Genomic DNA, 119,340 nt, shown 5'->3' with positions numbered 1-119,340 from the left:
CTGTTCATTTGATGGGCCACAACCTAAATAGGCTGTACCACGTAAATCATCTCTATAGGATGATCCTAACCCTCCGATCTACCAAGGTTTCTACAATGTGCAGTCCCTTTTTGGATCGGAGTGGTGGGATCATCCTGTGGAGATGATTTGCAGGGTATGCCTTGCCTATTTACATGATGGCCCATCAAATGAATGGTTTGGATCATCCTAGAAAGTGTGCCCACTGTACTTTATGAAACATACTCGTGCACCACCATGTAAAATCTATGGCTTTATTTCTACTATTTCATTTCTATGTGCCCGATCAGATTGGATTTTTGCATATATATACATGACCATACGATGACTCGCTCCGCTTTACATTTCTCTGATTGGCTGTGAAAGCTTTGGGGGAATTGTAATAGCCTTTAAGACCTGGTTAATAATGTCAAATAAGGAGAGTTTGTCCCATTATCAAAATAGGGTCTTGCGTATGTTAGTCGTCCCATTATCAAAGAAAACGAACAGTTAAAGCCTTGTAGCTTTGTTTTAAATGCTGGATGTCATCTTCAATCTCCCCTAGTTAAGCCCAAATGATCCAGGTGACTAGCAATGTTAAGATTGCTAACAATCCAAATCTGCAATCACATGACACTATCCATGGCAATTTCTTTGAACTAGGCAAGTCTGAAATATCACCATAGTGCTTCTCAGTAAGGATGTCAACAGGGTGGACAAATAGGCTATTCTCAACCCAAATGTGACCCTGTAATCAGGCCCATTGATTTTTGGATAAAAGTACTAATCAGGCCCAATCATTTCTTGAGCCCTGCCCTGCTCCTCATGTCTTCTTACATAGAGCTAGACTGGCAATATACTAGTCAAAAAACAAATTAGTCCCAAAGAGCATAGAGCCTACAGATCAGCTGCTCTATAAGCTCTAGCAGGACAACATAGTCATCAACACTGTCCTTAACCCAAAGAACGTTTAGGATTCAAAGATCCACATACCCAAAACACGATATATTGCTCACTTCGAGTATTGTACCCAGACAAGTAAACCTACTTTACTCAGCCCTGCCTAATTTAGGATTAAACTTCAGTATGTTGTTGTGCTCAAGTATTTTTCAATGCGCCCATTGAAAAACATTAGGTGTAACCATAAAACAAACACAACACCTTGGGAACTCAAAAACTGAGATTGGGTGAATGGAACCGATTCTTTTAAGATGAACAAAGGTCTCAGCTTAGTAACACTTGTTCCATCAGTCTACAAGCACATTATTAGTTCTAGTGTTCTTCCGGTCAAGAACTAGTGCTGAAGGAAGCCAACAGAGACACAAACTCCAGGCAGCTAGCGGGCAGGCTAGAAGTCCATGACACCCTCACAACTTTCTCTGTTACCAAGCATAAGAAGCACCCATTATAGCACATAAGATCAGCTGCTCCTCCAATCACACAACCAGACCCTGCAATTCTAACACTAATACCTTCGTTTAGAGAATCTGAGAAGTCACAAAGTAAGCATTAACTGCCTACTGCTCCTTTACTGTGATAGAATCATAGAACTCTATATATAATATACAACTTATAGATAGATGTGTATAGATTTATACATAGATATACATATATACAAATACATCATCAGCATTTTTATTTTATTTTTATATGAGCAAATACATCATCAGCATTGCACAATATCAACATTCGCCTCCCTCGGACACCAGCTTTTGCATTGGATCTAGTGCAGGGTGGAAGAGCTGTCATAATATGGCTGGTTCACTGACCTCTAGACTCTGTTCACTTGCCTTCTTGAGAAAGGAAAGGAGAAGAAAGTAAGCCAAATTTTCCTGTGATTGGACATGATTTAACATTTTCCGCCGTTCACTTGTTTTCTCGGGAAAGCGGAATTACACAAGTGGAAAATATAAATAATGACGTGGAAAACCAACTTTCTTACACTTTCCCTCTAAATTTTCTCACCAAAAGGATGGGAAAATCACTTTCCTGAGAAAACCACTTTGCCTGCATACTTTCTTTTCCTTTCTCGGCCAAGTGAACAACAGAATTTTCTCACAAAAGGAATTTTCTCACAGTTTCTTTTCCTTTCTTTTCCAGTGTTCCACGTCAGATTCTTTTCCTTTCTTTTCTTTTCCTGCAGCTAGAAAACAAGTGAACAGAGCCCTATTGAATGTGGGTGAGGAGAAATTAATAGAAATTAACCTAGAACCGGTGAAATGATGTACCTGCGTTGGTCAAACCATTGTACACCATCTCTCTAAAGTCTAAACAACTTGGGGTATGATCAAAGTATCAAACTAATGAGAAGTAACAAGTACATCTAGCTGGAGGATCCAAGCTTATGGGTCAAACCATCACATATCCTCTCTTAATACCATTTGATTTAGGATCTCACTGGTGGAAAGTAACAAATACATCCAGCTGGAGGAACCAATATGGCACATGGATACGGGTGATCTAATTACACTGGCTGCATTAGACTACACCAACAGGGTAGAATTGCCACTCATATTGACGGGAGTAAACAAGACTTGGTTCGACTCTGGTAAGAATTCTAACCCATGCTGCAAGTAAAAGATCATTTTGAAGAAGGGAAGCACCTCACAGTATTTAAAATGCCAAATATATAAAGGTATTATTGGGCTTAATCATCTCATAAGAGTCGGGTATATCACCTCCTTCTGTATTTGCTACAAGTTGAACTATTGCGAACAAAAGGTTTAAGAAGCTACTACCTAACACATATCAAAGAAACCAGTCTACATGTTTGAGCTCTTCATTATGGCCCTGTTTGTTTTGGATTTTGAGAACCGATTGTGAGTCCAAAACTGATTATTTGACTCGAATTTACGTTTGATTTTAAGTCCAATAATCAGCTTTAGGCTCACAATTGGTTATCAAAATCTGAAACAAACAGGGCCTAAGCAAATTTATTTGCCTTTTTTCATTATGACAACTATCACAATTTGAAACTTGAGGCATTGCGAAGAGATTATAGATAAAGAAACATCATAAATCACACGGAATGCAAAAATGCATCAGTTACTCCTACTTGGACGGTTTCTTTCACAAGCTCTACCAGTAGTAAGTGAGGGAATAACACTTACCGTAATGAGATAAATAAGAAAATCTATCTAATTTAGCAACTTGTACAATTATGTGATTCTCCTATTGTAATTTATGTGGAGAACCCAACATTTTTAACACAGAAACGTTTTTCTTTAAAATTTAAATACCTGTGCTGTAAAGTTAAGAGTGTGACAGTTCACCAAGGTACAAGTTTCTGAGCACAAACTTCAAGAATAACCAACAATTCACTGCAAGGAGCCTCCAAAGAGCAAGTTTATGAGCATGCTAATTATTTATCACCAACTGCATTCAACTATTAATAAACAATCAAGAACTATGATATGCATATAGAAGGCACCTTGAACAACCAAAAGATTATGCAATTAAATGTTACCTTAAACCGTATAAAAAGGATCCCATGCCCAAAGAACAAATACTTGACCAGCGGCCAAGAAAATCAATGTCAACCAGCATGATTTTACAAGAATCAGTTGGCGTGTGGGTCTAAATCTTGTTCCAGGCATAGAATGCATGAGAATAATAAAGAAAAAAAATGAAGACATCGAACTTTTCAAAGGTTAACCACAAGGACTTGATGCCATTTCCCTGTTCCAACCTTCAACCCATCCACACATATGCAAGCCCAAACATCTCATACATGACAAATGACCGCGCAAACCAGGAAAAAAAGAGATAATAAGAACATGCTATTTCACCACATCAATCATAGATAAACAAAAATGTTTTTTGCAATCCGTGCCATAAAATCTAAGCCCAAGTGAGCTCAAACTACAATAGTACCAGCCCAAGCTCTAAGGGGTTCAAGGCTTGCTTTATCCGATAATTATACAGATAATAATGAAGTTGGCCATCACCAGGGCCAAATTTCAGTTCCCTCAAAAATGACTCATTATGCATGATATCTAAAGCATTGAAGACGTCATAGTCCTTCTGTTTGGCCACAATAAGTGCATCATTCATCAGTTGGAGCAGAGGCGTCCTAGTAGCAACATTATAGTACGAATAAGCAGCCTTCAAACCTGAGTAAGTCTGGTTTCCAAGTATCGATGATGGAAGAGTATAGAAGCTGCAGAAGTCTGTGATCTCATGAGTATCAGGGCTCTCAACCAAGTAACTATCAATGACATTCTCAATTGGAAGAAGCCAATGCTCCACATCATATTCATCAAAATCTGGTGCTACAACAAATTGGCTCAAGTAGTTCCTTAGCAACCGTGTAACTGCTGGAACGTCACGTAATTCCATTTTCCTAAAACCAGGAGTAACCGTAGATACAGGCAACTTATAAAGCTTTATGGTTCTACTCATTGTCATCCTTGCCCCAAGCCTAGAAAACCCAACATCGATCAGCTTCTTAGGATTCAGAGATCGATGCCAATATTGACAAGTTGCAATTGGTGTCGGAAGAACCACTCCAGCCGTATATGCCGCTTGCCACATATTCTCCAAGTGAACCCGCCTGGTTACCTCCTTAATCATGACAGGTGCAAGTCTTTTCGACCTAAGCTTCTTATGAACACACAGGAAATTGATCTCAGCCATCTTAACAACCTCATTACGGACCCGTATCTTCGCTGGGATGCCTGTAATGAAAGCAAGCAGTTTCTTTGACTCTTTGGCACGTACACCAATGTGCCAACTCCTAAAATAACCAGGAGCACGAAGGGCCCAACGTAGAAACTCCTTCGAGTAATTAAACCTGAACATGTTCTCATCATCCTCAACGTAATTATTAGTGAGCAGATTATAGACCTCCATACAAGTCTCCTCAGAATCTATGTCACATGTTGTCCATTCATATTGACTAGGGAGATTGTAGGGTTCCTGTTTGACTTCAGATTTCGGGTTTTCAATTGGGCCTTCAGGGAGGCTCGTGTCCCCGAGATCCTTGAATTGCCCTACGGGTTGGGTCTCCCAGAACATATGCTTCTTTGTAACAGAGAGAGATTCTCGAACCCTTCGGGCAATGTTTTCAACCGACCCATCGCCCTCAGACGGTATAATCGAATCAGCATCAGGGTTAGGCCTTTGGTTTTCTTCCTGAGAACCAGATTTCGAATTGCTACCAACCATCTTTTATGAAATCAAAAAGAGATAGCTTACACCTGATCAGATCCAACAATTACTAGAACTTTACAAAATAACAATAAAATCTCGATGTGGACTAACCACAAAAGTATATATCTGGAAGATTTAAACACAAAAAGTGTTCTCGATGGTAAAAATATTTATGAATTGAAAGTAATTCTAAAAAAACCCTAATTTATGAAACTAAAATCCACCCTAGCTCAATAGATCGAGCTTCATGAACTAAAAACCAGATTACTTCAACAACGAAGGGAAGAATCAAACAATAAACAGAATAATCAAAATAAAAATAGAAACATGACCATAGAGAATCAAGAGATCGAGGCGATTACCTTGATAAATGAGAAGAACCTTAACTTTTCTAGGTTGGATGGAGCCTGTTTAGGCTCCTCTGAATAGAAATTAGGGTTTTCAGAATCTTTCTTGTTCTTCTTCTAGGGTTTCCTCTCAATGTCACTAAAAAAACTACGGTTTGGCGTGAGTTAACTAACGACAAGAGAGAGGAAATGGGCTTCGGAAGCACCGAGAAGGAAAATGCTTTGAAATTTCCGCGAATCGATGCTTTTCTCAAGTGCGCGATGTACTGAGTTTTTATGGCACGATGAGATTCCGAATTGCACTTTGTTTTCATGTAAATTACATAAAATGCCATTTCACTTCTACAAGCACATGTTGTTGCCCTTGGTACAAATTCTAAAATGCACATGTATTGCCGTTTTCAACCATGCCTTGTATGGACTGTTACTGGTTAAGGGTAGGTTTCTTTCTCCTTTTTTTAACATCCCCTAATCAAGTGATAATATCTTTGTATAGGGATTTGCTAGGGAGCATCGCAGAAGACATTTTTCGGAAAGGTTGTTGCATGAGAGTGCAGCAACCTCAAATGAACTGAGGCCACGTTTGGATACCCACAAGATTTAGGTTTGAATTTCTCACATTTGCAGTTGAGATTTGGAAATGGATCGGATCCTTCGATTTCCAAATCAGTTACAATGGTGAAAAGAAATTGATTTTCAAATCTTTTCTGCGAGACATTATTTGAAATCCATATTTGTGGCAATTACCTTACCCTCGTTGCTCCTCAACCTTGCTGCAGCACCAAGAAGATGTCCCTCCCTCCCTTTCTCGTACAACACGAGCATGAGGATGATTGATGTATTTTGTATCCAAAACTCAAATTCAAATCCAAATATAAAAACATGAGGTGTCAAACATGGCCTAAATTAATAAGTTAAAATCTGAGCATATGTAGCTGCACTCTTGCAACCACCATCCCACAAAATGCCTTTGTGATGGTTCCGATCTCATTGCATCGTTTGTTCGGACATTTATAAGAACAGCCACACTTTTAAGTGAACTCTCTTGGGTTTTTTTACATAAAATCAAACCATCATTTCCCTTTTTCCTCTTGAGGATGAAAGCATTTGAAGTTCTTCTTCCAAATCAAGTGTACAAGAGCTCATAAATAATGCTTTAACGGCCGGCGAAGGTTAATCTAAGTGATAAACTTTGGCAGCTGCAACTTCCTTCACAGTTATAGTTATCTATATTATACATCAATTAATATACACAGACTCTCCAAACGGATGTCCACTTATTTTGTAAGAAAATGCCTTTTGTTGCAGCTGAAATGGGGATCGAAGCTCCTAAAGGTGGTCACGCTGAGAGCCCGGCTGCCGGGGGCGACCTGCGACCTGCGACCACATGGACGGTGTTGGAAAGGCCTGGAGTTTGGACTCCGGGAGACCTTCCAATGCTTAAAGGCAGACAAGGCAACACTTACAGACTGAGCAACCAAGGAAATAAGATGAGAGGAACGAAGTGTGAGGACGAAGAATGAATTTTGAAGAGTGCACCTTGGAGTTTGGTCATCTTTCTTTCATAAGCTTAGAGCCCTAGGCAGTTTAGGAAACTTGTCGTTCTTGGAGTCTGTTGTGATTGGCCGATCTTTTGAGAAAGTCGATTTTCAAGTTTATCTTGCTGTCAACATTATTTAGCTTTTGGGGTTTCCGGGAGAGGTGCAGAATGACTCCTCTACCGTTGAGTGTGATTTGTACGTTATGGCACTCTCTAACCACCTAGCGTCACCTGTCAGGCCCCTTTTGCGAGTCGGATTTTGCTGCTTTCACCCTTCTTTGAGAATAAGATCAAGTCTCATAAGATTTGATCATTGAATTGTTAAGGTTGTCAATTAGGCAACCAAATTTAGATATAATAATTATGATATATAAGGATGATAATCCATATTAGGATAATCTTTACTGATCCATTCCTATATTTATCTTGACGTCTTTATATGTTAATCCCTTCAAGTGTTCTATATAAATACTCATTAGGCTCCATTTTAGATCAATCAAGATTAGTGAAAATCCTTAATTTATCATTGTATCAAAACACGTCGATCCAACTACACACTGAGCACGGACGTAAAACTTCGCTCTCCGAAGTGGACAACCGAACTAGACGTCCTTCGGGCCTCTGTTAGCCACTGTAACACTCATTTTCCTCATACCTCCCTTCGCTTGTTCTTCATTGTTTTCATCTCTTCCATGATTTCCCTTGCGCTCAAACAAGCTCTCTTCCTTTCTTTTCCTGTCATCATGAGAATGCTTGAGCTTGATCCCTTGCCATCACAATGGGCATGCCACCATAGCAATCCACCATTTTTCCTTACATTAATTAAAAATAAAAATAAAAATTCACCCTTAGTCCTTCTCTCTGCCCATGGCTCATGGCGATAAAAAACATCTCGACATTGCCTCTCTATCATTGTTGCCTCCTTGAAGCCATGCTGCCTCCGTCCATTGCATATCAGTGGCTCTAGTTTTGCCATAATCATAACAACCATAACCTACGACTGACAGTCCGGTCATTTCTCTCCCATCACCACAACAAATCCATTATCCTCACATGGCTCTCCCACGAGAAGTGCAAGGAGAAGTAATCCTTCAGGTAGAGAAACTCATTGCATAGACATATTTTGCCACTGATAAGGCGGGGAAAGTCGTCACACTGAATAGGAACACACCCAGGACACTGTCAGGCTCACCTTCTTCAACCTCCTCCTCCATCCCACTCTCGAGGTGATGGAAGCTAGCACACATTATTCAAACTAGCATTTCGGTTACCAAAACACACCCTTGTGCATGGCTTCAAGACAGGGAGTGTGGCCTCCAAGCAAAAAAAGATTAAATGAAGAAAAAAGGGGAAAAGGCTTGTTGAGAGTCTCATAATCACTTTCAACTTGTCTAATGGAAATGGGAGAGACTTGGCAAAAAAATTCACACAAGTGGCGTTGATGAGAAAAGGGTATAAAATGTTAAACCACTACTTCCTCCATACACCCTTATTCTTTTGTCTTTAGCCTACCCACACACTCCAAAATGGATAGCACCAGTCACCTTTCTTTCCTATTTCTAAAATTTCCTTATTTTCATCTATAATCTCCCATTCTACTTAGAACATCCCCTTGTGACCGTAGAGAAATTGCACATCCTCCACATTTGATATTTGCATCATCCGTAGTTTTGTATGGTTGCCGATATTTTTTTTATCAAAATCTTCAACCGTCAGCTGTTGCTCTCTTCCCTCCTCAGCTTCCACACTCGTTCTTACATTATTTCCTTGGTCTAATTCGGTTAAGCTGCCTCACTTGATGTGCATGCCTAAAATATCTACATGCTTGAAATATCAGACTTCTTTCAACTTAGGTGTTTCATTTCTTTTGAAGTGTGTGACTGGAGGAATATTTCATTTCTATAAGGATCGATACCTAAAACTGACCTATGTTGATTTGCCCATTGAGGCATTGGTCCACAACAACCTATTTCCATGAGTTTCAGTATCCAAAACTGGCCAATGAAGACTCACCCATCAGGGCTTGGGTCGCATCTAACCAATTGATGCTCTTACAATCCATCAGGATCAATCCTCATCTTTGGCATCATCGGCAACAAGCATCAGGGACTAAACATCGTCAAGCATCAGGGACTAGACATTGTTCGATCACTGAGTAGGGTTGTCATATAGCACTCACTCAAACAAAACTACGTATAAATGCCACCTGTTTAATAATCCATCTATGGATGGGTCATATGCATGACAAATATAAAAACCAGTCTATGTTCATTAAGAAATCCACTGCAATCATGAGATCAAAAAAATAAAAGGATTATGATAGTATAAGGAGAGGGGTTTTGGCCCATTGTACACATAGAAAGGTCCATTTGATAAATGGATTGGATAATTCAACTATTGGCCTGACTTGTACTTTTGTCTATTTCTTGCCTTGTGCACCATAGAACACTGTTAAATGCTAAAACGAAAGGGACGTTGCCACCAAGTCTCTTGCTCCTATTAAGCCCAGCCTCAGTAGAAGTGGGTAGCGGCACTGGGTGGACGGTCTATCCGCCCTTAAGTGGTATTACCAGTCATTCCGGAGGAGCAGTTGATTCAGCAATTTCTAGTCCTCATCTATCAGGTGTTTCATCCATTTTAGGTACTACCAAGATTTTATAACAACTATCTGCTAAAAGACACTTAGTGCGTGTTTGGCGTACCGTTTAAAACATCATTTGGTGTTTGAAACACCGTTTTGGGGCCAAATGGCCGTTTGGGAGTGTTTGGGTGCGCAGCCACCGTTTGAAACACCGTTTGAAACACCGTTTTGAACTCTCAAAAAGGCGTTTTGCAAATGGAGGGGGAGAGGTCCGTTTGCAAAACGCCGTTTTGAACGGAGTTTTTGGGCTATGGGTTTTTACGTGTTTGCCCTCACCAAATCCCATTTTTACGTATATGCTTGCGATTTTATGCGTTACGTCAAATACCAAAAAAGTGGGGGTGTTAATATCATTCTCGAGGACAAAAATTTGTTAAATTGTTAATATTTAATTCAAAACAAGGGGCTGCTGATATCATTATATGATCACTTAATTTTGATTTTTTAAAGACAAAAGAATTAAAAGAAACCCTAGTTTCTTACTTTATTCATCTACTTTGCAAAGTTGCAAACCCTCTCACGCCTCACTGCCTCCACTCGTCTGTCAAATCCAGCAAATCCAGCCGTTAAGAAGAAGAAGGAGAAGAACCCCAAATGTATAGCTATTTTTTTTTTGGCAATGATGTTTAATTTTAGTAGTGTTTGAATGAGATCCTAATGACCTTTTAATATTGGGCCTAATGAGAGAGTAGTTGAGTTACATTGAGGCCAACCAAACAATGCCCTTTTTGGTCATTTTACCACTAAAACTCTGTTTTGGAGCATTTGCAACCAAACACACGATACCTCTGTTTACTGTTTAATATGCCGTTTTAATCTGACAAACCAAACATGAAAACGCCGTTTTGCAAAACGGCGTTTTAAACGCTATTTCAAACGGTACACCAAACACACCCTTATTAGGTACTACTTCTTCCTCATATACAAGATTGAATATGCCGATTAAGACAACAACTTTACATCTCACTAGATTCTGTTGAGATTGCCTTCCTCCGACGATCCTAAGCTGTTTATCTAACAAGCATCATTTAGTCTACAAGATCAATGGTCTTAATTTCACCTGGGGGATCCTCCATGAGGTGTGACAAACACGTGAAATCAAGATGGTTGATCTTCTAGAACAAGAGGCAATCCGCATGGCCTTGGTTCCATTCTGAATGAACAGCCCCGGCGTAAGTAAAATAACTTCAAAAATAACAGTTTATCTTTTCTCGACAGAATCCGTTTAGTCGACAGAATCCGTTTAGTGGGAAAGAAAATGGAAAGAAAATGAACAGAAACTTTACTAGGAAAGAAAATGAACAGAAATCAAGATGGTTGATCTTTTCTCGACAGAGTCCTTGACTAGGAAAGAAAATGGAAACAATGTGGAAATGGAAAGGAAATGAGAAAGAAATAGAAAGGCAAAACATGTGAGATGGATGTTTAGTTGTCAGAAAACCATATAGAAAATAATCAGAACACATAAGATGCGTTTGGTTGCGTAGAAAATGAACAGAAACTTTACTAGCTTCACCCATCTGTACGCATGTAAGTATATTACTGTTTCTTTGTATAATTTCTCTGTGGAAAGAAAGAATTCCAAACGAAACTAGTTTTCTTCCTGACAGAATCCTATGTAACTATGATAATCTATTTATTTATCACCCCCATTTTCTTCCCGGGGCCATCCCATCTAGTGTATTTATGAGTACTCTTTCAACAGTTTTACTCTTCTGTATCCAAACAGTCTACCTCGTCTGTTTCCAGAGGCAAAAATCGGAAAATGGGAGGAGAGGGAAGAAATGCGAGGGAGTGGGACGAAGATGGGTACAGGAACAGCATCTTGAGGGAGAGAGAGATCCAATCTCGAACCGTTTTCAGAACCGCATTCGCTCCCTCTTTAAACCCTAATCCTGACATCCTCGTGGTTGCCTCCAGCGATGGCTCTGTTGCTCCCTACTCCATCACCTCTTGCATCTCCGCATTCGTCAGTTTCATTCTCTCCTTCACATTCTTCTTTTCCTTTCTGCTATTTCTCTTTTACACCATTTTTTTTATCCTTTCCTTTTTGCCATAAAAAATGCCCTAGATACATAACCCTAAAACCCCAAACCTCTAAATCCCAAACCCTAAAACCCTAAGACCCCAAACCTCCAAATCCCAAACCCTAAACCCTAAAACCCTCAAACCATCAACCCCAAGCCTCCAAATCCCAAACCCTAAACCCTAAAACCCTAAAACCATAACCCCAAAACCCAAAACGCCAAACCCCAAACCCCAAACCCTAAAACCCTGAAACCCTAAACACCTAAACTCTAAAACCCAAACCCAAACCCTAAAACCCAAGCCTTAAACCCCAAACCCGAAACCCAAAACTCCAAACCGTAAAACACTAAACCCTAAAACCTAAACCCTGTTACTTATGACGTTGATATTTATTGATTTGTAATAGTCCCAACTATTTACATTTAATCTCATTGATTTTGTTGAAATCTTATTTATTTTGCAGCCAATGCGGTTTAATAAGACCATTCATCAACAGTAAGTGTTTCTGGTCATATTTTGACTTTCTCTTCAACTAGTTTATCTTAAAAACATATAAGTCATTGCCAAGATGCTAAGTTGATTATCATTTGCATAAACTGATTTTGCTTTATTACGTGGAGGCCATTGTTGGATTCGCTGGTGGCTGAACCAATTTGCCGCCTTCAAGGACACAATGGCCCCGCTTATGATGTCAAATTTTATGGTGACGGGGATGATTCCCTGTTATTGAGGTTTGTTTTAAGCTCTGCTATCATATCCTCTCGCTTTATTGATAAGAGTTTGTTTTGAGATTACTTATCATCTCCCTTTGACTTTCAAATAATTAAACTGTAAATCGCATTTCTGTTTCAAATGATAGATCATAGATTGGTGTTTGCTTCTACATGATTCTGTTTTCATTCAAATCAACATCCTGATGCAATTAAGTGCTATAAAATATATTATGGTCACAATCTCTTGGTACAAACCTAGGGTTCGTGGGTTATTTATAGATAACTTTTGGAGCATAGAAGTGTCTAGACTTCAATAAAACATCAACTTTTCACGAACATATTAGAGACCCAAAAACAATCAGCAATAACTAGGGTTTATGCAAATATTGAGGGCCTTTGAATTATTTCATTAACAAGAGAAATTCACTCAAAGAATTTGCAAACAATTAGATCGCATCAAAGAAATCAACTCTAGGAATAAAGAGAAACAATAATATGAGAATCTGCCCACAATCTGTAATGATTTAAAATAGTAAAAACCAGGGCCCAAAAGGTCTGGGATATGGGTTGGGAAAGGGCTGGTCAAAGGAATAGGGATATAAGCATACGGATGAGGCTCAAAGAAGGCAGCAAAAGTGTTTATAAAGCAACCTATAATAAGGAAATAGACTGACCTGATCGTGTAGGCCCTGGCTTGAACCCCATGGAGAAGTAGATCCCAAGAGAGGATGGAGCAATAGCAACAGCCTCAGTGCATCAAAGCACCATACGAGCCACTAGTGATGAGTATAATGACGGAAAAATGGATCGAAATGCAAAGAAGGCAGCAGGGGGCTGCAAGGGCGGCCACAAGGTGATATGGAAGTGGGCACACTGCTCTAATGACAATTCTACTAGCCAGTGCAAGTGTACTAGCAGAGATATAAGGAGGGACAACAAAGGAGTTGAATGGTGGAGGAGAAATAATGGGACTAGATATGCTGTTTGTTGTTATGCAACAAAGGAAAGAGGAGAACAACTACAAAGCTGGACTGCCACAAGAGTAAGGAGGATAGCATATCAGCAATGGTGTTGATCACGGGGTACAAGGACAAAGGATTAGGAGCTGGCGGTTGCATCCTGTGAGAAGTAGTGCTGGCTGAAAGATGTGGGAGTTGAACATGAGAAGGGAAAGGAGGTAAAGAAGGGGGAAGGGAGAGCACCCTGGCCCACTGCCCTCTATTATATCCTATTGGTTAACACCATGGACCATCACTGAAGCCCAACCACTTCAGCCCCTATTATATCCTATTGGGAAGGGAACACGATGACTGATTTTGCTTTTTCATGTGAAGGCCTCGGTTGGATTCATTGGTGGCTGAACCTCTCTGTCTTCCTCAAGGGTACAATGACCCTGCGTATGAGATAGTAGGGCTTAAGAAATTGGATAAGGGAAAAGGAATTGAATGGGGCTTGATTGTGTTAGGTGAGGGTTGTTGGTTTTATCCCCTTCTCCAAATGGTTCTTGATCTTTGTCTCCAAAAAAGCTCCTCCTGAATAACCGATCTATTATACTCCTCCGAGCACTTCCCCCTCTCGATCGCATTTTCCTCCGAAGCATATCCTTCATCCTCCTTCCTGCTAAAATCCTTTATGACATTCAAAAGCTCAGCTTTTTGGTTACTATTCTTGCGGAATTTTTCTTGACCCCACTTTTTTCAACTTTTCTTTGATAAAACAGAGTTTTTTAGGTTTTTACCCAGTCTAGCATCCACCTGGCCAGAAATCCGAACCTCCTTCCACCACTCCTCCAATCGTTCTATCGAATTTGGGTCTTCTATCCAAGCAAGCTCAGAGTGAAAAGGGGGTAAGAGATCGAAATTCCATCCTCGAATCTATAAGAATGGGACAATGGTCCGAAACTAGTTTCGGCAACGACGATTAACTTGAATTGGGATACTTGGAACTCTAAAATGGGAAGAGAAGGAACCGATCAAGTCTACGTTTACACTTGTCTCTTGCTCAATTGAACCGAGCCCCAAACGAACAAAAGATCCAATAGATTGTGGCTGTGCATGAATTTAGAAGAGGCTAGCATACTCGGGTGATCCTTTTGCATCTTGTTAAACAACCAATAACTCCAAAAGCTTAAGCTGTTGGATAAGGCATTTTTTAATCTTTTATACTTTAACACTCCCCCTCATGTGTGGCACCTCTTTTTAGGGTTGGCCTTCTCGTGGCACATGTGGCCCCACTTTTGGGTTGGCCATTAGATGTGGTTTTTTAATATCAAGGAGTTTTGAACTGTAACGACTAGGATTTTGGGCAAATTTTTAGACATGGTTTTTTTTCTTCAAAATCCCAAAATCCGAATCGCTACCCCAAAAAGGGAAACAACAACTAAACAATTCTATTCCATTAACTGAATGCCTATTACATGATTTATCTCAACTGCTAATATCAAACTATGAATTGAAATAAAATAATAACTGAATCCATGACTAAAACTCAATATCTAAAATGAATAAAAACAACTAAACTTCCATCGGGCATGACAACAAGACACCTCAAAAAGTCTGAAAAATAAACTTACTCATCGGTAAATGCTCCTTCACTTTCCTAACCTACAAAGTCTGAAAAATAATCTAAGTCAAACAACAAGCTCATGTGACTGGCTTATGTAATAAAAGTGACAAGAATGAAAATCTGCATTATAAATGTTTTTCTCATGGCATTCACATGCGATAAGGAAAAGCAATAAGAATTATAAGATTTATTGCGAAGGATAAAGAATATCAATAAGCATGTGAGAATGTCAAGGGAATATACTAAAGATGGCAACTCATGAAATCATATAAGAGAGCCTCAATCATACAAAGTATATATTAGGGTTGCAACAAGGTCGGGTTTTTCAACCCATTGCCCGCCCTACAGGGCTCAGCGTGGCCCTGGCCCGCCCTGATTGGGCAGGGCCTGGCCGGGCTGGCCCTGATTGACCCTAGTGAAAATTACCTGTTAAGAGTGCCGAAAATAAAGCAACCACATATCATATATAACAAAATGATCAATAAACAGAGAAGGGGAATAAAATAAGACAATATGAATTCAACAACATGAAGGGCAGCAGAGACAATTAACAATAATAATCTAAAGAAACATCAATCCAAGATAATAGAAAACATTAGCAAAAGAAACATGCATAGATGGTTCAATTCTATAATAGAAAACTTACGGTCGGGCCGGGTCAGGGTGACCCGAGGCATTAACCCAGAACCCGACCCTGAGTTAGGGCCCAAAAAATGAACCCTGACCTGACCTCAGGGTTGGAAAATCCAGCCCAGACCCTGTTCGGGCTTAGGGCGGGTCAGGGCTGACAGGGCCAAACTTGCACCCCTAGTATATATTGTCAGGTAAACATGTCATCTCGACGAGGTATATGGGTCGTATCTATCTCCTCATAAGTATATACACGATGGAAATCCTCACAAACACGTCGGTAAGTGGCCACATGTAGCTCTATGGCATTCCTGTACTATAGTACGAGACGTAAACAAAAACACCGTGTATATAGATTATGGCCTAAAAATAAGAAGTCCTACCACAGGAAATTCTACGGGGATAATCAGTTAATTCAATGACAGGTGCAAAAGGAATGTGAATAATCATAGGAAACAGAAATATAATCACAGAAATCATAATTGTAACTAATATTATAAAAGTCAGTCATCACTTGCCTTGATGTTGAAGCCTAGGTGATCGTCCGAAGACCTGACACTGATCTGAAGATGAGGATCCTGAGATCCAAATTTAATAATTAGCTTAGTGTCAATTTCTTCTTTCAGTCTTATGTTAAAGTTATTTAACCTATGCCTATTATTGTCCTATGATATGCCTTTTTATCTATTTGTTCAACTACTTTCCATGTGTTCCCCAAAAATCATATTTTCCATGCCCTAAAATCTATATACTATATAGCAGAAGAGAAAAGAAGAGAATTTTTTTGAATTTTTTGAAAATTCTATGAGAATTACACATCACTTTTTTTTGACTTTTTTTAACAAATGCACCCATTCAACCCACATATTTTCAATCCTACCCCCTCCTTTATGCTTTTTAACAAAGGCACCCATTAAAGTCACATAATTTCAATCTTACCCCCCTCCTTTATGGTTTTTTAATAAAAAAATCTATAGGGTGATCTTAACCATCCGATTTAAGAGGAATTATGGAAACCTCTATAGATTGGAGAGCTAGGATCAGCCTTTGGAAATGATTTTTGGGGCACAACCTATTTATGTTGTGTTCCATCACATGGACGGTTTGGATCAACCTATGACGTGGTCCGTACAGTTCTTTGTCGGCCCGTGCATATATATATATAGAGTTAAGTGAAGCTACACATACGTGTAGCTAACTTAGCTACACTGACGGCTTAAAATACAGTGGGCCCACATCATTTGGGTGATCCAAACCATTCATTTGATAGGCCCTCACATTGATAGGGTGTGCCCAAAAAATCAGCTCCATAGGTTCATCCCAACCCTTCAAACTGTGAAGGCAAAAATTGATAGATTTGTGAAGGTTTTTACACGTCCAATTTTGCCTCCACAAATCGTAGGGTTGGGATGATTCTATGGAGCTGATTTTTTGGGCACACCCTATCTATGTGAGGGCCCATCAAATGAATGGTTTGCATCACCCAAACAATGTGGGGCCCACTGTATTTTAAGCCGTTGGTGTAGCTAAGTTAGCTACACGTATGTGTAGCTACACTTTTCTCATATATATATATATATATATATTCATCAAAATACATCAAAATACTCTGAAATTATGCAAATAAATCAGCCCTAATAACTATAAAAATCTGCGACTAATCACGTAATAAAACTACGAAAATCAGCACTTAATCATGCGTTAAGAACCATGGAAATCTGCACTTATTATGCCCGCTGTAAAAACTCAGTACCTATTTTTGTGCTTAAATACTCAAAATCAGCACCTATTTAGGGTTATAAAACTATCAAAATCACCAACTAATTAGGGGTATAATACAGTCAGAATCAGCAACTAATTAGGGTTATAAAACAGTAAAAATCAGCAACTAATCAGGGTTATAAAACAGTCAAAATCAGCAACTAATTAGCGTTATAAAACAGTCAAAATCAGCAGTTTTCATAGTACGAAAACTCTGCAAAATCAGCAGTTTTCATGCCCTTAAAATTTCATAGTATGAAAACTCTGCAAAATCGGCAGTTCTCATACCCTTAAAACTGAGAAAATCAATATGTAAAGAGGGGAAAAATCTATAAAAATCAGCGTATAATTTGGGTTTAAAACTGAGAAAATTTGATACATAATTATGGGAAAAACATGCGTATATGGAACCCTAATCGCAAATAACCCTAACATCTTATTTTTACAAGTTTAGGTTAACCTATTTTCGTGTTTTTATCCCTAAGAACCCTAAATTAAAACATGAACATGAAAAGGATGGATCACTTACGCTTTTAGACGTTTAGGGCTGCGAATTGGCCCTAAATCTGCTTCCCTTCCTCTCTCTTTTTCTTTTCTTTCTCTCCTTTTCTTTTCTTCTCTCTTCCTTCTTCTCTTCTCTTTGTGTTTCCTAGTTTATTTCAACTAAAAAGCATGTTTTCTATTCTTATTCTAAAAGAATGGTAAGTGTCCAATTTTATTAGGTCTCTTGAATCTTATCTTATTAAATAAATTAACTACAAAATATATATTAAGTGGTCACACTTACTATTTATAGTAAAATGGACTTACTATTTATAGTAAGGTCGGACTTACTATTTATAGTAGGTTTCAACTTACTATCAAGGTTTTAAATTTTGACCGAAATCCGAAATTTCTGACCGAAATTTCGGGTTTCGGTGGAGAACAAAATAGAAATTGGGTAAAATCGAAACGTTACAAAATTTCGACCGAAATTTCTAATTTTCGAAATTCCGAACGAAATTTCGTTTTCCCCTAAATTTCAGGCCGAAGTTTAAGGGGTATGAAATTCCGATCGAAATTTCGTTTTCGCCGAAATTTCAGGCTGAAGTTTAAGGTAAAAGACAAAAAAATCTGTTTTTATTCATTTTTAATATTATCCCGAGATTTGCGAAATTTCGGTAATTTCGCCGGAAATTTTAGACGGCATAAAATATTATGTTATATATGATTTCGATATATTTCGTCCAAAATTTCGAAATTTCGGTGAGGACCAAAACACATTCCGAAACCGAAATTTAAAACCTTCCTTACTATTTATAGTAAAAACAGACTTACTATTTATAGTAAGTGTGAATCTGACGGTCTGAAAGGCTCCAATCGAAGATCTAAACCGTTGATCTTCAATCAGGGGATCTATGACTAAGATTTAGATAAAATCATTAACTTTCCCGACCCTTGGTTGGGCCGGGTGTTACATGAGCCCAGGACCTTGGCTATGATACAATGTAAAAAACCAATAACTCCAAAAGCTTAAGCTGTTGGATAAGGCGTTATTTAATCGTTTATATGTTAACACATCACAATCTTTCTTCTATGAATCTGGTAACATTAAAATCCTCTCCAATACATCACAGGTGATCGCAGTGGTCCCTTACTCGATTCAGCTCAACCCACGAGTTAGTACGATCCATCAGAGAATTCGACTAGCATACACCTGGGAAAATCCAAAAGGAATCATTGCTAATCTGCTTGAGCAGCACTTAAACTGAATAACACCGAATAATGGCTTCCATCGAATCAAAAATCAAACTGTCCCATGCCACCAAAATCTCTCTTTCTGCTCTAATAACATCCAAAGCAGAGACGTTGAAGCAGCTTTTACTACTGGCCACAAGTTGCTATGATCCAATGCAGAATTTGACCAGTGCACACCTGTGAAAATTCAAAAGGAATTGTCACTAATCTGCTTGAGCAACACTAAAACTGAATAACACCCAATAATGACATCCATCTTGTAAAAAATCGAACTGTACCATGCCACCAAAATTCCTCCAACCGCTCCAACAACATCCAAAGTAGAGATGTCGAAGCAGCTTTTACAACCAAGGCTTCTAAACATTTTTCTATTAATTCTCCTCAGCTTAGTTTTTAAAAGCAAAGAATTTGTGGGTTTTGTTGCTGCTTGATAATTTACTTGATGTGTGCAATCGTTTCAAAGGAGCCCAATCCCCAGACATTCCAGCTATGGGTCTTCATGGAATAACTGAAAGCTGTAACATCCCTCCAGAGTTTTTGTTTCCTCTTGCTACCAGTTTGTCTGCTAGATGATGCTCCATTATAGTTTACTGACGATTGGAGGCAGGTCATCTCCCGCAAAATCCTTTTGGAAGTATCTCTCCTCAACTGATCCAAAATGGTCCTTCATTTGTTTGTCTCAAATTTCTGCTCCAAGGATGTCATTCTCCATTCCTAGAAACGATAGATCGAACGTTTTACTAGCCTCTAAAAATGATTATCTATCACTGCATTAAATCCCTCTTCTATGACCGAGTATGGCAAATCTTGGTTCTTCGGACCTCGCCAATCCAACGGATCTGTGCTCTCCTCTATTACAGGAACGATGACCAACTCAATAGAATTCTGCTCCATATTCTCACATCTCGCTTCCTCCAGGTTAGCCACCCACTGTATTTCCTTGGGCATTAGACGTAGTGCTATTATCTTTAAAAGAATATCTTATGTGAACCCTGGATTAGCGTTACTTTTGATTTCACCAAGGTTTTAAATTTTGGTTTTAATCACCCCGGAAATGGAAATTTTTCGGTTTCAATGGAAAATTTTGGTGAAGACCTTGTAAAATTACAGAAATGTGGAAACATATGCAAATGATAAAAATTTCAAAGGGTTGTCCAACATTTTGACCAAACTGTCTACCTGTGCCTCAGTAGCCTGCAAGAGAACAAAACCAAAAGAATTTTTTTTTGAATGATAACAGAAACCAAAAGAAAATTCTGCAGAGATCCTAGAAATATAACCCGTACCTGGTATGTAGTTGGCCTGATACAATGTTCTTCCGAAGAAGGGGCTCTATTAGAAAAGTTTCCCTCACCGTCATCTCATTCCTCGCTTTGGTCTCAACCTCTAAGGTGGCGACTAACAAAATGGCTCTGTGCTGATTTTCATTCTTGTCGCTAAGCCTTTCCGCCATGGAAGGAACCAAGGTATCTTTGGCAGATGAAGCAAAAGTAGCATTCGAACCCTCGAGGCATAGAATGGGGCCGGGCAAAGGCAAGACACTTGGCGTTCCCAAAAAATGTCTGCAAGATGCATCGGCGCTGCTCCATTGAAGAGGAATAGCCACCACCACGTTTAAGCCAGTGGGAGAAGCTCGACCTAGGCTTGGGCCCTGAGTTGCCTCCTCTCGGAGAAGAGGGCGGAAGAACTCAGGCCTCACAAAACGGTGGCACTCCAGTAGACATACGCCCAGAAAAAGGGTTAGGTCCTTGAAATCATAATCTGACTCAATAATCGTAGGGCTACCCCAGATGACTCCTTCAACAAAAGTAGGCCTTGGACACCTCACACCGTGCGCCCAAGAGGTGTAAAGTCATCAGTTCTTGATACAAAACAGAGCAACTAACCTGAGAGAGGTTGGTGGCACGATGTTCCATAGACGCATCGATTGTCGCGAGTCTTCACAGCACACCAAGCGAGGCACCCCATTCAAATTCAAACCCGATCCTCTCTCTACCGACGAATAATCTTAACCCTCCATTGACACTGAAGACATCGACGGTCTGGATGCTGCATCAACGAAGGATATCAAGGATCCAAGAGAAAAGTTGTCGCAATCATCCCCACTGGATGGATTATTGATTGCAGATCAAGGCCGTGAGCGTCTTCTCAAATCAGATGGTTTGTTGCAGGGATCGAGAAAGGAGCAACCAAAATCAGTTGTCCACACTATAGGGCATCCTGACAGCAACCTCGATCACTGAAAAAATCTCTTCCTGAGTAAAACAGAAATAGTTTTTTTCCCTCTATTTTGAATGGAAAAGATTGATACTTTTGGGCAAAGGTAAGTCGCTCAAGTACATAATCTTCCGACCTCACAACTATACGCCTGATTGCAGGACTTGTCTATAGAAACGACCTGCCTAAGCTGATTGTCGATCATAAGGAAAGTATCAGCCATTTAAGCATGAGGAGGGACTCTCCTAATCTCCCACCACGCCACCATATATCCCGGAAAAGGCATCAACGATCGCTCCAAACTTCCAACTCCTCAAAGGGGTAGCCTGGTTTAGTTCTCCCAAGATTGGAGATTGACCCTCCAAAGGCAGAGAGATCAAAAACCCCCAAGGCACGGGCCTGAACTAGGATCAAGTTTCCTTTAATCCCATTAGTTTTGGTCAACCAAGCTAAAATAGTCCGTGTTCTCTACCATCTCTCTCCTAGTTTACCCCAAATGCCATTGGACATACCATCTGAAAATCCGTTGATATGCTTAAACTTCTGCACCTCGTCTGCTTTGATTAAGGGCCCCCTTTGTGTTGCCGCATGAAGGGGTTGCTGATCACGGCTACCTGTTGCTGGCCTTAACGTAGTCGTAATTGAGCTGAATGGTCTTCACTTATCCTTCGATCTCGCAAATGAAGAATCTCTCGTAGGAAGATTCTGATCTAGACTCGATTAGATCTTCCCGCAGCACCAACAAGCAACGCGGCGTTTGAAGTTAGCGGTTTGCACTTATAACCACTCCAATCTCCTAGCCTACGTCGGCTTCTTTCCTCTGATGCCTTGGCGTACCATTTACCTCCGTGACTACGCACAATATCCCATCCAACATTATCTTTGTTTTCGCCTTCTTGGTTGTTGCTGGTGATCTCCTTTCATCTATCGTTCTTTCCCTTTTCTTCTTCCCCTCGGCTCCTCTTATCCAAACGGCTAGGGATAACAACCTCCCGTCCTCCCTCTCTTTCCTTCTATCCTTCTTCTCTCTCTTAGGAAGATTTTGTTCTACGCTCGACCAGATCTTCCCGCAGCACCAACAAGCAACATGTCGTTTGAAGTTTAGCAATTTGCACTTACAACATCTCCAATCTCCCAACATACCTTGGCTTCTTTCCTTCCCGACTTACACCTTCTCTTCTCTTGTACTCTTCCCCTCCTGTCATCCATCCAAACAACTACGGATGACAAGCTCCTCTATATCCTATAACCTTCGCCTCCCTTTCTCTTCCATATCTTGATCTTGTTTCTCCACTCTTTTCCCTCTCTCTTGTCTTGGCTGTGATCAGCCCTTCATTCCCTCACTCTACGTTATCTCTTTCTTCTCTTAGATATTACCTGCAGCCATGGTTTTAAATTTCGGTTTTGGTACCTATTTTGGCCTTGGCCAAAACCGAAATTTCTTTCCCAAATTTTGGCCGAAATTTCGGAATAATCTCAACTCAACTCAACAAAGCCTTTGTCCCAAACTAGTTGGGGTCGGCTAAATGAATCTTTTGGAAAAATTTCATGAAGAAGGTTAAAGGAATCTACCTGGATTTAATCCAGGCTCTTGTTTGGTTCTTTTACGTGGATCATTTTCTTCCATTCTATCCTATCCGAGGTCCTGTCTTTCCTCACTGTTTCTACCCAAGATGTTTTCGGTCTGACCCTACCTCTTTTTACTCCATCAACTTGGCACGAGTCGCCTCTTCTCACTAGAGTATCCAAAGGCCTACGTTGGATATGTCCAAACCATCTTAAGCGGTGCTCTTTCATCTTCTCCTCAATTGGTGCCACCCCCACCTTTTTACGAACGTCTTCATTTTTTATTCTATCTAACCTTGTGTGGCCGCACATCCATCAAAGCATTCACATCTCTGCTACACTCATCTTATGCACATGCTGCTTCTTGGTGGCCCAACGTTCTGAGCCGTACAACATGGCTGGCCTCACAGCTGTCTTATAAAACTTTACCTTCAACTTGGTAGGGATTTTACGGTCGCACAGAACTCCTGAGGCAAGCTTCAACTTCAACCAACCTGCTCTTTATTCTATGGTTAACATCCTCTTCAAGCTCTCCTTCCTTATGTAGAATTGAACCAAGATAGCGAAAGATATCCCTCTTAGGTACCTCCTGTCCAGTCATATTTAGTAATCTCGGAATTTCGGATTTCATGAAATTTTGGTTTCAGTTTCAACTGAAATCCGAAATTTCGGGTTTCCGCCAAAATTTAAAACCATGCATGCAGCGAATGAACAAGCCACGGAGCCTGGCATGCCATACTAGGTACGGCTTCCATTTCACTTTTACTTTCCTATAACCTACCTCACATTCTTACCCTTTGAAGCTTCCACTTTCTTTCTTTCTACATAGCTACACCTTTCACACCTGTTTTACACCCGTATTGAACCTAATCAGCCCTATTCCTCGTCGCCCATAACATTCTAACCTGATCATATCATCACCCATTATTTTCTTACTGCTATTGGTCATTAGTTGAGCCGTAGTTAGGTTTTTTATTCTATAGAACTGATTTCTATAACAGCATTGACGGAGATCTCAATTTTTTGCTCTTTACTTAACTGATTTCCTTTTGAGATTATTGTATGGAACATTTTTGGATCAATTATTCTTTTAACGGTTGAACTCTAAAGCCTAAAATTTCTTCAAAAGTTTTTATTGAGTTTGATTCTTTATGTTACGTTTATGCTGATTTGGTAATGCATGTTGCTGTTTTTATTGAATTATAACCGTTATTATGGTCCTAAAGTCCCATAAGGTAACCTGCGAACCCTAGGTTTGCACCATAGGTTCCAAGTTAGACATTGAACCTTGATTGCAATCTATTGCCTAGTTCCTCAGTCGAATTTTCTCTTCCAGTTAAATGGAATTGCACTAGATTTCATTCAGTTATCTTCCTATGAAATGCTAGAGAAAGCTAGTAATAATTTGCAGAGTTTTCTTTTCTTTTTGCTTCTCAATATGATTCCCAATCTTCACATGTTTGAATTTGAAAGCATTGTATTATAGCTAGTTGACATTTTGGATTAACTTAACTATATTTTTTGAGGAATTTGTGATAGTTCATGATTCATCTCACCTATGTCGTGTAGTTGTGGAGATGATGGTCGAATTCGAGGATGGAGGTGGAGGGAAATTCTAAACTCAGATATGCCTCTGACCAAGCAAGGTACACTAAGTATTAAATGCTTGGCATTTTCTGGTCAGTAATTCCATGGAAAAGAATCTCTTTTTAAATGAATTTATATCATCGTTCTTTGGCATGCATTTCTAAACTCAGATATGCCTCTGACCAAGCAAGGTACACTAAGTATTAAATACTTGGCATTTGCCAGTCAGCAATTCCATGGAAAAGAATCTCTTTTGAAATGAATTTACATCATCGTTCAATTCATTATGATACATACTTTTGTTGTTGTTTAAGTCAATACTATGTTTGTGGTTGTTATTTCCCTAATATGACTTAAAATTAAAAACCTTTTGTTGGGAAAGTTGCCTTATTTCCAACCCACTGAGTGTTACTTGGGTGGGAAGGCAAAGGCACAGAGATAGAAACTCTTTCTTTGGTTTTTTGGGAACAACCAAAGAGTGTAAATCTCCTTTCTCATGCGTGAAGAGAGGTGTGGCAAGTTCGGGTTTCTCCTTGGTGTGTCGCTTGCCAAGAGGGGGAAAGAGAGAGAGAAGAGAAGACAGAGAAAGATTCAGGCTTTCCATTGCCAAAAAGACACCTACTTCCCTCGTCGATCTAATTGCCAGGGCTGAGAAATATATAATGACCGAGGAGACTCTAGCTGCACTTAACTTCGCCCTAGACTCCAGAAACGACCTTAAGCAAAAGGTTAGGGAGGACGAGAGTGGTGGATTTGGCCAGAAACAGTGCCGTGAAGACAAAGTTCAGAGGCGGAATAGAAGCCCGCGAAGGAGAGAAGAAGATTATACCCCTCTTAATGCTTCCAGGAGCCAGATACTCATGACTATCCGGGACGAACATTACCTCAAATGGCCGCTGAAGTTATTGACAAAAGGGAGCAAAAGAGATAAGTCGAAGTACTGCCGATATCATATAGATCTTGGACATGACACAAACGAGTGCAGACACTTAAAGGAAGAGATAGAAAACTTGATCAGGAGAGGGCATCTTCGGGACTTCGTTGAAAGAGGGAACCCCCTCGCAGGACCCAGGAGTATAAAAGCCCAAACTGATCTCCAAACTCTAGAAGTCCTTGAAGCCAGCAGGGGCAGGACATCCCGAGGAGAGAAGAGCGCCCCCAACAATTGGCGGGGGTCATTAAGACTATAGTCGGGGGCCCAACAGCGGGCGAAACATCTTCCTTGGCAAGAAAAGCCTATGAAAGACGGGTCAGTTTGGTGCACATCCCCGATAAGAGACAAAAAGTAGAGCAAGTTATCTCCTTCTCTGATAAAGACTTGGAAGGAGTGCTTCTTCCCCATGACAATGCCATGGTAATCACCATGCTCATCGCCAACTTCGAGGTACACAAAATATTAGTGGACAACGGTAGTTCTCCTGACATCCTGTGTTATGACGCCTTTAAACAAATGTCCATCCTAGAGGCGGGCCTTCAGTCGATCAACTCGGATTTGTATGGATTCTCTGGGAATGCCGTCAGAGTGGAAGGATCCTTAGAGTTACCCGTTCTTGTGGGATCTGCCTTGTCAAGCATCCATTATGGTAAATTTCCTTGTGGTTAAGGCACCCTCTGCCTACCATGCAATCCTCGACAGGCCCGGGCAATACCTCTTAAAAGCGGTCACTTCAGCTTACCACCAGAAAATGAAGTTCATCACTTCAGACGGCATAGGCGGGGTTCGAGGAGATCAGACCACTCCCGGGATTGTTACGTGTCGCTACTTAAAGGCAAATAAGGAGTAGAAACGCTCCCAATTAAAATGTTTGATTTGAGGGACGAAACCCAAATCACAAGGAACGAGTCTGCCGAAGACCTCATCCACGTTCCGCTCTCAGAAGAAAACTCGGATAAAGTCATTCAAATCGGCTCCCTCCTCCCAGATGACATCCAGGCAGAATTAACTCAAGTTCCTCAGACAAAATTCAGACGTTTTCGCATGGTCCCCAGCAGATATGCCAGGGATTGACCCAGAGTTAAGCGTTCACAGACTCAACGTCGACCCCGCACACAAACCCGTGAAGCAAAAAAGAACAAGTTTTGCACCTAAAAGATAGCGGGCAATAAGGGAGGAGATTGAGAAACTCCTTCAAGCGGGATTCATCAAAGAAATATACTACCCAAAATGGCTCGCTAACGTCGTGATGGTAAAGAAAGCTAACAAGTGGCGGATCTGCATCGACTTTACCGATCTAAACAGAGCTTGTCCCAAAGACAGCTACCCACATCCAAAGATTGACCAGCTCATCGACGTGACGTCAGAACATGAAATGCTAAGCTTCATGGATGCGTTTTCTGGGTACAACCAGATTCGAATGTACAAAGACGATGTGCCCAAAACGACGTTCATAACGGACCAAGGCTTATACTTTTACAGAGTTATGCCTTTTGATTTGAAGAATGCTGGGGCGACTTACCAAAGACTCGTCAACAAGCTCTTCCATAATCAGATCGGGCGCAACATGGAAGTCTATGTAGATAATATGCTAGTAAAAAGTCGGAAGACTAGTAAGCACGTAGACGACCTTAAAGAAACATTCGAAGTCCTGAGGAAAAATAATATGAAGTTGAACCCGACTAAGTGCGCCTTCGGGGTTACAACAGGTAAATTCCTGATGTTCATGGTCAGCCAGAGAGGGATAGAGGCAAACCATGAAAAGATCAAAGCCGTATTGAATATGGCTCCCCCAACTACCATCCCAAAAATTCAACAACTGATAGGGCGGATCGCTTCACTAGGAAGATTTGTTTCCAAATCTGCAGAGAAATGCCTTCCCTTCTTCAGAGCGTTGAAAGGAATTAAGAGTTCTCCATAGACTGATGAGTGTCAAGTCTCATTCGAAAAGTTGAAAGAATACCTCGCTTCGCTTCCTCTTCCCACAAAGCCGGAGCCTGTGGAGGAGCTTATTCTTTATCTGATGGTCAGTCCCATGGCCCTGGCAGCAGGGCTTGTTCGAGAAGAAAGCGGACAACAGAAACCAATTTACTTCGTCAGTCACGTCTTTCACGATGCAGAAACCAGGTACCGGAAGGTTGAGAAGTTGGCTTACGCCCTCTTAATGGCGGGTCGAAAGCTGAGGCCATACTTTTAGGCCCACACTATCAATGTTCTGACAGATCAACCATTGCGGCAGATACTGCACAAGCTAGACTGCTCTGGCAGGCTGGTGAACTAGTCAGTGGAATTGGGTGAATTCGATGTAAGATATAAACCACGACATGCAATCAAAGCTCAAATATTGGCAGATTTCCTAGCAAAATGCATTATTCCCAAAGAATTGATTGGGCAGGTGCCAAACCCCTAATTAGTCACTACCGACAACCAGGATATGGAGACTGACATAACGGAGGGACATCATCACATAGCTGGGGGGCAGAGATCGCCTGACAAGGTGGATAGGCCCAGGTGGGACCTCTTCGTTGATGGCTCGTCCAGCTCACGTGGAAGTGGTGCGGGTCTTATCCTGATTGGCCCGGAAGGGTTCACCCTGAAATAAGCACTACGTTTTTGTTTTAGAGCCTCCAAGAATGAAGCAGAGTACGAAACCCCTTATAGCGGGGATGAGCTTAGGGCTTGAAGTACAGGCAGAAAACCTCCGAGCCCACGGTGACTCCCAATTGATTGTAAGTCGGATCAAAGGCGAGTATGATGCCAAGGAGCCCAGGATGGTGAAATAATTGGCAAAGGCGAAGGCTCTAGCAGAGAAAATCATTAAATTCGAGATCGTAAGGATACTCCGAACCGAGTACATGAAAGCTGATGCTTTATCCCAGCTAGCCGCATCGGGGTTTACAAACCTAGGAACCATTTATACAGAAGTACTCAAGCAAGCAAGCATCGACCCCAAGGGTGCCATAGTCCTAGAGGTGGACCAAGAGCCGAGCTGGATGGATGACATCCTTAAATATCTGAAGTAGGGAACACTCCCCGAGGATAGAAAAGAGGCTTATAAAATCGTTCAACGCTCTGCTCGCTCTACGGTACATGGTGGCGACCTATACAAGAGATCATATACCTGGCCCTATTTGAAATGCCTACGACCCACTGAAGCAGAGCGCTCTTTCAGAGAGGTGCACGAGGGTATCTGCAGGGACCACCTGGGAGGAAAAGCCTTAGCCCGTAACGTGCTCCGCCTCGGATACTATTGGCCAACGCTAAAGAAAGATGCCTTGGAACTTGTGAAAAACTGTGAAAAATGTCAAAGGTTCGCCTCCATAGAGCACACGCCTGCCACCGCACTGGCCCTGATCCTAAGTTCGATTCCTTTCGCAACATGTGGAATGAACATCCTGGGACCTTTCCTCCCCAGCCAGTGGGCAGAAAAGGTTCGTGACTGTGGCAATCGACTACTTCACGAAGTGGGTAGAGGCTGAACCTATCGCTAAGATAGCATAACTTCAGGACCTTTTTTTGGAAGTCAGTAATCTGCCGGTTCGGCATCCCTAGAATCCTCATCACAGATAAAGGAAGACGGTTTGACAAGGGCCGCTTCAAAGATTTTTTGCAAAGATCTGGATATAGACCAACGCTTCTCTCAGTAGCCCATCCCCAGACCAACGGGCAGACCAAAGTGACCAATCGAACATTGCTGCAAGGAATCAGGAAGAGGCTGGACGACCGTGAAGGACGATTGGCCGACGAGCTATACCACGTATTGTGGGCCTACTGCACCACTCCAAGAACCGCAACGGGAGAATCCTCGTTCAACCTAGCCTTCTGCACCGAAGCAGTAATCCCGTTGGAGATCGACACTCCTTCCTTCAGACTTGAGAACTTTGATGAGCAGCGCAACGGTGAAGGATTGAGAACCAATCTCGTTCTCCTTGAAGAGGCCAGAGAAAGGGCCGGGATCAAGATGGCTTCATATCGGCACATGATATACAAATACCACGACACCAAAATGAAAGAGAAGACCTATCAGGTGGGCGAATTGGTCCTGAGACAAGCCTCGATCTCGCAGCCAAGCGAGTTGGAAAGCTCATGCCGAACTGGGAGGGGCCTTACAAAGCCACCCGAATAGTGAGACCCGGAACATACTAGGTAGAGACTATGGAGGGTCACCCACTACCGCACGCATGGAACTCTCAATACATCAGGAGGTTCTACCAGTAAACTAATTGTATCACCCTTCCACATAGAAAGAGAGCATTAGTTAATTGTACTCAGTTTCGCCATTTACTGATGAATTAAATTAAAGATTTACCAACCCTTTACAATATTTCATTTCATTACATGTAACTAGCCTTTGAAATAATTTAAGTCCAAAAACCCAAGTCCTAACTCCGGTTGGACCTGTTCAAAACCTAAGGACAATCTTAGGATGGGCATAAAACCGACATGCTCGATTGAAATAATTTGATTCCAAAAACCTAAGTCCTAACTCGGGTTGGACTTGTTTAAAACCTAAGGACGATCTCGGGATGGGCATAAAACCTACTTGCTCGGTTGAAATAATTCGAATCCAAAAACCCAAGCCCTAACTTGAGTTGGACCTGTTCAAAACCTAAGGACGATCTCGGGATGGGCATAAAACCGACTTGCTCGGTTGAAATAATTTGAGTACAAAAACCCAAGTCCTAATTTTGGTTGGATCTGCCTAAAGCCAGAGGACGACCTCGGGTTGGGCATACAACCGACCTGCTCGGTTGAGATAATTTGAGTCTAAAAACCCAAGTCCCAACTCGGGTTGGACCTACCCAAAACCTGAAGACGACCTTTGGTTGGGCATAAGACCTAAAGCCTAACTCGAGATGCACCTGTATAAAGCCCGAGGATCACCTCGGCGCATAAGAATTAAATAGAGTGAACAATGGCCTGATACTCGCAAAAATTCTAAAAAGTTTTTTCATTCCATTGAACGCCAGCAGGATACATCGGTGGGCTTCACAGCCAAGGTATAAAATGAAACTTAAACAAAAAGACTTATAACCAAAAGACCTAGCAACACGGCTCACGGATCAATATCCACAGGATGAGAGGTGACCACAATAGGATCGTCACCGTCCTCACCATCGTCAGCGCCAGATACATCAATATCCCCGACCTCTAAGTACAGCTCATGGTACTTCTCCCTAACCTTCCTCTTACCGTCAGCAAAGCCCTCCTCATAAGAAGTTGATCCGAACTTGTACATAGCATTTGTGTACGGCTTGGACTTCTTGAATTCCTCCACGGCTAGGACGCCAACTTGAGCTCTATTTTCTTCACGATCCTGGAGTTTTTTCTCAGCGGCCTCGGCACACTTAAGGAGTTCAACTATCCTCTCATCAGCTCCCTGCACTACCACCTTGGCGGCGTCCAAGTCCTCTTTAAGCTTCCCATTCTCCTTGGTAAGCTGCTGGACCTTGTTATCCAAACGGCTTTTGGTGCGCTCTAAGGCCGCTATATTGGAGTTGAGGTCGATAATGGTGTCGCTGACCAAGAAAGATTGATCCATCATTGCACCTGCATATACCATGGCCTACAAAAAGATGATTAAGTAACTCAGCAAGATTCCCGATGTGACAAGATGGCTCAAACGAGCTAAAACCAAACCGACCAACTACTTACGCTGTAGAGGGAAGAAGACTAGCTTCGACGAATGACATCGGCCGGTTGGTGGCTGACCCTGGAAACATCATGAGGCAGCCGAGCCTTACTAACAATCTCATAATGCACGTGCGTATCCCCAAGGCTTGTATCTGAAGTTCGGGCCGTCCAATCCGGGCGGAATATGTCATCGTAGTCTTCCTCGCCAAGACGGGGCTGAGGCGCGCCCGAAGCTGGTTGCACCAAGATTGCAGTGCCTGTCGGAACACCCTCTGAGCGGGCACCAACTCCCGCTTGAGAGTTTTGTATGGCGGTCAAAGCCGTATGAGATTTTCCCCCGTTGTAGGTCGGGAAGGTGCTTGGGGCCCTGAGGTCTGTCCAGCCTTCGGAGTTGGCCACCCGTCGGTTGTGCTGAAGATGAAGGGGCCTTCCTCTTCTTGCTGATGGCCTTCTTCAGTCCAGATCGGTCTGCAGCATCATCCATCTCTGCAGAAAGATACGAGCTCAAGTCAGGAAACAAAAATGTGAAATTTTTCTAAGTCATAGAACGGTCATCCTAGATAACTCATGTGCTTCCGTGGCTGAGCTAACTTCGCACCACTTCAGCATCCTCTCGTTGATACAGTCTTTCCAATGGATATCATCCTGAAGACAAAGGTCCTCAAAGATCTTGGCCTCGTGAGATTAATTTCATCGATAAAACTATTTCTCCATTTTGTACTGAATGCCCAGTTCACATCGACCTAAGAAAAAAATACTTGTCTTTTTCCACCCATGTATCGAGCTCGGCTTCCCATCGACGAGCTTCACACCGAGCCGTTGACTGAAGTAAATCCAACCGTGCTCATTATGGCGCTTTAACGAGATACACCATCGAAAGAGTGTGATGGTGGGCTCCTGACCCCTTTGCTTCATAACAAAAATAAAGCCTATCAAAATCCTCCAGGAGTTCGACACCACCTGAGCCGGAGCCAAACCATAGTAAGTCAAGACCTCCGCTATGAAGGGATGAACGGGGAACCTAAATCCGCCTTTCAACGTCTCCAAATACACGCAGACGTCTGGTAGGAAAGTACAAGTCCGTTCTCCTGATCTCGGGAGTCTTAGCTGGAACTAGGGAGGAATGAAATAATCTTCTGTAAACCTACCAAGATTCCTCGCGAGTACGGTGCCGAGCTCTCCGCTGCTACTACTCGCTCTGATTCCGGGGCATTCATTACAGCCTTAGCTCGGATAAGATTGAGACCTTCGATCTGGGTATTTCGCCTCACAGCCTGAGCAGGTAGATCGGGTCGAACCACCTGAAGAGCCGACCTCATGGAGGTCTCTCTCGGAGTGTCGTCTTGCTCCGGTAGGTCGAATACAGGAGGTCGAAAACGGACCCTCAACCAGGAATTAGAAACCGTGCTACTAGAACCATGGTTTGAAATTTCGACTGAAATTCGAAATTTCGGACCTAAATTTCGGATTTCGGTCAATACCGACGCCGAAACTACCGAAATCCGAAAGGTACAAAATTTTGGTCAAAATTTCAGATAAAATATTAATTTTTTATTCCTTTACAAAATTTCAACCGAAATTTCGGCCCAAGAAACCGACATTTCGAGTGTCTTTACTCTTTACCCAATTTCGATCGAAATTTTGGGATTTCGGCTAGGTCCGAAATATATGCCGAAACCGAAATTTCAAACCATGACTAGAACCACTAGACCTCACATTGTCCCCCTCTCCCGGATGAGCGGACCTCTGAGGTCCTCCTAAAGTTGCCTCTAATTTGTCAGAGGGCGGTGCCTCTCTAGAGTCAGAAGACATTGCTTGAGAAAAGGAAAGAGGAAAGCAAATAAAAAAGAGATACCTACTTAGAGCAAGAAACAGAAGTTTTCAAAGCCTAACTCGGAATGGTGGCCGAACTCCCAACAAGGGCTTTCTCAGTAAGAGTAAAAGTAAAAAGTGAAAACAGAGAAAGGAAAAGGATCCTTTATAATCCTTGGGAATGCAACGAAGGGTCAGGATAACGACCGTTCAGTTCCTGTCCCGTGATCGCACCACGTGTCACACGAGTATTGGGATAGCGAACTGGTAACGATCACGTCGTTTCAACTTCCCCATTAATGCCTTGTAAAGTGCAATGATGACGGTGTTACAGCTCCTGCATTTAAGACCTTCGAAAACACCTCCCCCATAGCTCGGCCAGAAATCCAGGTCGTACATAAATAAGCCGACCTGGATATAACGTAAGGTTTTGAAGCCACCAGAAATCTCTAAGTTGGATATAACACAAGGTTTTGAAGCCTCTAGAAATCTCTAAGTTGTAGCTCGGTGAGAAATCCAGGTCTTCCATAAATAAGCCGACCTGGATATAACGCAAGGTTTTGAAGCCTCTAGAAATATCTAAGTTGTAGCTCGGCGAGAAATCCAGGTCGTCCACAAATAAGCCGATCTGTATATAACGCAAGGTTTTGAAGCTTCAGAAAGCCACGATTGGAAGGTCGGTCATAGACTCCAGGTCGTCCCCTCAGAGCCAACTTGGAGCCCGACATTCGCTTCCCAATGTACACTGGCAGTTCGGTTGAGAAACCCAGTTGTCCATTCATAGCCGACCTGAAACCCAACATACAATTGCCAAAAATTCACGATTGGAAGGTGGGTCATAGACTCCAGGTCGTCCATTCATAGCCGACCTGGAACCTTACATACATATGCCAACAATGCAGAATTGGAAGTTCGGTCATTGATCCCAAGTCATCCCTTCGTAGTTGTCCTGGAACCCGACATTTGCTTGCCCAATGTATAGTGGCAGTTCGGTTGAGAAACCTAGGTCGTCCATTCATAGCCGACCTGGATCCCAACATACACTAACTGAAAACTCACGGTTGGAAGGTCGGCTGAGAAACCTAGGTCATCCCTTCAAAACCGACCTGGAACCAAACATGCACTTGCCTAAATGTACAATCGGCTTTTCGGTTGGGAAACCCTGGTCATCCCTTCGTAGCCGACCCGGGTCAGACACACGAACACCCAAAGAACGCAATTGACGGTTCAATCGAAACCGACCATGTCTAAAGATCGGGTTGACTCGGGCGAAGCAAAACCGAGCACCCAATGATAGATTTGCTCCTCGCACACAACCAAAGGGTACTGCCTTAACTCTATTCATAACAGAGAAGCATTAAATTCTACTTCCTGAACCCTAAAACGGCTAAGGAAGTGGGGGGCAACTGATAAGGGTAAAAATAACAACCCAATAGGAAGCTGCCACATGGCATAAGGGTACCCAGGTAATTTTCTCTAAAAGTAAAATGGAACCTATGGATAACCACATCCAATCAGACGCCTCCACAGATGAAGGGTAAGATGGTAATGTCCCTACATGGGCAATTAATATTAGCCCCCTTCCCAGCCTTCCACTATAAATAGCAGGTAATAACCCCAAGGTAAAGGACACGTTTTCCAAGATTTACTATTCCTGTTGAGATTTCATTATCTGTTGCTGTCACTGACTTAAGTATCGGAGGGCCTTCCTGGAGAACCATCTCCAGGTCGGTCTTCTAACCATCTGTCTGTGTACGCAGGCCAAGAGCAAGTTCGGTAGCCCTCTTTTTGCCTCCAGCTCGGCACCAACCGGATTTCGACCGCAACATAGTCGACTTTGCAAAAGTGGGAACCCCCGCCTATAGGCTACCTAAAGTTGAATTTTGATGGCTCTAGTTTGGGCAACCCGGAGCCGTCTAAAATAGGGGGTGTGCTTAGAAACGACTTTGGGGATATTGTTTGGGCATTTGCGGTGCCTATTGGAGTAGCGGATGCTTCAAAGCCGAGGTCCGCGCTGCTCACCAAGGAACTATTGTCATCGAATGGTCTCGATAACGTGGTGGTTGAAGGGGGGACTCCTCAAATGTCATCGAATGGCTCAAAGGCCCCCAGAGGAATCCTTGGAGATTTGATAGATACTTTGATGAGATATCAGATTGCTCTAGATATTTGACTCTATCCTTCAAGCATGTTCAACGTTCTGCTAATGAGGTGGCAGATAGCTTGGGGAGGTTGGGGGTGTCGAAAGAAGCTTTGCACATTTTCGACTCTCTTCTCCCATGATGTCTTTTTATACCTTTTCTTTTCTTTTTTATTTATCTTTGCTTGTATCTTGACCATCTCGGTCTTCTTTTATTTTAGTTAGTTTCCAGTTCAGTGCAGATGCCTCTAGAATAGCTAGAGGTGAGTCATTTTATTTATTAAGGGAAATTAATATTTGTTTCATTGTTTAGGATTATTGCTAGTAAGTTTGTTTTAATTAGGACTGTTAGTTGATTGTTTTAGAAGTTACTAAATTTGCTTAGGAGGCTACTTACCAAGTTTAGTTAGTACTCTTTTAGCAAGTCGTTGGGGAGAAACTCTATATATAAGGCCTAGCTTCATCTTGACATGATGCGATGAGTAACTGAAAAAACAGTTTTTTGGCAACCTTTCAAAATTTTGGATGTGATGTCTACTCTTCTTGGCGTGATGCCTTGATCTCCTTGTGATGCCTAGGCTTCCATTGGTGTGATGCCGTGGACTTTTTAGTGTGATGCTAACATATCTATCCTTATTCTTTTTTCCATGTTATCTAGTTTCTAGGATTTTTATTTTCCATGTTATTTAGAATTAGGGCATTTATTTATTTTCCATATAATTTTATTTCAATTGTCTGTATATAGGGTGAGCCTTGTGACCTGGTGGTCATGGGTTTGAGTCATGGAAACAACCTCTCTTCAAAGTAGGAAGGGAAAGGCTTCGTACACTTAGCCCTCCCCAATCCCCACAATGGCGGGAGCCTCTTGCACTATGCCGCCCCTTTTTTTTTCTATATATAGGCCATATGTATTAGAGATTTTAGTTTTTGATGAATTAATGAATTGATCATACATATTTCTCCCCTATCTCCCTTCTTCTTCCTCCCTCCCGAATTCTCCTTCATCCCCTCTTTCTCTTCTTCTTCTCCTTCTCCTTCTCCTTCTCCTTCTCCTTCTCTTGTCCTTCTTAACTTCTCCTTCTTCTTCCCTTTTCTCCACCTTCTTCTACTTCTCCTACTAGAGTGGGCCATTTACATATTTGATCCAGGCAGACTAAAACTTGAGGCTAATTCTTTTTAATATGGGGAGAATGATGCAGATTGTAGGTCCCATAAGAGGCATATTAGCCCATTAGGACAATTTAGAAATTTATTTCCATGTTATTTAGTTTCTAGGATTTTTATTTCTATGTTTTAGTTTTTAGGGCTTTTATTTTCCATGTTATTTTATTTTCAGGTTATTTCAATTTCCTATATACGGCCCTCATGTATTAGGGATTTTAGAACTTTTTATGAATTAATGAATTGAGAATGCTTAGATGGATGTGCGGCCACACAGGGTTAGATAGAATTAAAAATGAAGACATTCGTAAAAAGGTGGGGGTGGCACAAATTGAGGAGAAGATGAGAGACCACTGCTTAAGATGGTTTGGACATATCCAACGTAGGCCTTTGGATGCTCCAGTGAGAAGAGGCGACTCGTGCCAAGTTGATGGAGTAAAAAGAGGTAGGGGCAGACCGAAAACAACTTGGGTAGAAACAGTGAGGAAAGACTCGATAGCTAGGAACATAAAAGAGAACATGACCTTGGATATGATAGAATGGAAGAAAATGATCCACGTAGAAGAACCTAACTAGAGCCAGGATTAGAGCCAGGTAGATTCCTTTCACCTTCTTCATGAGATTTTTCTAAAGGATTCATTTAGCCGACACCAACTAGTTTGGGACAAAGGCTTTGTTAAGTTGAGTTGAGTAGAGTAGAATGAATTGAGAATACAGATTTTTCCTCTATATCTCTTCTTCTTCCCTTTCCATTCTTCTTCCTTCCCTCTTTCTCCTTCTTCTCTTCTTTCTTCTCTACTCTTATCCTTCTCTTCTTCTCTTCTTTCTCCTCTACTCTTATCCTTCTCTTCTTCTGTTCTCCCCTCTGTCTTCTATTTCTCTTCTCTCAGTATCACATCACTTTGAATAAAATTCCATGGAAAATAAATAAATGCCCTAACTTTTAAATAACGTGGAAAATAAAAATCCTAGAAACTAAATAACATGGAAATAAATCCCTATAAGTCCTAATGGGCAAATATGGCCACTTATTGGGCCTAAAATCTGCATCAACTTCTCAACTTAGTGCTAACACTGTCAAGACGAGAAATTGCAATTTTGATGCCCCTTTATCCAGCTATTATGGACAAGAAAGTTGTTTGGTGTTAGCCAAGACGAGAAATTGCAATTTTGATGCCCCTTTATCCAGCTCTCATGGATGAGAAATTGTTTGCCTAATAGTTGGGTGTAATTCCCGTTGCCAATATTGGTTGCTCCTGTTCACGAATTATGTTGTATTTCAAATTTGGATTATTTTGTGATTTTAAAAATGTTTTTTTAAGAAATTAAGTTTGCTTTAATGTATTCTTTTGTTTGTTGTGGTTGCAGGAAATTATTTAAATCCGGTACTTGATTTTGTGAACCCTCAGCACAAGTGAGTTTCAAAACTAGAATTTAACTCTTCTATATGTAAGATGTCATGTTGATGTTCTTAAAAATTATTCCACTTCTGTGGGGACTTCTTATATATGTGTTTTTGATCCATGGAAGGAAGTTTGAAGGGACTGCTTGGATCTAGAATCTAGAGTTAACTTAAGTATTCAACTTGTCATCAAAGCGGAGGTTTTACATTTCGGTTTCAGGTTCGGTTGGTACAGAAATGAAATTTTTTTAGTTTCGGTTGGAAATTTTGGTGCAAGTCTTGTAAAATCATGGAAACATATGCATATGATGAAATTTTAGGATGAAACTTTAGGAAATACTAGTACAAATACATATTTAGAAACCATCGTATAAGCAAGAAAGCCATCCATAATGGCTTAATCACATCGAAACCTAGTGACATGTGTTGTCGCACATGTCTGGACCATAGTTACCGGATTCGCCATCCGCCCTCCGACCTGCGATCCGGGGTCGCACGATCCCAAACGTGGTTCGCTAGCGACCTGGATCGCCAAAAATAACGACCCGAAGCGACCCGCGGAAGAGAAAGAGAGAGATGCATATAGACTAAGGGGGAGGTGGAGAGAGAGCTACAACGTTTATATATTTTGGGTTGGATTGGAACTAGAGCTTTCTTTTTGAAAAAAAAATATGTAGGGCATACATGAGGTTTTTTATTTTGTTTATTAAATAGATGTAGTATGGACTATGGAAGGACATTCATATATTCCAATGGGAACTTTCTTTTTGAAAAAATATGTATGACATAAATGAGGTTTTTATATTTCGTGTATTAAATGTATGTAGTTTGTACTATGGAGTGATATTCTTGTAAATATATATGAAATTATATATATATACCATCGTACCGCGTACCAGACTACCATCGTACCCCGTTCCCGTACCACGTACCGGAACGAACTGCGTTCCAGGTAACATTCTGGACAGTAAAGTCAATAACGAAATGCAATGTAATGAAGTATAAGAAAGTACAACGACCAACCATTCAAAAAAAAAAAAGAGTACAACGACCATTCATCCCTCGAAGGGCCCCAACTCTATGTCAATACCACAAAGAGTTTCGAGGTAGTATTGGTCCGGTGCCGATTTGATATCTAGTGCATGAGATACTATTATTGTGCAGTCCAATGACGCTGTCTACCAAATTTCACTCTCTACATTTATGAAATGAAATGCAAACTAAAATGGCTTACAGAAAAACATTTTCCATTTCCTTGCTTAGTCAGACCCAACATTACATGATGCTTAGGTTTTGAGATTTGAAATTCCCGCGACTCTTCTCATTGAAATGAAAAGTGGGCCCCCCTTTGATTCAACTGGGATCGGTCCACAAAACATGTTGACAAAGATAAAAAATCTTAAATGTTTTTCTACCTTTGCATATGGTATTGGCACCACTATTTGCATCCTTTACATCCAAATGAAAATTTATCTATAATTGCAACAAATCAATTGAAAGATGGTAATGATGGTGAGAACTAGTTTCAGCCTGGAATTTCAGTCGTTTCGACAATTTCAGTTGATTTTCTGTGGAATTTCAAAATTTTCACCGAAATATTGGAGTGGAAGGTATCCTTTGAGATTTCGTTTTGGTGGAGATGGAAATGGAAACATTTCGATCGTTTCATGTCGGTTTCGGTGGAAATTTAAAGCCATGATCAAAGCCGCATATCACCCCTTAATGCTGGAGGACCTCTTTGTTCTTGAGTGTTGATTATGGAATTCACTTTCTCTAATCATGTGCTATTAGGCTTGGCCCGCTTGTTAGCATCACCATTCATTTAGCATAACGTGCTTGTATAATAATTTATACTAACTAGTATTTTGTACTGTTTGTGGAAGTGAATAGTCTACACATGAAAGTAAGCTATTGGGCAGTAGAATTTGTGTCAGCATGCACCATCTTAGTTGTTTATCATGGATGTGATGTAAATTGTGCAAATGGCCAAAAGTAATCTTATTTTGCAAGTTCTCTAAGCACATCTCTATAAGCATTTAAATATTTTTCATAGAGGACTCTGAAGATAGATGGTGGGTTGGTAGAGGATCCAGAAGTAATCATAGATCAATGATTGATTACTGCCAGAGCTTGTACGTAGAGAATAATAGAATATCCGTCAATGGAGGAATTACAAGAGTTTGTTTTTATGAGCAGATATAGGGCATTTGGACATGATGGTTTTTTCATGGGTTTATCAGAGGGGACATGGTAAAATTCGATTTTCTGGAGTTTGTTGTCAAATTCCATGGCAGGGAAGGCTGATCTGTGAGGTTAAGAGCTTATTTTATGGTCGCCAAATGTCTAATGGGGCATTATAAATGGTCGCCAAATATTGGATAATCCTCGTGGCATACAGATGCATTGTTTTGAGACGCAAGGAAAATGGAGCTGGAGATTGCGTGCTAGCATGACATGGAAAAGGGTTATGAGTTTATGAATGATTGCTCATTTGTTGAGGGCTACGACGGTGTGTATGCTCTTGGCTTGGTTATCTATTCTCTTTAACACTCCCAACGATTTCTTCGAGAGCTCTAGAAAGGCCCAACAATGGACCGACTAGTTTGTAAAGTTGGGTTCTTTTCGTTTTGAATGCTTAGGAATTACGGTTATTTTTCTATTTATTTTAGAAATTCCCAGACAGGATTATTAATAGGTTCTGATTTAGGAAAGTTAAATTTCTTTGGCCTGTAGTGAGTTCATTATTTTAGTAAGTTTTTAAACTTGGGAAGCTGTTCTAAATTTATTAAAGTAGAGTGGGAATCCATGGGTCTTGTTGCTTATTAATATATGCAAAATTTGTAGTGATACTGGACTTGGTGAACTTTTCAAACTGGAAGTACCATTGTTTGGTGTTGATTGGTAGAGCCCTCACAATAGGCTTCTGGAGTTGCTGGGCCATCCATTGGTTCTAATCCTGCCATCTTTCTTGTTGATCATCCCGTTGTCTAATGCAGCCCCTGAAAGGCTTCATTGGAATAAGCGGATAAGGTTTGCGTCGTTGATTGCGAATTCCCTGCAATAAAAGAAAAACAGAACTAATTCATAGGAGGTCTATAAACATCATCCTTGGATCATAAACAAAATGCAGAAGTGCTTCTAGACCTCATGGAAGAAGGAATAATTTAGAACAACATTCCTCATGGAAGAAGGAATAATTTAGAACAACCCTTGCCGTCTCTTACTTCTATAGAGAAAAAGAATTAGGAGGTGATATCTCGATTATATCATCATCCACTATAATGGTGATTCATATCTTTATAGCAATAAGAAAAAACAATTACACTAAAAACCGGACCTGATTTTGATATGGACCGTAGGAACCACCAATAACTTGATGTAATAAAATAAGGCCTATTTATTTTAGTTACTGTCCAATTTTCTTCCTCTTTCCGTGTTTCACTGAGATTATCATGTTCTTTATGACCTACATCATTCCCTGAGATTATTGTGTTCTAAATTTACTAGTCAAGTAGAGTAGGAGTCCATTAGTCTTGTTGCTTATAGTTATAATTATATGCAAAATTTGTAAGGGGTATTGGACTTGGTTAACTTTCCAGACTTGAAGTCTCATTGGTTGATGTTTGAATTAAGGAGCTTGCACAATAGACTTCTAGATTTGCTAGGTTGGCCATAGGTTCGAACATGGTTTTAAATTTCCCTGAAATTTTCCCGAAATGACAAAATTTTCTGTTTCCATCCCCATTGAAACGAAATCTACATGAATTCCTTCCATGTCATTATTTCCGTCGAAATTCCCAAAATTTTGACCGAAATTTGATCGAAATGGTCGGAGTGACAAAAAATCGGAAAGATATTATGTTTTGCATTTCATTTCATTAATATAGATAATGATATTTGGTAACAAAGTAACTGTATCTAATGCATGGGACCATCGCATGTTACTAGGTATTCGATGTGATTAAGCTATTATGGATGACTTTCTTGCTTATGTGTTGGTTTCTAAGTATGTATTTGTGCTTATTCTAGTATCTCCCAAAGTTTCATCTTAAACTTTCATCATTTGCATATGTTTCCATACGTTTCCGTGATTTTACAAGATTTCTAACTAAACCGAAATGTTTCCATTTCCGTGCCGACTGAAACCAAAAATGAGAACCTTGGGATCGAATGCTGACTCTTTCGTATGGATCATCCTCTGGTTAATGCTTCCCCTGAAAGGCTTCATTAGAACAAGTGGATAAAGCTTGCGTCGTTGCCTGAATTCCGAATTTTGTGCAGTAAGGGAAATATGGAACCAACTCATAGATGGTTCATAAACGCTATCCTTGGATCATAAACAAAACACACAAGTGCTTCTAGATCGCAGCAAAGAGCGCAGAATTTTGAACACCCCTTTTCCTCCCTTATATATATAAAAAAAATTTAGGAGATGAAATCCCTATTACATTACCAGCTCCTATTAGAGTGATTTATAGAACAACACTTGATTTTGATATGGATCCTAGGATTCACTAATAACTCGACATAGTACAATCAGATCAAGTTATTTTACTTACCGTCCAATCTTTTCCCTACTCTTTTGGGATCAACTAAAAAGTTTAGATTAAAGGACGGTTATAGGGACCTAAAATATGGTAACGTGCAGTACACTATCAGGTTGTATGTTAAAGGCAATGGCATAGATAGACTGGTTTGCTAAGCCATTTTTTGTGGAATTGACACCTTGTGAGCATCTAAAACATAGAAAGAGCTCTACTGCTTACCATTCAAAAACAAAAAGTGCTCCGCTGGGTTAAGTTATTCAAGTAGAATCTATTATTCACGATACATGGAAGAACTGTCTCCTTCCTGGCATTTCTCATGCTCAAAGAGTGCATGTGGGTCACTTCTAGACATCTTCATAAATGACTTTATTTCCCCAAGAATTTGTTGCATTGCAGTTCGGTTCCATAGTATGGCCCACATCACATATCACACATCACGTGCAACTTCTGTGTTTGAAAGTTTGAGGGGTTGGCTTTGTATGCTTATGAATTTGATCGTAAAATATACTCCCCATGTTCTTGCTAAATCTTTCTATGCAGCTTGTGAAGTCTGTTATTCCATTGCAACTGTGTTATATAAGTCATGCTCCAGCTATTCAAAAGAAAAAGAAGAAGTCATGCTCCTTAATCCTAACCTTCATCTTTTCGTTCTCATTATTTAGAGGTCCGTGGGATGCTCTTTCTCCAATTCCTGAAAGCAATGCCATTGCCACTGATACGCAGGTTTGTGAGTTTTCTTTTCTTCATTTGTATTGAATAACGTCTTTTCTGGCAAGCCGTTTGTTGCTTATTGTTTGCTTTGATGATATGGGATGGGCATGTATGGACACTAAATGTTCCCTGGGAAAACACAGAAAATCTGATTCTTCCCATGCTTTTGTGATGCTTTTGAGTTGTTGGATGGAGAGAGTAGAGTCAAAGTAAAAGCGACTGACGGCTACATTCATTGTAAAGATTATGGTCTTTTCGTATTGGTGGATGCAGAATGAGGAATACAAGAACAAGCTCAAACAATCGAACGATAGATTGTTAGCTCTGGTAAAAGCATCTATGGATATGGTCCAAGAGAATCCCTTTCTATATTGTAACTACTGAAGTTTTATTCTCTAATTTGAAAAGTGAAAAAGAGAACACTTCCCAAAAGATGCGCATTATGATTTTTCAAAATGACAGAGGAACACAATGAGCAAAGTTAGTTCTAGTCTTTCGGAGGAGAAGGAGGAGTTGCTGGGTTTAAGACCAAGGATTTGCCCAAATATAATCCGCAGGAGGAGAAGAAGGAGTTGCTGGGTTTAAGACCAAGGATTATAATGAGTATCAGAGATTACTACAGTTGCCGTCGGGAGATTCCCCTGGCGGCTCAAGGCCCAAATCCTAATGTGGTGCAGATGTTCTGAAGCTGTTGTTTCAACCTGGGCCGAATGGCAGAGCAATTTCTTGCATTTGTAAACTGTAGATATTCTGCAATGGAGGTGTTCCAATCTATGGGTATCCTCAACATTTGCTGCCGAAGGTCGCTAATTTTATTAAGTCAAGGCAAAGGTCTGCCAAGGTCCTTCTGGCCACCTCGTTCCCATTCAGGATCTTTGGGAAGTATCGAGGAATGGGTTACTAGAACGAGAAGATTGGATTTTATAGCCCATAAGATCCTTGCCAAAGAACTTATGAGTTTCATAGGAAGGGGCCATCAGACTAAAGCTATTGGATGTGCCCGCAAAGCCAGTATAGAAACTTTCGGTTGCGAATCTCCTGAAAGTGCTCTAGGCCAAAGTTGCAGTCAGTCCCGGCCAAAGTTTGGAGACCTAAATCACCCAATCCTCCAGAAATGAATTTTGCTGATGAGCATCCAGTGATAGACGTTCCATCTGGCCTGGTGACTGAAAGGAAGAGAAGGCTTAAAAATTGCCTCATCGGGGCTCTAAAAATAATGCATGGCTTTTGGAAGACATCTGGACTTGGGCCAAACATTGTTGGGGCCTTTCTCGGCTGAAGAAACCGTTTTCCATTAGTTTGTCGGACATCGTGTTCTATTTTGAATCGGAGTCCCAGGCCACTTCCATCCTCAGGCGTGGCGGGGATGCTTTGGGGGATATACTCTCCTCCCTCCAATCTTGGTTCCCTACTTTTAATACTAGTGCTAGAACCATTAGAGTCAGATTTTACGATATCCCTCTCCATGCCTGGTCCTTATCTACTATTGAAGCCCTTGGCCAATCTTTGGGATAGGTTTCTCAGGTCCAATTATTTGGCAACCACGATCACTGTCTGGCCTTTGCATTTGTTTTTTAGTCTCTCGCCTCAGTGGAATTCTCTATCTGCATTTATCAACCTTCGGGTTGACTCGAACATTTATTCTGTAAAAGTTAAGGCGGTGAGTGAGGAGTGCTTTAATTGCGTTAGTGTGTCGGAAATGGGGGATCTAAGTGTTAAGAAGTTTGAGCATTTTGGAGAGCCAAGAAATCAGGCCGCGGGAGAGGGATCGCCGGAGTTGGCGGACCCGAAGGATACTGATGGTATCCCTGGTGTCAATCCCGAGGAGGATAGTGTCAGTAGTAGGGAGCCGTTGGTAGACCCACCTGCTTATTTTGAATTACCATCTGGTGACTTTCCTGCTTCGCCTCCCAAGTCTGAGAGGTATGATAGCAGAAAAGTGACCTTGCGTAGTTCGAGGGATTGGCGTAGTAAAGGAGGTTATCAGAAAACCTTAAATGCTGTATTAGTTGGCGCTTTAGAAAATGCCAATCGGAAAAATCTTTCTGACAATTTTGTTCTGCAGTCGGTGGACGACAAAAGAGTTTTTAAATTAAAAAATAGATTTTCCGATAGGGATAAAAAGAAAAAGAAAAAAAGGCGTGTAATTCAACAAGTATGGAAGATTATGGAAACATGGAGCGTGCTTGTCCATCCCGGTCCCACAAGCATGCTCAGCTGCAGAAAGGGGGGCCTATGCGTTTAAAGTCAAAATCTGAGGCTCGTTTATTGGCAACCAGAGGTGGTCTCTCTTTGTTTAGAAGAGATCTGCTAAGTGGTTTCAGAAAGGAGGAAGTTAGGAAGAGCAATTTTGTAGCGAAAGTCCAAAACGTCCTAAAAGAGGTTGAGAACTCGTCTACTTCGGCTACGTTGGGGGACGAAGGCTCCATGCGTAGGAAGAGGAAGTGTAACCAAGACATTACCTTCGAAGTAAACGATCTAGAATTATTAAAAGTATTGGAATATAATGAGAAACTAGCCAGAAAGGAATCCCCAACTCCAAGAGAAGTCACTTTGAGTAATCTAAGAAAGCGGTGGAAACAATCCAATTCAGTAGTTAATGAGTCTATGGAGTCCCCCAGTAACCCATTGGGAAAGAAATCGCTTCAGGTAGTCTCTGCGCCTCTGTTCAACTCCCCCCAATTCATGGAGGCTTTGGAAGAGGAGAGACGCCTTCGTCGGGCTCGTTGGGAAGAAGGGAAGGTTGCGGAGATTAGGGGGTTAGAAAAGATGAAGGAGGGTTCGCATGAAGATCCTGTTTCTCGTGACTCGCTAAATCAAGAGGTTAGTCAATTAGGCAGAGATCGCTTATGTGTGGAAGAGAATATCAAAGGAAAAGGAATATTGATGGAAAATGATCTACCGTTGCTGGAGGATTGCGAGACTCCATCAGAGGCCTTTGCAGATATTGTATCGATTGGGGATGTATTCGGAATAGGTTATGAGGAAAACTTCGAAGCAACTAAAGCAATGTTTGAATCCATGGCCGAAAGGGACCTGAGAGAGAAAAAGGAAAGAGAGGTTATAAAGAAGAAGAGGGAAGGGGAGACAGATAATTAGTATGTTTTAAAGAAGTTTTAAGAGGTTTTCGGGTATGAGTCCAATTTAGTAGGCGAATTGTTCAATTGCTTTCATAGTGTTCTTTATAAGGTTCATGAGGTTGCTGGTATGGATATTGGTCTTTGGAGAGGGTGGTATCTTTGACGGAAGGATGGCCCTTTTTTGATTGGGCGGGAGGTTGTCCGGATGATAGATAGAATTACAATGGGAGCAAACTAAACGATGAAGATCCTCGCTAAGTTTGAGTGACTTTTGGTGGTTCGCTTTATGAGGCACTTTTCTATGGTTGTCATTTAGATGAATTGACTGTCCGAGATGTTGTATTAAAATATCTTAAGAAGAAGAAAAGGAGTGAATGAAACGAGGTAAATCTTCATCAATCTTCAAATTCTTCGGCCTCTTTGGTGGCCATGGCAGAGGTGGAGTATCAGTAATGGAGTAGAGTAATGGAGTAGAGTCCAGTTGTTTTGGAGGCCTATGGAGTTAAGGAATAACGGATTATTGGCTTGATAGAAAGGTTGTAGCCTTATTCTTAGTTGACTTTTGTAGCGGAATTGGAAGGAGGGCTAAGTAGTGTTTTTACTTTTTGATAAAATGGCATGTAATTTTGAAGTCTACTTTCCTTATGGTTCAGGAGTATTCCATTGAACAGATGCTTTGTAAATGTAAGATGGGACCCCTGGTCCCCATTGTAACTCTTATATATATATATATATATATATATATAAGCAGCTAACTTTCCAAAATGTCACTCTCTTTTTCCAAGGAAAACAATTTTGGAAAAGTTTTTCCACCCCAAAAATCAACTTGGCGCCCCTTTTGACGTGGAGTCTGCCCATAATTCACGCTATAAGTAGTGCGTTTTTGGGGCAGAGTTCAAGTAATTGTCATATTTTGATGCATTTTCTGTGTAGTTTTCTCCGTAGTTGTGATACATAGATATACCTTTTTTTTGGTAGTTTTTCTACTTTGTAGCCCTTTTCCGTAATTTTTCTCAAAACTTAGGACTTACGCCATGATTATTATTGCTAGCCTATATTGATGGGATGGGGCATTATTGTGGCGTCCACCATTTTACACCTCATGTTATTGATGGGATGGGGCTGTCATGTTTAATGGGGTAGGGCCTAGCATTTTACATGGGCTTTTTTATTGGACAGGGCCTACCTTTTGCACATCATTTGTAGGGCCTAGCATTTTACATTTGCTTTTTTATTGGTTAGGGCCCACCTTTTGCACATTTTTTTTTATAGTTTGGGTCTCACCACTTTAAACCCATGCATAGCATGGACCTGTATTCTAGTGTGTGTGTGTGTGTATTTATTGTCACTTTTCAAAAAAAAAAAAAATGTTAAAGCAACTGTCAACATACTTGTTCTGCCTTTTCTGTACTTGTATGTTTTGTGCTCATTCAAACAGAAAATTTTATGAATTTTAATATCTTTAGATTATCATGCTTATTCACATGCACAATGGGCTTAAAATCATGTCACAAGTCAGTTCTGTTAATTGTCTTTATCAGTTACAATATCCACCACCAACTGAACCCAACTGGTCTTGCTGAATGACTAGTGTAGAAAACTGAGAAATACCTTCTCAAATCGGACCTCGCTCAATGGGCAGCAAAATGTCAAGATAAGATGAGAGATACTTAATCGCACAAAAGACAAGAACTCAAGATTTACATGGTTCGGTAATGTGCCTATGTCAACTGGAGAAGAGTTTCACTATTTCGGTTAGTGTTATTCACTTATACTCTCCTTCTGGGCCAAGAAAACACAGAAAACCTCACAATTCGTAACCCTAATTTGTGGCTTATATATCAATGCCACTAGTCCACTACATCAAGAAAATTACCGAAATATCCTTTAGCGCAAAAGCGTAAATTAAATTTTCCTTTACATTTCAGAACTACAGTTTTTTCCTAATTATGCTTGCATCAATCTTTTTCATGACTGAACTGGTTGCTTATAATGTTGTAATAAACGATTTTTCTTATATGCTACTTGAGTGTGACATTATGTTTTTTTTTTCCAATAGGGGGGATCTATTTTTTCAGCTGCTGGTGATGCTTGTGCATATTGTTGGGATGTGGTACGTATATTTTCAAGGTAATGACATTACTTGTATGACCAAATGTAATTAGGAAAATTTAAATGCGTTATTTCCTACTAGACAATATGTTAGTGATAGAAAACTCGTTATTTTGTTATCCAACTGCTCTCTTACCAACACAAAATTCCCATTTCAGGAGACAAGTAAGAACAAGATGGTTTTCAGGGGGCATTCAGATTACTTGCATTGTATTGTTGCCCGCAAAACAAGCAATCAGGTTCGTTTTTTTCTTTTTTCAAGGCATTATTGTTCGAATTCATGCCAATCAAATAAATTAGTGCTTTTAACCTTCAAATCCTTGTCTTATTTTGTTTAGATTTTCTAAACATGGTCTGGTGTGTTTGTTTCAGCTGAAGTTTTTTTCTGAATTGGGTTTGTACGTTGTATTTCTCTTTGCTAAACAAATTGCATGATGCTCGGCATCTAATCTTCAACTTCTGTGCTATCAATTCATGTCTACAACCAAGAGTTATAATATTGAGTTGTTAAATTGATTATGCAGGTGTTCTGTACTTATTGTTAGTGTCATTATACGTGGCTAAGTAGATGATTCGTATGATGCAATCATGGTTTGAAATTTCGGGCCAAAATTTTGAATTTCGCCCAGGACCGACATCAAAATGCCTTAATCCGAAATTGCCAAAAATTTGCTGAAATTTACAAGATTTCCGCTGAAATTTTAAAATTTTCCACCGAAATTTCCAAAATTTCCACCAAAATCTTGTAAAATACCGAAATTTTACATGATTATGGTCAAAACCGACATTTAAAACCTTGGATGCAATCAACAGCCGATTCTTAACCAAAACAGTCAACCCCATGTCTTTTGAAAGGATTACACCTAGGGAGGGGTGCAATTCCGGTTGGGTCGGGTTGAGCTTTTGTTAAAAAAATGAATCGGAATGAACCCAACCCCGGCCCAATTTTAAGGTAAAAGCTGAACCCGAATTCCAAAAGATCGACCCGAGTTGCACCCCTAGGATTTATCCCCAAATGGATACACGTAATACACATGTAGTTACACACATTTAGCATATCAGGATGGCATCTTTGAACAACCTGGACTAAATCATCATTGCTAACATTCGAGATTCTCAATTAGCAACCTTGACATGTCTTGGAGATAATCTGAAATACAAACTTGATTAAACCAGAGTCACTTCCACAAACTACTTGGTTCATAGATTGCCAAGAAAATATCAAATTAGATCTCAAAAATCAAGTCAATATTTGGTCCCACTTTAAAAAAACCATGAAGTGCAGAGTCTCCATGGAAGGCTTGGCACAATTTATGGGTTAATCTTTCAAACATGAGATGATGAAGATTCATTACAAACTGAAACTGATCTCGTAGATGAGAGCTTTGTCTTATTATATGTGGAACAAAAAGACCATTTGGAAGTTTTTCTCACTAAAGGGATTTAATATTTCTTGATCCTTCAAATAGTCATGTTATGAAGTATAATGATGATACAAGGCTATAATATTAGTTTCAAGGTCGCCCAAATTGAGTTACCAAAGAATTAGATGTCTTTGGAGACTCCGAGTTGGTAATTGGGGAATGCAATAAGGTCTTGCAAGCTTAAGCAAGAAATTAGTATCCTACAATACCTTTACTTAAATCCGCTTGGAGTATTTGGTGAGATCAATGGGAGGATGCCTGTAAACCCATAAAATGCAAAAGTTTTGGAATTCATAACCTTAAATTGGTGGATCAAGCTATATTTAAATATTAGTTTTGGATATTTGCGGATGAGTGCTTACCTGCTTGGTCATTGGAAGCACAATATTAAAATTAGATATGGGCCTATTGGTTTTGGGTGTGAAGCTGTTCATTCTTCAAGGTTTGGGTGCTGGTGTGTAGGAAGCTGTTGGTTGTGCGGATAGTGGCGTCTATGAGGCAGTTGGGTTTAGGGCTGGCATGTTCATTAGGAGGGCCTGTTGTGTTGGGAATTACCTTTTCATGTGGACTTCATTTTTCTACATAGGTTAATTAGGGTTTAGGGAGATGTATTGATTAGTGATTGATTGATATAAGGACTGGTGTGATGGAGTGAGTGCTTTGGTTTCGGAGGTGAGTGTTGAAGTTTCAGTATTCTTGTTTGATAGTTTGGATCGGCTGTACTTGCAGTATTGTTGTTTGGACTGCTCCCTTGCTAGCTAGAATCCTCCTAGTGGGTTCTATGTCAGGTCCATCTATAAGCAATGACGGGGATCAGGTGCAAGAGGAGAGGAAAGCTTGGGAGATGGTCATAAAATATGTGCTGAAATGAGGCCCAAAGGGACCACCCATCCCATTTTGAAGCAATACACGGTCAAGCCCAGGTGGGGCATGGGTTTTACGTCTAGATAAGTCAACGGCTTCTTTGACTTAATGGCAAGACTTGCTAGATAATAAGTTGCCATACTATATTTTATCATTAAAAAAGAAGAAGTTGCCATATCAATTAGGTCCACTTGGAGGAGATCTTTTATTTTAGTTAGTTTCCAGTTCAGTGCAGATGCCTCTAGAATAGCTAGAGGTGAGTCATTTTATTTATTAAGGGAAATTAATATTTGTTTCATTGTTTAGGATTATTGCTAGTAAGTTTGTTTTAATTAGGACTGTTAGTTGATTGTTTTAGAAGTTACTAAATTTGCTTAGGAGGCTACTTACCAAGTTTAGTTAGTACTCTTTTAGCAAGTCGTTGGGGAGAAACTCTATATATAAGGCCTAGCTTCATCTTGACATGATGCGATGAGTAACTGAAAAAACAGTTTTTTGGCAACCTTTCAAAATTTTGGATGTGATGTCTACTCTTCTTGGCGTGATGCCTTGATCTCCTTGTGATGCCTAGGCTTCCATTGGTGTGATGCCGTGGACTTTTTAGTGTGATGCTAACATATCTATCCTTATTCATCATTTGATTTCAGGTATTTAAATCCATTCTTTTGCGTAGTTCTTGGTAATGTTTGTTCTAGATAATCTAGCTATTTCTTTTCACCATACTTAGCTTCATTAGAGCTCTAGTTTTCCTTCTTCTTCGACTATCACTGTTAAATCTTCTTTTAAAACCTCACGAATAGTTTTCTCCGCATTTTCTTCTTTGTTAGTAAACCCCCGCGCTTTCCATTAATCTTGTTTTGATTTTTGGATTCTTTATTTTTACATCAGTACTGTTATATTTGTTCCTCATCCATGTAAACCCTTTAGGTGACCTCCTTACTACTAGTCAGTTCAATTTTAACTTATTTACAACTTTTTAATATTGGGTTTAATACCATTCAAAATAAAATAAAATACTGGGTTTGGTATTTGCCTAAACTAGTATACGTGACCAGATATATCCCGAGGTCAAAATCTGAGTATTTTTCTAGAGTTTATTTTCCTTCCCAGATTGGTCCTACATCAATTTTGAATTAGAGCTTTGGTTAGGATGTCGTTGAGAGGCAACATAATTTCTATGGGAGGAACTCTTACTGAAGATGGCAAATCAGTTACCTTGAGAACATCTAGGGTATTTGTGGAGGAAAGACATGGTTCACAATGGTGGACATTCATGAGAAGGTCTTGAACGCTTAAAGATTGGGTTTAATTGGATAACCCAATATGCTCTTGTAAATGCAAAGGAATGACGAAGTCACAAAGTACATAATATCTCTACGTTCAACAACAATCAATCCTATCTGGAAAGTATATTTCAACATTGGTAGAGATGCTTATAGGATGCTCAAAACACATCTATCAAATGGAGCGTGCTCTAAAAGGTTTGTGAAGGTGTGATTGTGTGTGATGGTGCGGGTCAAAACATGGCCAAAGCAAATCTAGTCTACTCGGCACTATGTGGACGAGTACCTGGTTGACGCGGTGATAACTCAAGAGTGTAGATTTTTTATTTACTTGGCAGGACAAAACGTGGACTCAGCAAGAACTTGGCCAATTTAAAAGGGAGTTGACTTGGGCAAGTCAATGATTGTCTTGAAGAGTTTGAAACAATGGATGAGTAATGCGGTAGCATTAGTCTTTTGATACAAGGTATTGTTGTGAAATATTCTGTCATGTTGAAAGTGGATGGTACTGGTGATTTGTATCGGCTGGACTTTGGAGTCCAACTAGCATGTTTTATGTATATTGTGCGTATCCATTTTGGTTTTGTGCATTCTTCAACGGGGACAACTATGCTACACTTTCTTTTCCTTGATTCTATTTTTTTGTTTTCTTAATTGGTGTTTTCCTATTGTTTATTAGTTTATGACATTTTTCAAAGCTTTGTCAAAAGTTACAGTTGAGAACTCTCTGTTTCTCACGTGTACATCATTTAAAGTTTGTTCTCGTTGTAATCACATTGTTTAACTTGTTCATTCTTTCATTTTTGTTTGTCGCTAGATCATAACTGGTTCAGAGGATGGAACAATGCGAATCTGGGGTGAGCTTGTGATCGATCAATTTATAAATGAGGCATCCACTTTTCTTGATTCTGTTGCATGTACTTGGGCTCATTTTAGCTTTATTTAATGTACTTTGCCTACGTAATGTTGTCTTCATAGTTGGTGTTCTTTAGCTATTGGGTACCTGCATCGGCTATTTCTATTTGCTTCTTAATTCTTGGAGGCAAGTTCATTTGCATATTTTCTCAAATAATCTAATCTAGTATACCTTTTACCATAATTATGGCAAGTGTTCTTCAATGTGCTCGTAATATATTTGATGTGCATGTCTGATTTGATATGAGGATGTAAGTGTCTTGTTATTGTTCCACGAGTAGATTAGTTTGGATATTATTTTTTCTTTGTATGTAAGAGTGAGATAGGTATTGGATAATGTCTTGAAGGTTTTTTTTTTTGGTCTTTTGTATTCACCCTAAACCTAGGGAAGTGATTTGTTTCAATAGTTGTACTCTTCCTGGCATTTGCACATTGATGCTTCTGCCAAATTGGAAACAGAACAATCATCTAATATATAATTGAAGGTTCATCAATGTTCGTATAGGAAGAAAGGTGGAGCCTACTCACTCCTTAGCCAATCATCAACAATCTGATTCTTAGTTCTAGGCATAGTTTTAAAACTCCCCGCATCATCGTGGACTCCCTGAGTCGACTCCCTTTTCCCTTTCCACGTTCTACGTTTTGCCGCCGTGTTCCGCGTTTTGCCCCAAGGTTCAATAAAAACTCCTTTGACTCTCCTAAGTTATGACCGCGTTAACTGAGTACTCAACTGCATTCTTGGCCGCGTACGCACTGAGTCAATAACCATTTTTCTTTGGCCGCATTCTGCGCCTCATTCGCGTTTTTAAACACTGGTTCTAGGTATTGTTTCTTCACTTTATTTGAACAAGTATTTCATTGAAGAAAAAACAACTACAACACGATTATGGGCGCCAAACGACCAGAAAACAAGAAAGCAAATGAAACCGAGATGAAACAAATGACAGTAGCTCAGGCATATTGTGCCACAAAAGCAAGGTTGCCAGAACGGGAAGCGAAGGCTCTCAGGAAGGTGGGAAGCGGGAGGCGTGAAGGGTCGGAGAATTTTTTTAATAGTTAAATATTTTAAAATACTTTAAAAAATAAAAAAAAATTACTAAAAAATATAAGAAATAATTGTATGAACCAAATATTAAAAAAAAAATTTTTTTTTATTAAAAGATCCAACATTTACTTTAAGGAAAATCACTCAGCTGAAATGCCTGTGTTGACCAGTCTGTTGACCGGTGCGTTGGCCAGTGCCTGACAAGAAGAAAAAAATTTACAAGCCAAATTATGAGATTTTTTACCCGACTTTTTGAGATTTTTAATGGTTGGACATGATAGAATTTATGAATTTTTAAAATTGGAAAAATACCCCATCGTTTGGAAGTTAAGATTTTGTCCCTTTTTTTCGATTTTTTTACTAGAACTGGAAAGTTGACTTTTCATCCTTTTAGATTTGGGTCTTGGAACTATTTTTAATAGATTCAAATGGTGGTTATTTCCTTATTTACATGTAAATCTTAACTACTTAAATGACTTTACATGTAAATACTAAGAAGAGGACGAGAAGAGGACTAGCAAGAGACAAGGAGGGTAGATAGGAAACGCGCTTCCCATAGAGTGGGATACACATTTCCCATAGAGTGAGAATCGTGTTTCTCACGTTTCCAAAACGGGATTGCCAAAAATTGGGGAATCAAGATTTTCGGGGAATCGAGATTCCCCATTATGAGTAGGGATTCCTGCTTCGTTGCACAAAACAACTTCTCTACACGAGTCACAATAGTTGAAAAGTCTGTCAGCCTTTGAAGTTCCTTATGGATTGGTATGAGACAACTTGAATAAAAAACCCAATGATGATGCCCATTATTTCTCTAAACAAATCAAGAAAGCGCTGTGGGTTTGAAAACTGTCTAAAGCTAGTTGATGGTGATAAAGGGATTGTCTTTTACCCAAACTTTGGAGAAACCATGGTATGTGAAGCCCTTCAAGCCTGACCAGACCACTTTAACTTCGGCCCTTCCCCACCACGGGCCTGCATAAGCCAAAACATCCCATCCATTAGAGTTGGCCATAGTCCCTCATAGCCGACTACCCTGTGAAGGACTTACTTACCATTGTGGATGTTAAGTTCAAACCAGCCAAGATGGGGGAGCCTTCCAAATATCAGGGTTGTGAAGTGATCCATGTGTTCTAAATGCGTGGTTCGGTCTTCCACTTTACAAAAACCTTCACCATAATACTGGCTGTATTGAGGATAGTCTTGGACTTCAAAATGTCTTAAAATCTGGTCCGTGAGCGTCCTTGGGAGATCACCAATAGGAACACGACTCCTTTCACATGATCCACTCATATTATGGCCCGGACAATCATATAGATAAGCAATATTAAATATATGACTGATATAATCTGCTGGCAACTCCAACATGTACGCAAAGAAGCTAGGCCCAATCACATGAGTAGGATTTTTCCATCTGCATTTCAAAAGGAGAATGACTTGTAGAGTGTTGTAACGCTGCTGTTATATGCAAATTCTTCTTGGGCTAAAGATTTTTTCCCCTCTAGAGACCTGCTCACCTGCAATTCCTTAATGAATTCCCCAAAGTCCCGTCAGTCACCTTGATCTGCCCATGTGTATGTGGATGATGAGTAATTGAATAGTTATTGAGCTGCATAACAGATTTCTGCCACAAGGTCCATCAAAAGTGACTGATAAATTTCACGTCCTGGTCTGAAACTATGGTCTTTAGCACCCCAGACAACAATGGACAATATGACGATGAGATCTTCGTGAAATCAACTTTTTCCCACCGATGGTAGTAATGGAGAAGAATATATTGAAGAAAGATATGGAAGATGGAATAGATGCAGAAGAAAGAATGAAGCTAAACTTGATTTCAAGTGCTATTTTTAAAGTTTTTTCTCTTGAAATACAAGTTGTTCTTAAATCAAGTATGAAGAGAATGTATTAGATGAATGAAAATTTATGCCTTTCTTGGATTTTGATTTTTTGAGCGTACAAGAGTTTGATCCAATCATGGAAATTGGTAAATCAGTTTCGCAAAATTTGAGCTTCAACAGAAAAGTAAACAAGAGAATTGGCTTTATATTGTTGGATGACAAAGTAAAGCTTGAAGGAAAATTCAAAATCGATTCACAATATCAATAATTGTACTTTCTCGAAGATGGTTGTTGTGATGAATTGAGGGGTGAAACATGGGTGAACACACCTACTCAAAGGCATGCGGTTTTCAAAAGATGATGTACGCAAGTTAGACTACGCTAAGTTGTTGGCAGTTGAAGATGCAAACTGGAGGACGATTTCTTTTCATCCTAGATGGACTGATGCAGTGGAACTTATTTTTGAACGGTACCGATGCAGTGGCATTAACAATTGATATGTTACAAATAAAAATAAAAATAAAAATAAAACAACTGATATCTTCATGGATCGATGGGAACACCAGAAATCATTTTGCAAATATTTTCACGATGTCCGGGACATGTCCTGAACATTGATGCTAACATCCATTGTGAGGTCTCTAGGCCTCCATACGTTATGAAAATTATCCAATTCAGTTATATTAATTTATGATGATTGATAGTGAGGTCAATTGTTAAGTGAGTTCTCTACTTTTGGTGGATTATTATTAGATTTACTTGCATCATTTAGCCACGAGTGGTGCTTCAAATTTGGTGAACATGTGAAATTGTTTTTTCATATTTACTTCTTGCTTTTGGCTGTTCATTTTTGTCACATTGGTAGATTGCAGAAGTGGAAAATGCATCCAAGTTATAGATCCAGAAAATAGCCATCGGTCAAAAGAATCCATCTCATGGGTCAGTTGCATTGCTGTAGATCCAAGTGAAAGCTGGTTGGTAAGAGATTCTGCCATAGACCCATGGCATTTGTATTTGATTTTCTTGGCTATTATGTTTTTTTTTTTCATTGTTGATAGGAAGTGCTTTTCCTCTTACTATTGACACCTCTGCTGATTTCGGCTCTAATTGACATGAATCTAAGTGCATGCGGTTTGTTCTTTGTTAATTTTCTACAAATTGTTGCTATTCGGTTATGTGTCATGAGATAGACCCAGATGCATCTGAAATTAATTCGGACTGGATATACTCTAAATATAAAATCTCATTTTTTGAAGCCTAATTAATGAAGTTGGGATATTCGTTTGGAATCTCTTGCTATTGAGTTATCGATTAAATTGAACTGTATTTTTTACTTGCTAGACAGCCTTGGTTTTGCCGTTTTGGGTTTTTGAGTCTTGTGCTCCATTATCTAATAAAACTCCCCCAGATGCTTAGTGTTTGTGTCGAGTAAATGTGGCAAATGGAGAAGCATTGTTTTGATTTATGGTGTGGGTGATGGATTGGTAGGCAAAGTGTCTTGTTAGCATGGCACAATTTCTCCCACCTGAGAGCTACCTCTTCTGCTCGAGCTTGGTACCCTTGCTTTCCCCCTACCTCCATGTTCAGCTGTTGCACAACTCATGTGGTTTGGGGACTTTCTCATGTTTCAGTTGAGCCAATCCCCTAGCAGACCTGCCACCACACCACAGAGCGGGAGGTTGGGTGGATCCTTGGGTTTCTGGCACAACCATGCCGCTATTATCTTGGTCACCAGGTGTCCTATGTCCTGCTATTTCATCTGTCTACTTTTGCTACTAAGCAAAATTGTCTGTGCTGGTCTTGCCCATGTTAGTTTGGTTGGCATTTCCCACTTTCTTGTGGGATTTTTATCAGGGGTGCAACTTGGGTCGGGTTGAGCTCTTGCTAAAAATGAATTGGAATCAACCTGAACCGGACCCGATTTATTGGTAAAAGGTCAACCTGAATTCCAAAAAATCGACCTGAGTTGCACCCCTAGTTTTTATGGATTGGGCACACCATACAGATAGGGAAATAAATGGATCTTTGAGCAAGTCTATGTAAATTGGCCTCTCGTGGTTGTTGCATAGTGGGTTGCCAACTATCGAAACAGGGTTGCTGACTCTTGTGGGATCATCCTTGTCATCAATGCAATTGTGATTTTTATTATGAAAGCTATTATGCATATCGCGGTAGCTATGTATGTCAGTTGGGAAGTAGGATTATCTTATGCGTGATTGTGTCATAGCAATGTCAAACATAGTAGAAAGCACTTGTTTCAATAGGATGGCATTGCACATATGTGCGAGGGATCTTATTGTATTTCTCCAGCGGATTTGTTTGGGTATCTATGAGCGTAGTACTTTTGTGCTTAATCACATTGCGATGCCTCAAAGTTACTAGGATAACTTATGGAGGGTTGGCTCCTTTGAGAAGCATAATGTTTATGCACCTCATCACTTTTGAATACCTTGAAAGCCACCGGGAATGCAGTGAGGTATGGCGAGTGACTTATATTGCTAGGTTTTATTTGAGTAAAAATCATGTGCCAGTCTTTTACAATTGTTGGGCCTTTTTTTTAAAAAAAAAATAAAAATAAAAATTTCTATACCATTTTGCATGGACTGTTGTATTGAGCTATAATGGGACAACATCTGATCTTCAATTGAATTTATGGATGTTCTCGTTGTAAACCTTTGAAGCTAGTCTACTAGTATTAAAAATCATGAGAACAATGATGAAGGATGAACCGATGAACTGCTCCACCCTTTTTTGAAGCTTTTAAAGTGGAATGCAGTTATTTGTTTTTTTGTTTTGTTTTAAATCTTGGCTCTTTGGGTGTGGATAGGGATATTGCTTAGAGATTATTCTATGGGTTTGGCAGCCCAAATCTAGGCTTACAGGTATTTATGGTTGTATCAGGGAGCCATTCTTGTTGTCACTTTGGAATTTCCTATGGCTTCCACATTGGCTCATCATTACAATGGCTCATCTAGCCCCCCGTTGAAGTCACCAATGCTTGTAGATTTTCTTTTCCAGAATGTAGATGTAGTTCAAAATATCACAATTACATAATTGAACATAAATTTAAACACTATTACCCACTTACATCTCAGTATCTTATTAATTGTAGATATCATAAGGTCTCTCCTCCATTGTTTTTTCCTGAAAAACACCCTATCCTAACACAACTAACTTTTTGAGAGAACAAACCCACAAACCTATTTAGGAATTCTCCTTTTTCCTTTTTTTGATTGGTAAAAGTATATACATGCACCAGCTGGGAATCTACCCGGCTCTAATCCTGGCTCCAGTTGGGAATAGTAGAAGAACCCAACTAGAGCCAGGATTAGAGCCAGGTAGATTCCTTTCATCTTCTTCATGAAATTTTTCTTAAGTATTCTTTTAGCTGACCCCAACTAGTTTGGGACAAAGGCTTTGTTGAGTTGGTCACCTGTAGGCTATCAAATGAAAACGTTCTCCTTTGGAAGGGTCAAATAGGTCCTATTGGCTGGGCATAAGGCATTTTTTCTATCATAAAGGCTTAGTTCTTGGTCCCACAGAGTATGTTTAGGAGGGTGGTGATTCCACCACTGGAGAGGAGAAATCTATCTTTTGGGAGGAGTACCTAGAGCATGAGTGTTGGATAATTAAGGATCAACTTATTTTAGCCTAGCCGAACTCTGACTCCAAATGTTCTTTTCAAATTTTTGTCATCATCATGACTTCGGGAGTACACTTGAAGGCTTTGCATGAATCGTATCCCCAATAATCTAAAGCTCTCATTATATAAGTGAATGGGGCTTTAGAATTGTAAGAAATCAAATCTTGCTATCTCTGAGTTTCTGAATAAGCTCTAGGAAATATTTGATCAGTTTGCGGCCATGCATCAGCCATTAGATGAAAAAAGGTTCATTATCCTCACAAGCATTGGTGATGAGTGGGTTATGTTCAACACGTCCTTTCTCACCGATTTTGTGTTTCTTACCGTCTCTGAACTTCATCTGTTCCTTCTACAACATGATGGACTTCTTTAAGTAAGTTAGGCTTTTATCAAGCCTCCCATGACGCAAACTTCCCACACAAATACTTTTGAGGTTTCTACTTGTGGATGTGGAAGAGGCCAAGCCATGGCAGTGGTCAAGACTATAAATAATATCAATACTGGATGCGGGTCAAAACATGGCCAAAGAAAATCGTAGTTGACTCGGTACGACACAGTTGAGTACTTGGCTGATGCGGCTGAGTGCTCGGTTGACCGATCATAACTCGGGCGAGTCAAAGGAGTTTTGATTGTGTTTGTAGGGCAAAACGGGGACTTGGACAAGAAGCCGGCCAAGGTAAAAAGTGATTCGATTTGGGGGAGTCCACAATGACACAGAGTTTTGAAATATGCTATCAGGCTCTCAACATGGACTACCATTCTAGACCTAGATATGGGAATTTTATTGCTTGTCTGGGGCAAGGTGGCTTAGGCTCTCAACATGGACTTTCCCGTATTCAAGTGGCTTATCATGGTCAACCTCAATTCTATCCTCATGTGCTGGGTTCCACTACTTCCCATCGTGCTGGGAACCTTTTTTTTTTTTTTTTTTCTTTAAGTTGCCAGATTTGTGGTTTTTCCCACGACTCTGCCGCAGATTGCCATCAGCGTTCAAATCCACAATACCAAACATATTCCCCTATGGCTCTTACTCATATGGGAGATCCTTCTCTCATCACGTGTTCTGAAGCTTCATGGCTGATTGACTCGGGTGTTACTTTTTGTTTGACTCGGGTGCTACTTGCCATATATCTGTTACCACAAGTAATTATCCTCTTACTTTCTTCCTTGTGTTCATCCGGAATGGTCATGACATGGGTGATGTATCCTCACCTCCCATCATGGGTGGTGGTTCCTCAGTCCTGATCACCTATATGGGTTCAGCTTCTGTATCTTCTTCCTCCTCTCAATTTCATGTTCTTGATGTTTATTTAGCCCTTATTATTCAAAAATACTATTAAACATGCCTCAATTTAATTCTCATTACCTTTTTTCATTTTTTTACTCCCTTCTTTGTACTTGTGACGTGGTGGTCATGGGTTTGAGTCATGGAAACAGCCTCTCTTCAAAGCAGGGGTAAGGCTGCGTACATCTAGCCCTCCCCAGACCCCGCAATGGCGGGAGCCTCGTGCACTGGGCCGCCCCTTTTTTTTTCTTTTCTTTATGCTTGTGAAGGATCTTCGGATGGGGAACCTCCTTGCTAGAGGTGTTCGCCGAGGGTTCTCTTGTATCTACATCTTATTTTATAGCATTCGTGGAAAAACTCTAGTCAAAGGTTTCTTTGCATCATCTGTTTCGTGAGTGGAAGATTCATCCATGTTCTATTTTAAGAATTTTATATGCTAGGTACCTAAGGGAACTCTCATCCATCGTGTTATCATTATATATATATATATATATATATATATATATATATATATATATATATATATATATAGAGAGAGAGAGAGAGAGAGAGAGAGAGAGAGAGTGGTTTGAGGAGTGATAGACGCAAGGGCCCTCTTTATGCAAGGGCTGGAGAAGGGCCCTTGAATAGATCCACGTCATTTTTAAATTCGGTTGAGAAACTGAATTCGGTTGCTCTTAATGACGTGGATGTATTCCATGGCCCTTGCATCTATCATTCCTCACACACACACACACACACATACACACACGACATAGGGTATTCATTAGGGCGGGGCTATTCCCTACGGATGCGCGAAATCACCTGTAAACCACACGCATCGGGTAAGCCTGGAGGAATTCGAACTCTCGTCAATGGGGAGCATACCCATGATTTTAAGCCAAAGAGCCACACCCGTATGGGTTTTTTGTTATCATCATATGTATGGGTCTTTTATTCTATTAGATAGTTAGTCCTTTGTGACACAAATATTTTTGTTATCATTATATTTATGGGTCTTTTTAATGATATCCATTTTTAAGAAAAAATGTGCTTTGCCATGGAATCTTGTACCTGTTGTTTTGTCTGGTTTTGGTAATTGTTTAGTTGTTTTCCCTAGATTATGATCTATGGGTTATGTATTTTCATTTTACAGGCTTGTGGCAGTGGCAGGAGTTTGTCGGTTTGGAGTCTTCCTGCTTGTGAGTGCGTTTTGAGAATTAACACTCATTCCCCAAATCAAGACATATTGTTTGATGATAATCAAGTAAGTTTTATATATCTAATACGTTTTCATTCTTGAAAATTATCTACTTAGTCCAGTTTGAAAGTAATGTTTACTTCTTAATATGATCAAGTTGGACCCCAATGTATAATTTTAAATTTCAGAAAATTAACATCACTCCAATTTGATATCTTGCCTAATTTTTATTTATTGTTTTGTTGGAAATGACATCCCATTTGAAGTGTTTGTTTTTCAACTTGTTGCAGGTGTAGACTTCAATTATACACCAATCTCTTCTTTGTTGAACTAAACCTAGCTATCATTTGAACATTAGAAGCTGGATCTGGACACTTAGGGTGGCACACTCATTTTGATGCTCTGGATCTGCAAGTTGGAAGCAAATTTTTGCAGAGATAATTATTCTCTGCAGGTTGGAAACATGACCCGTTCGCAACATGACCCCGTTCCTCCCAAAAATGCAATTGCTCTTATTAATAGGGCAGTGATAAATCGACCCCCAAATATCTTAAATCAACCACCTATGTCTCTTTCTCTCTCCTCTGGGTTAGAGTGTGAGAGAAGAGAGAGAGAAAGAGACATAGGGGGTCGATTTGAGATATGTGGGGGTCGATTTATCACTCCCCTATTAATATTGACAGTTCCTTTTTTTTTAATCGTATAAATTCATTTAAAGAAAAGGAGTAAGGCGGTCTATACAAGAGAAGAGAGAGATATACAATGAGAGAGAAGAAGAAAAATGATCTGAAAAAAATAACTGTCACAGGGGAAGGAAATTGAAAAGCTCCCCCCACCCCCCTTCTCAGAGCACCCTCTCTAGCCAACCTATGTTGACAGATCTTTGTAGTTTATACAACATTTTTATACACTGCTATAATATCTATCTAGCCTACTATACATTACATGGTTGCACTATATAAATTACTGTAACTTAGGCATTATATTTTTTCTAATATTTGGAACATTTTTGAATTGCCAAATATATATGCTTAGAACGTGTAATCATGGCTTCAAATTTCGACCGAAATCGATACGAAACGACTGTAATGTTTCCTTTTCCATCCTATCGGAACCGAAATCGAAATGCATAATTTAAAATCTTAAGTGTAACAGTGGTATACTATATCAGTATGTATTACATAATTATATTTATATAAATTGCATTCGAAATGTGGTGCGTGTATTATGTATAAATATTTATATGAATTATATTTGAAATTTGGTATATACTAAATTATCAATTATGTGCGACAGTGCATGTCGCTCGGTTTTCAATGTTTTTAAGCCATTAAGGATGATTGTCTTGCTCATGTAATGGTGTCTAACTAAGTATATATTTGTGCTGGCGACTGATTGAAACTGATGAAACCAAATTTAAAACCTTGCATGTAATATCAAATTCTAAATTATATTTAATATAACATAAAATTGTGATGGTAAACAGCTATACGATTTATACCTCTGTTCATTTTTTTCGTCCTTTTGATGCTTGGTTGCTCACTGATGTCTCAAATTGACCGAATGGAAAATTCCACTTTTTTATGCTTCGATCGATTTGCTTGTTCTTGGAAAATGCACATATTTTATCGATATGAAAGTATTATATATATGGGATTTGCTAGGCCATTTCGCGGCAGACTTTTGCACCAGAGAACAGCCACCTCAGATGAATTAAGCCTCTGAGACAAAATCTGCTGGAAAGTGAGCCCGAGTGGCTGTTCACTCATGCAAAAGCCAGCCGCGAAATTGCTTTCCGCAAAATGGCCTAGCAAATCCCTATATATACATGTTTATTGTTTGCATCACTAGATTCCTCCCAGTCTTGAACTGCTGAAAACTTACCATTCCTCATGTCGACGCTCTCGCTTTGGCTTTTAAGTTCTAAGCATATTTTTGGTGCATTTTCTTTCATTTGATATTCTTAGGTGCAACCTCATCCCGCTAATATGGGAAATAGAACTTGGAATTCTTACTAGAGAGTAACCTTGTGATAGGAAGCACTTGCTTTTCTGAAGTTGATAGGAATAGCATTTGTAATTACAGACTACCGTTGGAGGGGGAATGATTTTTGTCGTAGCATTTGTAATTACAGTCTACCCTTGGAGGAGGAGTGATTTTTGTCTTCGGATAAGGCACTTAAATCATTCTAGCTTACTTTTTCTCTTATTTCTCTTATTTTTCTATTGTATTGTATTTATGCTTGGTACTTAGTGTGAGAATAGAGAACATAGTATTCTTTTTTTGCTCTCTCAAAACCTTCCACATTTATTGTTCTATGTGGAAACAAACTGCCTTTAAAATCATAGATTGGAACTGATGAAGTTGTTAGACTGCGGTGTGGCCTTTTAAGCATTTTTCTATGATACCCATATGCGGATATGGACACTAACACAAGAACGGAGATTTGAATCTTTATTTTCCAAATTCCAAGACAAATACAAAGTTACAAACACGTGCCTCATACCATGAGATAAGACACAAGGCACACGTTATTTGTAAATAAAATTTATAAAACTTAGCTAAATTTAACTCAGAAGATTGAACTAATAGTATACTTAAAATAGCATCTACAACTCAAATGTTCAAAATTATAATTGCAAATTTGTAACACTAGAAAAAGCATTATAGTGAATTCAAAGAGAGTGGCATATGTTTCAATTTGACTAGCAAGAATATCCATGAAGTATCCAAGTACGAGTATCGGTGCCGTAGCATGTCGGACACGGTACATTGGACCTGCACAAGTATCTAAGTATCAGTTGATATTGGCATTTATATATTTTTTTCATTAATATGATGTATACAAGTGAATATTTTTTTATTCATTCACTTATCAAGTTGCATGCTACAATAGTTCTAATTGAATGAATGGTAAAATAATTAGGATAATGATAATATGTTATGCTATGCTGATATACTGGGTTTGTTACTTGCATGGTGTGATTCCCCGGAATGTTTGTCGTTCAGGATGAGATTCACATTATGTGTGCAGTGTTGATTAGTTGCCTTAGGGGATTAATGATGTGTTGAGTTCAAGTGAGCCGGGTTTGTTAGGGCATCAAGTATGGTTTATAATATGTTATGCAATGTTGATAGGCTAGGTTTGTTACTTGCATGGCCTGACTGCCCTGAATGTTCGTCGTTCAGAATGAGATTTGCATTATGCGTGCAGTGTTGATTAGTCACCTTAGTGATTAGGGATGTTTTGAGCTCAAGTGAGCCAGGTATGTTAGGACATCAAGTATGGTATATTCAGTTGTTCCTTGTCCAACGATTACTTGTTCCATGCAATTACTTGTTCCTTGTCCAGGGATTACTTGTCCACGATACTTAATGACACACATGCTCGAGACCATTTCAATGGGTTTTAGGATATATCTTTATTCTTGTAACTATTCGAGTAGGTGGCCAAGTGTCCTCAACAACGCTTCTTTATTTTGTCAGGACAAGGTTTAGTATACACGATAAATGATTTGCATATAAATCACCTTTTTTTTTTTTTTTGAAAATTGACAAATATATTCATACTAGCAAAATTTACAATGGGGACCAATAGTCCCGTCAGATTTACACAGTATGAATTACCCATGAGCATTCTCTTTGGCCCAAAAGAAAACCCATTACCCTTACATTACCCAATAGCCCTAAATGTATCGAATAAAAAAAAAGCCATATTGTGGGGGCCTCCAAGTCGAGATCATGACCTGCCATGTCACACAGACTTCTCCACCACATTCCGAATCTGATTTTCAAAAATCCTGCTCAAAAGCCCATAGCTATCATGCGCCCTCACCGTGTATAGCCAACCACCGAACAACATCGTCGGAACTTCGGCGACCTCCACCTCGCACCACCACCAATCACCGCGGTCACCTCCTCCAGTCTCACCTCCGTTTCCTCCACAAAAATCATCTCCGCCGGGGGAGTCTCAGCCATCACCACCTTCATCAAGATCCTGCAACCTCCTTTGCCACTGGCCACCATGCCCATCCTCAAGCCATCACCCATGATCTTGATTCCGGAAACCACAGCTTCCTATCGCCAAACCCATCAGCCCTATTGCTAACCGGCAATCCACAGCCTCCCAGATCCTCCACGGCCTCCAAATCCGGTAATCCACTGCCTGAAAAAAATAAGATCTCTCCGCCTATAGCCGGCCTTCCACGGCTCCGAATCCAGCAACCCACGGCCATTCACAACCTCTGACAACCTCCGCATTTTTCCTTGGCTCTAGATCCTGCTTCTCGGCCTCCACGGCTCCAGATCTAGCCTCCACGGCCCCAGATCTAGCCACCACGGAAAAGCCATACTCCAGATCTGGCCTCCACGGTTCCAGGTCTGGCCTCCACGACTCATCTTTTGCCAGCAATGGGGAGAGGCAAGAAAGAAAGGGCGAGACTCAAAAAATAAAGAGGGAGAGAGGGAGATAAGAGAGAGCTAGCAATGGGGAGAGACAAGAAAGAGAGGGCGAGGCTCAAAAAACAGAGGAAGAGCAGACGAGAGAGAGAGAGAGAGAGAGAGAGAGAGAGAGAGAGAGAGAGAGAGAGAGAGAGAGAGAGCCTCCCTCCCTAGGGCTTTCGTCGACCTAGGGAGGGAGCTTTGCAGATCGCCTTTTTTTACATATAAATCACCTCTTGAATCCATTTTGAAGTCTGAAATGTTTTTAGAAAATATAATTGGAATAAGCAGCGGCCATTATTTTGGGGAATCATCTCCAAATCACGGTATATTTTTCTTAAAATTCAGGACCGACTCCAGATCACAATATATGTTTTCTTAAAATTCAGGATCTACTGAAGTGTGTAATAATAAAACTAAATTGTTTTGATCATGTTCTAAGCATGCGTTTTAAACTTTTATTCAGATTCTAGCTGTTGGAGCGGAACCCGTGCTAAGGCGTTTCAACATTAATGGGATGGTTCTATCACAAATACAATGTGCTCCTCAATCAGCATTTTCTGTCTCCCTACATCCATCTGGTGTATGTTCTCTTTCCATCTTCTTTTGGTTGCCAAGCATTTTATTATAATTTGGTAAAAAATCTGAATCTATGCCATAAATGAATTATGGAAGGATAAGAAAGTACTCTCTCTCTCTCTCTCTCTCTCTCATATATATATATAGGGAAAAGGTTTCTGTATATATGTGTGTGCGTGCGCGCTTATCTGCGCTCGAGTGCTGGAAACATGCGTGGTGCCACATTGTTGGGGGGGGATCCTAAGCATTCATTTGAAAGCCCCCATCATGGATGGGGTGTGTACCAAAAATCAGCTTCATTGGATCACCATAGGGTCTCCATTTGTAGGGTTCAAAATGGACAGATACTGTTTGTCCACTAATCTGCCCATTTTTCCACCCCACAAATGGACACCCTATGGTGATCCAATGGAGCTGATTTTTGGCGGACACCCTATTCATGCAAGGGTCCCACAAATAAATGCTTTGGATCCCTCCAACAATGTGGCCCCACCCATTTTTTGCACTCGAGCGCAAGAACCCTTTACTCTATATATATATATATATATATATATATATATATATGGGAATTGCTAGCTTCCATTGCAAAAGGCATTTCGCGACCGGTCTATCGCACTTCAGACCAGCCACCTCGTGAATGAAGACAACAGCTTTTGTCTCCATTCACGAGGTGGCTGGTCTGACGTGCGACAGACCAGCCGCAAAAAGTCTTTTGCGATGGAAGCTAGCAATTCAAATATATATACATATAGAGTAAAGGGTTCCTGCACACGGTGCAGAAACAGGGTGGGGGCCCACATGTTTTGGGGGTCCAAAGCATTCACTTCGAAGGCCCTTCCATGGATAGGGTGTGGCCCAAAAATCAGCCCAATTGGATCATCCTAACGCTGCCGTTTGTGGAGGGGAAAAATGGGCAGAAACATGGACATACAATGTCTGTTCATTCCTCCCCCCTCCCCCCACCTTTGATTGGGTTAGGATGATCCAATGTGGATGATTTTTGGGCCACACCTTATCCATGGAAGGGCCTTGCAAGTGAATGGTTTTGATCCCCACAAAAATGTGGCCCCCACCCTGTTTCTGCACTCGTGTGCAGGTAACTTAAGTGCACGCATTTGTAGGAACTTACGTGTAGATAACTTACGTGCACACATGTGCAGGTAACTTACGTGCACACACACACACACACACACACACATATATATATATATATATATATATATATATGAGAAAAGAGTTCCTACACACTAGTGTAGACAACTTATCTACACGCTAGCTTAAAATACAGTGAGGGCCGCATTGTTTGGGGGATCCAAAGCATTCATTTGATGGGCCCTCACATAGATAGGGTGTGCCCAAAAAATCAGCTCCGTAGGATCATCCACAAATTGTAGAGTTGGGATGATCTTGTGGAGCTGATTTTTTGGGCACACCCTATCTATGTGAGGGCCCATCCCCAATGAATGCTTTGGATCAACCAAACAATGTGGCCCCCTCTGTATTTTAAGCGTAGGGTGTAGATAAGCTATCTCCACTAGGGTGTAGGAACTCTTCTCTCTCTCTCTCTCTCTCTCTCTCTCTATATATATATATATATATATATATATATATATATATATATATATATATATATATGTGTGTGTGTGTGTGTGTGTGTGTGTGTGGTTGGTTTTTGACAATTTTTTTATGTTGATAGATGCTCCAATAACAACATAATATTTAAGTTTCATGTGCTGATAATTTAATGCTCATGTCTATATACATAAAATAGCTTGCTCTGATGATCTCTTAGTAGTCCAAGCTGCTCTTTTCTATCAATTTCTGATAAAATCTCTTGATATACATATTAATGATCATGTTTACCTTTTGTTCTTTTTCTATTGATTTCTGATAGTATCTCTCACTATGCTTTTATTTCCATTGATTGTGATAGATGTAAGTTGAAATGTTGAAATAGCCTTACCATTCAAAAAGATGTTGAAGTAACCTAAACTTCTGCATTATAGTTTGAGTTTAATCGATGCATTATCTGGCTATCTATTTGCTTTGGTGCCTAGTAGGACACCTATTATGATAAGCTTTTTTTTGAGTAAGGCATTTTATATAAAACCAGAACCGAGATGGTCCTGAAGATAAGCTGCCACTATTAAATTAATTATGTTGTCATTTTAATTATTTAGTGTATTAATTAGAGCACCCTATATCTCTTTTGACGATTCACGAACCACGACCAGAACTCCCTATATCTTTATTGGAAATTTTTGTTTGTGCTTAGTCTGATTCTGATCGTAGATTCTGTCTTGAACAGCTGTGATGTGTATCAATATCAAAGATTTGGTTGAAGTTATTGGTGCCCCTGGTTTGAATGAGGGGAATTATTAGTTGGAAACTAAAATTACATTTAAGTACAATGATCAAACACAACTAGCCAGGGTGCACACTGAGAACCAGGCCTCAAGGTGCCATTTCTTATTTGAAGTTTTATGTGCACACCTGCTTTCATGGCCTTGTGAAAATTTGTTGTTGCATATGCTTGGTTTATTATCATGTCAACATTGGAGACATTGTATATATTCTAGTATATGCTTGGTTTATTGTATAATTTAATATTTTTTTTAAAAGTGTATAATTTAAATTTGATGTTGTGTTTAATCAATTTATCAAGTTTGTTGCCGTCACCGTCTCTAACACATTATATCCATGTCTGACCGATAGACATCTAATCTTGGGCATACAATGGTTCATCAAGAGGAGACCAGGGAACATCTGAATTAATCTCTGCTGACGTAATTGCAGCATATATATATATATATATATATATATATATATAGAGAGAGAGAGAGAGAGAGAGAGAGTAAACAGTTCTTGCGCTCAAGCTCAGATAGCTTATCTGCGCTTGAGTGCAGGAAACAAGGTGGGCTCACATTTTCATTGGATCATCTTAGGGTGTCTATTTGTGGGTGAGAAAATGGAAAGATACTGTTTGTCCACAAATCTGCCCATTTTTTCACCCCACAGATAGAAGGGTTAGGTTGATCCAATGTAGCTGATTTTTGGTACACACCCCATACATGATGGGGCCTTTCAAATGAATGCTTAGGATCACCCAAAAATGTGGGCCCACCATGTTTCCTGCACTCGAGCGCATATAAGCTTATCTGAGCTCCAGCACAGGAACTGTTTCCTCATATATTATATATGTATATATGTTTGGGACAAAGGTTGAGTTGAGTTGAGTTTATGTATATATAGGCATATAGCCCTTGCCGTACATTATGTTTGTTCTTCATAGCTCTTTTTTCTTTTTTTCTTTTTTTGAAATAGCTTTCTTTTTCTTTTTAAAATTGATTTTATCTACGGTTTGACACTAACAACTGAATTGCTCCGGTTTGCTGCTTCTGTCATTGAATGGTTGGTAGTGAAACATACTCCTTAATGCCTTTGATTAAATACATTGATATGAAAGATTGTTTTGTTTTTTCGCCTTTCAGGTCACAGCGGTTGGAGGGTATGGAGGACTAGTGGATATTATATCAGACTTTGGGAGCCATTTATGCACATTTCGTTGCTGAGCTAATGACTCCATTTCATGAACTTTGTCTTCTCAAGCAGCAAATTGTGTATCGAAATATATTTATGCAAACTACTAATGCAAAGTGTGGGTTGGGCTTAATATTATGCACTCTAGAGGGTTAGCCTTAAATTAGTATTCACTTCATAATACACATTCTAAATTTATACTATGATAATTTTATTTGTATTTTAAACCATTTTACTTTATTTATTTTGTAATTTATATTGTTAATTAGAATTACATTTGTTTAAGGTTAATTTAGAGTGCATTTTAAGATTAATGTTAATCATTTATCTTGAGAAATGATTGGGCAAGCCAGGGTTTGTTTTATCCTTGGATAGGCTATCCTCCGTTCATGTCTAGAACAGCCCGTGTTGGGTATAACTTGTTCAAAAAAGGTGCCAATTCCAGGGGTTTATTTAGGATAGAATTATTTATGGTACCCAATCCCACGAACAGCTTATCCTAGGATTTTTTTAAAAAAAAACTTCATCAAAATATCTGTCGAATCTCAATGGATGATTTTGTGATCTTTTTTAACCATCGGATCACTTTTAATGAGTCTCCTTCCACGACTGAGGAATCCTATGATAAGTGATCCACTAGCTTAATACCTTGGTAGACCGTTTGAACTGTTGCTTCCAAGGCGTCTGTTACTCCAATGGGACCAGCATAGACCCATATAACCTCCCCAAGGCCATTTCTCAAAACTCTTTCGATGCCCGCCGGATGTGGATTTCCTAAAATAGAACCATCAAAGTTCAGTTTAAGGAACTCGGAGGAGGCTCCCATTCTTGAACTACCTTTTGCTTAGATTCTACATTGGAACACACTTCTCTCCAACCTTCTCAAGGATCATAAGCCGATACAAATATGAAGCAGGAAAGGATCGTAACCCATGAAATTGTTAGAGCCAGTATATCGTTGGAGAGAAATGATGGATTTTTTTGTTGCAACCATTTAGGAAAAAATGATGGATTTTTTGACACCCCATTGAAAACTCGTGCGTTCCTTTCTTTCCATAGAACACGCAAGGTTGCTACAAAGGACATGTTCCAAAGAATTCTTCCTTTTTTCTTCCATAGAACGTGAGATCATGCTTTGAAAAGATCCATGAGATTAGATGGGAACACCCATTCTATCCCGAACCTGCATAATAGCTTGCCCCAAACGGCCCTAGCGGTTTTGCAATGTATAAACAAGTGATCGACTGATTCCTGTCCTCTATACATAATGAACAATGGTCTACTACAAGAATCTTTATCTCTCTCAAGAAGTCCACCGTTTTGATTCTATACAGCAAAGCCGTCCAAGAGAAAATGCTCGCTCTAGGAGAGGCCTGGAATGTCTACAGTCTAACTACCTTGGAGGATGCAGGACAAACCACTAGATTTTGGTAAAATGATTTGACAGAGAATTCGCCTGAAGAATCCCAAATCCATACCCTTTTGTATGATCCAATCTGACTAATATAAACATCTGTCAACAATTGCAACAAGCCGGCAACAGATGCAAATCCTCTTTCAAAAAAATTCCTACGAAACATAGGCTTCTACACCACACTCCCATTTTCTCTTCCCATGTTCTCTTTCACAAAACTATTCTTGGGCAAAGCTATTGCAAATAAAGTCAACAGTACCTGGAGTGAATTATCAAAACACCATATATCAAGCCAAAAACCGAATTCTATCCCCGGAATATACTCAACCTAATGCTTTGGATGAATTGGGGATTGTATCTCAAAATATCCTTCCAAATTGTCAAACCCAGAGCTTTAAATTTATCTTCCGATTGCCAATGACCCGGCCCAGTACCAAATTTGCACCTAATAACTCTAACCCAGAGATGATCCTCTTCTTCACCGAATCTCCAAAGCCATTTTCCTAACAAAATCTCTTATAGACTTTTTTGATTCCCAAACCCTCCATTCCTAACAGGCCTGCACACCTCTTCCCAAACAAAACACACAAGAAAAGAAAGAAATCTCCTCTGAATTTGTTCAATTTAGTTAGCCATACTGATGGGGCATCTGAACATTGACATTTGATAGATGAGAATATTAACTTAGGACTCCTTTCCCATGGAAAACAGCCCCATGGATCTCTTGGATTTGACAGAGAACACTATCCTAGGATATCTATTCCCATGGAAAACCGCCAAATTGATGTAGACAGTGGGACCCTCTTTTCTGTCGCTTGGGTTTCACATAGATTGTCAATAATTGCCTTTTGATTAGACAATCCTAAACGTGGTGTCTGCAAATGGTAAAAGTTGATAAAAGTTTTTATATTCTTTTAACCATCCATTTGGGTTGTCAGATGTTTAGGATCCCTCTGTTGGATCTGATATTTGAACAATGATCCACACAATGGACGGTCCATATCGAGCCTCAAACAATCTACATTGCTGAATAGGTCGTGATGATTCATGCAAATCCAACGGTTTAGATTGCACCCAGATCATAAATGATAGAACCACATTAGGGAATATATCAGTGAGGCAAATGTGCGGAAATTTTGAAAAATGTTTGAGAAGAGTTTGGTGAAATTAAGAAAACAAACATTTTCTTCTTACTTGTTGCTCATGTACTCGTGCATTTGTTTGCTGGATTACATGTGTGTTTGAGTTCAGTTTTCATTCTGAATTTCTCGCGATAATTTTTTGTTAATATATGAGAAAAGGTTGAATTATTCGTCAATTTCACAGTTTTAATTTGGTAAGTAAACGTGTTTGGCAGATTAAGATGTGATTTCAGTTTTCGCGTTCTGAATTTCTCGCTATATTTCCGGATAATATATGAGAAAAAGATGAATTATTTCCATAGGTTGATCCTAACCCTCTATAGATCGGAGGGTTAGGATCAACCTATGGAAATATTTTTTGGGGCAACACCTATTTAGGCTGTGGCCCATCTAATGGACGGTTTGGATCATCCTATGGTGCGGGCCACATTTCCCTTTTTTTAACCAATACCGTATTAAATTCGAATTTTTCTAGTCCCGTTGTTTTTTTCCGGCCGATTTGCTAACTATTGTCACAACATAGGGTTTCGTCTTTATTTTCCAAACAAATTCCTGTTTTGCTAGCCGGCCATCATAATGGTCTCGCACCCAAGTAAAAGTCCAAATCTTCCATTCCAACTTATTCTCCTCATACTTTCCCGCCGATTTAGCTGTAAGGAGACAGGGTAAAAAATCTTCATAAGTAAATGGTTAATGATAAAGAAGAAAGTGTTCTTGAGCTATAGCTCAAAAACACATGTGGCCCCACATTTTTTTGGGGATCCAAAGCATTCATTTGGAAGGCCCTTCATAGGGTGTGTACCAAAAATCAGCCCCATAGGATCATCCTAACCCTGCCATTTGTGGAGGGAAAAAATGGGCAAAAACATGGGCACACATTGTTTGTCCATTTCCCCCTCCACCTTTGATTGGGTTAGGTTGATCAAACATGGCTGATTTTTCGTACACACCCTATCTGTGGAAGGGCCTTCCAAATGAATGTTTTGGATCCAAAAAAATGTGGGGCCACATGTGTTTTTGAGCTATAGCTCAGATAAGCTTATCTGAGCTAGCTATGGCTCAACTATAGCTTAGGAACGCTTTCCTCAATGATAAAACTGTTATTTTTTATATTTCTTTGGCTTAAGGGTTTTTTAAACCATCATAAGCTTGGCCTATTGTCCCTAGTCCCACTGTTAATGGATTGTGTAAAAGAAAAATGATTTCCTCGAGGCCCTATTTGAAATACCACCGTCATGACACACTGAATTTTATGTAATTCCGTCATGATGACTATGTTCACGGGTGAATTACTATTTTCCATACAAAAAAAGGGAAATGATATCAGCACTCCAGTGCTAAAATAACATGCAAGAAGTATGTTGTCGTTTAGTATTTAAGGAGCTTGAAAGAGCTTTTTGAGAAATGTAATATCCCTCTGACAGCCCTTTAAATACTAAGGGGCCGTTCGGATACGTGGATTTTAGAATCCAGGTTTTTAGCTTGAAAGCAGTGTAAAGGAGGTTTATGATCAAGCTGTTGTATGCTGTCCGTTTCTTGGATTTTAAGTGAGAAATTCAGGTTTTAAAAATCTCCCCCACATCCATCATAAGATTTCTAAAACCTGAAAATAAGGGAGGATCTGCTAATCTCTTGCTGACGGAAAGAAGAGCGAGAAGTTAAAAACGAGTAAAAAACGACGGCCGGTCCGCTTCTTCTCTTGTTTCTTAGCTACAATTTTGAAGAAATCCGGGATTCTAAAATCCGCGTATCCAAAGGACTCCTGAGAGAAAAGACGCTTTCGCGCATCTTATTAAAACGGTGGAGTGTTGATATCATTTCCAATAAAAAAAAAACAATAAATCAGAATTACTATGGGATTAATATGGAAGGCAGAATCCAAGCAACAACCCTCGTCCTAGTCCTAGTCCTCTCTTACGTCCTACTCCTCCCTTTGTTTCTTATATAAAAAACAGGAAGCGAATGTGAGAGACAGTACCAACAGTGGTTAAATTAGTATGGGCCCACTCCACTATAAAAAAAAAGACAAAGGAATCCAAGAGACAGTGACACCTTTTGCCTCGTATGTATATGACTATATGAGACGGAGTACAACTGGTTATAGTCCTGTATTTTTCAAAGGGTTTTGTGGTGCAGTATTTAAAGGTCTGTCAGAGGAATATTACGGTTCTCAAAAAGCTCTTAAAGCCTTTAAATACTACACGACAAACATGTGGAGCTCATGTTTATCAAAACATTGGAGGGCCAAAATCATTTCCCCTTTCAAAAAGTACTTTTTGAAAAATAGGAGACTATGAAGGCTTGCACCATATAAAGGAAAACTTGAAAAACACTATTGCTCTAAGAGAATAATGTTCATGCGCAGCTGCTTCAAAAACTCATGTGGCTCACATTTTTAGGGTGATCCAAAGCATTCATTTGAAGGCCCTTACATGTATAGGGTGTTTACCAAAAATCAGCCCCATAGGACCGTCTTAACCCAATCAAAGGTGGAGGGAAAAATGGACAGACACTGTTTCTGACCATTTTTTCCCTCCACAAATGGCAGGGTTAGGATGATCCTAAAAGTCTATAGCTCAAAAACAGATTTTAGCAGATTTTATCTGCTAAAATCTGCAGTTGCCTTCTTTTCTTGGCTGATTTGGGTGGTGTCCGTCACAGCTGAGGGCGTTGATGAAGGGCTTAAAACGTATATTCTTTTCTCACTCTACTTTCTCATCAATAAGGAAGGTGACAAATCTGTTGTGCTGGAGAAAAGTTGACAAATCTGTTGTGCTGGAGAAAAGTGTTCCTGAGATTTTATAATGTCATTTGCATAAGAGGAAAGTGTTCCTGAGATAAGCTTATCTGAGCTATAGCTCAAAAACAGATTTTAGCAGATTTTATCTTATTCATTTAATTTATTTGAAGTGGCTGTTCTCGCCACGAAATGGCTTTCGCGAAATTGTCTAGCAAATCCCTTCTACATTTTGTTACACTTTTCCTATTTAGTACTTAAAGCATTTTGAGAAGAGTAATGGTAGTGAGTCCGAGAGCACGACCGAGCAGAGGACCAAATAAATAGCTTCTTGCCACAACATCACAAGTAACATAAGGCAGCCCTTACGTTTAGGAAAATCAACAAGAGTTTAATATTTGTTTTTGCACATGTGGCACTTTATCATTGCTGGGCTCTCCCATTGGTCGAATCTCCATATCATTTCCTTTTGAGAATTATAGCAGCCCTCAAAATCAAATTAGAAAAGTGTTTCAGATTTGAGTGTCATTATTGAGATGAAAGTGTGAATTTATCAATTCCGATACTAAAATTAATGATTGGTTAATTTTGTTATGTAATTGTTTGCTTTGTTGTAGGTGGTCTCTCATAGCAGGGGGATGACCAGGGAGAACAGATAATGAAATCAAGAACTACTGGAACACAAATTTGGCAAGGAAAGTTGTCTCTCAGTCTCTAAAACCAAAACCCAAAAGCAAACCAAAGGAGAAGAAGAAGAAGCGGCCAGCGATGGTGACACCAATGCCACCTTCAAATTCTGAAAGCAAACTGGTTCAAACCAAAACACTGAAACCCACTAAAGCTTTTGTTCAATCACTACAAAAACAGATAATCTCATGCTCGTCACACCAATGATGAATCTCTAAATTCAATTACCCAAAAACAAATGTTGCCTCAAACCCATGAAATTGTTCCAGAAAACAACTCTTTTGATAATTTGATTATGGATTTCAATATGGGAGATATGTTCATCGAGTGTCTTCCAGACTCGAATTTCATTGAGCTATGTGACAGTGAGAACTGTTACTCGTTGCCGTCTTCCGATCCATTCGTCTTGCTTTGTGATGGGGAAATGGTCAAAGATGAATGGGCAGAGAAGGATTTCTTGCACCCTAGTGTTGCTTCGGAGTTCCAGACTCTGTGTTCTTGATTGAGAAAGAAAATTTCTCCATTAGAATATGTAGTACAAATCTTGTTCAAGATTGTAATCAATCAGATGTAAGATTCCTCTTGTAATGTCGAATATTATTTAAGTGTAAATGATTAAATAACACAACTCCAACAGCTCAATTAAGCTTTCGGAGTAACTGTTTGTTTCACCTCTTGTAATGTCGAATATTATTTAAGTGTAAATGATTAAATAACACAACTCCAACAGCTTAATTAAGCACGGCAGGTCATGGGTTCTGATTCTGAATGTAACAAGTCATTAGTAATAAAAATCCACTTGTACAGCCAACCCAAAAAGAGGAGCCACATTTGCCACGTGTACAAGCAATAAAAAAAAAGGAGGGCCACATGTGAGGAGTATTGAAGTATAATGGATTAAATAACACAACTCTAACAGCTTAAGGCCTTGTTCATTTAAGATTATGATAAACAGGGCCTAAGCTTTTCACTTTTTGTAGGGAATTTAACCGGGTAAAACAAACCCCTAAAAGCTGGAAGGGTGCTCATTCCCTTATAACCCATCCCCATCCATTTCACTTATCCGATGTGGGACTATTTACTTTTGCATGGAACCCAACAATCCTTAAAAGTTAATGGTAACAGCCATCTTTAACTTTTATGCTTTTGGAGATTGTCTTCTCCTGTACAGTAATAATAGTAATATGGTAGTTGCTAGGGACCACAGCAAGTGGCATTTCGCGCACCAGCTGTTGCATGAGAGCAGCCACATGGTCTCACCTTTGTCTTATTCATTTAATTCATCCTATGTTTATTCATTTAATTCATCCTATGTGGCGGCTTTCTCATGCAACAGCCAGCCTTTTGCGATGGTCCCTTAGCAAATAGATGATGTATAAGATGAGTACAAAAAACTAACGGAAAAAGGACGCAAGGAGAAAAAAATCCACGGAGCCCTGACACTTTGTTCTGCTATATAGTAATAGTTCTGCAATATAGTTATAGATAGATGATATATAAGATGAGGGATAAAAACTAGGGTGATGATAAATTCACACCCGCTTTAGGATGATTCACTCCTCTGTAACGTGAATTGACATTAAAAAGAGCTTTTCAACACTTTTTTTTAACGTCAATTCACCTTTAAGGGGTGGGAATTAGTACTAGGGCTGCAACTCGGGTCGGGCGGGTCGGGTTTTGGAGAACCCAACCCTACCCGAGAAATATCTCGGGTTGGGTCGGGTCGGGTTTTTTTTTTTGGAAAACCCACGATTCCCAAACCCGGCCCTACCCATGATAAATCTCAGGTCGGGTCGGGTTTTTTCACGTTGACGCAATTTTTTAAGAAAAATTCTTGTTTGGCAAGGCAACTCAACTCATAGAAGCAGAAATTACACTCATATTACACTTGAATCAAACAATGATGTAATTACACTCACATTACACTTAAATCAAACAATGCTGAATCAAACACTTGAATCAACTCAACTCATAGAAGCGGAAATTACACTCACATACAATAACAGTGGGTGCGGGGGTTCTCACTTTTAACTTTTTACTAACAATAGAAAAAAATGTACATACTATAACTTATGTAACTCGGGTCGGGTCGGGTCCGGCCCCTTCAAACCCGGCTCGACCCGAGATTCATGCGGGCTTTTGAATGCTCAACCCGGCTCAACCCGGCTCGACCTGAAACCCATGAAACCCGAACCCAACCCAGGCTATTTTCGGGTCGGGTAAAACCCGGCTCGAGTTGCAGCCCTAGGAATTACCCTCGGGGGTGCAAATTTATCATCTCCCAAAACCTAATGGAGAATTATACGGTAGCCCTGTTCTGACTAGTAAGAAACCCCGTGCATGGCAGGGTAGGGATACAACTCGGGGTGGGTTGGGTTGTGGCCAACCCGACCCGAGGAACCTTTTTTCCAACCCAAACCCGATTTCCAACCCGGGTTGGGAAAAGTCAACCTGAACCCGAACTCAATGCGACCTGAGTTCTTTTCGGGTTGAACCCGACCTGAGTTGCACCCGGGCGACAAATAAAATGAAAAACAGAATCAGCTCTAGATACCATCCAAAATTTATAGCCACAATGTGTCGAATGAACGAACACTAGTCAAATTTTAGGAACTGCTCGGTCGTTTCTAGAATTTAACATGAGCATACCATACCATGTAAAATAAACAATCTTTATAGCATTGGTCTTCAAATTAGTCACTTCGATAAGTAGCTTATTCAAGTACAAAGCAGAATAGAGAGTGCTTCTCATACGCACAGTACTTACCTGGTGTATTTTACTCTTAGGATTAACAATTTGTATGTTCTTGGTGAAATAAGAGAGTGCAACTAAATTCTTGAATGAGTCTGCGCCAAGCAGTATTGACACATATTGCCGATCTTTCTTGAATGTGTTGCTAACAAAAGAACCAAAAACCGTGACCCCAAAAGCGATTTTCTGGTTAAAATTCATTCTCCAGTCTGAGAAAATGCTACAAACATTGCCAAGCTTTCTTGAGATAATGAAAACAAAAGTGGATTCAACTCTCGAGCCTGATTTAATCAGAGTAATGAACTAATAATTTTATTTCTTTATTTCTTTTCAAAGATAATTTCACTAACAGCAAAACCAGAAGAAAGGAGAGATCGAGGTTAACATAAATAGTGCATTATTACCATGAAGTGCAACATGAAAGGAAAAATCTGCAATTATACTGTGCAAATACAACGTTAAATAGTGGGGGAGCTGTATATTCTCAACGTCCTTTTTTTTTTTTGCAACCTAGTCTTTCAATTCTTCTTCAAAGGAACCAGTATTCCCTTGAAGAAGAGTTCATCAAGGGTGATCATGCGATAATTAGTCCCGGGGAATTCGAACCGCGACAAATCCAACAGGTTAACTGCTATGGGCTTTTGCCTACGAAGGAGTGACAGGGCCACAGGGGAATTCGAAGCCCGACAAATCCAACAGGTTAACTGCTATGGGCTTTTGCCTACGAAGGGGTGACAGGGGAATTCGAAGCCCGACAAATCCAACAGGTTAACTGCTATGGGCTTTTGCCTACGAAGGGGTGACATGGTTGGAGAATTTGCTTATCCCAAAAACATCTTCCATTTATAGGAACATTTCATTTATATTCAAAAATATAGAAAGTGTAGTCTCTTCTCCACTTCAGGCCAAATGGAATTATAAAGGGAAGTGATATATCCGCCCCTTTTGATTACTTGGGACAACCAGCAGCAGTGTATCAATGACTGTATCAATGACTGTAAGGGACTGATGTACTTCAAGTCAGAAGTATTTAACGGGACTGATTGCCACATACACTGATGTTGGGTGTCCCAAGTAATCAAACGGGGCGGATATATCACTACCCATTATAAAATGCTTTCAGAGAAAAAGATAATTGTTCGATTCCAAAAGAAGGTTCCAAAAACAGTATACAATTGAAGAAGAAGATATCTTGACAGAGAGTACTTGTTTATTTTCTTCTAGTTTGGAATAGATTGGACGCTTGAATGGGATTTTGATTCAAAATCAAGGACTGATGATGTTGGGTGGGTGTTTTCTGTGCTTATGCAAAGTTTGTAATCGAAGTAATCTCTAAGAAGATATTCGTGTAAAACCCATGACCTGTTTTTCATCTTTCTATGAAGATTTTTCAGTTATAATTTGTTAATGATTTTGCATTTTCAAAATCATGTATATTACATGTTTTAGTGTTTTGGAAAATGTTTTATCAAAAGCGTTTGGGAAAAAGAAAAAGTTTTCTTGGAAATATTTGCTTTTACAAAAGGATGTAGAAGTGTAGTTGAAAAAGATAGTTCCACATCGGATGAGAGAAAAGAAAGATAAGGGCTTATAAAGCACTACATTTTCTAACTCTTGTTGATTGCACATTGGGTTGAACCCATGGTTGGACCCGCGGGACGGTGCAACGCACCGTTCGCACACGCGCACGCGCACGCGCGCGCGCGGCGTGGGCAATGGGCTATAGGGCGCATAGTGGCGCTTTATTGGCGCTTTTTTAGGCGCACTTTGCACTTCGCATGGTTCGCAGGCCCATCAAGCCGAATGGTTCAGTTGGGTTGGGCTTCGGTTCGGGCCTAACGGTCGGCCCAACGGGCCCATGACTCCAACGGTCAAAGGGTGTGATCAAATGGGTTGTGTCCCTTTCCCCAACGGTCATGTGCCAAGGGGGTGCGATCCACACCATAGATGATTGATCTAACGATGACTGGGTTGGAAAGAGGATTTTACTCAAGCCAACAGTCACATCTAGGATCGATCAGGACCGTTCAATATCAATGGGTGCGATCTAACGGTCAGATTTCAAACATTCTGGAAAGGTGCCCTGTAGAGGTGTTTTTCACACTGAAAAGACACCAGATGGTCTATAAAATTGTGCAAACTTCAGTCATTTCAAATAGAAATCGAATTGGCAATTCTGACTGACTTTACACTCTCTTCTACACTCCTACTAAAATCCCCAAGTATTTCTACATACTGTTTTTCTTTTGTTTACTGTTCTAGATACTGTTTTTCTGCAGAAACAGAATCTAGAGATTTCTCTAAGGCTTGAAATTTCGGAAGGGCATTTCGGGTTTGATTCCGCTAGTGCTACGCGTCATCAAACATTAGTAGGGCTTCCCTACTAGGCTTCATTGTATCTTGGAGGCAATTCGCGGATCCCCTTTGCACACTACTAGTGGGGGCGAATCTTGTCTTAAGGAAAGTGATATCACGCCTTGAAGCAACAAGTTTCTGTTTTCTATCATCAACAGTACCCTCAACAAATTTTCCAACATAATTTGTTCTTCATTTGTTCCTAAATTTGAAGTCCGTAACATAAAACAGTATCTAATAAAATTCTTATTAAGGATCTTAAAAGTGAAGAGCCATTCAACATTTGATGGTTTTGAAAGAACATGTTGGCATTAGCTACAAACAACAACTACGTACCTTTAAACCAGAAAGACAGGGCTGACTGTTGAGAATACTCAACAGAACGAAGCAAAAGTACAATTCCTATTTGAAGGGTTGTTTAGATAGAGATTCTAAATGCACCTTGATTCGTTTCCTTAACATTACTCTCGGTAGATATTATGAGCTATATCATTGAGAATTGAAAATGATAATGTTAAATTGCCTATAGACTCCTTGAAAGTTACATATAGCTTCCTATTACTTGATGAATCTAAAACAATCTTAACAAACAAAATGACAATGTAAAAGCTCTCTCCTAAAATAGTATTTAGAAAGAGAGTTATGATTCAAACCTTGTTTACGTTGGATCCGATGACCAACCGAGGCAGGAGCAAGAAATCCAAATCCATGAAATCAGCAACTGGACCATACAACAGTTGCCCTCATAATATTATTCTTCAATATTAACCTTGATATGGGAACAGGGCCTTAGGACTTCTTCACAGATTTCTTTTGGGATTGGGTGATGATGCCAATGCTATCCCCTTAATACATCACATCAGTAAACCTTTTTACTCTATTTCTGGAAATAAATTCATCTCAGTCACCAATCAATCAAAACAAATAAAAAAGAAAATAGAGGCAATCTCAAAACATCAAAATCATGAAATGATGCAAATCATTCTCAGAACCAATCAACCATGCAACTTATACAAACAAATCAAGTTAAAATCCAAGCTTACATTAATAAATTTCACCCCAGGTAAAAAAAAAAAACACACACACACACACACAAAAGCATAGGTAAAAAAGAAAGATCAGAAAAATGTCTTGAATTCACCTGATTAAAAAAAGATAGGTCTTAAAAGTTATTAGAGAAAAAATAATAAAAAACAAAATAAAAAAAAACATTCAAGGGGTTGGTGTGGGTCCAGTAATCTGGAGAGAGAAGGGGACATGCATGGGGATACGGCAGGCATTTGAGAGAAAGTGAATAGAGGGAACAGATGGAAAGAGGCATGGAGAGAGGCTTGACACGTGGCGGGGTAAAGAGAGACGTGGATAGAGACGAAGACGTGGCTAAGGAATAAATGAAGAGAGATAAAGGAGAGGTCAACTCAATTCAATTCAGTACGTAGAATAAGGGTGTTTAAAACCATATAAACAAGGTCTGGAAGGTAAAAACACAAGAGTGAGAGAGTGAAGGAGAAAATTCGGGAGAAAGTAAAATAATTCCCATTTTTCTTGTTGCTGAATAATAATAGTACACAGTAATAGATATCAGTAGCCAGTATTAAAAAGGGTTGATGATTTTCTCAACCCCTTGTTGGAGGGATGCGCCTCCCTTTTAACATGATTTTGACGTCAAAAAGCGTTAAAATTGCCTATATTATTCTCTTAAAAAGTATAATAATATACTTAGAAAGGGTGTAAAGAGAGTAGTTATAAATACACAAGAAAGGGAAGTCCCAGATAAGAAAAGACGGTGAATAATATATCACTCCCTGTTGTGGTCTAGGGTGCAACTTGGGTCAGGTTGGGTCAGATTGGATTGAGGCCAATCCTAGCCCAAAATAAGATGGCATTCCCTCAACCCTAACATGACCCAATCCAAGCCTTGGGTCAAGGATGGTCAACCCTAATCTAATCTAAAATGAAATCAGGTTGTGTTTTCCCAACCCTAATCCAACTTGAAATGAAATTGGGTTGGCTTTCCCCAATCCAACTTAAGGAAATATCAACCCAATCTGAACACTAATCGGATTGAACTCGTCAAGTTCGGGTTGAGCTAGACCTAAGTTGCACTGCTCTTATGGTCTTGAGCGGGTCTGCCTAGGTATGAGACTAGGTGGGACCCATCCTAATATAGGACAAGTTTATAGGGCCTAGCCGACCTCGTTTCATAGGTGTAAATTTGACTTGTAATTCTCTTATTAAGCATCAACATCAATCTAGTTTTTCTTCTTTCATCTGGCACTCCCTACTGACCATAATCTTTAACTATTGTAAGATATGTGTAAGTGGTCTTAGTCGATTGAAAAACAGTCCATGTGATCCTCCGTTTGCCCTTTCACTTTTCCTTAATCCCCTTCCTGCCTATTTGTCTAGTTTTTCTTCTTTTATCTGGCACTCCCTACTGACCATAATCTTTAACTACTGTCAGATATGTGTAAGTGGTCTTAGTCGATTGACAACAGTCCATGTGACCCTCCCTTTTGCCCTTTCACTTTTCCTTAATCCCCTTCCTGCCTATTTGTTTGATCAGAAGAAACCCACTTGGGTCACCCATCCGCTCTCTTTTCCAAGTGGGTCCCACCAACCCCACGATTTTTACACCTTTTGAGCAGATAAAATGTCCCTCTTTTTCCAAGTGGGTCCCACCAACCCCACGATTTTAAAACCTTTTAGCGTATAAAATTCCAAAGCGAACCTAATCTGCTTTCCGAATCTATCTTTTGCAAGCCATCTCTCTCACCGGTACTATGTCGCTAAATATCTGGCCTTCGAATCGATATTTTGTGTGGGTTGTTTTGTAAGAGAAGGGCCGTGCTCGATTTTGTTGTAGAAGGTTGGAATCATGGGTTTTCGTTGTGATTCTGGCTTAAGGATTGCTTTCTCGAAGTGGGTTTTTGTTTTGGGAGAAAGGACGGGTTTTTCTTAATGGGTTTTGTTTTAGGAGAGTGATGATGAAAGGGGGAAGAAATGAGGAGAAAGTAATAACAGGGCCTTTGTTTCCAAGACTTCATGTGAATGATAAAGAGAAAGGAGGGCTTAGGGCTCCTCCAAGAAACAAGATGGCTCTTTATGAACAGTTCAGTATTCCTTCTCAAAGGTTTAATTCTTCAGCCTTGCCTCTTTCCCCACATAAGAGTACCACCTTGGTTCCTTCATCATCCTCTAGCCAGGTCGGTTGGAGAATTATTCTAAAACATTAGGGTTTTTTTTTTTTTTTTTTTTTTGGGTTTTCATGAATTTGAATTAAGGTCTCAAGATTAGTCCATGGGTTTGATTTGATTTTCTACCTAGTGTTGTCAATTATTGTTGCGAACCCAAATCGGTTCTTAACGTGATTGATCTTCTTTGAGGGAAGATCAGCCTCTTTACCCACTTCGAGGTTAGGGTTAGTCCTCTATGTGGAGAAACACAGTTTTGAGTTTGAAATTCTTCATTAATTTTAATTAGACTGCTTACATGCTATTTATAAATAGTAAATAGAAAACCCACTTGATTACTTCGTCTAAAACTCCTACCTAAGCCAATCTAGATAACCCTTATAGCTAAGATTCCTATCCATACCGAAGAACTAGATATAAAATTCAACAAGCTATAAAAAATATAAACTAATTTATTCTTAGGTTCTGTTTGTATGCTTAAGCATTCTTTAGGGAAGGGGGCGGGATTTTGGATGTCATGTAAACCTTGGGAAAACCATGAGCTTTATTCTGTTTGGATGCAAGTTAACCAGGAGAGGGACAGATATAGAGAGAAAAAATTTGAGAGAGAGAGAGGAGGATTACCTATGAAATCCTGTCTTTTTGAGATATTTCATATGGAAAAAGAAGACATGCAATTATTATTCCTTTTTGTTGTCTGGTAATCTGGGCGAGCCTTGGCGCAATGGTAAGGTTGCTTCATTGTGACTTGGTGGTCATGGGTTCGAGTCATGGAAATTGCCTCTCTGCAAAGCAGTGGTAAGGCTGCGTGCATCTAGCCCTCCCCAGACCCTGCAATGGCGAGAGCCTCGTGCACTGGGCTGCCCTTTTGTTGTCTGGTAATCTCTAAGGATTAGGGTGTTACTTTGGCAAACAAGCACACCAAGTAATCCAAAAAGTGCATTTTTTTGCTTAGGGATTGCTTGAGGATCCCTTGCAATTGGCATCCAAACAGAGCTTAAGTAGACCATCTGCCCTCTTTTTAATTGGTGATTTGGAAGAGAGAAACACAGTGTATTGATTTCTTATTATTTAAAGTTGTTTTTTTGAATAATCGATGTCTTTGATTTGCCGCCCATGCTTTTGACTGTTTTTTTGAGGAATGAAGGAATAGTTTGTGTGTTTATACGAGTTTAGAATTGGTATTGGGATGAACCCTCATCAACAATTTGCTGCCCCATGTTGTTTCCAGATTAGGTTTTGTCAATTTCATGCATATATAGATGGCTTCCAAAATTTAAAAGATTTTCCACTTCAATGCTTATGATTTCTGTTGTTCTTAATGGTGATGAGTAATGTGTGATGTAGGGTGTTGGCAATGAACGAAGTGTGTTTTCTTCATTTTACATTCCTCCTTCCACACCTCCTCATTCTGCTGAGAATATTCATTCTCGTTCTTCTGATGGAATGAATTTGAATGCTGCAATGACGACATTCGAGGGGAAATCTGTGAAAAATGCAAGTAATAAAACTACGAATTTTATGGGACTTTTCTCTTCAACTGCTGAGTGCAGTTTATTCCGTCCGTATGACTTTACCAATTCAAAGAATTCAAGTGCAAAGAAATTTAGGGATGAGGATGATTTTCAGGTTCCTACCTTTGTCCAGTCAGGGAAATCTTGTTGTATTAAGGATTCGAACAATACAGACGGGGAAAGACAAACACCCTTTCGTACGGCGTATCAAGCCCAGTCGAACCAACATCAGAACATTCATGGCAAGCCCCTGCAACGACCCAACCCCACAGATCTCAAGTCTAGGGAACATGGAAGAAACCAGGGTGAACAAACACCAAAAGTACCTGTAGCAATTAAAGACCGGACAAGAAAGTCTTTATCCCATCCTTCAACCAGAGAAAATACTACAGAGCCCTCAAAGTATGCAAAGGCATCCTTAAGTCCGGAGCGCCTTCGTAGTTCAGTAAATGAATTCGAGCATTCACAAAATGGAAATATGCTGTCATATGAAAAATCTGGTGCTGGGTTGATGCCAGAAGACAATGTTTGTGATGTTGGCATTTCAGTCGAGCCAAGGGGCTTGAGTGGCAATGGAGTGGCAGAAAATGGCAATATTTTGCAATTGGAAGATGTGCTCAGAAATGATGATATCTTGGGAACCTCCATTGTAGACTCTATATCAGGCTTGGACGTATCTCCCGATGATGATGTTGGCGTAATAGGTCAGAAATGCTTCTGGAAAGCGAGAAGAGCGATTATCAGGTTAGTACCCACGCCATCACTAGCTACTTGCTGCAAATTCGCATGAAATAGCACTAAAACATGCATTGAAGTTGCTTTTGTCATTATCTGACCTGAAACCAAATACTTAAGCATGCTTGTTGTAATGAATTATTGCATAGGGAGGGTTAGTCGCGAGGGATTTAAAGGTCGTGCTGGGATTTAAAAGGTCTATTTTTTTCAGTTTTTTGGTCATGAGGAAAAGACATCTTTGGGGGATTGAGCCTCTAGCTCAATGGTCAAGGCTTTGTTCTTTGACTTAGAGGTCGGGGGCTCAATCCCAGCTTACCTACCAAAAAAATAAAAGACGTCCTCGGTATTGAGGTGTAACCCTAACACCCCTTCTCTCTTCTTATTTCGCCACTTTTATATTTCTGTCTGTTTTGGTAAGGTTTCAGTGATTTGGTGTTGGATATCTTTGTTGAATGATCTGCTGTAACAAAAAATGATTGAAATAACTATATATAATTCGATTCTATAGGTATTTTGGTCTAACGCCACATTATCTTTTTTTATTTTGCTACCTTTATATTTTCTGTAACTGTTTTGGTTAGGTTTTGGTGTTGTTGTTGAAGTTCTTGGTTGAAAGATCTGTGGCAATTTCTTTATTTTTTTTGTTCTTGGATTGATATTAGATTTACAGGCAATGTATCTGTCTTGGTTGTGTTTACTTGAGGTTTGTTTTGAAATCTTGATTTCTAAATGCTCGTTGTTTATGAATGCTCGTTTTAGAAATCTTCGTTTCTGAATGCTAGTAGTTTATTCAATGGTTTTTACATTCTATAAGGGCCCGTTTGGATACCTCATATTTTGTATTTGAATTTGGAAATGAGTTTTGAATACAAAATGAATAGATCTGCCAGCTCATGTTGAGGGAGACAGAGAGGGAAGGGGGTACTTCCTATTGGTGGGGAGAGGTTGAGGAGTGGAGAGGGTGAAGGAAATTGCCAGATCTGTGGATTTCCAATTACTTATTTCCACAGCATATTTGGAAATCTGATTTTTTTCACTGTCAAGACGCTGATTTGGAAGTCCAATGATTTGATCCGGATCCAAATCATAATGCAAAAGGGGCTGCAAATGTGAGAAATCCAAGTCAAAATCTTCTTGGCATCCAAACGGGCCCTAAAGGTATTTTGAAATCTTGGTTTCATTTGTCTCCTATTGCACTACTGTTGTTAATAAGATCTCATAATTTCAACCTAGCATCTTGAGTTGTTGGAACTGCCACATGATTCCTTCAGCAATTAGATCATTTTCGTTGAATCTGTTACCCTAATTCAAAGATGAAAGCGGTATATATTATGAGGTGCCATAGTGGGCATCCACACTGTTTTGCTTTAGGTTACTGTCTTTCCTCGACTCATTTTGTATTGGAATGATAAGATGCACTCTGCAACCCGACAGTTTAAGTTGAACTTCAATGGGTTCTAAACAAAATCTGGGCTTGTCAGTGAAACATTTGGATTTCTTGGGATTGAGTTGTTTCTACATAGGATTGAACCGTTTCTAAATGTTCAGATTGTAGGGTTATTTATTAAAGAGAAGTTTCTTTAGGTTGATCATTCTTGATTAATTTTTTTTTGAGATGGTGAGATTTTAATTATTGATTAAATAAATCCTCTAATTCATGAGGGGTTCCAACTAAGTTAGTCACTAAAAAAGTAAACGGGTTTTGTTTGCCAGCCATGTTTTTTTTTATAAATCTCATCCTTTCAGTAAAGTGAATATTTGATTTTTCTGCAAGAGAGATAGCTTAGACCATCCCTCTATAAAGTAGACCCTTTTATAATTAATTGTTCTGAATTTTAACTTGCAGCCTGGAAGCCCTAAAACATACAGTACACGTTTGGGCATGATATTTCCTACAAAAATCAAATTTTTTTACTGAAATCTTTTCAACCTGAAGTTTTTTCATTAATAAACCCTGAGAAAGAAACTTTATTTGTTTTGTTTTAGAAGTATTTTCACTATCAGCTTGCAAAACATTACTTTAGCAAAATGGTACTCTGTCATTAAAGATCTATATTTCTCGCACCTCTTGGACAACTAATACATACTTCAACAAAGCCTTAAATGCGATAATGGCCTTAGGGCCTAACGTGCTTTCCCGCCCTCCTAGTAGCACTCCTGAGAAAATCTTAAATGATAAGCTTGCTTAATTATGTATGCAAATTTTACCTGGTGGATGCTGGATATCCAAACAGGGTTCAATTCTTGGCCCCATATTCTGGTGCACGTTATCATTTGAAAGAGTATGATGCCCAAATGACAACAAAGATTATGATTTCAAGAGGGATTACAAACTCAGACTCAACAACTCGAGCTAGGTATTGCGATAAGGGATAATATGACCCTTAAAATGTAGGAAGATTCAATAGGTTATACAACTGGTCATTAGAAATGATGAATATGATTGTTTGTCTTGTCTAAATTTGTTTTGTAATGTGTTAAATATTGTATTCTAACTTCTTATTAATTTTATCTTACAGATTCACCTAGGTCAACAAATTGAAGATTTGGTTGGAAGAATAATTCTCTTGGTTGATCAGTAGGAGATTGAACTACAAATATCAATATATTTTGGTGGTGTTGATGGGATTGTTAGAGGGAAATGATATCAGCACAACCGTGTTTTAATAATTGCACAGACCGAGCTTGTCATTTTTTTAATTGCTGTGTGAGACCTTTTTGGGAACTGTAATAACCTTTTGACAGCTCTTTAAATACTAATAGAGAAGATGCATTGGTGAAAATATAAAAACATGGTTGTGCTGATATCATTTCCCTTGTTATATTTTGTTATGCGCATACTCCAGCGGAGTAAAAATAACTATCAGAGTAAAATCTGAGTTTTTATTCACTAATCTTACCCACAACCTCCCTTTATTTGGATCCATTAGTAGGATCAACAAAAGCCACAGTGGTATTTGGATTCATTAATCGGGATCACAAGTCCCACAATATTTGGATCCATTAGTGGAGCACATAAACTGTCTAGGTAACAATAAAAAAATTGAATGTTAAACTATCAAGACTTCAAAATTGTGCATTTCTTGACGACTAATGCACAACTTCGATTCCTGAATGACTTGGAAGTTCCCATTGAAGTTCATGTATGTCCATGAAAGCTTAGATGTGAATGCATTCAAAGTCCAAGTCCCGTACAGTTTGGAGGAGTTCACACACCCTTCGAAATCCCGCGCGACTGACCCCCCCTCCTTATGGCATGCATAGTGCTTGGTTTTGAAATTTTCTTCCTCTTTATATCAATGTGGTAGAATCCACTCTTCATCTTGTGTATATTAAACAACTTCATCCAAAAAGAACAGGTTCTCAAGTCTTCTCATCACATTTGCACAATAACTGTTTTTTTTCTCTCTTCATTATCAGATAATTTTCTTTTGTTTGACCTGTTCTCTAGCCTAATTGGTCAGCTCTAATTCATGGATTGTACAAAGTCATCAAGATAAACATAACTGCTGTTGTCATAATTTAGGTCATGTTTACATTCTTTTTCTGTGTTGAAGGGAGATTTTGGCATCTACATATGTATAGACACATAAACACACACATACAGTACACACACATATATGTTTATTATTGATATGTATGTGTAAGATAGTGATGCAATTATAGGGAGATTTTGCTACAAAGGAAGTGCAGTAGATATGAGTTGCGGGCCATACTCATGAGGAACTATAACAGGTGATGCCAATCACTGATAATTCAAAGAGTCAATCATTGACTCGCCCCCTCGAATCCCTTTTACCTTTGCCGAGTTCTTGCTTGAGCCTGAGTTTTGCCTTACCAAGTCAATTGAAACTCCTTTGACTCGCCTGGGTTACGGAAAAAATTGATCGTGTCACTCATTGGCTCGCCTGAGTTGAGTCCCTTTTACCTTGGCTGAGTTCTCATCTGTGACTAAGTTTTTAAGCATTAATGTGTATGCATATATACATGCATAATATGTAATATCATATCACAAGGTTGTCTGGGGAGGATAAAAGGGTGTGGATCTGAGACTCTACTGGGGTTTTTTCTGTCAAATTATTCTACATTCATCTTGTACCTTTTCTTGTGTGCTCTAATGGAGGCAAAGTGTGGAAGATCAAACCCATCCCCTCCCCCCTCCCGAGTTAGCACATTTAGGTGGGCTGCTGTCCGAGACAGGATTCAGACAGTGGACTGTGGACTTCCTGAGGAAGTGTAAAATATTGATTGTTGACCATTGTGCCTTGTGTATCGAGGCGGGGGAATCGGTCTTGTGTATCGAGGCGGGGGAATTGGTTGAAACTTTCAGATGTATTAGAAGGGTGGGGTAAAATTCACATTAGAGTTTCAGATGACTTCACATTTAGCTAAAAATGAGTTTTTTTATTTCTTAGCTTCTTGATCTCCTTTTTTGTAATCTTTTCTTTTGCTCTTTGTATCCTGTTGGGTTGACCCCCTGGCTCTTCCCTTTTCTTTTGAATGAAATTTGCATGCACTAAACACACACACACACACACACACACACACACACATATATATATATATATATATATATATATATATATATATATATATATATTGATTTAGGATTTAGTTGGAAAGAATTTTAAGCAACAAGGACTAAATAAATCGGAAATGAGAGAGATTGAATGTTTGAAATAGAAGAGAAATAATGATTTGGAGAAGAAATTAAAACTTACAAAAAATAAAGGATAAGGAGTTACGGCCGTACACCACTAATTGATCAAAGGCATCACACTAATGACTAATTCATGAGCATCACACTCATGTCTAAGAGTAATGGAAGTCGCATCCATGCAAAAGCAGAAGCTTCACCTAATTTATTTATTCATCCATTTTTTTCAATTGCCAAAATAATATACAAAGAACCCTCTTTAAGAGGGGAGAGATGGGTATAAAATGTTGGTGACGTTTAGCAAGAAAAGAGGAGAGATGAGTATATCTGCTTGGCAAACGTAAAAAAAAAGAAAGAGTATAAATGCTTTGGTGATGTTTGGCAAGGGAAGATGAGAGATCGATACTCCTTTAATGAGAGTTGGACATATGACACTCTTACCATATTACAACACATAATTACAATGCTACATAAAAACTATAAAATTAAAATATATACGATAAAATAAAAATAAAGAAGGCTACTTTGAATTGACATGTCTTCTCTTAGCTGCTTTCTTGTTGTGGAGGTCCCCCATCATACTCCTCCCACGTAAAAGAATTCAACTCCATGGTGTAGAGAAATTTGATTCATTTTTCAAGTATCCTTTTTTTTTTTTTTGAATGATAGCCAAAATTTTTATTAAAAAAGACCGAGGTAGCCGAGTACAAAAGGAAATAACATAAACATAAGAAAACAAAGATTAAAAAATGAACCACTATCAAGGCGGAAAGGTGTCGAACGAAGCAAGTGATTCTTTAGAGACCCCTAATCTAGCTAGCTTATTTGCCTCCGAGATGGCAGATCGTCGAACATGATGGAACACTATATTGACGTTGCCAGTTATATCCTTGATCTCTTCAAAGTATTTGTCAAACCTCCATGGGTTATGATGCAACGGTTAATCCATCATATGACATTGAGTCTCCTTCTACAACTAATTTGGAAAGTTGATTACGATCCACTAGCTTAAGTCCTTTATGAACTACTTGGACTTCTGCTTCTGATGCATCTTCAACTCCAATTGGCCCTGCAAATGCCCAAATAACTTCTCTCGTGTCTTTCCTCAATACACCTCCAACTCCAGTCGGGCCATGGTTCCCAAAATTGGATCCGTCAAAGTTCAGTTTTAGGAAATCCATAGGAGGAGAATCCCAAACTTGAATGATTTTTATGATTTTTTGTTTGCCCTCAGTATTGGTGCAAACTTCCTTCCGTCTTTCCCATTAAATCGTAAGTTGATACGAATTTAAAACAAGGAAGTGACTTTGCCCATAAGATCGTCAAAGCAATTGCTTTTATGAAAATAAAAGAAGCACTTCTAGCAAATCCTTTAAAGATTCTTGCATTTCTTTCTTTCCAAATCATTCATATAGTAGCTAATAATTTTAAGTTCCATAGTATCTTTTCTTTCCTTTTACAAGGAACAAGGGTTCGTCCAAGAAAAGATCCATAAGATTAGTAGGGCAGACCAACTCCATGCCAAATCTGCTCAAAATTTTACCCCTCGCCCTCACTTTCCTAGCAACTTTGCAGTGTAAGAACATGTGGTTCACTGTTTCTTCGTTGTCAATACATAAAGCGGAATGCTACACAATTAGTATTTTTCTTTCACATAAGAAATCAACCGTTAGGATTCTTTCTTGCAAGGTCACCCAAGCTAACAACCCGAGGAGGGTCCTGAATTGACCACACTAGCTATTTTGGAGCCTCTGGCTAGCCATTAGATGATGATAGAACAATTTGATTCTGAATTCACCAAATGTATCTCAGATCCATACCCTCTTCGCTTTGCCATCCTGCTTAGTATATGTATCTGTTAGAATCTCCAACAACCTTGCAATGGACGCCAACTCCATATCAAAAAATTTCCTTCGAAACTGAGGTTTCCACACCACTTTGTCAGATTTTCCAAGTATCCTTGAACAATGATTTATCGATTCTTCAAAGATCCTTCTATTCTGTGACGTTGTCTCAGTGCAGCTCAAGTAAAATCCCAATTAGAAGAGTATCTCATCAACCTTAATAGGTTCTCGATGGAGTCACACCTCCAAGCTAAAAGAGTCGTACTTCTCTAGAAATGAAAGCTCAGTTATTGTATAAATAGAAATAAAACTTCATTCTTTTGGGAGAGATCAACCATGGATGGAGGGGGAAGGGTGTGGAGGGGGAGGGTCCAGAACTGGGATCTATTGGACGATATCCGGAAATTATCATACCTGGAAAAGAGGTAGAAGAACATAAGAAGATTCTTAAAAAATGTTTAGCGGTAAGTATGAAAGGATCTTCATGGAAGCTTAAAGAGATCTGGCATTGGGCGAGAAAAGCATGGGATATCCCCTGTTATCAACTCATCGGAGATCCTTTTTTGCTTCGAATCGGAGAAACAAGCTAGATGGGTCCTCAAGCAAGGTGGAGACGCAATGGGAGGTTATATAGCGTCCTTACAAACCTGGAACCCTGCTCTTCACAATGGAACAAAAACGATCTGCCTAAGATTCTAAGATATTTCCCTCCACTTGTGGACTATCTACAGTAGAAGCTTTAGGCAATATCTATGGGTGAGGTTCTTCAAGTTCAACTGTCAGGGGATCATGATAATTGCTTAGAATTTGCCTCTGCTAAGGTTCTTACCTTAGATTGGAATGTGTGTTACCATTTATTAAGTTGAAGGTGGAGAATAAAAGCTATTTAATTCGTGTTAGAAGCATGCCTCTTGTAGAAGTCATTAATGGAGGACATGAGTATAAAAATGATGAGAGTCAATAGGGGGTCGATCTTAATACAGGTGGAAGGGTAATGCTTAATACTGGCACTCCGGTACCGGAGGAGAGGGCTGCCATTGATGAGGTCAGCAAAGGTAAAAAACTTCTCCCTCAGGTGAAGGACGGAGGACCGTTGGACCCCAATTTTAAATTTGAATTAGATTCTCACGAGGCTCAATCCTCATTGGTCGGTTTGCTAAGAGCACGACTGTTGCAAAAGAAGGTCATGCTATTTGAGATGACGCGACATAGGGCATTAAATGACTCTACTCGTGGCACTGCAAGAACGGATACCCAAAGAAGAGGGGAGACAAAACAAGGTAGAAAAATCGGCAGTATCCCTCTTCGGGTCCCAAGGCAAGATAAGGCTGTCAATTCCCTTGGCATTGAAAATGATGACCATCATATGGATCTTCGAAAAGGAAGCCACTTATCTTTTGCTTCACGTCCCGCTACTGGAAGACGTGGGAACTATATTAAGAAGTATACGAAAAGGTTTCGTACTAACTTCGCCTCCAACATGCATCACGGTTATGGAATCGAGAATAATAATTACTCAAAGCACTCAGAAGTCGGTCCATTCCTAGATAAAAAGAGGGAGAGTAAGCGTTATAGCAGACACGAAATAAATAAATAAAAGGAAATTGGTTTCTACCCTTCTTGATCTTTTAAAAAACTTTAATATGGATGGTATTCCAGTTCCTCTACTGAAGGAAAGAGATTCGATCACACTGGTAGAAGGAAAGCTTACGATGGAGAAAGGATTAGGCGTGGAGGAAAAAATGTCCTTCAAAAGACACGGTCAGGGCAAAAGGAGGAAGCAGAAACAATCAGTCTCAAGAGGGGAAGTCGCGCAGGCTTTCTTAGAACTTCAGTGGAAGAGACTCCAAGAAGAAGCCAAAGACAAGGAAAAGGAGCTAGAAGCCTTCACTGGTAAGAAATCTCTGGAGGAAATCTGTGTCCTTTATTAGCTCCCCCACTTCAAAAAAGCTCTGGCGGAAGAGAAGAAAGACTTGGATGAGGGGTCGGAATTAGAAGAGGATTGGGAGGATGAGGCCAGTGAGGGCCTATCACGAGAGACCGGCCAGTTTAGAGATTCTATGGATATAGATCTCAGTGGAAAGATTAAAGGGTGTCTTGAAAAGGAGAAGCAGGCAATCTTGGAGGAATTTTTCGAGATGTCAAAAAATGGTTAGGGCTCTGGGAATTGGTTTTGAGGAAAATGTAGAGAAGACGAAGGAGGTGCTCCTCGATATAGAGAAACGAGATGCGGTTGAAAACGAGAAACGAAGGGTGTCTTGAAGATGTTGGGCAGGGGTAGTAGGGAGCTCAAAGCTCTGAAGAAATGAGGGGGATTCCTTAGGTTGTAAATAGTTTATGGCAGATTCTTGGGGGTTGGCTTGGTGGGAAATTTGTTTTTGGAAGGGTTTGGAAGGAGGAAGTTGGAAAGTTTTTATCCCTTCATTTCTCGATTTCTTGACTTTAATTGATGGATTTGGGCGGTAGTGGAATTATTTGAGTGTGCTGTGGGATCTTGGTCCTTCCCTGCTCGAAGGATTTATCCCTTTGATAGTCTTCACCGTGCCATGGTAAATGAGTCTTTGGTTTGACTCATGAATGGTTAGGTGTGGATAATGAAGGTCCTTGGTGAAGTGTTTAGTTGATTCGGATGCTATGTGAGCACCTCTTAGAATTTGTTTCTTTGCCTTTTATATTTTGTATTCAGGGGGACTCCTGGTCCCTTCTGGTTGTAATGCATAGTATGAATATATTTGTCATTTTTTCAAAAATAAAATAAAAATAAACTTCATTATTTTGAACAGATGTCATCCTCCGAATCAGAATCTTACTGCATAATGTCGAACCCAGGTTTTGCTGTGATACTAAACTCATGTAGAGAGGTGGGGAGGAATTTTAAACAACAAGAAGGGATGAATAGATTGGAGAGTAGAGAGATTTGAAATGAAGAAGATAATTAAATCTAGGGGAAGTGATTTGGGCCTTTGCGGACCCCATTGGGGGAGGCAGATGCGACAGAGGCTAAGGTGCGTGCAGAGTGGATAATGTGGTGGTTGGAGGGGACTCTCTGAACTAAGAAAGCAGGATTCTTCCTTGGGAGTGGGGAACCACGATTCCCCGGTTCACGAATTCGAAACGGGAATCTTCTCAAATCCCCAAAAACTGGGCATCCCGGTTCAGATTCGCCTGAAACCCGATTCCCACTTTTGGGAATCATGGTTTATAATTCCTCAGAAACGCGATTCCCACTTTTGGGAATCGCTGTTTAATGTTATGTGAAATGCGATTTTTCGGCGATTCCTTTGAGATTCCCCGGCGATTTCAAACTCCCCAACGATTTTCGGCGACTCCCCGGCGAATCTCCAGTGACTCTCCGGTGACTTCACGATTCCCGCTTCCGCCATTCCGGGAGCCTTCAATTCCCGCTCTGGCAACCTTGCTCTGAACGTTATAAGGTGGCTTCAAGGTTCTCAAAATCATCCTTGGAGATTTGATAGTTTTCTCGACGAGATGTTTGATTGGGTGGGATCTTCTTTGTTCGTGTTCAAGCACGTTCGTCGCTCGGCTAATAAGGTGGCGGATAGCCTTGCTAGAGAAGGGGTGTTTAAAGAAGCTTTGGCTATGCTTGACTATCTTCCTCCATGATCTTGTATTTCTATTCTAGCTCCTAGCTTCCCCTTTATTTTGTTTCTTTTCTTTTTTGTATCCTGACCATCTCGGTCCCTTTTTGCAATAAAATTGGCGATCGTTAAAAAAAAAATGAAAACGTACAAAAAAGAAAAGATAGGAGTTAGGGCATCACACCACTAACTGACCAAAGGCATCACACCAAGCTAGATCATGAGCATCACACTCATGTCTAAGAACAATGGAAGTCACATCCATGCAAAAGTAAATGCTTCACTTCTTTTAATCATTAATCCTTTTTTTTCATTGCCAAAATAATATACGTAGTACACTCCTTTAACAGAAGGAAAGAGATGGGTACAACTAACTAGGTAACACATGGCAAGACAAGATGAGAGATTAGTATAACTACTTGGGTGACACATGGCAAGAGAAGATGAGGGATGGATATAACTACTTGGGTGACACATAGCAAGAGAAGAAAAGAGATAGGTATAGCTACTTGGATGACATGTGGCAATAGAAGATGAGAGATGCATATAACTACTTGGGTGACATATGATAAGAGAAGAGATGTGATATAACTAATTGGATGACACTTGGCAAGAGAAGATGGGAGATGTGGTATACCTGCTTGGTTGGCACATGCCAAGAGAAGTGGAGAGATGGGTATAACAACTTGGGTGACACTTCGCAAGAGAAGAGACTTGAGTGGAACTATCGAAGCGCTCTCCTTTAATTATGTGAATGAGAGAGAGAGAGAGAGAGAGAGAGTAGATAATCAAGATCAAGAACAATAAAGATTATTATATAAAAAAACAATAAAGATTATGATCAAGAAATATCAAGAAAGAAGCATGTAGGAGTAGAAAATAGGAGTCATTTATGAACTCGATCGGAAAGGTTGAAGAAGGAAATGGGAAAAATGGAAAAGCCATGATGAGAGAGACAGAGAGAGAGAGTAGTTAATCAAGATCAAGAACAATAAATATTATTGTATAAAAAAAACAATAAAGATTATGATCAAGAAAGATCAAGAAAGAAGTGTGATAGGAGTAGAAAATAAGAGTCATTTATGAACCCAATTGAGAGGGTTGAAGAAGGAAATGGGAAAAAATGGAAAAGAGAAATTAGACTAGAAAGAAAGATATGAGAAGAAAACAGGAGATGGAGAAAATGATGTAAGAAGGGTGAAGGATAAGGGAGGGTCAACTTATAATCCCTATTAAAGTATAAAAGATAAATAACGCCTTTCTCCAACAGCTTAAGCTTTTCAAGAAGTTGGTAAGTTAACATGGTATTAGAGCCAAAAGTCTCGAGTTCAAACCTCCCAGATAGCAAAAATCCACATGTAATGGTCGGCCCAAAGTGGGACCACATGTGCCATGTGTTTGCCAAGTGGGCCACACGTGCGGGGGAGTGTTAAAGTATAAAATATAAATAACGCCTTTCTCCAGCAGACTAAGAATTTCAAACGGAGAAGATGTTTTGGGGAATTGTGTTGTCAGTTTAAATTAATGCGATCCGATGTACTCTTGTATTGGGATAACTTAGAAAAAAACTTGGATTCTTCCATTTCCTTAGATATGTAAATGCTCGCTTTTGTAGTCTCGATTAATTACTAAAAATTCGGTAAGGATCTAAACGCTACAACCGGTGATTTTGTTGGCGATATTTGGAGCTCATGTTGATTATGTTGAACGACTTATCTCTTTCAAACGTGCTGGATGATGGGTGTTGTCCTTTTTATCCTCATATATTGTTCAAGGGCTAACTTCTGACGGAACCAACTCTGAATGATGACGGCTGCTTTCAGAATTCTTAAGTAACGTGAGCAAGTTAGGCCCTGTCGAGATTTTTGTTTGATAACGAGTGCAACTCTCTTCTGTCGCTTGACTTTGAGTACTTTTTGCTCTATCAATCCTCGTATACAAGCCTGGAGGCTAAAGTGACTTGTCTCTTACACTTGCTTGGCTTAGTACATTTGCCAAGTTTTCTGGATCCGTAGACAAGCGAATAATTTCATCGTACAAGCTTTGGCTTTCTTGGCTTCCTCCTCTCGAATCGTTCTAGCTCGTAGTAGTTTACATTCCTAAAAAGTCTACGGTGTAAACTTTTAAAAAAATAGGTCCCCCAGGTCACTCCAACGAATTACAAGTTGTCTGTCCGTTACACGTCGTTCTGCTTCAATGTTAGCCACCCCTCTAAAGGCCCCCTGGACAAAGTTGTCATCGTAGTGCAAATCATTCATTTATCGCCCGGATTATGCTGCCATAAGTAATTCTCCAAAGCTTCTACCCAATCAAGACATTCTTGTTCATTAACTCCAAGTGTCTCTAACCTCTTAGAGTATTGATTATGATTCATGGGTTGGGATCTTTGTATCATATTTCTATTATCCTAAGTAACCATTTGAACTTAGGCTCTGATACCAAATTGATGTGAGGTCATGACAATTAAGAGAAAGAGAAAGAATAGATAATCAAGGGTCAAGAACAAAAAAGATCAAGATAAAGAAAGAATGGTGATAGGAATTGAAATTTGGAGTGGTTTATGAACCCAACCGAGAAGGGTGGAGGAAAAATGGGAAAAAAAAAGGGAACCAAAATGAGTCTGGGGGGGGGGGGGGGGGGGGGAGTCTAATCCAACCGAGGAGATGAGGGGGAGAGGATCGAAGGGGAAGATAAAAAGCAAGAAGATACGATTTTCGGGGGGGGGCAGGGGGTCGGCGTATAATCCAACCGAGGAGATGAGGCGAAGAGGACAGAAGGAGAAGATAAAAGAAAGAAGATACGATTTTAGGGGTAGAAAGAGACATGATAAGAAGCTCAAATCTTTCATTCTATCATCGCGTAGTACCCAAGAAAGTGCCATGAGACTACATATATATATATATAGAAAAGAAAGAGACTAGAAAATTCTAAAACCTTAAAATAAATCGAACACTTTTGGACTAAAATACCCTCTAATGACTTAAAGATTCTCCCCACTTAAAACTTTGTAACATGTGTGGGGTCTATTTAAAACACTTACAACTTAAAAAAGAAAACTTAAGTGATTTTGATGGGAAAAGACTATGGTATCTTGGGATTGCAAGAAAATTTTTGGCGGAATTTTTTTCTTGAGAAATTTTTTCCTTTCATGATTTAGAGAGAAATGATATGATTGTGATTAATTTAGAGGGATATTATCTTAAATTAAAGTTTCCTCTGAGTGAAAATTGAATATTGAATAGAGGGTTCAAATCATCTTTTTTAGTTTGTAAAAATGTACGTACTTTTACTACTATTTTTCCTTTCCAAACTTTTTCAGAAAATTCCTGCAATCCAAGCAAAAAAAATTAGAATATAGTCCCTAGGATGGTCCTCGTCATTTCATGAGAGTTGGACACATGGAACACTTAATATATTACAATACATAATTACAATATTACGTAGAAACAATAAAACTAAAATGCACTCTTACCACATTACAATACATAATTATAAGGTTACCTAGAAACAATAACATTTAAATGCATAAGATAAAATAAAAATAAAATACATCACTTTGAATTGACAATTCTTCTCTCTGCTGCATTCTTGTTGTGCATGGTCTCTTATTGTGTGTGTGCGCGCGCGCGCGCACACACACACACGCACACGCACACGCACACACAGAGTAAACAGTTCCTACGCTCGTGCTCAGATAGCTTATCTGCGCTCGAGTGCAGGAAACAAGGGTGGGCCCATAGTTACAAGATTAACCATTCGCCCTCTGACCGACGATACGAGGTCGCACGATCCCAAACGTGGTTCGCTAGCGACCCGGATCGCAAAAAATGACGACCCGCAGGAGAGAAAGAGAGATGCATATAGACTAAGGGAGAGATGGAGAGAGAGCTACAAATTTTATATATTTTGGGTTGGATTGGAACTAGAACTTTCTTTTTGAAACAAAAATATAAGGCATACATGAGGTTTTTATATTTTATTTATTAAATGGATGTAGTATGGACCATGGAAGGATATTCATATATTTCAACGTGAACTTTTCTTTTGAAAAAATATGTAAGACATAAATGAGGTTTTTATATTTTGTGTATTAAATGTACGTAGTGTGTACTATGGAATGATATTCTTGTAAAAATATATGAAATTATATATATATATATATATATATATATATATATAAGAAAACTGTTGGGGCGCTTAAGCTCACCATTTTTTTGGTGTGCTTAAGTTGTGATAACGCCTCCCATTCGTTTAAATGTTTGGGTCCCGCTGGGTCCCGCTCAAGTGCACCAATGGGAGGCGTTATAACAACTTAAGCTCACCAAAAAAATGGTGCGCTTAAGCTCACCAACAGTTTTCTCATATATATATATATATATATATATATATATATATATATATATATATATATGAGTAAACAATTCTTGAGGTGGCGTTAGCGCTAGCTTATATGAGGTGGCGCTCACAAAACATAGGGGGGCCACTTTGTTTGGATGATCCAAAGCATTCATTTGATAGGCCCCCACATAGATAGGGTGCCCACAAAAAATCAGGTCCATAGGATCATCCTAACCCTTCCATTTGTGGAGGTTTAGATTTATGGAGGTTTATACCCATCCATTTTAACCTCCACAAATGGAAGGGTTAGGATAATCCTATGAAGTTGATTCTTTGTGGGCACCCTATCTATGTGGGGCCTATCAAATGAATGCTTTGGATCATCCAAACAAAGTGGGCCCCCTATGTTTTGTGAGCGCCACCTCATATAAGGTGGCGCTAGCACCACCTCAGGAACCCTTCTCTCTCTCTCTCTCTCTCTCTATATATATATATATATATATATATATATATGTGTGTGTGTGTGTGTGTGTGTGTGTGTGTGGGCGCGCGCGCGTGCGCACCCGTAGAGAGTGTGAGTCTGAATTAGCGCTCCAAACAGACCGCGACCCCGAATAGCGAACCAACATTGCATACCCTCATCGTACCGCGTACCAGGCTACCATCATATCCTATATCAGTTCCCATACCACGTACTGGAACGAACCGCGTTCCATGTAACATTAGGTGGGCCCACATTTTTTGGGTGATCCTAAGCATTCATTTGAAAGGCCCCATCATGGATGGCGTGTTTACCAAAACTCAGCTCCATTGGATCATCTTAGGGTGTCCATTTGTGGGTAAGAAAATGGACGTATACTGTTTGTCCACAAATCTGCCCATTTTCACCCCACAAATGGAAGGGTTAGGTTGATCCATTGGGGCTGATTTTGGTACACACCCCATACATGATGGGGCCTTTCAAATGAATGCTTAGGATCACCCAAAAAATGTGGGCCCACCATGTTTCCTGCCCTCGAGCACAGGAACTATTTCCTCTCTCTCTCTCTCTCTCTCTCTCTCTCTCTCACACACACACACACACACACACACACACACACACAAAAATATATATATAAGGAAAATCCCATTTTTTTGGTGCGCTTAAGTGGTTATAACGCCTCCCATTGGTTCCAGTATGTGGGGCCCAAACATTTAAACGAATGAGGCGCTATAACCACTTAAGCGCACCAACACCTCTCTCTCTGTCTATATATATATATATATATATATATATAGAGAAGCGTTTCTGATCGATCGACCAGATAACTTTTTCCGTTCATCGATCAGAAACAGAGTGGGGCCCACGTTGTTTGCGTGATGGAGAACATTCATTTGTGAGCCCTGATATATGCTCAAAAAGCAGCTCCATAGGATCATCCTAACCCATAGATTTGTGGAGGTTAAATTGTCAAGGTCTATACCTGTCCATTTAACCTCTACAAATTGAAGTGTTAGGATGATCCTATGGAGCTGTTTTTTTTTTTTTTGGCACACCCTACGTATGTCAAGGCCCATCACATGAATGGTTTGGATCACCCAAATAATGTGGGCTCACCTCGTTTTTGGCTGACAGACCAGATAAATACAGCCCTATATATATATATATATATATATATATATATATATATATATATATATATATATATATATATATAGGGGGGGCGAGGTTTCTGAGCAAGCCACTATAAACACACCATCTCCATGTTGTTTGACTCATCCTACCCATTCATTCTATAGCACCTCACACAGATAGGGTGTTCCTGACAAACCATCTCCATACCATAATCCTAACCATTCGATCTATAGGAGCCTAATTTCTAGCTATCCATTTTAAACCTCCCAAATCATAACCATAACCATAACCTATAATCCTAACTATAACCTATAGAATGAAGGGTTGGATGAGTCAAACAACTATGGGAGATGGTGTATTTACTCCCAAATCATAATCATAACCATAACCATAACCTATAATCCTAACTATAACCTATAGAATGAATGGGTTTGATGAGTCAAACAACTATGGGAGATGGTGTATTTAGAGGGCTGCTCAGGCTGCGCGATACCTCAGAAACCTTTGCCTGATATATATATATATATATATATATATATATATATATATATATATATATATATATATATATATAGAGAGAGAGAGAGAGAGAGAGAGAAAACGGTTCCTACACATGTGTAGAGAGTTCTCTACACACTAGCTTAAAATACAGTGGGGGCCCACATTGTTTGGGTGATCCATGCCATCCATTTTAAAGGCCCTCACATAGATAGGTTGTCTACAAAAAATCAGATCCATAGGATCATCCCAACCCTACGATTTGTGGAGGCAAAATGGATGTCTTTAAACCTTCACAAATTAGTTCATTTTTTGCCTCCAAAGTTCGAATGGTTAGGATGATCCTATGGATCTGATTTTTTGTGGACACCCTATCTATGTGAGGGCCTTAAAAATGAATGGTTTGGATTACCCAAATAAGGTGGCCCCCACTGTATTTTAAGCTAGTGTGTAGATAGCTTATCTACACATATGTGTAGGAACCGTTTTCTCATATATATATATATATATATATATATATATATATATATATATATATATATATATATAGAGAGAGAGAGAGAGAGAGAGAGAGAGAGAGAGAGAACTGTTGGTGCGCTTAAGCGCACCATTTTTTTAGTGCGCTTAAGTTGTCATAACTCATCCCATTCGTTTAAATGTTTGGGTCTTGTTGGGTCCTCCTAAAGCGCACCAATGGGAGGCGTTATAACAACTTAAGCGCACCAACACTTTTCTCATATATATATATATAGTGTGTCTATATGTTTATAATATATACTAAGTATGTTACTTTTTAAGTCTCATTCGCCTTTTTCAAGAAAAAGTTTTTTCTGGAAATAATATTTCCTCTAATAAGATTGGTTTTATACAAGAGATGTGTATTACACATTTTAAAATCCGGTAGATAGGAGGACACATGGAGGGGTAAAACTAATACCAGGTAGATGGGAGTACAAATGGAGAGGTAAAACAGTGGGGTTACTGTCACTTAGCACTTTGTCATTTGCTGTTTGATCACTATTGGTGAGGTTGACGAAAATGTCACTGGAATCAAATGGCCAAAATGCCCTTAACTTTTCTCAGCAATGAGGCATTGTGAATTTTTATAGTTGTTTTTACCTGATCAATTGCATGGATGGGGCTACCATTTTACCCATGTTTTGATGGGATGTGCCATCATCTCCACCCAAACCATGCCTAGGGTTGGTCCCACAATTTTCACCTTATTTTTATGGCATTAGGCCCACCGTTTGACACGTCATATTTTTATGGTTGGGTCCCACCATCTCCACCCAAACCCATGTATTAGGTTGGGGCCCACCATTTTACACCATATTTTGATGCGGTGGAGCTCACCATCTAGATCCAACTCATGGATAGAGTAGGGCCCACCATTTTGCACATCATCATTTTATGGCATGGGGCCCACCATTTCACAATTCATCATTTTATGGGTGGGTCCCTCCATTTTTGCACCTCATATTTTGATTGAGTGGGGTCTATCATTTACACCATGCATAGCATGGGCCAAGAATACTAGTGTCTCTCTCTCTCTCTCTCTATATATATATATATATATATATATATATATATATATATATAGGAAAATGCATATAGCTTATATGAGCTTGAGGGTCCAAACACATGTGGGCCCACATTTTTAGGATGATCCAAAGCATTCATTTGAAAGGCCCTTACATAGATAGCGTGTGTACAAAAAATCAGCTCCATAGGATCATCCTAACCCATCCAAAAGTGGAGGGCAAAATGGACAGACATCGTTTGCCACAAATTTGCCCATTTTGCCTTCGATTTTGGAGGGGTTAGGATGATCCAATGGAGCTAATTTTTTGTGCACACCCTATGTATGATGGGGCCTTGCAAATGAATGGTTTGGATCACCACAAAAAATGTGGGACCCATGTGTTTGGGCCCTCAAGCTCATATAAGCTATATGAGCTTCAAGCTCACAATCATTTTCCTTATATATATATATATATATATATATATATATATATATATATATATATATATATATATATATGAGAAAAGGGTTCCTGTGCTCGAGCGCAGATAAACAGGGATGGGGCCACATTTGGGAGGGGGGGGGGAGGGGGTTGATCCTAAGCATTCATTTGACAGGGGGTTGATCCTAAGCATTCTAAAACACCCTTGTGTTATGGGAAATGACTAGAATGCCCTTATCTCGTTGAAAATAACCAGAATACCCTTATCTCATGGAAAATTTTAAAAATGTGAAAAAATAGAAAAAATGGAAAAAGTCCAAAAAAAGAAAAGAGAAACTCTTAAGATACCCATATGTTATGGAAAATGGCTACATTTCCCTTATCTCATGGAAAATGCCCAAAATACCCTTATCTAATGGGAAATGAGAAAAAATAGAAAAATGAAAAAAATCCTAAAATAAGGATAAAATGCTATGTAATCACCAAAATGCCCTTATTTCATGGAAAACATGGAAAAATGGGGAAAATCCAAAATAAGGGAAAAACCTAAAAGGTACATGTCACAAAAATGACCAAACTGCCATTATCTCATGAAAAATGACCAAAATACCCTTATGTCATAAAAATGGGGAAAATGGAAAAAGGGAAAAAAACTAAGAATTCCTACGAAAGGAACAATGCAATACCTTTATGTCATGGAAAATAACCAAATTGCCCAAAATACCCTTATCTAAAGGGAAATGAGAAAAAATGGAAAAATTAGAAAAATCTTAAAATAGGGATAAAATGCTATGTAATCACCAAAATGCCCTTGTTTCATGGAAAAATAAGAAAAAACACGAAAACATGGAAAAATGGGGAAAATCCAAAATAAGGAAAAAAAATCTAAAAGGCTGATATGTCACAAAAATGACCAAAATGCCATTATCTCATAAAATGACCAAAATACCCTTATATCATAAAAATGTGGAAAATGGAAAAAAAAGGAAAAAACAAAGAATTCCTCTAACTCAACTCGACTAAGCCTTTGTCCCAAACTAGTTGGGGTCGGCTAATGAATCCTTTAGAAAAAATTTCATGAAGAAGGTGAAAGAATCTACGCGGCTCAAATTGACTAAGTCTAATCCTAACACTAGTTGGGTTCGTCTACATGGATCATTTTCTCCATTCTCTCCTATTCAAGGTCATGTTCTCTGTTATGTTCTTAGCCATCAAGTCTTTCCTCACTGTTTCTACCCAAGTTGTTTTCGGTCTGCCCCTACCTCTTTTTACTCCATCAACTTGGTACGAGTCACTTCTTCTCACTGGAGCACCAAAGGTCTACGTTGGATATGCCTAAACATTCTTAAGTGGTGCTCTCTCATCTTCTTCTCAATTGGAGCCATACCCACCTTTTTACAAATATCTTCATTTTTAATTCTAACTAACCTTGTGTGGCTGCCTTAGTTGTAAATTCCGTTCCGGTGGCCATTCTGTTTTGGCCACTGAAACGGAATTCGGGTGGGATTTCGGCCATTCCGGTTGAAACTTTTCGGTCACGCAAATCCCCTTTCTCGAAATTTCGGTGGAATTTCTGTCATTCCGGTGCATTCCAACGGCCATAAAATGGTCATAAAATGAGGGTAAAATGGTCAAAAAGCAATCCCAACGGCTATAATGGCATTGTCGTATTTTTAAAAAAAAAATTGTGCATTTTCAGTCGATTCTGGGCGAAACAGGGCATTCTGCTGGAATGGACCGGAATTCTGGTTGGAACGGAAAATATGCCCAAACCGTTCCGGATTCCAAGCCGGAACCGGAATTCTGGTCCATTCCGGCCGGAACAGAACAGAATTGATAACTAAGGTGGCTGCACATCCATCGAAGCATTCGCATCTTCTCTACACTCATCTTATGCACATGCTGCTTCTTGGTGGCCCAACAGTCTGAGTTGTACATCATGGATGGCCTCACAGCTGTCTAAAAAAAAATAATTCCTACGAAAGGAAAAAAATGCAATACTCTTATGTCATGGAAAATAACCAAATTGCCCTTATTTCATGGAAAATGACCAAAATACTCATGGAAAATAACTAAAATGACCTTATCTCAAAAAAGACCAAAACGCCTTTATCTTATAAAATAACTGAAATGCACTTCTCATGGAAAATAAACAAACTAGGCAAGTACAGTGGCGCCCACCTATATCCATGATCTAAACCATTCATTTATTGGTCCCTTCTATCGATAGGCCCAAAACTAGTTTATTTGGACCTACAACTGGGGCCCACAAACTTCCTGTGGCAAAGATGAAAAAATTATATTGTAAAACTTTTTAAGACTAAAAGTTCCTTATTTCTTCACGACTAACTTTGGAATTCAAAAACCTGGTCACTCTGAAGTCCCTGTTGAAGAGTCAAAGACATTTCCAGAGCCACCCACCCGGCCACTCTGAAGTCCCAAAATTATCTCCTTCTCGGAATTCGTTAAAAAAATGAATTACTGGATCTTCCTTTGGTTGGGGCTCGCTTCACTTGGGCCAGAAGTTATGGTAGATGTAGGTTGGACTGTTTCCTTGTATGTCCCCAATGGACTTCCGTATATCCCAACTCATACCAAATTGCATTGCCTAAACTTTTTTTCTGATCACTGTCCTATTCTTCTGGATTCGAGAATGGTGTCCTGGGGTCCATCTTTTTTCGGAGATTGCATGGGTAGAATAACCGAAGATGAAGGATAATCCGGTAGAGTGGTGGATGGAGGCTGGAATTTTCTATCTGGACAATGTAGGACTAGGCAGAAAACTTCGATATGTCGAAGACAAGTAAAGAAAATGACACCGAAAGGGAAAATGCAAAATTAGTTAAAGAAAAGCGGAGCTTCTCAAGATAATTTAGGAGATAGATAATACGGAGGATGAGGCTCCCCTTTTTGGACAATGAAGCGAAGGAGAGGGGGAAAAGCATGGAAGAATACAACAGATTGATCTTGCTGGAAGAGGTTTACTCGAAGCAAGAACTTGATGCAAGTGGCTTAAAGATGGCGATAAAAATACCGCTTACTTTCATGGTATAACTAGTGCCAGAAAAAGAGGTAATTGAATTCTTTCTCTTATCATTGATTAGTCCAGGTACACTACCAAGTGGCTATTGTTGATGAGATTGTGAGATTTTACAAGTCTGTGTATTCCTTTGAGGGATCTTGATTCCCTACGCCATACGGTATTGACTTTGATCAGCTTGACATAAGGGATAGTGTAATGCTTGAGAAGCTTTCTCTCTGAAGAGGAAGTATGGAATTATGACCATTTCTCTTTGAAAAGGAACTGGGCTCTGGGCTGGATGGTGATGCCTTGCATTCTTTCAATTATCCTGGGATTCGGTGAACGAAGATTTAATGGATTTTTTAAGAATTTTCAGGAGTCCTTGGAGTTGGACAAAGGCACGGGGAGTTACTTTTGTCGCTCTCATTCCCAATAAGGATGGGGTAGATAAGTTGTTTGCTTTCCATTCTATTAGCATGGTCGGCTGCATTTACAAGTTATTGTCGAAAGCCCTCACTGATCGGGTTCAAAAGATTTTGAACTGAGTTATCTCAATTAATCAAAAGTGCTTTCATCGAAGGCAGATAGATTCTGAATAATGTGTTGGTTGCTAACAGGATTGTATAATTTTATGTTCAGAATTCTATCAAGGGCGTGACTTGCACAGTTGATATGGAAAAAGCGTATGATAGAGTGCAGCTACTTTAGACTATCTTATGGGTCGAATAGAGTTTGGCAATAGATAGCACTCTTGGATTAAAAATGTCTTTTGTTTGCTTAGTTTTCCATTCTAATCAATGGATCTCCAAATCGCTTTTTGTAATAAAAATAAATAAAAAAAATAAAAAAAATCCTCTCGAGGTCTTAGATAGGAACATCCATTGTCACATTTTCTTTTTACAATCTTGGTCGTTCGATGAAGGACCAGTGATGAGGACATCAAGCCAGAATTTTGAGTATGACAACGTAAACGGAGGCATTAGCAGCCTTCCATCACCTCCATTTGTTTTGATAACGGATGTCCTAGCTTTGATCCAGATGGATCCGAATTCCAGAGCACAAATTGTCCAGAGTTTAAGAGATTGTTAGATTATTAGTTAGTTTGTGCTAGGTTACTACTAGGACACTGTGGGGTGTTTACTTTTTTTTGGTGTCCTCTGCTACCATCATCTCTGTACGTCGAAGATGTCAGGTAGACTCCTCTCCAACATATATAAAGAGGGCTCAGGAATCTCAGCATGCTAGTCACGAGTAAAGTCTATTAAATAAGGAAGCTATTAACCAATATCTGCCCATGAATTGAATGATATTCGAGACCTAATCCATAAAAAAACTGAGCAACATAGCACCGCCTTTTCTGTAGCTCCACGTTAGATGTAAGAGGTTGTTACACTTTCAACTCTTCCCACATACCACAAAAAGTATTGTGATTCTCAAACTCTTGTTTCCTTGTTGAAACACGAATATGTTCTCAAACAGCTCATGCATAAGTGAGATATTTTCATCCAAAGAATACACATCATTTACTGTTTTCTATACGTTTTTTATTGCGTCAAAGAACATCATAATTGTACTAAAGATGAATACCGTCAATGTTATACACTAGGGAACATAAACACAAAGAACCCCATGGATATCTTGTGCACAAGCGATTACAAGAAAGAGGAGAGGAATAAAGATCATGTCTAGGGTTTTCAAGGAGAAAACACAAAATTCAGACCAACGCACTTATGGACATGGTTTTAAACTTTGGCCAAAACGTGTCAGCTTTGGTGGGGATCAAAGTCCGAACCAATTGATTCCTTTCTGTGCCAACGTAATCATAATACCCTGTATATGCATGAATTATTACTGCCCATTATATTAATAAGATGATTAAGTTGAAAAGTAAAGTAATAACACGGTCATCAACTGTCGAAACATGTGAAATATCTATGTTTAGAATGAGCCATACTGTTCCAACGCATGTCACTAGGTGGTTGACCTTGTTAAACCATTATGAATGGTTTCCTTGCTTCTATGATAATTTGTGTATATTTATGCTTATTCTAGCCTTTTATGCGGTTTCATCTTAAAATTTCATCAGTTCCATGGACCTCCATGAACTTCCATGATTTTTAAAAGATTTTCACGGCCTTTCATAAACTTCCACTTCCATGGGAACTGAAGTACGGACCGAAACATAAGTTTGATTCCTTATGAATCTTGGCTCGTATACCACGTTAAAGTAAAAGGAGAGAAAAACTACTCATAAAAGACCGCCCAAGTCGTGGGGGTTGAGGTAGTATAGAATTCACGGGGTGTGAAATCTGACCCCAGTAATCCCAGAAATCATCCTTATGTATGCTCAAACAAGAAATTACAAGCATGACATCAGTATGACAGGTAACCATAATTCTCGTATGGCCTAGATGTCCCACAGGGTTTTTTTACTTTTTTTAGTTATAGCAGAAAAGCAGTAAATTCCCATATCCCCGCACTTGCATTTCACTTGCCCGTTAATTGCTCAGTAGATCATTTTATCATGGTTTCTGACTTTTTCTGCTTTAATGATCTTGAAGAATTTAGTGTAAGCATTTCATCCTGTTTCTTTTTCCTGCTTGCAGTCAACAGAGGGCTTTTGCGGTGCAGGTATTCGAGTTGCATAGATTGATAAAGGTAAGCTGGACTTGTCCCAATTATACAGATACTTTCTGAAATGGAATGTATAATCTTTTCATTTGACATTATTTAGAGCGAGGAGATATCAATCTTAATAATAGACATTATCTTCAAACAGGTTCAGAAATTGATTGCGGGTTCACCACATCTGTTACATGAAGATTATTCTTATTTAAGGAAACCTCCAAAGGTACCTGCCAAGCCGCTGTCTTCAGAGTACATAAAATCTCAAACACAGGCTGTTAAGCAGAAGGATGACTCTCAGAAACCTAGCCAGTACACCGAATGCCCAACTGAGAATGCGGTGGGAAATCTCCTTATTCCTTCTCTTGATGATGATGTGAACAAAGGTCATGCTAGTCAATTTTCAGGTTATGGGTCTTATTCTGGAAATGCACCCGCAGCACCCATCCCTGCTGATAACAAGGCGGGAGCTTGGTGCTTCCCTCCTCCCGGGAATCAATGGCTGGTCCCTATAATTTCCCCTTCAGAAGGACTTGTTTACAAGCCATTTACAGGGCCCTGTCCACCAAACACAGGTTTTGTAGCGCCAGTTTATGGAGGTTGCAGTCCTCTTAATATCCCCCCGGTATCGGGAGATTTCATGGCTCCGGCGTACGGGGTGCCCGCTACTCACCAACAACCAGGGATAGGGGTTATGTCCAGTGCTCCCTCAGTTGCTCAAAACTATTTCTCTCCTTATGGGCTACCAGCCATGAACCCAGTTATCTCTGCCTCTGGTGTTGAGCAGGTGAAGTCACAGAAAAAGGCTGAACAGTTATCAACTGGAGAGGTCAATTTCAACATGCACTCTCGAAGCTCGTGTAACATTTCGAATCAAAAGAGCGAAGCTTTCTCCTGTCGGTTGAGGTTTCCAACATCGAAAGACAGTGAATTGCAAGGGAGCACAGCAAGTAGTCCCTCCGAGAGGGTACAATTAGGGGCAGGTCATGTTCCAGATGGAAGGGACGCCCTGCCTCTTTTCCCTGTGGCTCCAGCTACCACAGAAGGTTCGAACCGGACTCTTAAGTCTCACAGTAGCGACCAGCAGAACCGTGTGATTAAGGTTGTTCCACACAATGCAAGGTCTGCTACTGAGTCTGCGGCAAGGATTTTCCGCTCTATACAGGAAGAGCGGCAACAATATGACTCCTTCTAACTCTTACTATAATATCAATTTGCGAATCACTGGATGGTAAACAATTCTGGGCTTTGCTGAAATTGCTTTGGTTCGTGATCATGCTCGTGATCCTCTTTTGGGTGTTTGATAATTAACTGGGTGTTGCCTTCCAATATGATTTTGTGTTAAATGTAAATTTATTTCTGTAAGATGGAATATATAGGTTTGGGTCTTTGCTTCTTCATATTATGTTTATGGGTTTTGGTTGGTTTCAGCTTCATTTTAGGGGATACCCAATTTCACTGTAAGCAAAGCAGTTTTTCATATGAACTGGTCATTCTGCACATGGCTCTTTCATGGATGGAGAGCTTGATTTTTTCTTTCATTGGAAAAACGGAAGGAGGGTTTGATTTTGGAGCTACAAAACTGTTACTTGTGTTGCTAACCGAGCGCACGAAGTGTTACTTGTGTTGCTAACAAGCATTTGATCTTCAGTTTCCTTGGCATTTTATTCACTTTTTGCTTCTTCAATGCAGTAGGAGAAAATAAGGGAAGGGTATGATATGTACTGACATTCGAGTATTCAGCTTACAGGTTTCCACGTTATTATTTTACCAGAGAAATGTGTGTAGCTATGCATGAGCAAAGAAGGTTAAGCACTTACAGTATAGTTTTAAGCAGAACTAGTGATAAATTATAGAAACAATGCATGACACATAACATCTTTCAGGGTCCTATCACTTCCTCCAATTGGAGCAGGCGGGCGAAGGCTAATGACAGGTAAGTCGCCTTTTTCCACATTAAGAATGAGGAAAGGTATTTGTTAGGGCTGGCAATTTCACCCGAAAAAGAGGGGATCCGCCCCGCCCCGCCCCGTTTGGGGAGGGGATTCCCCGATTTGAAAGGGGAAGGGGAAGAGGAAGGGGAATATAAAAATTCCCCGGTGCGGGGAGGGGAAGGGGAAGGGGATGGAGTTGTCCCCGCCCCGCCCCGCCCCGCCCCGCTACGCCCCGCTAATCAATGCCATTTTTTTTGTAAATTTTTAAGTGTTTTTTTTAAGGAAAACTACTAGAAACTCTGTGGATCGGCTACAAGATTCCCCCAAACATAAACTTAGCTTGTCTTTTCCTTTTAATTAGCTTCTGAGAGCATTTTGGGAACTATAATAACCTTTTCACAGATGTTGAAATAATAAAGACAAGCTGAGAGCCTGAGACGCTGAGTGTATGCAATTATCAAAAAATCGTAGTGCCAACAGAATTTTAGGGTTGGATTGCAGGTTTTAATTTTCAACAAGAAAAATTTAGCTACTAGAAATTTGTTTCATGTCAGCACTAGACTGAATTGCAATTAAAGAAATAAGTCATTTGTTGATTTTGTTCTCTTCTCCATTCTCATTTCTCATGCTCATCTGGGGGTTAACATGCTATACAGAATGAACTAATGAACATTATTTTGCGTGTGTGAGCGCCCACTTATGGACTTTTAAAGTTCATTGTGACTACTGAAATAGTTACTTTTTGCACATTGGCTGCCTGTTAATGAAGGTAATCCTGGTGCTTATTTCCTATTTATCATTCCATAATCTATGCAGAAAATTGCTGAAAGATGAGGTCCTGTTGTTATTTATGTTTGTTGTCTCATCCATGCATTTCTGATTTTGTCCATCTGTTTGTTGATCACATGAATAGAATCATAGCATTCATCACAATATTGTCTGTAATGGACGTAGAAGAAAGAAGCTCTGTTTGCTGGTTTGGTTGGGTTCCAAAGAGGGGGCGGGGCGGGGATTTTGTCCCCGAAGGATGCGGGGAGGGGAAGGGGAAGGGGATTAGATATTCCCCGCGGGGAGGGGAGGGGGATTCCCCACCATCCCCGCAGAGGGGAAGGGGAAGGGGAGGGGGGAAATTCCCCGCAAAGGGGAAGGGTAAGGGGACCCCAACATCCGGCCCCGACCCGCCCCGTTGCCACCCCTAGTATTTGTACCCATTTGGGACTTGATACTTAACTGTTAGATATTGATGCTTCTATTACTGACAAAAATGATAGAAATCGAAATTATGTACAATAATATTAGGGGAGTGATAAATCGACTCCCATAGATCTTAAATCGACCCCCCATGTGTCTATCTCTCTCCTCTTTCTCTCTCTAACCCAGAGGAGAGAGAAAGAGGAGAGAGAAAGACACAGAGGGAGTCGATTTAAGATATTTGGGAGTCGTTTATCACTGCCCTAATATTATTATCAACATCTTTTAGGTACCATTTAAAAAAATCAATCGTTTAGGTAATGGCGGGTACATTATATGATAAGCACTAGCTCATTTGCTTTCGGAAGTTGCCTCAAATTTCAACGGCCTTTTTATCATTGACTTAATACATGTTATGACTCGGTATACATATTGGCGTCTCTGAAATCTATCAGTTCATAGTAGATGTTGTGGCCTTTTTCAGTAATGGATTTCCTTACACAATATTTGAATGTAGGTTTTCTAAGATCTTTTATGGTTATGGTTTGTGAATTCACAATCCAAAATGCTCTTCAGGGGTTTTAAAGAGGTAGTGGGGGTTTTGAGTTTAGACTACCTAACTTCATTGAGTTTATAACATCAATAGCTTCATCTTTATTTACTCATTTCGTCCTTGTAATCGTCTCCTTTCATGGGCACCTTGGGTCTCTCGACCAGGGCCCCCAAAATAGAATTCAGGCTCTCCAACACCTTCTTTCCAGTTAATCCGTGGAGTTGATCCGAATCATTTATTTGTTGGTGGCTTAGGGGGTTGGATGATCTGCAACCAATATTTAATCCGTGGAGTTAAGAAAGTTACAATGGATTAAACCCAAACCTCCAACACCTTCTTTCCAGTTAATCCGTGGACGATCCAACCCACTATTTTGTATGATCTGCAACCAATATTTATAAGATGGCTTAGGGGCCCTTGTGAGTCCTCCGTGAAGATTTCTTCATTTCTTCGATGAGATAAAAGATCTATCATAAGGGCTTTCGGTATTATACCAGCATGTGAGAAGATCGGCTAACGCTATGGCAGATAAGTTGGCAAAAGAAGGAGTTTCGAAGCATGGTTTAGAGCTTTTTGATTTTCTTCCGCCCTAATTGATTATTGTGGGGTTGTAACTGTCTTTTGTGGCGTGTATGTATGTCTTTGTACTGTAAGGGGGACCTTCTCAGTCTTCTTTTAATGAAATCCGTTACCATTCAAAAAAAAAATCAATGAAAAATTGGACTCTAATGCCCTTCTTTTTCTTTTAGACACCAAATAATTTCACAATAGGATGGTCTAAAGAGAGGACAATGATACCTAAACAAATGGGTATTAAAATAATAAACTTGTTATTAATACTCCATTAAAGCACCTTTTTCTACCATTTGTTAGATTTCTCTTGAGCAAGAAATACAAGAAGATGCAGAGAAAAATGTGAAATTTTCTTACCAAAGCAACAGAGAGGGATATGTGATATTGGCATCCGCCAACGACTGAAGTGGGGTTTATAGGAGTTCCTAGAGCAATGTCAAAGCTAGTTTGCACAAAACCTGGGCAAAGAAGGTCGAAACAACCTGTCTTTTGTCCACCATCATTCTAATTCACCATAACAGAAAAAAGATAATATAAGTAAGTTATACATTTAGTTTATAGAAGATGATGATGAGTAGTCACACATGACCTTACAGTCCAGTACACATATAGTCATGTACGCTTATCATCTTATATGGTAGGATTTACCTGATAAAGATTAAAATAGAGTTAGTAAATGGTTTACAGATGTATGATATGTTGTAATACCTTGAACTGATTTTTTGGGTGTGAATGAAGTTACAGCCTTCTGATTTTAGTGCTGAAGTTGTTAGTTTTAGGGTCAGGAGATGCAAGATTTGTTTTACTGGGACTACAGGTCAAGGTGGCAAGCGGGCCGTGCCGGGCCGGCAAGGCACGGCACGTCCAAATGCGGCCCGGATAGGCCCGCGGGCCGGGCACGGCACGCCACGGAAGGCTTCATGGGCCGGGCCGGAATCCTCGAGGCACGGCACGGCCCGCGGCACGCCGTGCCGTGCCATACCGGGCTGTGTTTTTTAATTTTTTTTGAATTAAAACATTTCTCGGAACTCAGTGGGATCCCACGGAGTTTCGAGAAATTATTTTTTGAAACAGAACATTTCTCGGAACTCCGTGGGAAGCAAGGAAAGGCTTGCAGGTTTGGGTTTAATCCATTGTAATCCTTGTATATTGTTTTTCACATAGTGGAAGATCATGTTCTCGCCGTGGATGTAGGCATCTTCTCGAACCACGTAAAATCTCCGTGTTCATCTTGTGGCTGTGTTTATTTTTATCTTTCCGTTAATTTGTGCACGATCGGATCGGAGTTGCTAGGCGGATTTTCTCAACAAGTGATATCAGGGCTGTGGTAGGAGTGATTGTTTAAGCTGAGTGGAGTGATAGTGGGTGTTGTGATTGGATCGCGGTTACAGTGATCGTCGGATGGTAGAAATATTATCCGAATGATTCTCATTCGAAGTGGAGCGCTACACTAAGAAGTACAGAGTAATTTGAGATGGCGGTAAAATCGAGTTCTACCTAGTTTAACGTAGACAGATTTGATAGGAAAGGAAGTTTCACCTTATGGCAGATGAGGGTGAAGGACATCCTTATTTAACAGCGCATAGCTAAGGCATTGAAGGAAAAAAGGTGGGAAGCCGGAGAAGATGGTGGATGCCTAGTGAGAAAACATTGAGTCAAGGGCGGTCAGCATGATTCAGCTATGTCTGGTAGATAATGTTATGTTTAACGTTATGGAAGAAGAAGAAGCACGTAAATTATGAAAGAAGTTGGAAAAGCTTTACCTGTCAAAAAATTTGGCCAACCGATTGTATCTGAAGCGAGAATTGTACGGGCTGAAGATGCAGGAAGACAGAGATCTTCTGGAACACATAACTGTGTTCAATGGGCTGGTGGACTAGCTCCACAAGGTTGATGAAAAGATGAAGGAAGAAGACAGGGCCCTGTTATTTCTTACTTCACTTCTTGATTCATACGACAATCTTGGTGACTACGTTATTATTCGATAAGGATACCACGAAGATGGAAGAAGTCATGGCAACGGTCTTATCAAATGAGACTAGGAGGAAGCCTAATCAAGATGTTAGTCAAGAGCATGGGTTGATTGTTCGTTGGGAGAATCAAAGAGGAATGTCGTCTGATAATGGATCAGGAAGAGGCAGGTCAAGATCTACGGTCAGCGAAAAGGGCGTGCGATGTTACCGTTGCAAGGAATACGACCACATCAAGCGAGATTGTATGGAGCGAGCTGACCAATCAGACATTGTTGCCACGAATACGGTAGTTTTTGTAACGGATGAACAAAGCGAAGATGTTGGAGACGTTCTCACAGTGTCCACGGGTAATCACATTTTTCCTCATGATGAGTGGATTCTAGATTCAGGGTTCTCTGTTCATGTATGCTCCAGGAGGGAATATTTTGGTATGTTCTACTTGTGAGCGAGCTGACCAATCAGACGAGGGCTGATGTAGTGTCCTTAGGTGACGGGTCTACTTGTGACGTCACGGGAAGTAGGACGGTGAAACTCAAAATGTTCGATGGAGTGGTTCGTACTTTGGGTGGTGTGGCGTATGTCCCAAAGATGCGAAAGAATCTAGTGTCACTTGGCCGGTTGGACTCCAAGGGTTGCAGGTATCCAGCAGCATGTGGAGCCATGAAAATCACACACAGGTGTATGGTTATGATGAAAGGAGAGAAGTGTGACGGATTATATCGTCTGGTCGAGAGAAACGATTACTAGAGTTCTTAGGATCTTGATGTCTAGTTGGAAACAAAGTGGTATTGCTTGCACACGTAGGGTCTCTTTCACCGTTCATGCAGTTCCAGGTTGAAGACGATGGTGAAAAGGTGACAGTACCTACGTTGGCGAAGATGGATTGAGATCCCTCTCCAGGGTTGGCTGAGTTTGTCAACGGGTTGGCAGCTACACATGTGCATTGGCCTTATTGATTGAATCGGGAGGAGTGGTTAGAACTAGGATGATTCGATGGTGTGTAGATGAGACTTCGGAAGACCAATGGCCCAATGGGGGTTTGTGGCGACAGGGGACTGGTGGCGATATCAACGAAAATCTTCAGGTAGCTGGGAAACAAGCCAAGGCGGAGATTGTTGGGAAAGTTGCCTTGTTTCCAAGTTACTCACTTTGAAATGGGAAACCAAATAAAGTTTTTTTTAGGTTTTTCTGAAAACCTCCTTTCACCTTCGTGAAAATTTTCTAAAGGATTCATTAGCCGACCCCAATTAGTTTGGGACAAAGGCTTAGTTGAGTTTTCTAAAAACCTATGGTGTAAAGGCCTGTTCTCTTAAACCCCTGGAGATTTGCAGCACTTTCTGACGAGATTCAAGACATGATTGGATCCTCTTCGGTGTCTTTCAATCACGTAAGACGGACAGCAAATGGAGCGGCGGACAAGCTTGCTAGAGAGGGGGTTCATAGGGAGGGAGTGGAGCTTTTCAACTTTCTCCCTCCATAGTTGCTAGCTTTTTTATGTTTTTATGTTTTTATGTCATCTGTATTTTTCCGGCTCGTTGTGCCCATGTTTTGTATTCCTTCAGGACCTTCTCGGTCTTCGATCTCTTCAATGAAATTTCCCTTACCATTAAAAAAAAAGGGCCTCTTCTCTTAAACGAGAAAGATGTGGTGGCTACACATAAAGAAAACCGAGCATAGGTTTTCTACTTTTCTCTCGGGGTGTGAGGAGAGAAAGAGAGGGGGACAAAGAGGGAAAGAGAGAGGGGGAAGAGGGTTTCATCTTTGGGTTATCTCTCATGTTTATCTTGGGTACAATTTTGGTTGAGAAGCAAGGAAAGGATTGCAGGTTTGTGCGTTTGGGTTTAATCCATTATAATCCTTGTATATTGTTTTTCTCATAGTGGAAGATAGTGTTCTCGCCCGTGGATGTAGGCATCTTACCGAACCACGTAAAATCTCGGTATTCATCTTGTGGTTTGTGTTTACTTTTTATCTTTCCGTTAATTTGTGCACGATCTGACCGTATTTGCCTCGCGGATTTTCTCAACAGTAAATTAACATTTTCTGACCTTTCCTGTTCAGAAATTTTCTGAATGTAGGGAATCATTAGGAACTGATGACTGAGCAATTATTGTTGCTGTCAATTAGGTTTTGCTGTCAGTGTTGTCCTGTCGTTGAATCAAAGCTATTTATAGCAATTGCCTGTCTGTGTAGGTTTTACGTGTTCTGTCTTTCTAAATCACTGTGGAAGACCCGCCATTTGAAAAAAAATCAGTGTGTAAGACCTAGATTCTTTGGATGAAACGGCGAGGTTTTGGTGTGATTCCATGAATGCATCAGTTATTTATCTTAATGTAAACTGATTTAGTATGGAGGAGACCATAACCTTT

The 119,340-nt window shown here is 39.8% G+C and overlaps 3 protein-coding genes across 4 annotated transcripts; 2 read left to right on the top strand and 1 right to left on the bottom strand.

The window, feature by feature from the left end:
- Positions 1 to 3,763: 3,763 nt before the first annotated feature.
- On the bottom strand, positions 3,764 to 5,730 carry LOC143851170 (glycylpeptide N-tetradecanoyltransferase 1-like). Of its 2 annotated transcripts, none has more exons than XM_077360513.1 (2): positions 5,511 to 5,730; positions 3,764 to 5,195 (listed from the first exon to the last, which is right to left on the bottom strand). In XM_077360513.1, exon 2 carries the CDS (start codon positions 5,161 to 5,163, stop codon positions 3,859 to 3,861), a length of 1,305 nt encoding a protein of 434 aa, XP_077216628.1. In that variant the 5' UTR covers positions 5,164 to 5,195; positions 5,511 to 5,730; the 3' UTR covers positions 3,764 to 3,858. The 2 variants fall into 2 exon arrangements, with proteins under 2 accessions (XP_077216628.1, XP_077216634.1); XM_077360519.1 differs by having other exon boundaries at positions 3,764 to 5,163.
- A 5,521-nt stretch (positions 5,731 to 11,251) lies between these two features.
- On the top strand, positions 11,252 to 70,282 carry DWA1 (DWD (DDB1-binding WD40 protein) hypersensitive to ABA 1). The gene is made up of 13 exons (XM_077360504.1): positions 11,252 to 11,645; positions 12,168 to 12,199; positions 12,325 to 12,435; positions 24,463 to 24,539; positions 37,530 to 37,575; positions 42,773 to 42,833; positions 47,961 to 48,014; positions 48,172 to 48,252; positions 52,402 to 52,441; positions 56,251 to 56,363; positions 61,449 to 61,559; positions 66,400 to 66,516; positions 70,004 to 70,282. Exons 1-13 carry the CDS (start codon positions 11,442 to 11,444, stop codon positions 70,082 to 70,084), a joined length of 1,128 nt encoding a protein of 375 aa, XP_077216619.1. The 5' UTR covers positions 11,252 to 11,441; the 3' UTR covers positions 70,085 to 70,282.
- Positions 70,283 to 83,869: 13,587 nt separating this feature from the next.
- Positions 83,870 to 112,177, top strand: LOC143851152 (ELF3-like protein 2). Its single transcript, XM_077360496.1, has 4 exons — positions 83,870 to 84,345; positions 85,681 to 86,591; positions 110,729 to 110,780; positions 110,902 to 112,177. Exons 1-4 carry the CDS (start codon positions 84,124 to 84,126, stop codon positions 111,940 to 111,942), a joined length of 2,226 nt encoding a protein of 741 aa, XP_077216611.1. The 5' UTR covers positions 83,870 to 84,123; the 3' UTR covers positions 111,943 to 112,177.
- The last annotated feature ends 7,163 nt before the right edge of the window (positions 112,178 to 119,340 follow it).

This window comes from Tasmannia lanceolata, unplaced genomic scaffold, assembly GCF_043159265.1.
Source record: "Tasmannia lanceolata isolate RefF3 unplaced genomic scaffold, GAP_Taslan_0.1 ptg000003l, whole genome shotgun sequence".
Classification (NCBI taxonomy): domain Eukaryota; kingdom Viridiplantae; phylum Streptophyta; class Magnoliopsida; order Canellales; family Winteraceae; genus Tasmannia; species Tasmannia lanceolata.
Note: the sequence above shows the minus strand (reverse complement) of the source record. Positions and strands in the feature narration are given on the sequence as shown.

What these genes read in the sequence shown, in the direction of transcription:
- DWA1 (XM_077360504.1), top strand. Translation starts at nt 11,442, where the DNA reads ATGGGAGGAGAGGGAAGAAATGCGAGGGAGTGGGACGAAGATGGGTAC. An exon ending in TATGCCTCTGACCAAGCAAG is followed by an intron (nt 24,540 to 37,529) that starts GTACACTAAGTA and finishes TTGTGGTTGCAG; the next exon opens with GAAATTATTTAAATCCGGTA. An exon ending in TATTGTTTGATGATAATCAA is followed by an intron (nt 61,560 to 66,399) that starts GTAAGTTTTATA and finishes ACTTTTATTCAG; the next exon opens with ATTCTAGCTGTTGGAGCGGA.
- LOC143851170 (XM_077360513.1), bottom strand. Translation starts at nt 5,163, where the DNA reads ATGGTTGGTAGCAATTCGAAATCTGGTTCTCAGGAAGAAAACCAAAGG.
- LOC143851152 (XM_077360496.1), top strand. Translation starts at nt 84,124, where the DNA reads ATGATGAAAGGGGGAAGAAATGAGGAGAAAGTAATAACAGGGCCTTTG. An exon ending in CTTCATCATCCTCTAGCCAG is followed by an intron (nt 84,346 to 85,680) that starts GTCGGTTGGAGA and finishes TGTGTGATGTAG; the next exon opens with GGTGTTGGCAATGAACGAAG. An exon ending in AGTTGCATAGATTGATAAAG is followed by an intron (nt 110,781 to 110,901) that starts GTAAGCTGGACT and finishes ATCTTCAAACAG; the next exon opens with GTTCAGAAATTGATTGCGGG.